The 141,127-nt window shown below is 41.5% G+C and overlaps 5 protein-coding genes across 6 annotated transcripts; 2 read left to right on the forward strand and 3 right to left on the reverse strand.

Moving 5' to 3' along the window:
* The first annotated feature begins 3,347 nt into the window (after positions 1-3,347).
* BAIAP2L1 (BAR/IMD domain containing adaptor protein 2 like 1) lies at positions 3,348-35,591 on the forward strand. Its single transcript, XM_030958076.1, has 14 exons — positions 3,348-3,552; positions 11,625-11,700; positions 14,435-14,521; positions 26,571-26,632; positions 26,728-26,799; positions 27,130-27,267; positions 28,338-28,490; positions 28,933-29,100; positions 29,780-29,927; positions 30,976-31,183; positions 31,471-31,548; positions 31,885-32,050; positions 34,201-34,241; positions 34,777-35,591. Exons 1-14 carry the CDS (start codon positions 3,502-3,504, stop codon positions 34,850-34,852), a joined length of 1,524 nt encoding a protein of 507 aa, XP_030813936.1. The 5' UTR covers positions 3,348-3,501; the 3' UTR covers positions 34,853-35,591.
* An 856-nt stretch (positions 35,592-36,447) lies between these two features.
* BRI3 (brain protein I3) lies at positions 36,448-45,987 on the reverse strand. Its single transcript, XM_030958147.1, is given in 5 exon segments — positions 36,448-36,829; positions 44,199-44,313; positions 45,821-45,865; positions 45,868-45,951; positions 45,954-45,987. Coding segments are annotated over 5 exon segments (411 nt in total). The 3' UTR covers positions 36,448-36,696.
* Positions 45,988-48,539: 2,552 nt separating this feature from the next.
* On the forward strand, positions 48,540-73,428 carry TECPR1 (tectonin beta-propeller repeat containing 1). Of its 2 annotated transcripts, XM_030958287.1 has the most exons (25): positions 48,540-48,629; positions 51,640-51,872; positions 53,576-53,758; positions 54,254-54,376; positions 55,026-55,151; positions 56,662-56,836; positions 56,930-57,030; positions 58,389-58,490; positions 58,920-59,065; positions 59,892-60,400; positions 61,138-61,283; positions 62,220-62,375; positions 62,877-63,026; positions 63,660-63,817; positions 64,470-64,597; positions 64,682-64,784; positions 65,472-65,568; positions 65,944-66,023; positions 66,325-66,381; positions 67,839-68,013; positions 68,923-69,058; positions 69,365-69,457; positions 70,099-70,205; positions 70,666-70,785; positions 71,467-73,428. In XM_030958287.1, the coding sequence occupies exons 2-25, from the start codon at positions 51,642-51,644 to the stop codon at positions 71,662-71,664; spliced, it is 3,600 nt and encodes a 1,199-aa protein (XP_030814147.1). In that variant the 5' UTR covers positions 48,540-48,629; positions 51,640-51,641; the 3' UTR covers positions 71,665-73,428. The 2 variants fall into 2 exon arrangements, with proteins under 2 accessions (XP_030814147.1, XP_030814146.1); XM_030958286.1 differs by lacking the exon at positions 71,467-73,428 and having other exon boundaries at positions 70,666-71,016.
* A 2,318-nt stretch (positions 73,429-75,746) lies between these two features.
* On the reverse strand, positions 75,747-76,375 carry BHLHA15 (basic helix-loop-helix family member a15). Its single transcript, XM_030958360.1, has one exon. The coding sequence runs from the start codon at positions 76,299-76,301 to the stop codon at positions 75,801-75,803; it is 501 nt and encodes a 166-aa protein (XP_030814220.1). The 5' UTR covers positions 76,302-76,375; the 3' UTR covers positions 75,747-75,800.
* A 3,358-nt stretch (positions 76,376-79,733) lies between these two features.
* LMTK2 (lemur tyrosine kinase 2) lies at positions 79,734-121,674 on the reverse strand. Its single transcript, XM_030957993.1, has 14 exons — positions 121,369-121,674; positions 107,066-107,190; positions 106,108-106,252; positions 104,265-104,338; positions 103,641-103,759; positions 102,853-102,940; positions 95,990-96,123; positions 92,752-92,836; positions 91,991-92,112; positions 90,293-90,442; positions 87,164-90,071; positions 85,487-85,622; positions 84,819-85,067; positions 79,734-83,702 (listed from the first exon to the last, which is right to left on the reverse strand). The coding sequence occupies exons 1-14, from the start codon at positions 121,520-121,522 to the stop codon at positions 83,674-83,676; spliced, it is 4,518 nt and encodes a 1,505-aa protein (XP_030813853.1). The 5' UTR covers positions 121,523-121,674; the 3' UTR covers positions 79,734-83,673.
* Between the last annotated feature and the right edge of the window lie 19,453 nt (positions 121,675-141,127).

Genomic DNA, 141,127 nt, shown 5'->3' on the forward strand with positions numbered 1-141,127 from the left:
AGGAGTTTTGTTTTCTCAATGGGCAACATTACAGTCAGAGGTCTCCTTACAAGCCAGAGGATCCTGTTGAGCACAGGCAGCTCAGCTGGAAGGTGACATAGACCAACACAAAATGTTCAACACTGTCTCCTATAAAACTGTGGAGGATTTTCTTTACTTGACAAGTTACACGCTCTTTCAAATAAAACTTTCAGTTCTGTCCCTCAACTTCTCCTTCAAAATTCAACTGGATGAAGCCCTGAGCAACCTAATGCTGAATTTAGCCCTTCTCTGATGAGGACTGGACCAGCTAAGCTACTAACCTGGCAAGTTCCCTGAACTATTCTTCAGGTGCAGTTTTTGCTTGAGACAAAGTACAAATGCAGTTATACCACAGGATGGATTCACCACCAAAGAAAAATTATTTCCTTCTTCATCTCTTCTGGACAACAAATCCATATCTGTTAAAAGTAAACATCAAGAAAAAGGTAATCAGATTAATTTTAATTCCAATCAGTTGAGAGAGCAGATGTGATTGGTGATCAGAACTAGACTCCTGCTCTGAACCCTTCTCCAGAGCAAAGAGACCAAGTGCTCTTCAGAATCCCTAAGAAACAATACCAAAATGCAAAACCTGAGAACTCAAACACCCAAACTTCAGTGTAATTGGTAAATAGATAAACCAGAAAAGTCTACATAAAACAATACATCTCACAATAGTATGTTTATTACAAATGCCTACAGGAGTATGTAGGCAATGGAGCATGAAGAAGTATTCATTAAAGTTTCAGCTTTGCAAGCTATTAAACATTCTGTCCTGATCACACCAAAGTGTTACTAGCAGACTGCTGCACTCATGTTTAAATGCAAGAGCATCCTTAAGCAACTTGTAAAAATGAAACCTCATTCAACCATTCCAAATTCCTCTTGATTGCACACATCAGGGTTGACTCCAGCTAAGTCAGTAACACAACACTAATCTTTACACAATGTAAGATAAAAATCCCCTATAAAGAGAAAAAAGCCTTTGCATTTGAATTACAAGCTCAAGCAGAATCTTCTCCTTGAGAATTTGAAAATTTATGATAAATAGCAAAGACCTGGATACTCAAAGAATTGGATTTGGCTGTCAAGTTTCAAGTTTTGCAGTCACAGAGTAAAGTTAAATATCTGAACTATTTATGGTTATTTTTATTTTAATCTGGAGATAGATTAAATAATAGATGTAATCATTACCCCAAATTAAGGATTCTGCCCCGCTAGCTTCATTTCACACTTAGGTATTAAAGACTGTTTTTTTTAAGTTTCTTTTCTCCATAGCTTTACAACTGGTATAATACCATATTATTTATTTCCATCTTTATTTTCCTTATTTTAAAAATAACGAACAGCTCTAAAAACACACAAAAAAGATTACCTAAAAACTCTAAAAAAATGTATCCACAGAAAGACTACAGAAACAAATACCAAAGAGCATACCAAAGGCCAAAGGTCATACACAGAAGTAGGAAATTCAGTAGAACTTTAAAATATTTACATCTGCTTAACAAGGTAAAAAGAAAGACCTTTACAGATGTATATTTTGAAATGCTGAGAATTCCTACAATGTGTTAAGTGTAACAACTTAAACACTTCTGCCTATATAAATTATCCATATTGTTTCTGTCTGATATGCATACTCCATTTACACTCACATTGTAATCTACTGTGACTGAACTTAGCAAGCCAACTGGAAACAAACACCCTGAATCCTGGGTGAGCTCCCAGAGCTGCACAGCACTCAGAGGAAAGAGAAATGCTGTGCCCCTAACAGGAATAAAACACTCCCTGCTATACACGACACTCCCAGCTCCTTTAGCAGAAATCAGGGAAGGAAAAGTCCTTTTCTGCATCTCCCTTTGGGTACCTGCTCCCTGAAATTTGAACACCAGCCTATTAGGGAGCAACATCCTTTTCAGGCACTGGCATATGGTAACACAAAAGTTGGTAGCACCCAGTCTGTTTCCAGAGCTGTAATAAACTCTGCAGACAAAAGACTTGGGCATAAACAGTGTGACTCTTCCTGCCATGCTCAGGCAAGCAGCCACATCACATTTGACAGGACTGTTTGTACAAGCAAACAGGGCTTACAGGGAACATCAGTTGTAGACTTGGGCCCAAACCAATCCATTATGGCCATAGGATAACATTATAAATTAAACTGAAAAGCAATTAACACCATACATACCAGAAGTCTGTAAAGACCTCAGCTGGGAGTGTGAAGTCTCCTGAAACCCCCTTCCTGCCCAGCATTTTAGCTGCATTCAAGAGAACACCTACCGCCCCAGATGGTAAATTGTAATTGTAATTCTAAAGGCACCTCCATGTGCTCAAAAACATTTTTGCAGCTCTCAAAACTCTGTAACAGCTTCCTCCCTTATCAGAGTCCAATATCTAGGATTCTGATCCAAGTCCAGTTTTTTATTGCTGTGATAAAGTGAGGGAAACAGAGGGAAAGACAGCGACCAAGACAAGGGGAGCCAGCATGTGAGGAGGGCAATTACACCTCACACACTTGATACCTGATACTACATAACCTAGTTTTAAATACCCAAGGTTATGAAATTCCCACAAAGCCCTTCAAGACAGTGCCTGTATTATTTTAACAGAAAGATATTCCAACTGGCATACCTTAATCTCACAATCTGGACAATTTATGGTCCACAAAAATTTACAGCTTCCCGCAGCCTTCCTCACCACCCCTCTCCATGAAGGACTTGAAGTCAGTTCACAAAGGAGAGATGACTGAGGGCAGTGTTTTATAGGGTGTGTATTTAAAACAAATAGAAAACTTCAGCGTGGAGCAGGAAGCTCGGGCAGTGCACTAGACCAGGACTCGGGGGAAAAATATTTGTGCCCATTCCTGAGGGGGTCTCAGGAACGGGGGTCTCCCCACTCTGCTCTCCCTCATGAGGGCTGCTATGGAAGGAAGCAGGGGGATCACCCCTCACCGCACTACCATCACCGGGGCTATGCTAATTCATCCGGACTAACTAATTCCTACAGAACCCTCACTGAATTGCTGGGAGGAAAAGTTTACCTCCGGCTTCGCGGGGCACTTGGAGCGGAGCTGCCTCCTGAGAGGGTTTCCTTCCACACGGCCCGGGTCGGGCTTTGGCAGCGGGGCAGGGGCACGGCGGAGGAGGATGAGGATGAGGATGAGGATGGAGGCGGCGCTCGGGGCGGGCGGTGGCGGCGGCTCAGGTAGGGGCGGTCCGAGCGCTCCGCCCGCCCCGCCCGGCCGTGCCGAGCCGTGCCGAGCCGTGCCCGCCGAGCCGAGTGCGGCGATGCGAGCCCGGCCCGGCCCGGCCCTCCCCGCCCGCCGAGCCAGTCCTGCCGCGTCGGGAGCGGCGGCGCAGGGCCCGCCCCGGCGGCGCTGCCCGGCTGGTTCCGCAAGTTTCTGACACTTGGTGTCCGGAACGCGAGGCTGCGCTGCGCTGGGGACGGGGCGCTCCGCAGGACAGAGGTCTCCCCGCCGGCACCATGTCCCGGGACCCCGAGGAGGTGAACAAGCTGACGGAGAACACGTACAGAGTGAGTGCGGGGCGGGGAGGGGCTGCCCGGGCCACCTTTGCCCCGGGGGCCGCGGGAGGCGCGGGGCAGCCGCGGCTCCTCACGCGGAAACGCAGCAAACTTTTTTCTTTTTTTTTTTTTACTTTCTTTTTTCTCTCTCTCTTTTTTTTTTCCTTCTCTTTACTTTTTTTTCTTTTCTTGTTTTTTTGTTTCCCCTTCCTCCTCCTTTTCCCCGCTCGCCGGGGGTATCCCGTCCGGCCGCTCCCCCTGCCCGCAGCCCCCGGGCGGGCTCGGCCGCGGCACCCCCGGGACCAGGCGGCTTCCAGGCCGGTTCCTGCCTCTCCAGCAGGCTCGGTTTAACAGCCAGCCCTAATTCCCTCGGTGTGTTTTGGTGATAAGGTGGTTTGGCCATCCTGGTGGTTGTGGTCCTCTGCTTGAACCGTTTCTTCACACGGGCCAGCGCCTAAAAATGGCTTAACGCTGAATTAAGTTGCTTGCCAGCGTCCCGAGCTGATAATCAGATTTATGATGGTGCGCCCTAGCACTGCCTCAAAGTACGACTGCTGTGGGGAGTTCAGTTCGTGTTGGGAAGTTTTAAACTTTCCAAAATGCCTTGTTATTTGTAGAATCAAAAATATTTTGTTTACGGGCACCAGACATTTGTTCTGAACTCTTTCTCCCTATAAACAACTCTTTCCAAAACACAGCAATTCTAATTGGAAAAAATTCCCTTGAGAATCATACTTTTGGTTGGGTGGTGAAGTAATCCATAATTGTATCTGTAATCCTCATTCTGTACAGTGTGTTGTACCAGAGAAAGCAGTCAAATTTGCATGATTGAATGCATTTGCAAATTTAACTTACAGCTGCACTGCACTTGTAGCTTTGAGCCCTAAGGAAAGCTTTCTGGTGGATTGTTCTATTTCACTATTTACTAAGTTTTTCTGGTTTATTATAAAATGTTTTCATATTTCTGAAGGTGTTCCTATCAGCATTTAAAGGTTTCTAAAAACATTTACTAGGAGCAAATTTTACTGTTATTTTTGTTGTTCTTCAACACACATTTAAATCAACTCCCTCCTCCCTTTAAGTAGTCCAGTTATATTGGGGTCATGTTGTATTTGCTGTTTACTTTCTTTGGACTTAGATATCAAATTCATGCAAAACTACTAAAAAAAAATGAGATTATCTGGGTATAAATTTTGTCCTCTAGAACCAGAGCAGATAATCTTAAATAGTCTGGTGCTTTTTGGTATCAGTTACGTTTGTGGCAAGGCCATAAGCAAACATAAATTCCCCTCTCAGAAGAGCACCCTGTAAATACTGGCTCACAGAGGAGAAACCTGGGAAGTTGACTGTTCAGGGCTGTGCCAACAAAGGAATGCTCTACTCTGTCTGTTGACTTCCAGAGTGCAGTCAAAACATTTTTACAGAGGAGAGGGGAGAAGATCTCCTGTATGTTTTAATGGATATAATATAATAGACTTTAAAGGAATGAGACACCTCTAAATAGCAAAACCTTCCCTGTTACTTATTTCCTGGGAAAGTTTGTGATTTAGTTTTGTTTTCTCAACTAATTCAAAGGGATCTTTAAGATCGAAATTACCAGGAAAACCACAAAGGAATACAAAGTTAATGTTGACATTGTGATGAAATGTCTCCTCTGTAGGTATTTTGAGAGGTCTGGCATGTTGCATCACATAGCTCGTACTCACAGGCCTGGAAACCCTCCTGCCCTGCCCTCATTAAAAATTGAAACTTTATCCAGATAAGGTATAAAGGCTGTTTCAGATAGAGGATGGATTCAGGGTCCACTTTAAAGCCCTTATTTGAAATCTTGAAAACAGTTGGTCACCCTTTAGGGGCAGAGAGCAGGAGCCTGTGTATTCAGCACTGGCTGGGACTGTAATCACAGCTCCCCCATGTAAAACAAATGAACACCTCTTTGTGCCGTGCCACAGCCTGTGTGGAGAGTGTGCTCTCCTTTGTTCAGCAGAGCTCATGGCACTTCTGCCCCTGCCTGTGCCATCCCAGCAGAGCACTGCCTGAACCACCGTGCTGGGATGGTAAAACCCAGAGCACTGCTTGGGCTTCTCCTACCTGTAAGAAAGGCTTGGTCTGGGGAAAAACCAGTTCAGTGCAGTGCAGCAGTGCCATCTGTGCTGCAGGACCAAATACAGGCTTAAGACTTCTCAAAAAAAAATCAAGTTTTGGGTGACCTGGAAAAATAATAGAAAATTAAATTGAATACCTTGCTGGCCTGCTATTTTCGGGGGGGTGGGGGAGTGTTGTGTGATTTTTATTTTTTTTCTTTCTTTCTTACAGTGCTAATCCACTGGATTTATTAAATACCTAGTAACCTGTGTTATACAAAGCTTCAAAATATATTTACAGAAGTCATCAGGTGGCTGAGTAATGCCGTTTTATTTTTATCTTGTTCTTCCTTTCTTCTGGCAACAACACCACAAAGTGAATACCTCAATGTTTTTCAGCTAACCTGACTAAATAAACAGCATAATTCACAAATGTGTGTGCACACACCAAAACCAGGGCTGACATTGACCCTTTATGTAAGATCTGAAGAATCACTCTAATGCATGGTAGGAATGGCACGTGCACAATGAAGCCCAAGGGTGTGGGAGCCTATGACTAAAAGGGCCAGAGCCTCCTCCTGCCAAGGAACTGCTGAGAGCTTCCCTGGTATGACACTGCCCTGCCCTGGCAGCTCCCTGTGGGGACGTGGGACCAAGTGGGGGGACACTGTGGGACCCCCTGATGCTCAGATGCTCACCCCAGCAATGTGGCTGTGTGTGGCTGTGTCCCTGCAGCCTGCACAGCTTTTGTGCTGTAAGTGGGGAAAGCTGCTTGGTATCCAGCTGTGACACACAGAGTGCAGGGGAAAGGGGACAGGGCAGGAAAATGCAGAGGTACAGACCTGTCCTTCTGCCTGGATGGGCCAAGGGCTGGGCAGGCAGCTCACAGTGTTCCTGTGGGGTGAGGTTTCCAGAGATCTTGATAATGGCATGACTTGTGTTGCTCGTCTTGGATTTAAGATATATCTCTCTGTATTCAAGTGAATCTTACCCAGAAATTTTAGTTATTAACCAAAGCACAGTTTAAAAAAACCCAAAACACTTCCCCTTAAAAAAACCCCTTTGTGCTCCCCAGAGACATTGACAGAAATAGATCTGATAAATTCAGTTTAAAGTCCTAAATTCCATGTTTCTGTATTTTTAAAAGCTCAATTCACAATTATATTAAGCTACTGGATTTATGTATCAAACTTCAAACTCACCTATGGTCCCAGCACAAGCTGCAGTCAGGCTGTTGCTTTGCATCCCTGCATTATAAATCTGACTTGGGGGAAGAGGAGCCTTTGGGAGTTTGTATAAAATCCAGTTCTTCCTCAGTATAAATTATTTCTTCTGCCCTTATTTAGAGTTATGCCTACTTGAGGTCTATCCTTGGGCATGTGTTCATAACCTGGAAAGGTTTGTATTTGAAACACCCTGATGGATGATGTATTAATGTTTCTCTTAAACAAGAAATGTTCCACCAAGACGACTAATAATTAGTCATAAGAATTAGTCTTTTTGAATAAACACTGGCATCTTGATTTAGTCTTTTCCATTCTGTTAAACCTGTTTTAAAATATTAAACTAACATACAAATGGGATATCTTAGCATGAGATGTGCTGAGGGCTCAACTGTGCCCTTCTGAAGACTGCATTATGAATTTCAGGAGCTAAAGAGGAGATGAAATCACTAATGTACAAAATGCTTCAAGTGCAGTAGAGCACAGTATAATTTCCTTTTGGTACACCTTTTGAATCTTCTCAAGCGGGGGTCTCAGATATAGTGTGGCAACACTAGAGACTTCTTAAAAATTTACTCATTTTCAAATTGAGAAATAACAATTTAAACTAGATCACCAGTAGCTATACAGAGCTTAGCTATGAATAGCTGTAGTGATGGTAATAGCAGTGATCGTAGACATCGAGATCTACCTTTCTCTGGTAGTTTCCTAATTTCAGAATTCCACCCAAATACTTTGTTATTCACTCTTGCAAGAGTGCCTGCAGGATGTAAACTTGAAACTGCAGGGAGCCTATGCATTGTTTAGTTGTGTTCATACCTGCTGAGCTATTGTTCAGTGAGGTGTGTCTTTAAGTAAAAAGCAAAGCTGAGCATTTACAGGAAGGCACTTTTACAATGGCTGTCATTTGGTTTGAAGATTAGCCTTGTTTATGTGACTATCAGGAACTGCGGAAGGTTTAATACCCACACACAACAAGTGGAAATTCAGGGCTTCTTCCTCTTCAGCCAGCTCCCTGCTACCAGGCTGCATAACTCACACTGGTCTCATGTGGTGGAAGGAACACAGCAACTCTTACAACAGATTCTCTGAGGATTTAATGACTCAAACCACCAGAATAAGTTTCTCTTATGCTTTTTTCCCTTGGAAAGTCGCTTTTGCCAGCACTGAAGGTCTCTGCATAAAAGATGTTTCCAGTTGCCTGTTTTGTAAATGTTTCCCTTTATTTCCATTCATCCTAAATAATAGAAAGCTGTAGGATCTGATCATGTGCCTCCTCTTCTCGTTAATTATTCTGTTCATGAGAGGTAGTGTGTCACTGGAATATAGGACACACGATTGACAATTAGGAGGCCCTGTTTGTGTGCCTCACTCTATGGGCAAATGATGTGTTGTGAACCACTTTATCGCTCTCAAGCTCTCTCTCACTTCATGATGTTTATTTGGATTAAGACAAAGGTTTTATTTGCATGTCCTTGTACACCAAGGCAGATAAAAAATACTGTTATTTTCTGAGACTTTTGACAATTTTAAGTTCATTGTTCTCCTGATGAGAAATTTTTCTCTGTTCCTCTGTCCTCCTTTTTGAGAAGTTTTGAGATCTGACTTTATTGTGTGACTTGAAATTTTGCACTGGTGTTCAGTCCCACTCATTTTTGTGACCTTTTCTTTGGGCTAAAAGAGAAGCTATAAAACTGTAAGACAAGGTAAGAAAAAGTAGCTGTACAAATTGATTGGAGTTGCACTTGTCCCCTATAACTTCTGAAGCTGAATAAAATACTACAGTAATTTTAATTTATCTGAAATGTCTTGGTAATATCAAATCTATAGCTCATTCTGAAGAGGGAGTTGCCTGTGACAGTTTCCCTTTTTGATAAAATGCTCTAGATGCTTCTCCTGGACTTCAAAGACAGGCAGTGGTTACCTGTGGTTAACTGTATTGAAGGACCACTAGAAGCATGGCCAGGTTTTTTGTTTGTTTTGGGAATCTAGTCTTCAATAGAAAGGAAAAAGATCACATGTTATGCTTTTTCCTAATGCATGAAAGGGAAATAATCTGAGAATTATTTCATCAGGTCCTCTTGGAGACGTGGCAGGGGGCTCAGGGAGAGTTAAGTTTTTCTATTGAACACAAACCCTTGATTGAGATGAGCCTTGCCCAGTGCTGGGAGGATCAGCTGATCCCCATAAACCAAACTGGGAAACCAAGATTCCAAAGGGGAATTTCCATGCCGAGGTTTTTGCCGTTTCTGGGGCGTTCACGTCCAGGGACTGGCTCTGCTGACAATCAACCTCTGTGGCCTGAAACCCTTCCAGAGCCTGTCTGGGCTGGAGGAGGAAAGATCCATGAGCTGTGCTCCTTCCAGCTGCTGCAGGCACTGCCTGGAAGCTGTTTCTTCACCTTTCCCAGTGGTTTTTTGTGTACCTTGAGCAGATGTGATATCCTGGAGCTCTCCCTCTGAGTTCCACTGGACCTGCTGTGTCTGCAGAGCATGGTCTGTGTCTGCTGTACACAAATACCTGCTCTGGGTCTAGAGGTCCAGTGAAAAACAAGAGCTGTGGGAGCTGCTTCAGAGAGGGGAGCTGTTAAGGGTAATTTTATTGGGGTTTGTTCACTTCCTCCTGAATGAAAACAACTGACAAACAAGTGCAACCACTGGTTTGAAATCTGAATTAGAAGATGTCAGGAAAACTGGAATCTTTACCCCTGGATGCTTAAGACAGTCATTCCAAAAATCAGTACTTCAAGGCCAATAATTATCATGTTATTCTTAGAATTTTGGGCTAGGTGGCAATAAGGGGTTTCGCTCTTATTTTTTGTTTTGAGGAACAGAGTTAGCATAGGCAGAATCTTTCAAGATTATTTTCAGTATAGAGTGTCAATTCAAGGTGGCATTGAGATTCTTACTTGCCATGGGCACGCCCCATCGTGGTACATCTTTTTTTCCCCATATCCTTGAACATACAGAACTCTTTATCCCGAAACAATCCCCTAATTCATCTTTTTTATTTTTTTCCTTGTGATTCACTGACTCCATGTAAGTCAACAGACACCGTCTTTAGTACACAGCTGGGAAGAAATAGCAAAAAGTTGGAATAGGAAGAAACAACTTTCTCCTTGGAACAAGTGTCTCACAGTCAGAGTGCCTCAGCAAGGAGGAGAGCAGCAGCCACAGCAGCAACACTGACAGCAAATTCCAGAGCTGGGACAGGAGGAGGGATGTTCCCAGACACCAGAGCCTGAATATCCATCCTGTTCAGTTGTTAGAATAGCCCTTGGCATTGTTGGCTCCACCTGAAACAGCTTTCCCAGATGATTTCTGGATGTGGTTTGTGAGTTAACACAAATCAAGGGCCTGGGGACAATAGCTGGTTTGTTTGCAGTGATTGCATTTGGGTGGGTGAGAGTTTAATGGGACAGACCAGAAAACAATCCCAGTTGCATTTAATTTGTACACAAAGGCAGTGAGGCCAGGTATTGTTGTTCTGTGGCTGCTTTTGATGTAATTTATGGTATACTAGTATTGGAATCTAATAGTTTTAGATATTTTTTTAAATATCTGTATTTTTACTTGATATGACTGTTAAAGTGTTATTTGACTTAATCCTTCACTTTTTATGTTCAGCAGAATCCAGGTATAGTGCTGCCTTTGAAAAATAGTAGAATTCTGTCTGCATGGCCTTGCCTGAAAAACAGTCAAATGTGACAGTATTGCTGTTCTTTTTGGGTCCACCTGTGTACTAAACATAAATATTTTCATTCTGTTAGTAGTACAACAGACAAAAGCTTGATAGTATTTCACTTGTCTTGAGTCTTGTATTTCCTGTAAACAGAAAGCATCTGTTTTGAATTCCTTGAACCTGACAGTTCTGCTGCGTGAACAGCAGTGAGTGGTGTCATAAAAGTATTGCCATAAAAATAGTCAGAATAACTGAATGGTGTCGACAGGAATCTCACAATCTTCTTTTCATGACAGTATAATTTCACAGAGTAATGTCACAGCCATAGTTTTGTTAGGAGGATTCTGGGGAAAGGAGGTCCAGAATCTGCAGGTTACAGAATTTGCTAGGAATGAGAGCAGTCCTGCCTGGAGCTGCTGGATTCCAGATTCTCATTGTTTCAGCCAGTAATTGTATTTGACAGTGAAAGCAGCTGCAGTGGATTTTTTTTTCCCCTTCTATTTAAATAAGGTCATAATTTTCATTTTCTTTCTGAAAAAAACATGGCTTTGCACAAATTTCAAACAAACAAAAAATACAGCAAAAAATCCCGAAATGGCTAATTTCCCTAGATGCATCTGTAACACAGAAACCACAAAGAATGTGAAACAGAGATCTGGTGTAATTTTTCTTCTTGTCTTTTCTAGCATTTTTTTAAGTTTAGAATCAAATCTTGAACCACTGTCACAAGGTTGTCTGAATTTGTAAAACAATTAGTGGATGAAGGTTTTTCTGTCATTCCAACATCACCTATCATAAAAGATGATCTTGCACAAGCTTTCATCACACACTTGATATCATTCTGTATTATAAACAGCCAGACTCTTTGTTATCCCCTGTTGCAATAGTTTAACTTTTTTTCCCCGTTTGTTGATATTAAATGCTCAGTTTCTTCTCCCTTCCTTCCTTTGTTTTCCTGTGTCTCTCAAATCCTCCAATTTTCATCCATCCATGGACTTCTCAGTTGTGAAGTAGCCCTGAGTGACACTGAGGTTAATACTGACACTCATTGTGGAATTGCCTTGGTTATAACACAAATTTTGTTTTCTTTCACTAGAATGTTATGGAACAGTTCAATCCCGGGCTGAGGAATTTGATAAATCTGGGGAAGAATTATGAAAAAGCTGTTAATGGTAAGTTTTCCAGGTGCTACATTTAGAAAGAATGTTTAATTCCCATTGAAATATACATATTGGATATGAGGGTTTTGTATATAGGCCTAATTCTCAAGTAGAATTTTGGATGTGTTTAATTAAGAGGGAAAAAACCCCAACTAACAAGCACAAATATACAAATATATGCACCTACTCTCCAGCCTTCTGGGATTTTTCCACTGTCCTGGAGAAGTTGCATCACAAACACTTAAGCACAGAGCTCCTGCAAAATAAACTGAAAGTGGGTTTGAGTAACTCACATTGGAATAATCATTTTGAAAAACCAGAGTTATGTAAATTAGGTGTTATTTTTTTTCTCTGAAAATACCTTCCAGAGGTATTTCACATTCTTAGATCTGTTCCAGATCTGTTCCTGCTCCCCTACACACGTCACTACTTAAGTAACCCTGAGTACAGAACAATGTGAATTAGTTCAAGTTGCAGGAGTGGATTGATTTGTTGTTGTTGTCAATACTAATCCTGATGGTATCTTTTTCATTGAGTCAAAATCAGAATGAATTTTAATTTGAATCTAAGGACCAGTCTCTCAAACATTTTAGAATATAATTGACTTCACAGAAACAATCTAAGTAGGGCTTTCCAGGACTGGGCTCCAGACTCCCAGAGCCTGCACTGTGGGACCTGTCAGAGCTTGCTCCATTTCCCCATGCAGACCTGTCAAACTGCTTGATACCATATTAAAACCATGTAAAATCTCTCTAATTTTGCCTCACTCAAGCCTGTGGCACATCAGTCCTCTGAGAAATGGGATCCTGCAGAAGTAGTGCTTAGCCAGACATTGAAATCTCTCTTCATGCAAATTTTAGACCTGGCTTGAGAAAAACATAAAACCAAAGCCTGCTGGAGATGAAAATAGGGAAATGTTGACTTCATTGTGGCAGTGCTTAACATGATGGATTAACATGTGGTTACCTAGTACCTGACCTTAGGAATTGCAGGTAGTACCAGAAGGAATAACAAGTGTTTTCATATTCATTTGAAATATCTCTATACCAGTTTCTGCTTTTCACACACTTTGCTGTTGATATGTTACATTTGGGCTCTTGTTACATGTGCCTTCAAGCCTAGCTGATAAGGCATATCTAGCACGAATGCTTAATTTCAAATGAATATTTACAGTGTTGCAACAACTGTTGCAAAGTCATCTTTGGACTCTCATAAGAATTGGTAATCTTTTCACCATCAGCTCTGAGTGGTGTAAATAGATCTGTAACAAGCAGTAAATACTCTTGCTAATCAAACACTTTGCAGCTTTCTAACAAAAGTATGCTAGAGTATGCTGACAAAGAACATAAAACTTACAAGAACTCCAGATATATTTATAATGTATTTTTCTACACTTTGAGGACAAAAGGTCAAAAGACCTTCCCTTTCTGTAGAAATAATTTATATTCCATAGTGCTGGTGAAGGGACTATACAAGCAGGGCTCTTGATTTAGCTTGGTTAGCACAGGGAAAATCACACATTTCCTTCCTTTTTAAGTGCTTGTATTAGGAGAAAAGAGTGACTTGGGGCTGTCTTGAGAAAACACAGATAGGAAGATTTGGACTGGCATCAAATCCTCTTGTGCAGGTGGCACACTGTTCCACCAGTAGCACCAGGATAATTCTTCTGCTCAGAAAGTTTGAATACAGAGCACCTGTGAGACAGAGCTTAGACAGAAATCACCCTTTCTAATGCAACAGCCTCAAAGAGAATCTTTCTTTGATTTGGAGAATTTTCAGGCTTCTCGGTGAATATACTGTTATGCAACAAAAGATGTCACCTTGCTAGTAAAAACTCTAAAATACAGACCTGTAATTGGCAATTATATTCCTCTCAGGAAGAAAAGCACCTTTAGAGTCAATAGCAAGGCTCTGCTTGACTTTCACTTTAGGTCAAGAATGTCCTACTACAAAAAAATTATGACAAATAACTTCAGTAAGTTATTTTTCACATTAAAGCTTGCCAGTTTGTCCTTGTTATTTCTTTTCTTTGTGGTGTGCAGATCAGTTCTAGGCACTGAAGAGGCCCAGTAGCCACTGTGGCTCTGTTCCCTGTGTGAGATGTTTCTCCCACTGGCCTCCCTGTAGCTCCAATCCCCACATTTCTGTGTTCATTCCAGTGAAACTGGCTGTGCTGTTTAAATCAGCCCTAACGAGGAGATGATTAACTGGGAATCACTGAAACCTCATGGTATATAATATTGGTTCCTGTAACAACCAGCTTTAGAGGGAAAGGATGATTTGTTTTTGAGGGGCTCTTGGGACAGCTGCAGGTCCCTGGTGTCATGGCCAGTTGCCATTTCCCTGCTCTGGCTCAGCACTTTGAGGAAGTTTGGGATTGCAGTTTGGGTTTTTCCAAGAGTTTTCTCTGTACCAAGGACCTTTGCTGTGTCCTGACCAATGGCTTATGGCTAAGCCTTCCCACTAGATGCTGGATGCCTGTGGGTATGCAGGGAGGCTGGAGCTAAATAACAGGCTGAAATGTCATTAATGTAGTCTGGAGTTCTCTCTTTGTTTCCTGGTTTCACAGATCAGCAGGGAGCACAGGGACTTTGATAACTTTCTCTGACAGAAGGAGTTCCTTGTAGCCATGTACCCCTCTCTTACTCTGTGCTCTGGATGACAAGACTTCATAGGATCATACATTAATAAAAATTGAAGATATTTTGATTTTTTTTAACAACTGTGTTTTTTCACTCGCCCCCAGGTATGGTAGTGGCTGGAAGAGCGTATTATGATAGTCTTGCAAAGATTGGGGACATATCAGCAGATTCTCCAGTTTCTAAAGAATTAGGTAAGTTAAAACTCATTTTTTAAATTACTCCAAAGTATAACCTTTAGTTTTGCTTTCCTGCTGGCAGCTCACAGAACAAATGAGAAGTAGATAAGGATCAGTTAAAGTATGTTCTACTTTTATATAACACAGGTGGAAGGGATTAGATGCCTTTAAGGCATATTATTTCTCAAGACTCTTACAATGTTTTGACAAATTTAGCTCTTTTTTCTCTCCTTTGGTGAATATATCTTCATATGCATTCAAAAGCATGTATTTTTAAGCTCATATAATTCTAAAGTAAGTACCAAAAAACATATATCTTGATTTTTAGTGCAGAGGTGAATGTTGAAATACTTTTGCAACATAATATTGGTATGAGAAATCCTCATGTACGACAGCAGTTCTACACTAAAACAATTTTCTGGTTGAGTGTCATTGTGAAGGGTTCAGTTTTACTTCACTACTTTTGATCAAGTGCATCACTAAAAGTTCTCAGGTGCATTTATATTTATTTTCTACTTGAGCTTTTGAAAGAGAAACTGTAGACTCAAAGACAGATTAATTTTACATTAATATAAATCCACTTCAAGTTCTGTACTCTCTGAAAATAATTTCTGAATATTTGAAAGATCAGCAGCAGCACTTGACGTTGACAACTTCACTTCTGTAGGCTGAGCAGCATAATTGCAGCACTGGGCAAGGGAGTACAAAGCATTTGTGATATTTCTGACAAAAGATTCTCATGTCACAGCAAAGCAAAGAACTGGGACCAATACAGCAAAGGATAAACATTTGTTTAACGCCTTCATTTGCTGTTTGACAAAAATAACTTGATGATGTGTTGCCTCTGAACCTTTGATTTTGGGCAATGTAGGACCCTTGCAGTGATGTAACTTGCATCTCCTCCTGTAACTCACCGTAGTTTGTTAATTCAGCTGATTAGCATGGATGGGTTAATTTTTCTTTCATATCTCTGGAGAAGTAGAATTGAGGGGGCAAATCCCTGGGTGGGCCCTGGTTTCTGTGTGGCTGCTGCATTTTCATGGTTTGCTCTGACAGCACTTGTGGCTGAGCGCTGAGGGCTGGGAGTGGTGGAACAGCAAACAGGGCAGAGCAAACAGTCCCGACAGCAGCTCCTCTGTTTGCTCTGCAGGCTGTTTACAGAAAGCAGAGCTGCTGCTGTCAAACTATAGAACCGTTAAAAGAAATGGCTGTGCAGAGTCTTATGAAATAGCAGAAAAGGCACAATTACAGTTTTTGCAATCAAGCAGTTGGTCAGATGCATGGAAGCAGCTGATCTATGACTTGTCACTGTGGGACATTGTCTGCTTATTTGGAAATATTATTATTTTTGGGTAATCTTCTGCTGACTTCTGAAAATAGCTGGTTTTCCCTGTTTGGGACAACACAGAATTATGATTGAAAATGTATTTTTGTTTAACTATGAATTGCATCCTGCAATTACAAATCTTTTTCAAAATTTGTAATACCATATTGAGAAAACATGGCCTTCTTCCCTGCTTTCTGTTCACCTGCTGCTTTAACTGTTAGTACAGAAAAATCTATTCTTCTTAAGGCAAACAGCAGCCCTGGATTTCTCCCAACACACTTGCTGATGGAATACTTAATTTAGAGATAAGGAAAGTCAATGAATGCTGGAAAAGGCAGGATAATGTGGTTAGGAGTCTGTGACACATCATTTGCATTTTTGAAGAAAAAGTCTTACAAGTTCTGAAGCTGGGGTACAATATTGGACTATTTACCAAAGAAATATGATACACCCAGGTGACTCTAAAAGTATGTGCTTGAAAAGAAAAGTATTTACTGTACACTTGGTGTTGTAATTATTAAAACATTATTGCAGTGCATGCTGAGCAGTATGGGGTGGGTAAGGACAGATCAAACTTTGCCCATTCTAACTCCAGGGGAGCTGCTGCAGCCCCTGGTGCAAATCTCATCCAGGAATTCCTTTAGACTTGCCAAAAGACAAGTGGTTGACCACTAGCAGCTCTGTCATGCATAATACTTCTGTTATCTCTGCCAAATTAGAGGTGGTTTCACAGTTCAAACCCAAACCTGCTGGGTGACCTAGAGTGCATTCACTGCCAATGTGATGTAAAGATTGGTATCAAACCACAGCCAAGCCTTCCTCCCTACAAAGAAACACAGAACATGGGCTTCTGACATGAGACAGTAAAAGGGACAAACAGAAACAGAATAGAAATAAAGGAGATTTTTTTAAGTAGAGGGTGGAAAGCAGAGAGGCTGGAGAAGTCATGGGAAAAAAATCAGGTAAAAATGCCAGAAATCCTTTCTTCTGTTGAATGAGATTGGAGCAGAAGAGGGAAATGAGAATGAAAAGGAAACCTGGATATTCCAGCTGATTCAGAGCTTTTGTACTAAGTATATCTGTCTTTCAAGTCTGGTTGAAGCTCTCTGCATTATTTTAATACAGAATAATTTAAACAAATTGAGGAAGTCGAAGAATGTGCTGCAGTCATAACACAATCCTTATGAATAAGGGATGAGTTGATTGAGTCAACATTTTTTCTAATTTTGTATTTCCCTAAATTTCTGAGCTTGTAGGATCTCAGACTTGGCAATGAGCATTAAAAGAACAGAATCTGAATTTATGTGCTTCAAGCTATCCTGCAGTGTGGAATTTGCATACCTCTTTTCCTAAGCACCTTTTGGAAATCCCTCTAGGAACAAAAGATAGAAAACAAGAAATTGCATGTTTAAAAATGTTAAGATTTCATACTGTTCAAATTTCAGCGTACCACACCAGCACAAAATGCTATGTTTCAATAATGCAATAAAATAAATAAACCAATTTCACATAGACATTTCACCATGTTGGTAAAATAGTAACTTTCACGTGTTGCTGACTGTTTTTGTCTTGCCCAAAACACAAAGGCTTGTCAGGCTTTGTCACGTCAATTTTTAGTGCTTATAATGTAAATAAAATCTCCTCTAGTAACACGGGCTGTCTCTGTAGGCTTCACTTTTTCCTGCTTGCCTATGGAATTCTGCTTCTCATATCTTCCCAACTATCTTCTCCAGCACCTGACAGTTATTGTAGCTACATCTCATTTTATAGTGTGGGTGTAAAGTCCCACTCAGTTTGTTGTGTAGCAACGGTATCTACAGCAGTCACCCACAATTACATTATGGATCTGTACCCAGAGCTTGTTGCTCAAGAATCAAGGAGTGTAAACTATTAATTGCTTGTCCAAATAGAAGAAGAAAGAAAAATACTACATTGCATGGTTTTGATCAATGGAATGGCAGAAGATCAGTATATTAATAGAACAATCAGAGGAGACAAAAGTCTCTCCTAATCTAACTAAGACTGATAATTTATTTAAAGATTACTCTGGTTTACAGGCTGTTTTTTTATAGTTGCATTGTGTAAAAACTTAATTGGAAACAGGTATGCAAGAGCTTATGCTCATCTGCAGTCTAAAATGTAAGAATTTGGGAAAATTTGGGTTCCTTTCAGAAGAATTCTTTTGGTTAAAAACTACTACAAATGATCTAGAGAAGCAAGTATTGAAGTAAAAGATTGCACTTTGTCTTGTGACTGCTACAGCAGAGAGAGGAGGGGAGAAAACCCCAAAACTGCTCATGGTGCACAGAGGAATTCTTTCCTGACAGAGGGTGAGCCCTGAACTTGGTGTTCCTCTCAAGCACAAAAGAACAGACTGTTCTTCAGGTTAAAAGATAGGATTTGAACACATTCAGAAAACATTTTTGCCTATCAAGTGGTGTAATTTTAAAAGTCTCCATAACTTTGCCCACAACTGTCCACTTGTGCCATTCTCACTAGTCAGAAAATCAGGCAGAAAAAGAGAATCCCATGGTTTAGGGTGAATGATGCTAGCTCAGCTTCCATTAAAATAAAAAGGGGAGGGAGGAGAGTTGCTGGCTTACTTTAACACATATACATGGACCCTGTCAGCTGGAATCGTATTTCACTTGGAAAGATGACACCGGGCACTCTTTCCTTCTCCAGCTCATTTCAGCTGGAGAGGAGAGATCTGACATCCTGCCCACCTCACTGCATCCATGGCATCCCTGCATCCCAGTGTGCTGCCTCTGGAATGGATTGTGCTGGGCAGAAAGGAGAGTGAAGTGTGCCAGCAACTGCAGAACCTTTAGCACCTCATCTGGTGGAAACTTCTGGGAAACCAGCTTAGAGGCTGCAGTAGTTAGAATCAGGCCAGCTTTTCCTATGGAGCATTAATAAAAGAGTATTCTGCTATATTTATAATGGAATTTCACATGAAGAAGCCACTCTATTCCTGTGCTATAAAAGGAGACTCCACAGAGAGCTGTCTTGAAAGGGAAATACAAAGTATTTGTGGGGTTTTACAGGAATAAGGTTTTGTATCTTCCAGTTATGCAGTAACATCCCAGGCTTGTGCCAAACAAACCTCGTCTGCTAAAAGAAAGGTGGAAGGAGATGAGCCAGTCTTGTGTGTAAGCTGTGTAATATTTCCCTGCTGGAATATAAACCAGAAATGAGGCATTCAGGAAGCACGGTGAATGAGAGGTGGGTTTGTTACTGAGCATAAAGAATGTGTCTAGAAATGGACGCTGCAGTTTATTCTTACAGAACTACCAAAAAAAAAAGTTTGTTCTGTATACAATTATATTGTTGTAAATTTTGTTATGAAGACTTCCAGATAAGTTACACATTTTCAGGTTCTAGAAATGGCTGATGGGAGGAAGCAGAATATGAAAATAAATACACAAGGCCTTTGGTAAAGACTGCAGTAGCAGCAGAGAAAAAAAGAAGACAGATATTCACAGGATTTCAGTGACATTTTTCCAGCTATTTTTTCATGTTAAGTTAGATAATAGGTTACATTTTTCAGTCAGTTTTAATATTTTATTCCCCACCTGCCCCAGTCTTACTGCACCTTATAAACCAAGCTGATTCTCCTGGTTTTAGTCAGTGATAAGCTGGGGTGTAACACTCCTGCAGCCCTGCCCTGTCAGGGTGGCTGTGTGGGGCTGTGTGGTGGTGCTGGCACCAGGACTGGTGTCCGGGCAGCTGCAGCTGGGGGAGCACCTGCCTGTGTGCCCTGACTCTGGGCTTCAGCTCAGAAACCCCTGATGATGCTCTGAGCACACACCCTCCAGGGAAAAATGCATATTCAAAACACCTGCAATGAGTGAGGCTTGGTATCTTCCTGCTGCACCTCAAAGGCCTGAGGAAATAGTGAAGGGACTCCTGAAAGAATGTTTTCTCACTGTGTTGGAACGGGTAAGTTCCATGTGAGCCTCACTCACATCTCTCACACTGCAGTGCAGCCCTGGGCGGGTTGCCTGGAGCTCACCTGCGTGTCCATGCTGTGTTCCCTGGGCTGTGGCCAGGTGTGGCTGGCCCCAAGTGACTCCAGGTGTGTTCTCCCCCAGCCTGAACCCCCCAAACCCAGCTCCATCACCGGGGGCTCCTTTGGGGCACAAGGTTGTTCTCTCCCACATCTCTAAGCTCAGGATGCTGAGCAGTCCCAGCCTTTCCTCACCACCAGCCCCAGGTGAAATAAGCCTGTGTTGAGAAAATGTACTTCTTGTGCTGTCAGTGAGAGGAAAAATGGAAAGTAAATGAGGAAAATAACGTCATATTGGTAGCTAGCTTGTAAATCCTTTAGTGAAAGGATATATTTAGTCTGTACGGTCAGCTCTTCCTGCTCAATTATTTCTCAACAAAAAAAAAAATAATCCTGTACCCATTGTAGATGTCACTACCAGTCCCACAGGGCAGGGCAGGGAACCAAACCGATTGTCTTGCACTTCTGAGTAAGAGAATTTTATCAAAACTTTTGACTCAATTTAGATGTGAGGTTTTTTGGTTTGGGGTTTTTTTGGTCACTCCTAAGACTGTGAAACTCAGTGGCAGTTCCAAAATGCTGTAATGAAAGTTGCAGTGATTCCTTGTGGTTTACTGCATTTCATGTAACATTTATAATGATGACTTAAATATTTACCCTTTCTGGTACTGGAAACCCATAAAAACTTCAGTTTTTGCTGGTTAGCATGATTTGTTTGTTCCATCCCTGGTGTAAAACAGAGATTATCTCTCTTGTATGATCTTCCTTAACTAATCTGCCTCAAACCAGCAGGGTTTCATCCAGGCAAGTTCAGGCTCGTGGCTCTATTGTAACTCATTTTCTTTCCACCTGCCTTGTGTGAAGATTACCAGTCCCTGCACAGCACTGCAGCTCAGGTATGAAAAGCTGTGGTACACAGGGCCTCCAAGGCCCTATGAAACATGAGTCCCTGACATACAAACTTTAATGGGTTTATATGTTTGGGTAAAAAAAATAATAACAAAAATGCCTGCAGCAGACTTCATATATATTAGTAATGGAGTAACAGGTGGAAAAACAAGTTTGTAATTTTTCATGCATTATTTACATGGCATATACTTTTCCTTTCCTTTTTTAACATTAAAATTTAGTTTCTGTGCTTACCAATCATCTGAGACAAACTGAATATTTCATGTTGATTATCATCTGTTCAGTGATATAGTATGTTTAAAAAAAGTCTAATCTCTGTTTTTTTTGACTAAGAGATCAAAACATCTTGTGAGAAATGGGGGAACTCAACTGCAGACTGAACTTTGCTGAATCTGCAGTAAAGTCACATTCCTCTTTAGAATACAATGTGAGTTAATGTTTTTGTTCCATTTAAAACAGGAAAATAGGAGCATCACCCCAAGAACAAACTCTGAGTAACTGGAAGTCAAAATGGTCTTGTTAATCTCATAAGTATTCACTCTTGTCTAGCCTTATGTGGGAATAAATCAAGGATTAGCAGTTCACTGCCCACTTTATAGCACGGTATGAAGTGTGCAGTTCTTTCTAAAGTCACCTGTGTCCAGCTGAAAGAATTTGGCATTAATTTTAGTCTTGGTAAAGTATATTTAAAAAGCAAGTTGATCCTTGAGTTTAACTGAATATGGCTTATAAACAGGCATTGACTTTCTAAGGTATAAAGAGCTGAGCAGTATTCTGTCTCTTTTAATATTTAAATATCCCAGAGTTTTAAAGAAAAATAATAATTTTAATTCAAGTAATTAAAATTCTATCTTCTGTATTGGGAAAGTCCTTTGTTAGGTGGTCCTGAACTATTTCACGTGATCATCAATGAACTTTTAGGACAAGAAAAGGGTGACTATATATAGTTCTGATCCTGGGCTACAAAAGGAAATGATATCATAAGAGGTGCTAGGCTACTAGAATAGAAGTGAACTGTGCTCTATCCCTTCATTGTTTGCTTAATTATGAAATGGGAAAAGGATCTTTGAATAAGAGGATTCTTTGATTCTGTTTGCCATGCTGAGAGCAACATGTAACCTAATGACTGGGAAGTGCTCAAGAGAGCATTGCCAAGTATGTGTCAGTGAGAAACAGACAGGCACTTGTATGGGGAGGTTCTATATGTACAGGCAAACGTGTACATTGCAAAATAAAGCTAATATTTGGGAAGGACAGAACTTAGTGTACAGCATTTGCTGTAAAAGTGTAAATGCTAAAAGTCCCCTTTGGTCCTACAGATGCATCTTGTGCCTAGAAAGTTCTCTGTGCTGGGTAAGCAGCTGTGGACTCCTGGCCAAGTGTGTTGGCTGTGCTATAACTGGAAAGAATTAATTGGACTGGATAAAAACAGAGGCTGAAGTTTTAGGCTGTTTTAGGTTGCGGTATTTGGGTTTTTTTCACTTGAATCAGATGAAAATTTGATTGTGGTCAAAGACACTTAAGAAGTCAGCATGGGCTAGAATGCATTTTTCAGGAGCTCAGCAGTGAAGTCCTGTGGGAAGGAACAAGTGGAGCACTGGGAGTTCATCAGTTCAAACACCACCAGTGCCCAGCCCACAAAACTAGCAACAGTGTCCTGCACAATCCTATTTATTGCTTACTGCTTCTGTCTGGACATGGAGGCAAGATACTGAGACTACTTAGACTTGGGCATCTTTCAGGACTGTTTATCTCTTCTGTATCAATGAGACTGGGAAGTAATTACTTCTTTCCCTTAACCCTTAATCTCTTTTAAATTAACTCACTTATTTGCTTGTTATATCACAGAAACATTTGTGTTGTTCACAGCCCTAATGAGAACTCTGCATATTTTTAAATTAATCTCAGAGTGCCATTTAGAATGTGAAGTTCTCCTTACTTCTATTTTTATTTTATTTATGTATGGCTCTAGCTGCCTCAGGGTATTATAGCTAACATGTTGAGTGGACTTACAATTATTTACTATACTTTAACATCTCTTCCCCTTTTCTTGATTATTCTTTATTTTTTTTCTCCTCTCCTTCACCTTCTGCAGTCACCTTCACAAAATGGCACTGAATGGTCATGTGTCAGTGCCATTTTGTAAAATGCATTACAGGGAGATTCACTCCTGAATTCCTGTTCCATGTTTGCTCATGCAGTAAGGAAAGGCAGACTTGACCTAGTCCTAGTGATTTATGTGCATATTACTATTAATTCTACAGATGGGGGGAGTGTGTTAAAGCATTCTGGACAAATTGTATCAGAAGAAAAGTGCAGTTAGAGCTGGGCAAGTTTTGCATTATTTTATCCTTCTTTATGATTTTCTTCCCTTATATGTTAAATTCCATTAAACCTTTTGGTTTCATTGAAGCATCTCTTGCACAGTTAAATCCTTCCTATCACAGAATGATAAATTTAACATGTTTGAAGCTTGGCAGATGTTTTGTTCAATCATATTTATTTATTTGTTACACTGCATTCCTTTGAAACTTCCTATTTTACTACCTCCTGGGGGCTGCTGTTTTCAAAGGACTTTATTTCTAACTTTCCCATGTCATAAATGCCTTTTTTCTGGGCAGAGGGTGACCTGGAGAAAAGAGCATCTTGCCAGCAATAGCAGCTAATAGCACACTTGGAGTGTGCTGTCTCCATGTGCAGCTTTGACTCAGCCTTTCATTCTCTTGTTTAATAGAAATAATTATGTGGTTTCGTCTCTAAATCACAAAGGTAATCAACCTGCCCTGAATACAAAACAGGACAACAGGAGGTAAATGAGTGATATAATGAAGCATTTTGCCTGTTCCCAGACATCTAAAAAAGTCTCACTATTAAGAGACTTGAATTTTTTCAAGAGCAACCTCCTCTAAATAAAAGAAAATTGAATTATGTTTCAAGTAAGCTGATGTAATTAATACTTTTATTGATTCTAATGTAGCTATTTGGTATTTAAAAGTTTAAGTGATTTTGCAGGTAGCTGTTGATACTTGTTTCTATGACAGAACTCTATTGATTGAGTTCCATTTTTGTTTCTAACTTGAACAAATTCTTTTAGACTTCACAAGAACAGTCAACATAAGGTGAAAAGGTAAATAACCTGAACAATCAGCCAGTGCAAACAGTGAGGTTGAAGTGTAACTTCTGCAGAAGTCCTGGCCTTACAATGACTGTTTCTGAGGGAAATTGCTTTCCTTGGCTTTCATCTCCTGGGCAAGACAGCCTTTCAAGAATTTTTCTTGCTCAGGGGATGCTGTCTATGGAGAAATGACTGTATTAGTTTCTCAATAGAAAATATAGATGCAACAAAACAGCTTCCCAAACAGCTCTCTAGTCTGTCATGTAAAACTGAACAAACTTTGTAATTTTGTTTGTATTTCTTGATAATTTTTCCTGCTTTCTTTTATCAATATTTTCCTTTTTAAGTTGTAGATAAGTATTCACAAAACTCTTCTAACTTTAAAAGTCCATTACAGTCTAAAATGTATCTTTTGAGTTGAGTTGGTGAAACAGAAACAAAGTGCATTCTCTTCTGGAGCCTTAAAATAACACTGCTCACCTCCGTTACTTCAAGTGTTTGTGTAACTAATTGTATTTACTTTTCTATTGCATGTGAGCAACTAATTACTATTGCACCTCTCACTTCTCATAGTATTTATATTGCTGTAGTCACCAGCAACTTTAAATATAAACAAAAAAACCACAGCACTGTGGGCTGTACGGAACTCAGAAAAAAAAAAATTAACAAAATAAAAGCACTCCTCTGTCTCTATGACTGTGAATTCCTTTTCCTGCTAGTCAGGGGCTGTCTGTTCTCACTGCATTCCAATTCTTTCCTCTAAGTGTCCTGCAGTCTGTTGTGCAGAGAGAGAAAGGGGTGGGCACTGGAGCAGGAAGAGGGATTCCTGAAAAGCCAGGAGAGACACGTGTGCTTCCTCCTTTACCACCTGATGTTTCCCCATAAACAACAATGCAGACCCACATTTTATAATATTTAGTTGAAATTCTGCTGTGTCATGCTGCTTCACAAGAGATGTGGCTCTCGTTTCAAAGAAGCGAAGATTTTGAGATGATGTAAACGGAGAATGACAAATTAGCAGGAAGAAAGGTGGTAACACATCCATGGGCATGAGGAGGCTTCTGCCTGATGAGAGAAGGTTACCAAGTCACCAACCTGCTCTCTGGGAGACAGGCTTGGGTGTCTGTGCAGATGAGAAAGAAGATCAGAAGGTTCTCCTGAAGAGTTCTGTCATTCATTTATTGAGCCAATTTTTTAAATTATTGGCATCTTTTGGGAGCTTTTCTGAACAGCTGAATGATCTGAAGCATTATGGGATTATAAGTTTTTGCTCAAGGGTTCTCAAAGAATATAGATGGTAGAAAACAAAATTAATACAGCAGTGTGTTGAGCACTTAATGCATCCTTTCTATTTTAACTCAAAAAAAAGGAAACTAGAACTGCATAAGATGGCAAATAGGAGGGACACACAGTCCCGTGCAGTGACTGCCAGTGATGTGCAGGAATTACAGAACTGTGGTCACTGCAGCCCTGCCTTGCACAGGGACAGCACAGCTGCAGGTACCTGTGGCAAATCCAGCTGGGACAGCTGCAAGGGCGATTGAGGGATACAAGGATCACTGCAGGAGGTGTACCAGGGAACCAGCTGTCAAACTGAACCTGCCAGTCCTGCCATGCAAATGGAGTGCCAGGAAAACACATCCCTAGTCAAGGCTTCCACATGCAGCCCAGTTTGTGGATCTGATCCCAGCAGTTCCAGCTCTGGTAGCGGCCCCTGGTCAGGAGCTGGGAGCAGTGACTGCTCTGATTTGGGTGCAAACTGGGCCCTTCAGCTGCTCTCCTCACAGTGCTGCCACCTCCCAGACAGGGCTGGCACTGTCTGTGTGCCCGTGCCAGGGCGGGGAAGGGCGTGGTGCTGACGTGGATGTGAGCAGCAGGCAGGGTGGTGTGGCTGGCACAGGCAGGGTGAATGGCTGCTGCAGGGTGATGTGGCTGGCACAGGCAGGGTGAGTGGCTGCTGCAGGCAGGGCAGCACCAGCCCGTGGCTCTCACTGCTTTGCACGTACAGCCACACCCAAAGATGGAGAGATGTTTGCCCTGTATCCTCCTGAAGCAAGATGGAACAGTTCAGCTTTCAGTTGCTCACAGTCCTGACTGGGCTGTGTGGGTTTGTGCTGGGAGGCAGCAGAGCAGAATGGGATATTCAGGGTTTGTTGTGAGGATGCTGAGGAATCTGCTTTGCCTTGGCTGTTGGTTAATGCAGCACAGGTGGGAATTCCTGTGTGGAGCAGGTCTGTTTTAGCAGGTGTGCAGTGAGGGAACTGAAAGGTTGCTTTGTTGACTCTGAAGGTGCAGTAACCTAATAAATATTGAAGTTTAGTTTTCAGACTATGAAATGGATAGCAGCTATTTGGGTAGTAACAACTTGTGTGCTATTCTCTGACTTGGCAGAAAAGAGGCTGTTAACTGAACCAACAGGAGCTGCTCTGGAGAGAAGGAAGCATTTCCTGGCACTCCAGGGCCCTTTTGCATAACAACGCATGATTAGTTATTCTTCTGTCACCTATGTACTGCTTGGTTTGTCTGTGGCCAGAGTTAATTATTCATTTCAGCTGCTGTGATGAGCAACAGCAAGAAATTTCCTACCCCTCTTAATATAACCATTAATGAGTATTTAGTTAAATTTTTATTTTATTACTGCTCTTTGTTAATTAACTTCAGAAGTCTAAGACAGAAACCAATATAGTTCTATGTTTATCAACAGGCCAAGTTCTGGTAGAAATCTCAAGAACACACAAGAAACTTAATGACAGTCTAGAGGAGAGTGTAAGTTAAATAATTTCTTCTAATTAATTTTGCTTGTGAAATTATAAACTACTTTTGCCAATTTTAAATAACCCTTAATTAATTTGTTTTTAAAGTTCAAAAAATTTCATAAAGAAATTATATCTGAACTGGAGAAGAAAACAGACCTGGATGTAAAATACATGACTGTAAGTACATTCAATTCTAAAACTCTTTTTTTATTTGTCTATTTCTCGTCAAAGAAGTTTTTTAGATGTTGTTTCCCAAGATTTAATTAATTGATACAACTTTAATAGAAATGCACTTTATATATATAAAGATGGCCAAAATTTTCCTGCCTAATTTAAGTTTAAAAGGGAACCCCTGAATGACTTCATAGCTCCTTATAGAACTACAGCAATTGCTGAAGTCATTTGTTGTGTGTGAGCAATATCTGAGATCACAGTCATGCTTTTCAGTCCCTTACCCAGATACAGGGCTGAGTGCATTATGAAATGATGTAAATGCTTTGATTGCAGGCAACTTTAAAAAGGTACCAAACTGAACACAGAAGCAAACTGGATTCTTTAGAGAAGTCTCAGGCTGAGCTGAAAAAAATCCGAAGGAAAAGCCAAGGAGCACGAAATGTAACGAAGTATGAGCACAAAGAAATGGAGGTCAGTGCATTGTCTCTTATTTGTTTCTTCCTCTGTATGAGAACTGGTCAACAGAAAAAGTTAATGGTTCCTCAAAGCTGGTGTGTGCTAAAGGCACTCCTGGAGTTTGTACTGCAGCTGCAATTGAGCTCTCACTGCTCCAGTGTACATATTCAGAGACTTCTGGTTCCTAGATTTCATCCTCTGACCAATAATTGATCTGTAACTGCACCTTTATGCAGAGCTCTACACAGGGAGCCAGCTGAACTATGCAAATTCAGTAGTAATTTGCTATAGAGTCATTTCCCTAAGTAGGCAGTGCCAACTTGTGTTACTGCCTTTGCTACTGCCCTTAATCCAGCATTGCCATCTTGAGGTGAAATCTGAAATGGCAAGACACTGAAGGGAAACTGTTTTAAAATTAGTAAATCAGATTCTCATTGTCATGTGTCTCTCTGAAAATACTTGCCATAGATATTTTTACTTGCATGACACTTGTACTTCGTGCTAGCTTATGTATTTTTTCTCCATATCTATTTTAATTTTCAAAGAAACCTCTGTGTATAACACAGTACAGTAACTCTAGGTAACAGTAGCTCCTATTTCTTACAGCCTGTCTTTTAACCTGCTTTCATAAGAGTTGAGGGTTTTTTGAAGGTTCTGTGTCTGAGTTTGAGGATTAGCATTTAATGAATCCTCATAATCTCAGATAAATATAGTTCAGTCTTTTTAGTAACTCATATCCCCCCCTCCTAAATGAACCAGAGATTCATCCCAGCTTTGTGTGAATAAATGGAGCTGTGGTGGTGCAGACAAAGGTCATTAGTCTAATTTAAACACACACCACACACCCCCCTCAGAACCCCTAAATAGGGTACTAATTGCCTGTAGGAACAATGTTCATTCACCTGATGAGATTACAAAGTCAGATCTGTGCAGAAAAAGAGAGGGACTCAGAAGTAGAGCCACCCTATCCCACCCTGCCTTTCCAAAAGCTTTTCTAAGGCTTTTAGAGTTTACTTAACTAATTGGATATAGCATCAAATAGAACTCAGAGGCTCTATGTGATTTTTTTTCCTTTTTTCCCTCAGTATCTGGAAACTGTGAGCTCTCGACAAAGTGATATTCAGAGATTTATTGCAGAAGGCTGCAGAGAAGCTCTCCTTGAAGAGAAGAGAAGGTTCTGTTTTCTGGTTGACAAGCACTGCAGCTTTACCCAGCACATGCACTTCTACCACGTTCAGGTCAGTGCTGTGAGCATAAACAGAAATCCAGGCACACAGGAGTATTGAGTGTTTCCTGCAGCATGTAGACCAGACTGTCAGAAATAGCTAAGAAGAACTGAAGTGCCAGACAGGTGTTGTGCCCAGTTCACAGAAAATGCTTACAATACACTATTCTATGAAATGTATTGTAGCAAAAATCAAGGATTACTGTGACTTTTTTAAAATCATATATTAAGAAAAAAACACATGGACTGATCAGGTACTTCCAATACCTGACCCTGCAAAAGAGATGTTTTTACAACATCTTATTTGTTTCAAAGAGGTATTCCTTAGAAGAATCTTAGGAAATACTTCCATTTTGCTGGTGTAAACATTTTGGTATAATGAAAGTTACCCGGTAGATTTGTGCAATTTTAGGAAAAATCTTATCTTAGACAAATATCTTTTAATTTGGATGCAGTGTGCAGACTTCCTAAAATCCAAGCTGCCTGGGTGGGAGGAAATCTGTAGTGATGCCACCAAAGTGCCTGAAAAAGTCAGAATGATGATAGATGAAATCAGGACCCCTGGCTCCACGCCGGTCTCGGGGACGCCGCAGCCCTCGCCGATGGTGAAGAGAAACACCCTGGTAAGCTGCTCCTCATGGGGGTGGAGAGGCTTCAAGAGGTTCTGCTGGACCTCAGCATGGTGTACCTCAGCTGGAATACACTGGGCTTGGGGATGGAACCAAGATCACTAAGCTGAAGGTCTGCTATGGGGAATATACACAGCAGAGAAGGGACGAGCACGTGTCCAAGCAGGGCTCAGTTCTCAGCTGGGTGCCCAGGGCTTCTCCTGAAGCACTTTTGTTCCAGCCATTCCATTTCCTACATTCTTGTCTCTAAGTAATAGCATTACATACTCAGTAGTTCAATGTAAACTTAAGAAAAACGTTATTTTCTATTTTCTTTTCTTCTTCATGATTATTAGTTTATTGGAATGCAGGTGAAATTCTCATTTCTGCTGGTTCATATCTGTGTCGTCATTAGTTGTTGAAGTTCTAAAAGATTAAACTTCTAAACAAGAAAAATCTGGAGATCATCATGCTATTTGCAGAAAAAAGGTTATTGTAGCCTTCCCAGTAGCAAGTGTTTATCAAACACTTACAAACCTTCGATCAGCAATTCCATAGGAACACGTGGGCTTTATGTCATGTTTAAATGGGTATCCTTTAGGAATATTTAAGCATTGCTCTCTAGAATTTAATCTTGCAAAAAAGTTATTGCTGTTCCCTCAGTATTGTGATACTGTTGTTTTTGTGGCTCCAGATTGGAAATGATTTTTATCCTCAAGAAAATGCATCCAAAGTGCCCCCAGCCCCCACAGGCAGGGCGTACACGAGCCCACTTGTGGATATGTTCAACAATCCTGCAACAGCTCCCAAAGCACCTTCTGAAAAACTGAACCACTCAGCAGGTGAGTGTCCTGCAAACTGGGTAAGTGTGAATGACAGCCTGCAGTGTTCAAAATTACATCAGGGCTGCTCTGCTACTATGATGATGTGAATTTCAGGATGTATAAGGAGTAGGAAATGGTCTTTACAAAGGATTTATATCATTTACCTAATGGGAGAGAGATGTGTTAAAGGCAGGTCAGGATAAGTCATTTCTATTTTAATTACATTCTGTGTGTCAATGATTTAACCCAACTGAATTGCTCTCATGGCTTGAAATGTTATCAGCAGAAGGCATTCCACGATTTTGAACAGGACACATCTGAGTGTTTCAGTGCACAAACAAACACTGACAGTCTCACTCTGGCTTACTTTAAGGGCATCTAGCAGTAAGGGAGAAATGCACATGGGACAAGAGGCACACAGTCTTGTAGTTCTTTTCCTGAAATTTAAAATCCTAATAAGATTTGCTTCCCAAGTGTCTAATATATTGATTTTTATACTTTCTGTGATATGCGAAACAACTAGGGCTAGACCACAGCATAAGCAATGCAGAACTCTTCAATGTGTAATAGAAATTCCAGCATTTCTTCCTTTAAATTGTCAAATAACATACAGTTTTAAGCCCTCCTTTATATTTTCTCTGATAAACATCTGGTGTCCAGAAAATGCTGAGTATCTGCAAGACTTCTCAATGTCGAAGCTGAGTGCTGAGGCACAATTGAAAGCGTCAGTTGGATTTTATACACAGTTCCATTTTTCAGAAGGGAAAATTTTCAAAGGTCTTTTACAGGTGTGATTGTTTAGTACTTACCACGCCAAAAGAGGAAAGAGGTAGCCAGTTAAAACTCACAGAACTTTTTCTGCCTGTTGGTTCCACTTTAGTATGCTGGGTGTGTGCATATAAAGGCATATGCAGTTAAGAACTTCATGGTGATAAGAAACATTGGCAGTGAGAGGTGTCTAAGTACAAAGTCTCCATTTTCACTTGAGTTTTCCTTTATCTTTTTCCTCTCAGATTACTAATTGCAATTATTTCTGTGTGTCTCATTTTTTTTCTTTTCTTGACAGAGAATTCAGATGATGCCAGTTTATCACGTTCAACTTCTGTTGCCACGGGATTGAATATAATGAAAAGGCAAAAAGTGAAGACAATCTTCCCTCACACTGCTGGAAGCAACAAGACATTGCTCAGCTTTGCCCAGGGGGATGTCATCACCCTGCTGGTGGCTGAGGAAAAGGATGGCTGGCTTTATGGGGAGCACGACACAACCAGACTGTAAGATAATCATTACCCACCTTGAACATGAAGTAAAAGTGTGTCTTACCAAATTATGCTAGCAGATATTAGTAAATGGTTTTCAACCTTTTTTACTGGCTATCACTGACTAGGGAGTTGGGGTTTCCCTCTAAGGAAGAATCTCTGCACATACTCGGTTTTACACACTAATTTGGCAGCATCAGAAATTGGTTTTTTCAAAAGTTAAATCTGTTTGCTGAGTCTACTGTTGTATTTTGAAAGATCTTTCCAATTTTATATAGTATAAAAGACCTTTCCCTTTACAGAAAAGGATGGTTTCCATCATCATACACCAGACCACTGGATGAATCAGCAGAAGAAAAAGCCTTTGCCCCAGTGCCAAGGTAACATTTTGGGTGGCACTTGCAGAAATGCCCAGATCTTCGCTAACATTTATTTAAAATGTTATTTTTGTGCTCATGTTCTCTGAGGTTCAGTAACGTGTACAGTTAATACTCTCTAACAGCCTGTAGTACAATGCCTTAATTATGCTAAGAATGTGTTTTAATGGTTAGACACAGAGCCAAGGAGTAGCTTTGGAACAGCCTTAACTCAGATTCCCCCTGGCTCCAGGACACTGCACCATTATTCACTTCCTGCACTTCTGAGCTTTCCTGGTGCTGCAGAGAAGTGCGAGGTGGATTCTGGCATCTGAGAATTTGTTGGTTTCTGTCTTGCAGCCCTGCACCAATCCGAAGTGTTAGCTCTGTGAACCTTGTGGAGAAGGGAGAAGTTGTCCTCCCACCACCAGACTACCTGGGGGCTGCACAGACAGACAGACGGATGGAGCCTGCCAAAGGTGCTGCTGTGAAAACCCCGACGGACAGAGCGGAGCAGGCAGGCCCGGTGAGTCAGGGAAGCCGAATGAACCCAAACGCTGCACCCTGCTGGGATGGGCTCTGAAATGAGCCCCTGGCAGCTCCCACCTCACCTACCTGTGCTGGACCTCAGCCCTTTGACCCATCTGTCTGCAGGAGTATCAGGGGTTTTGGCATTTCAGTCCATCCATCCTAACAGGAAGGGAGAAGAATTGATCAGGGATATGACTGACAGGAGCAGGAGACTTACCCTGCACAGCAAAACTTCTCAGCCATGGAATCTGTTCAACATGAAAAGAAATTCTCACAGAAAGCAGTACAGATCCATCACCTCCAGTGATGTTAGAGCTGTGGGGCACAGTGCAATACAGCAGAATAAACTCTGTGTTTGCAGCTATTGCTGAGGGAGAGCTGTACTAACTCCTGGCTGTATTCAGCAAAGCTGCAACTATGTAAAAATGTTTTGGGAAACCCTTTTTTCCCCAATCTAAATGTTCCTACAGAAAAGATTTGCATTTTTTGGGGGAGCCAGAACAATTTAATATTAGCATGTCTATTTGAATCCACACTCAAGTGGGTTTATTTCTCAGTAATGAACATTGTAGTGTAGGAAATGTGCAGTTTGTGCAGTGATGTTTCTGGGACAGTGTTTTCTGTGAGGAGTGAAGCTTTGCTGCTGCATAAAATGATTAGCAAGAAATACGACCTAAATCTCAGTGTTCAGTTACTTTCAAAACAAATATCTGGGAACTTCTAAAATTATTCTGAAGACCAACATCTGTATTTTGACATATTTGTAGTTTTCATTTTTGAATGAAGAAGCCATGAGCCTTGGTGTAATGTCAGAATTTCTGGTGGCTCCCTTAGCCTGTGTTGCTGTTGAGACCTGCAGATCAACATGGCCTTCAAGTGTGATTATGTCCAAAGCCCTTGGGAGGTGCCAGTCCAGCAGGGAGAGTTCTGTGCCTGGGAGCAGGTGACTGACTAAAGAGCTTAAAGAATTACAGAATGTGTGAAATGGTCTCAGGATCCCTGCACTGTTCTGCTGGGGGCACTCCATTCTCAGGAACAGACACCTTAAGGCCTGTTTTGGTTTGTGGTGTTTTAGGTTAGGAGGTTTAGGAATAAATTTAAGGCTTGTGGACTAACATTCCTGTTAAACCAGAAACTCAAGAGGAATGGCAGATCAGTCAGTTGGCAGAGCTCTAATTAAAGCTATACAATCTCTTTGGAAGCCAGAATGGAAACTAATAGCTCCTAGGAGTGGAAAACAAATACATCTTTTCTGATAATCTAAATTTCTACAGGGAAAGCAAGACTAAAATAAATTAGAGCTTCTGGAGTATAGAACAATGACCACTTTTGTTGAGGCACCTCCTAACTCACAGCAGCTGCTGTGACCCCATCTTAGGACAACTCTAGAGGAGAGCTGCTGCACTTGCAACCAAGTGTTTTGTTCCAAAGTCACTATTTATTTTCATTCTTGCAGAACTTCCTTGTCTTTCCTGCTTCCGTGCAAGTCCCCAAGCCCCACATCTCCATAGGCTTTGGAAATGAGCCCAACATTATCCTGGGCTGGCTTGGACATTCTTACAGGATTTACAGACATGTAAAACAGTCTGCTCACTGGGCCTCCTATGCAGAAGCAGGAAATGATTCAAGGCATCTTGTTTTTGCTTCAGAATACACAGAAAAAATAGCTCAGGATTTCAAGGAGAGATGAGGAATGGTTCTTGACAGTTAAACTGTTCCTGTTGTGCTACACAAGACAGTAATATGCACACCAGTATCAATTATAAAAAAAAAAAACTTTAGTAGTTGACATAGCTTTGTGGAAGGTTGATGTTCAGTAAGATCTAATTCAGGCATTTGTTAATTTTTCTTAATTTTAAGGGTTAATTAGGCCTAATTCTAAGGTCTATTTATAGCTGATGTACTTGAGCAATTTCAATGGAGTCACAAGCCAAGCATGAGTTAAGAACCTGCTGAATGAGGTCCTGAAACACAGCGTGCCTGGAATGGAAAGCCTGACAGGCTTTGCTTCAGCACTGAAATTTGAAGTATTAAAACCAAACTGGCCATACAGATTAATTACAGGGCCTGTTTCCCTTAGTAGGACAGCAAGATCACCTGTTGCATATTTCTACAAATTCATGTGCTTTTTTTTTTTTTTTACAGAAACCTGACATGAATGGCATTATAAAACCACCTTTTCTAAGGTAAAATAGTTTTACACTCATTTTGTTGTGTTTTTACATTGGCTTATTTTATTTTATTGATTATAAGGGGAAATAAGGATGTTTATCATTAATTTCTCTCTGACCTTTCCCAGTCACTGCTAGAATTTTAGAATATGGCTAAAATTAGTTGCACTTTTCTCAAGGGTGGCTTCAAGTGCAGCACAATACACAGGCCCTTCTCAGAAAAACATGTTTCTCCAGTAGCTTGACAGGGAGCAGGACTTAAAACCCTTCTTTAACTGACTTTCAGGGTTAAAAGCAAAAATCTTTGAAGACTGGGAGCTATTAAAAAAAGTCCAGATGTAACTGGGCATTAACTTCCCATATTTTTGGCTCACTGAAAAATGATGCTTCATATGTAACCTCATTTTAAGAATTCAAGTTAAACTAAGAGTTGCACAAAATCCCCGAGTCTCAGAACCAGAACTTACTGTTTGACAATGAAGAACCTGATGAATAAATTTGGGGTTGGATTGCAGAAAGCCTTCAAGTAACTTGATGCATTTCTTTTCAGTGGAGAAAACCCCTTTGCAACGGTGAAACTCAGACCCACAGTAACAAATGACAGATCAGCACCGATTATCCGATGAACAGACGGGTCAGACACATCTGCTTCCTCCTTACCTACACCCAGTTTCAGCAATGACAATTACCATCTCAACTTGTCCTAAAAATTTATTTAAATGTAATTACTGTACAATAGACACATACTGGAATGGAGCTCTGATGTTTTTTAAACCTGTAGTTTCTAATGAGGTAATTGCTTTGGGCTAGTGTTTGAGCACTTGGGCTTGATTTTACAGTATGCCTTTTTTGTAGTAGGAATTGTGAAAATACTGGAGATAGTTTGGATACTCTAGTGAATCAGAATAATAGCTCAGAATTTTTGGCATTCATTACTTGGAAGCTGCAATGGTAAGTTCTAGAATATAAGCCTGCATATGCCACCTAAAGAAGATAACAGTGATTTTTTTTTTCAAACAGAAGAATGTAACAACTGCCTTATTCCAGAATAGAGAATTGCCTGTATAAATGATTATATGTTACTTTGTGTAAGAAAGAGACCTTAGGTTATAAATAAATATTTATCCCCTTAAGAATAGACAACTTGTAATGCCTTGCTTAAATGTTCACACACAAATTTCAAGTCAACAGAAACGCATCTGCAGTCTAATGTTACACTGTCAACACACTCTTCAATGATAATTTTGTCTTTAAAAACTGTTGTCAAACTTTAATCTGATAAAAGGTCATAATAAAGCAGTGCCATGTTTTTCTCTCAAATGCCAATATAAAAAGCTGCCTTTGAAGTTCCTCCATTACTGTAGCCTACCCAAAAGAAAAACAGCTTAAAGTTGAAAATTTTTAGTTAAGGAGCTGAGCAAAGGCCTGCATCTGGCACAGTGCAGTAGCTAAGTGAAACTGAGCTTTTACCTTCAGCCAGAGCAGAATCCTTACTCTAAACGATTTTATTTTACACATGCACATGTTTCCTGCTGCTCCCCCTGGCTCATTCGTTTACTGGCGCCTACTTCTACTTCTATAAACACTGAATTCAAGTCATGTGAAATGCCTTTCAGTTACTTAATATCAAAAAATAGTATATGAGCATGTGCTGGCTCCTCTCACCCTGCCTTTCAAGTTCAAGGCCGAGGACAGTTTGCCAGAGCACCCTGCATAAACACCCCCCATGCCCACCTGAAACAGCAGCTTTCCAGAGGGAAACACCTGAGCCCATCTTCTACAGCACAGCAGAGGCAACTCAACCCAGCCTGTCTGAGCTTTCAATAATTCATATCAGAATTCAACAATCTAAGATGCAAAAGCCTTTACTCAGGGCAGCTCACGGCTGGCAGTGCCCCAGGCTCTTCCTGCTGCTGTCTGTGAACCAACAGCAGCCCCTGCATGAAGCAAAAGCCTCACTAATTAAAACAGGACTCTGATTGTGTGTTAATACTTGTGCCTGCAGTGGGGGAGAGGAGCTGTTGCCATAGAGGTAGCACTCACAGCACTTAAAACACTTCCCTCAAATACCTGATGCCTAAACATGTACAGTCTCAAACATTTATCATCATCATAAGGATTCTGGCAAATACCCTTTGTTGTAGCTAGGATTACTACTCTGCTTTCAGACTACACCAAACATGTCAGTAATAATTTTAATAATCCAGCCACAAGTTGAGGATTGCAAAAGGAAAAGCAGTTTTATTTAGTTTTCAACAGGTGCCACTAAACATGGAAAACAAGTCAGGTTTTCATGTTTTGCAATGCACATGCTCATAAAAGATTAAGTTTAAATTACATGCAAGAGACTAAATTCCTTCACACTTTACAAAACAGGTCTGAAGCAAATAAAATGATTGTACATGACATTTACATTAGAAAGAGTATGCTAACAGTTGTAGCTTCAGTAAGCACGTCCACATTCAGCCCCTCAGCCAAAAGCTGCCCCACAGTTGGGGCATCTTCTCTGCCTCAGTGCAAGGCAGAACAGAATCCCAATTGGAAAGAATACAATGGCACACAAAACACCAAGACAGGTGAAGGTGTCCTCCAACACGCCAACCCTGCAAAAAGGGAAAACAGACTCAGTCAAAGGACACTCAATAAGTTTGGCCCCAAGTCACCACTCAGTGCTTTGGCAGTCACAAGAGAAACCACACCATTTTATAGAGCAAGATAAAGTACAAGGTTTGGGGTTTGTTCCTGGTTTTTACTTCTCAAAACTGATCTCTCTCTACAACTGCAGAGGAACTAATTATTGATGTCACATGGCTCCAGCTGACTCCCAACTCCATGACCACATGGAAATCTGGTTTCAGCACAGTCCTATGACAGCAGAAATTTACCTCCTTTTCAATCCCTGACTCCTTTCTGAAGTGCTGTATCTGAGCATCCCCCAAAATAAAGACAGACAGTAAACCAGAGAATTCAGACTTTAGAAATTTGTGCAGTTACATAAATAGTCAAGATTTGGAGTTTAGCAAAACACTGAAACAAGATGTATCCTCCTGGTACAGTGCAAGTCAAGGCAAACAGAGCTGAGTGACCCTGAAGTGCAGGCTGTGAGCAGGGTGCCAAGGCCAACAAGCTGCTGTTCCCTGGGAGCAGTCAGGGACAAGCTCTTGGATGTGTAAATAGAGCGAAGGAAGGAAGGCGCAGGCTCAAGAGACCATTTCCTTACAGCAACTGCCTGAACCATTGCAACCTGATTAAACCTGGGAACCATTCCCCTTCCCCTCAGCCACCATCAGGAGCCAAAGGCTTTTCCAAGTGTTCTTGATATTCTGCTGCTTACGCAAGTTCATGTTCCCCTTAAGCTTTCCCTCACTTTAATGCACTTTATTTCTGTTTGCAGACATAGAAGTTAACTCTGTATCTGGTATAAAATAAAGGAACTGTCAGGTTACCACTGATCCCAGCAGTAGCTTTATCGTTTCATGTCCTCAGATAACATCCTTTTAAGGCAAGTAAAAAACACAGACCAAGTTCATATCACCACATAGATTAGAGTCTGAGCGCACAAGTGTCCCACAGCTCAGAGCTGTGCAGCCTGTGCTGGACATTGTGGCTCTTTTCACAAATTCAGCATAGCATGAGCCATGGGGAGAGAACAGGAGGCTCTCCTGAAGTGCTGTGGAGCCTTGGGGAGAGAACAGCAGTACCTGCACTACTGAAACTCACTCTACAAAACGTGGCAAAAAGGGGTTTTGCCACGTTTCTGAATTCCTGAGGACTGTGTCTTGAAGCAGAACACTTCTGCAGAGCTCATCTCTCACTGTTCTAATCTCTCTGGGCACACAGATATTCAATTCAATATTCCAGTAATCTTGCATTGCTGTGGCAAAACAAAGTGCCTGCCCTAAGAGCTAGAGCTTGGGAAGTGCCATCTCCTGGAACACTCTGCTACTGGAGCTGGAATGCAAAGAAATTCAGGACTGTTGGAACACACCAGTAACAGACACAGGGGCAAAAAGGACACTGCAGTGTTCAGCCAGAACCATCAGGTCTGGATGAAGCAGCTGAATTTGGCAATTTGCACTTGGGAAATGAAATGCACGAAATGCTGACCAGCCTCAGACCAAACAGAAACCAGCAGCACAAGCTCAGGAGGTGAGGCCTCTGCTTCTCCCCAGGTTAACCCAGTAACACACTGGATGTATGGAGAGGCTCAGACACACTCTCGAGGTTTCTGAGTAATTCAAGATGCAGTTTTCACAATGCAGATCCACCCAAGACAGGCAAAGCCCCTGTTCCAGGCAGGCATTTCAATGACATCACAATAGCATTATTTGGAAACTGCACACAGCACATTACAGCTGTTGTATTTCCTGCCCTGCTCTGCTGTTACACTAATGCCTTCTTTTCCTTTCACACACACTGAGCAGTTCCCTCCTGCAGGCACCCAACTCCTGCTTCATTACTGTTTTGAAATCCTCTCCTTGTCTCCTAATAATTCCATATTCAGTTCCTGTCCTGAAACCTACATTTGTGACAAGTAAGCCAGTGTGCTCAGCTAAGAGTATAAGCAGTCTATGGATGTGACCTTAAAGAATAAACCCACTAATCAAACACAGAGGGATCAATGGGGTACTGCTGGTCAGCCCCAGCAGTGATGAGCACAGCCCAAACCATTCCAATCAACCCCCTCTTTATCAGCTTGCAGGGCCCAAGTCCACTGGTCAGCACACGTCCTTCACGCTTTCAATAGAATTTCTTTTAGAACTCCCTTCTTCCTAACAGAGTTACTCAGAAGTGTTCAGTGGTAGTGCAAACTACAACTAAAAATTTTAAAATTGCCATCCATATTCAACACCAGACCCAGGGACAGCCCAGGCCAGCAGCAGAGCAAGGCAGTTCCAGGGACACTCAGCAGAGCTGTGCCTGCATGACCCCACAGCACACCTGATGTTTCAGAGCTCCTGTCATGTCTAACAGTGTGATTACAGCATTAGCCACACAAACACTTCTTGGCTTCTGCTGATTTATGTCAGCACCTAATTTTAGATGAACACTTACCAACCACTGCTTAGCCAGTTACTAAATTTAAAAAGAAAAAAAAATACTTTTTATAAGGGAGATTATGGACATTTTTTGCCTGTATATCTTACCTGAGATGAGGAGTAATTAGAGACTCCATATTCAAACTGTGGATTCACTAACATAACCAAACATAAATTTTCTTCTACAGCATAAACCACATAAAAGCTGATTATAACTGCACCACTCCCACTCTAAAAATAAAGTGGAAAGGTTTATTTATACTGCAAGCAGCATCTTGCATTTAAGCTATGACTGCAGCTGCCAACTCCATACAGTAAGGTCAATTATGCCCACTGACAAGTACTTGAAACCAAATTGTTTTTCAGATAACCCCCTTTTTCAAAGTAACTCTCACATCAAGATCTTAAGTCAAATGCTCAGGATGAGAGGGCTGATAATGAGATCTGTGAACACAGCATTGGTCTGATTTAACACATGCATTTTTAGACTTATCACTACATCACAGTATTTAAATGTGGGCTTATCAGCATTTTTTAGACCTTACAAATACATCCAAAGGGTCACCCCAAGTAATCACAGACAGGCTGATTGTACCACAAGCTCTGCAAGACATGAAAAGAAATTGCACTTGAGAAAACTGCTATCCTGCACAAAGATCACTGACCCACCACCTGGAATTTTCAAATCATATCCCATTTTTCTGCCACAGAGGTTGGTTGAGTTTCAAAGTTTAGATTTGAATGAGACCATCAGACCAGGGACAAGCATGGACTATAGCAGCTACACACTAAATCTAAAGAATATTTACATGAAGTTTAAATAATAAACAACTACAGAAAGCCTGTATCCTGAGCAGCCTTTTATCAAAGCCAACACATCATTTGTGACTGAAATAATGGAAGACCAGAAGGCTGAAATTTGGAAGAACCTGATAACCTAAGTGCAATTTTTCTAGAGTCTATTTCCAGAGGAGACACATGTAATTGACAAAAACAAAATTTCAACTGCAACCTGAGAACTTATAACTTTGTCAAGTCAAAAAAAACCCCAATAAATAAAAAAAAAACATCACAACAACAAAACAACACCTGTGGCAGGGGGAATGTTGTAAGACATCTCAGAATAAATACAGTTTTAATTAAACTTGTCTCATCTTCCAGTTCAGGAAGAAGTTTCAGTGTTGCCATAATTTGAGACCCACTACAATGCTGGTCCAGCAGATGCACTGTAGGTGTCAGAAGTGAAAGCTGCAGCAGTGTGAGGTCCTTTCCTTTGCTCTTTCTCCTGAGCAAATGAACACAGTTGAACAAGAAAATAAAAACCCAACAGGGCCCACCACAGGCTCTCCCCCAGGTTTTGAGGGAACTTTTGCAATAATCAGATCATGAAAATGTTTTTTGCATTTTTTAAAAGGAACTTTCTTCTGTTAAATAAGAGGAAAGCAAACATTCCTCAGCAGTTAGCTATTGCCAACAACAAAAGACAGAGAAAAAGAAAATGAAAGTGGCCACAAGTAAAGCAGCCAGGCTCCATTCTCCAAGCTAAAACGATAATTCCACAGCAGGATATCTAAAGGCAGTGCCTGTAATGACTCAACACGCACTCAGGAACATAAAATAGTTTAAAAGCAGGACTTGGTCAAACCTTAAATGTCAACTAGAAGCCATAAAGCTGACAAGATTGTGCAACTCCGTTTAATTCTCTGTACATCAGGGCTGGGAGGAGAACACACACTGAGAAAACAGGACTCCAACCACCAAAGACATTCTGAGAGTGCAAGGAAGGACAGAACACATTAAAACTGGGGTCTGTAACTAGAAAGCAACACTGACCAGTGATGAATGAGCTCGATGTGAGGAACAGCTCTAAGCAAGAGACAGGAGAGTCATCCCTCAGATGGCAGCAGTGCTTCAGAGGGAGAAGGACAGCAATGCAATTACCAGTCACCACGGGCATATTACCAACTTCAGAGAGGCTACTGCTGGAGATACTTTGTACTTTTTATGACTAAATACCATAAAAAAAAGACTAAAGATGGACTGTACTCGAGCCAGCTTATTAACTGCAAGATCACTCGTGACTGCAGTAAAATAGACACCAATTCAAATAAGAAACCAGTACTGCATATTTCTCCTCATATATTTTAAGTTGGAAATGGTTTTGATTTCAATCAGCACCACAAATACATGCCATAGGGCAACAGACTGCTTTGTATTCCTGATGGCAGAAGTCCTTTTGATGGCCTTTAGGTTCCTCCATCAGTTACATCATCCCACAGCCACACACAAGGCTCTTCCTGGGGATCTAAAGCACATGGAGTTCTCTAACAATCATGCACCATCAAATCAGGAAAGCAACAGGACAACTGACCTGGTGTTGCCATCTTATTGCAGGGGTTCCATACTGTTGTCTCCTTATCACAAAAGTTCCATACCTTCTTGGTGTTTCTCATGGGCTGCCCCTCCAAGCACTGACTCTTTTCTTCTCCACAAAGCAGCCAACTGACTCCAGTTCCCTTCTCAAGCAGCCACCTCACTCTTCTATAGCACTCTTCTTCTCATTGCTTACAGCTGTGGCCTGTTAAAGTCAGGCCTGCTCCTAATCTTTGGTAATTGGCCCAGCTGCAGCTCCTTAGGGGTAAGATTACTTTCTACGCTATCTTTATTTTCTTATATTCTACCCCCCTACAACCTGGTAGTTTAATAACAAAGTTTTTAATGTACCATTAATAGCTTTTAATATTTCTCAATGCCCCTTCAACATCCTTTCTGTTCAGGGCAGGATTCAGAGTGTAGCTGCACATTGCATTCATCATAAAATAGGTTTCCAGGACATGGAAGTAAACTAGAACTGTGTTTAAGGTCTTGAGAAGTCAAAGAGGATTGAGTTTTTCCTCAGTCAGGACAATTAGGAACTAACATTGTAATAGGGCAAAGAAGATTGACACACCATTACTAGATACAGTTACTCATCCTTGGGATTCCCTGATCCAGAATATTTCACAGTTCTCCTCACAATTTATTTTTTTCAAAGCCTAAAACAGAAACTAAGGATCCAAGAGTAAACTAGGATTTTGTGGAGAGTATTTTGCTTTAGGAAAGAGTCCACAATGAGTACTTACAGCTGGGCATAGCTGATGACTTAAGAAAGCTACTTAAGTGAGATCAGTTAAAAACAACTAACAACAGACTGCTCATTTTCAAAAATTCAGCCAAATTTATATAATATATGTGCAAATGATTGTTTAAAAAGTCTTTCCTAGAACATCCCAGAAGCCTCAAGCCTGTCTGAGTTCAGCAAGTGTTTGGACAACGCTCTCAGGCACATGGTGGGATTCTTGGGAGTGTCCTGTGCAGGGCCAGGAGTTGGACTAGATGATCCTGATGGGTCCCTCCCAACTCAGCATATTCTATGGACTTCCAGAAAAAGAAAAAATTATACCAACAAGAGCCTACCCCTTTTAAGCTATTTCCAAGAGCAGTTCCCCAGCGAAATGCTTTGAGCTGTCCTGGGGTCAGGGCCAGAAAACCTGTGTGTACAAATACACTGCCTGCCTCTCTCCAAGCCATGCACAACATCTGCCCTGTCTTCTGGCTGAGCTACAGCATCAGCATGTTGATGTAATCACTCAGGTGGCAGGACCTACCACATCCTCTGAACAGCTCAGCACTTGCTTTCCCCCAGTTCAAAACACACACCTCCTAGATCAATAGCTCTAGCTGGTACAGGTTTTTCAGCCTTAACTAGTGCCATTTCAACAGGCACCTGTTTTTACATAACACCACAGGATGCTTCTTATTTGAATCCACCTTTGAAGGCAGGTATTGACTCTCAGACAAACACCAACTTTACCACTTGGGTTACAGCCTCTGCCATATGACATCCTCTGTCACACTCATCACACACCAAACTGGAATCCCTTCAGCTACTCAGGCAGGTTCCCTACACCTTCTGAAAGGGAAGGGAGGGCTGAGACCTGCAGAGGATCAAGTGCCTCCTTGCAAGACACCCCAAGGGTAACTCCTGTACACATTAACAGAGGGGATGAGCCTGCATTTGAGCCACAGCTGGCCAGGCAGAACAGTGCCTGACCTGCACCAGCAGCAATCCCTCTGCCCTCAGCCATGGCCAATATCCCAGGAAAAGAAGAACTGAGAAGTGAAAGGGACTACAGCTGACTTACAGCACTAGTGAGCAAACTGAATGCCTCCTTCCTTTTTTTATGGCTGTGATCTCCAAGGGGGAAGTTCTCCTCTTGCTGCAACTCCATATAACAGCTGACCATATTTTTTGGTTTCCACCACTGCAGCAGACTGACATTTTTGGTCTGGTCTATCAATTTCTCTGCTCTTCTGCAGTTAAAAGGACTTTTAGAGACCTTTTAAAGCTTTAAGGCACCAATGTTTTCAGCCAATACTGACAATCACTCTGCCTGGTTTTGCAAAGTTTGGACTGGGAATGGGAACACACACCACAACAGCAGAAGTTCTTCCACAGTACTGCCAGAAAACCAGAAGTGACTACGGTCAAAGACTACAGAGTTTCACAATAAAATCATACTACTCACCATCATCACCAGGCATAAACACATCAGAAAGGACTTCCTGCCATGTTTTCCCCCAAGAACTGACCTGTTACATCTGTTACTGAAATGCCATTTCGTTAAAAGTATCACTTACAGATCTTCCTCCATCTTAAAGAACAAATTCGTGTTTGAAGTGTCTTGTATTATTTATAGCACATGTCACAGGCCACCAGGACAAGCTCACACTACACAAACCAAAGCATTCCACTCCTAGATCTTCGTGCCTTTTCAGTTAATTTTAATACACACACCAAGAAAAGCTACTGAAAACCAAGGAACCACAGGGATACCTTTATCTTAAATAACAAAACCCAAGACTGATTTTAATTCCTCAAGAGCCATTTTACCTGCAGGCAGGACAGCCACCAACTACTACTACAGAAGTGGTGGTGGCAGGCTGCTGGATGATGGTGTACGTGCTCGAATAGTTTGGCTGTGATGTCGGTGGAGGAACAGCATACCCTAAAATAAGAAAAAACCCTCAATCACCACACAGAAGGCACACAAAACAATGACAATTTACAAGTATGACAACAAAACATGGAAAATAATAAACAGGAATGTAGTCTTGATTAAGCACTTTAAGCTGTATCAAAATCAGAACTGGAACACCTGGCACATCTAATTACAAAGCCACTTCATAAACCAAAGTATCAATTTAACCATCCCAAAAGGACACTGAGCTAATAATTAACTTCAAGATTTTGTTTCAATGCTGCTGAGCACCCGGGAAAAACTGTTTCAACAATGACCATAGCTTTCCCTTTCGATGTTATATATCAAAAAAGTCTCGCTCCAACAGACAAACTATGTGAAACAGAATAAATATTCCTCTAGTTTCAAGTTTTAATTCCATATACTAAGTTTCTAACTGGAAAGCAAGGTAGGAGTGATTGCACGCAAGTAGAAAGAGAAAGCATAGGAAAAAAACCCCAACTTTCAGAAAATCCACGTTGTTAGCAAAAGAATGAGTAATTTTAATGGCTGTAGATAGAAGACAGAAGGCTTTAAATGCTTTATTAAAAACTTTAAATTATATTTTTTAAAAGCTTTTGAAATGGATGGTTAGATGCACGCAGTGTAATAAAGGCACAGCTTGGCCAGTTATAATCCATTTTGAGCTAATTTCCCAAGTTCTCAGACTTTCTTCAATCAAGTTATCCATCTGTGAAGTCTGGCAACATCACTATTCAAACTGAAAATAACCACTAATACCTTATTACAGGAAAACAAGCTTCAAGTTATCAACAGGAAAATCAATCTGTAGCCTCAGGGTTCAACTCAAAGACAGGGGTCTGTGTCTGCTGCGTAACTTCTGTAACTGTTGAAACATTCCCCTTTCCTGAGAAGGCTACTTCTTTCTCGGGCAGATGTTAGTATTAATTGTTAATGAAAGTACTGCACCTACTCACCTGCCTAAGTCTCTCCCAGACTACTGAAGTGTATCAGAAAAAACAAACATTAACCAGAGTACAGCGGAGTGCAGGCAAAGAACAAGTTTGGGGTCTGTTTCAGTGCCAAGCACAGCTGTGGCTGTGCCTTTACTCCGAGGCAGAAAACCCGCGCGTGTGAGGAATGCCCGCGATCTCAGCCGGGGTTCTGGGGAGAGCACAACACAAACAGCTCGGGGGCCCCGAGGGAAGGAGGGCAAAGGGAGATGGCGCTTTGGAACACCTGGATCCCGGCGCACCCGCCCCCCCTCCGAGCGGGGGAGCCGCGGCACCTCCGGCGCCTCCCCGTGCCGGGGGAGCCGCACGCGGGAGCGGCCCGGAGCCCCCCGCTCCCGCCGGCCGCCCCAGCCCGGCTCCCGAGCCCGCGCCCCGGGGCCCCCAGCCCGGTCCCGGGATCGGAGGCTCCCCACAGCCGCTCCCCGCCCCAGCGAAGGGGCAGCGGGGCGCTCGGGCGCCGCTCCGCACACCGGGGACCCCCCGCCCGCAGCTCCCCGGAGTCGGCGCCGCCCGTGACCCACCTGGGGCGGCCGCGGCGCCCGGGTAGGAGTACGGCGGGGGCGGCTGAAGCCGGGCTGCGGGGCGGGGATGGCTCCGTAGTTGCCGTGCCCGTAGTCGTAGCCCGGCGCGCCCGGCGCGGCGGGGCTGTAGGCGGGGGCCGCTCCTGCAGCAGCGGTTTGCTGTCCATGCTGGGCCGGCGCTGCCTCGTCCCGCGGGGCCGACCAGGAAGCGGCGCCGGGCCCGGCGCGCCGGCCGCCCCGCCCCGCCCGGGGGCGCCGGAGCTCGGGGGCGGCGGCGGCGGCGTGAGGGGCCCGCGGCGGGGGAGGGGACGGCAGCGGCCCCTCCCCAGCGGCGCGCACGGAGCGGCGGCCCCGGTGCTGCGCTCGCGGCCGGTCACGAGGCCGCCGCGCCCCACGTGACGCCGCTCCCCGAGCGGCGCGCGGCGGCTCCGGCGGGCGGCGCAGGGAGCCTTAAAGGCCTTAAAGGGGCCGCGCCCCGCCGGGACCGGCACCGGCTGCGCCGCAGCCTTGTGTCCCGGTCAGCGGGGCCGTGAATACACTGCCCTGGCTGGGGGTACCGGGTTCCCCGCGCTCGGACACCGAGAGCAGCGGGCAGTGCGCGCTCTGCCCTGAGCCGATGGGGGATTCTTAAGGCGCTCGCTCAGCCCCCGTTCAGCACCGCTCCCCCCCGTCCGCTCTCCCAGCCCGCGATCCCGAGCCGTGTGCCCTGGGGTGACGCTGTTCCCGCAGGGAGCCTGCCCCAGATCAGCCACAGGGCCCCTCCAAGCTGAGCCGTTCTGTGAAATGCCGACCCTGCTGGAAGCCGGCGGGCTGGGGACGGTGAGGACGGGGCTGGTTATCGCAGTGACTTCTGCAAACTCTTACACCCCCACGGCGGAGAGCCGCACGAGAGCGTTAACGGGAGAAGAGCTCCGGAACGGTGACACAGGGTAGGAATGTTCTAAAGAGAGGGAACGTTTTTGAAAAGAAATTGAGAAGAGGAGAAAACTCTTCAAAGAAACACTAAAGTTAAGAAACAAACACTACAGGAAGGAAGAGGAAAGCAAAGGATGCTGCTGCCTCCTGTACTGCAAACTACAGGAAGAGTTCAACAACACTTCCACCAGATTCATCTGCTTCTGAAAACCACCTTCCTAATGTTGGAAGCATTTCCAGCACCCAGGAAATGCTCCATAAATTCTTCTGCAATCTAGTTCCCTTGGAAAACAACTAAAATCTTGTTTCTACCTGCGAATAGTGGCCACAGGATTGAGTACACATCAATTGTATCAGTCACAACCACTGAAAATCTTGCAAAGGGAATTTTCTAAAATCTAAACTGTACTTAGTCTGATAAATATGTTTTGCTACAATGATCAAATCATCAAAACACTAGTAGAGAGCAAAAAATCTGCACTGAGGTAGGCCCCAGTCTGTGCAAGGGACCAAAACCACTGCAGTGAGTCAAGTGTCCTGGGGGCTCAGCAGGAAACAACCCAGACTGGATGGCTTTGCCTCACACAGGAATCATTCTAGAGAATTTAATGTGTGCATCAACCCTCCAAACCACAACTCTCTGCACACCAAAACCATCTGAATCCCCAGCCCACAGGACTAGAGCAAGGCAGATGTATTCTCCTTAACCAGCAACTAGAAACTCCTCAGGCAAGACTCACAAGAGATCAGCCAGTTCCCTTTGAGAGAGGTCTGCGATGCTTTTTCAACTCCTGTACTGGCCTGCGAGACATATGAAGGTCTGGGATACTTTTGATTCAGATATTTGATGGACAGGCCTGGAAAGTCCTTCCCTATCTTGTTAGATTTTCTGCCTCACTTCAAAATGAACTGGAATGTGATGGCAAAAGCTGAGATGTACAAGCAAGCAGTTTGAAAGGAAGGTTATTGTTTGTAGCAGGACAAGTAGGTGATATCCTGCAATAAATGTTAAGCAGCACCTTTGGTGGTGCCCAGAGAGGGAGCACTGTTACTGTGCTCCTACTGCATTGCCATAGATTGTGACAGGAAAGGCCACCTCCTTCCTTTCACCCCAGGCAGGGCATTTACTGGTGGCAAAGGGCAACTTCAGGCAAAGGCTGGATTCCCTCATTCCAGCTGCAGCCACGGCTCACTCGGAGCAGCTGGACAGATGGATGGGCTCTGTCTGCACAAGCTCCTTCCACAGAGTCACAGCATCACAGAATGGTCGGGTTGGAAGGACCACAATGGCTCATCTGTTCAATCTTCTTGCTGAAGCAGGGTCGTCATGGCAGATGGCATCCAGACAGTCCCTGAGTATCTTCAGTGCAGGAAACTCCACATTTCTCTGGGCAATCTGTTCCAGTGCTTGGTCACTGCACGGGAAAGTTGTTCTTCCTCATATTCAGGTGGAATGTCCTGTGTCGGTTTCTGCCCGCTGTCTCTTGTTCTATTGCCCGGTACCACCAAGCAGAGCCTCCTCTTGACAGCTCTTTCGACATTTCTGCATATATAGATGAGGTCCCCTCTCAGTGGTCTCTTCTCCAGGCCGAACAGGCCCAGCTCCCTCAGCCTTCCCTCACAAGACCCACTCCAGTCCCTTGCTCGGCTCCGTCGCCCTCCCTGGAGCTCCCGCAGGAGCCGCCCCGGCGCTGCCCAACCCGGGCCCCGGCGGAGCCCCGCGGTCCCGGCCCCGCCGCCCCGGCCGTGACGCGCCCGGCCCGCGCCAATGGCGGCGGCGCTCGGAGCCGGTGTGGGCGCGGCGCTCCCCCGCCGGCCGCGGCTCCGCGGGGCCGCCCTGCCGGGGGCGCGGCGGCTCCTTCCGCCGGGAGCGGCGCCTGGCGGCAGGAGGCAGGTGAGGGGGCGAGCCCGGGGGCTGGGCCGGGGCAGCGCCGCTGGCTGTCCGTGGGCAGGGCAGGGGTGGGTGGAGGTCGGGCCTCTGCCGCCCTTCCCGGCGGCTCCAGCGATGTCGGGAGCAGTGGCGGAGCCGCGGGGAGGTGCCGGCACCTCCGCGCAGCCCCCGCGGGGAGGGCGTGGGGGCGCCCGGGGCGTTTCGGCAGAGCCCCGCGCCCGCCTCCTGCCGCAGCCCGCGGGGAGCGGGGCCGCCCCAGGGGAGCGGGGCTGTGCCCAGCCCGGGGCCGCCCCAGGGGAGCCGGGCTCTGCCCGCCCCAGGCGAACGGGGCTGTGCCCGGGCCGGGGCCGCCCGAGGCCGGTGGCGCCGCAGCCCCGCACGGCTCCTAAGCCGGTCCGGCCTTAATGCCCGGGCCCCGAGCCGGGCTGCCGGGCGCGGTGCGCTCCTTGCCGCGTCCGTGGAGCGCTCCGGAATCCCCGCGGGCTCCGAGCGGCGCGGCCGTGGCCGGACGGCGGTACCGGAGGAGTCCCCGCTCGGTTCGTGTGACACCGAGCAGAAATGTGTGCGCGGTGTGCCTTGGAACACGTCCAGTCTCGGGGCGGTTCACATCCTGCCACCGCCACGGCCTGAACTCGGGAACTGGGCCCTGCTCTCCCGAGGAACGTCATTGCTTTTATTATGTGCAAGGAGTTGGGATATTTTTCTTGAATTCTGTAGCAATCAGTGATATGCCAGGCCCCTGGAAATTTTAATTACCAATATGTTTTCTTCATTTAAGCATTTCCAAAATTACATGGCTGAGCTGCGGGATGAGGAATAATTCAGCAGATCAGGTTTTTTCCAGGCCCCTGAGATTACTTGACAACTTCTGCCTTCACTGAAAATTGCATAAACCATCAGCACTGAGAATCCTTCTAAACTGGGCAATATCTGTCTTCATCTTCTGCAGCACAGCCAGTGCAAAGGGGCCTAAAGTGAAGTCTTAAAAGTTTATAATCCCAAATGCATTTGGGATTTTCCCATGATGCCCCAAACACTGTCTTAAAAGTTCAGATGAAAGAATATGTAGAAACTCTCACTTGTCTTGGCTGCCTTGAGTATTTCAAACCAGCTGCATTAGCCTGCATTATTTTAGTTGTCCCATCTATGTTTTTCTTAACTTCATAATCTTTGGAATCTTTGAACTGTTCCAGTTACTTTTCTGCCTGCCTGGACTGTCATTCCAGGTACAAGCCTTCATTTATACATTTGTCCATCTTTAAGAGACCCAAGCATCACTTTTCTTTGTTATCTGGCTAGGTAGCTGTCATTGTTGCATTATCTATAATGCTTCCTTCACTCCAGACTCTCTGGTATTCTGGTTGTTTAGGATGAAGTGTATAATATTTTCTTCTGTTATAAATACTGCTTTGGAGAATTTTAAGTGCTAATACTGAAGGGTTATTTTCACAGCCTTTATTTTCCCAGTGATACCCACACTAATTTTCACCTCCTCTTCACTTTGTTCCATTATTCCATGTCATGTCCTTCTGTACTCCATTATGGGAGGGTATAAAGAAGGTAAATGGTTGATCCAAGAGCAGACAAAGATTCATGCCTTCAAAGTCTCAGCAACAAAGAGAGGGAAAACGGTGAAAACCAGAGGATTCATCTTAGTTATGCTACAGCTAATAAGAGAATTTTGCTCATGACCTTCTCCTGGTATCACACATTCTTTGCTGCTGTGTTTTCTTATCACTGTTACCTGTTCTTCACCTGTTGGATCCAGGTTTTTAGGTTCTTAGCAGCAGCAATTCTATGAAGCAAAGACTCCTGATACATTCTCCCCAGGATCCTACAGGAATTTCCTGTGCTGTTCTTTGACAGCTGTGTGAGTTTTTCCACAGTTTCACCACTGCCATTCACATAGAGAGTGAAGTCAGTCCCTGTGTGCCACCTCTTCTATCAGAAAGCAGGCAGGCAGCTCTCCCTAGGCTCTTGTATTAAAAGCAGAGTTGCCATTTGACAGCAAAGGAGCAGTGTTCCACACTCACTGCAAGCAAGAATTCCTCTTCCATTGTGTTGGATCTGAGTCCCCTTCCCTCCTTTCCTCTCCCAGTTCCCTACTGCATAGTTAAAGGAGCTGAAGGCAAAGTTCAAAACATTCATTAGCAATTCTGGCTGTCACACATACAGAACCACCAAAATTTGTCTGTTTTGATGGCACCCAGAAGATCAAGTGACAGAAATACCCTGGCCTTTCTTGACTTCTGAAAGGACTGATGTGCACCTGCCTCACCCCTCTGAGAAGGGCAGGGCTGCAGTGCCCAGAAAATGACAGGTTATTATGTGACAGAACCAGAATGGAACTCAACCAGGTCTCTGCTGCCAAACCATGCTCTGTGTGTACTTAAACTCATCACACCTACGTATAAAGATCCTGAAGTTGGATCTGCTCCAGAATGCTTTGAAAGAGGTTTCCTGGCAGAGGCAGGCGGGATGCCCATGGTTTAAATCCAGATGTGTGTTTTTGGAGAAGCTCCCTTTCACATCCTTGCCTTTGTACCTGTGTAGGTGTGTTGTTACACAGAGAGGAGGCTGAGAAGGAGGATCAGGGGATATCAGGAGCTGAGATGAGCAGGGTGTGTAGCACCAGCAGCATTACCAGACCCTGAGAGTGGAGCTGCCTGCTATGAGATGGTCTGTGCTGCTTCATCCCAGTTCAGAACTCATGTCTGTCCCCAGCCTGCCAGAGCTGTCCTGTTTATTTCTGACCTCTTGTAGGATGGACTGTTGTGGGCTGATAGAAAGGTCTTTCTTATGGCTTTTCAGGGACATCTGAGAGGTGTTGGCTGCACAGCTCTGACAAAGAGGTCTGGCTGCCAGCTTTGCACAGGCTCTTTTTAAAAAATCATCCCTTACATCTTTATTTAATTTGACTGATGATGGCTCAGAGCATGACTGATCTGCAGTAGATTCAAGATCCATTTTTGTACCCATCATTTCCAGCAATAACCTTGGTTTTGCCTTTCAGATATGGCCATGCCCAGTTCCCTTTTGTGGGCTGTTGACATTTTTGGGAGGGTTTACACTCTCTCCACTGTTGGCCAGTACTGGGAGCTGTGCAAGGACACACAGCTGGAATTCAAGAGGGTCTCTGCTGTCAAACAGTGCTGCTGGGGAATAGCCTGTGACCATCAGGTGTACACCTACGTGTTCTCAGGAGATGTTCCCATCAGATACCAGGAGGAAACCTATGAGAACCAGGTATGACAGGTACAGCACCTCTCACACAGCCACTGCTTGGGCTGACAGCACAGCCTACATCAGCTGTCTCAGTGTGTTTTTGTCACAGGAGGATTGATCAGTTTTATTTGTTTTCATTTTTTATCAGAAGTTTCTGAAGAGTAAATATATGTGCCAAATACCAGGGAATTCTTGTAGTATTTAAATTCCCAAAGGAGTTACACTTCCCTGCTCCTAGCAAAAGCAATGCCAGTGTGAACTCCAGCCTGGTCTGTGTGGGCCATTTCAGACTGGAGCATTCACTCTTTTCACTGAGTAGTTTCCATTTCTCCTTTCCTTAGTGACAAATACACAATCCCCTTAAGAAAACGTCCCATGTTAACTTCCAGGCAACAAAGATCAGAAATATATTATATATGATAATATATTCTGCTAATATATTATCAGAAATATATTATTCTTTAAACAATGCTGCTTCTTAGTGTTCCAAAGACTTCTCTAATAAAGGCATAACTTTCCATTTACGTACAATGTTTCCAACTTTTTCGCATAGAAATGTTAAGGTCATCCTTTCTATCTGACGCACTTAAAAAGAATGTCTTTAAAACAGTATTTTAAAGGAAATTTATCAAATTTGGTTGTAAGTTAACAAAAAGTTAATTGGGAGAGAAAATGGATGGATTTTCTTGAGCACATTTCTCTGATTTCTAATAGGCAATAGAATGAATATAATTTGGGAAGAGATATTAACTTACCTGCATGGGCAAAAGTACAACAAATTAATTTTATACATTATTTAATATTGATACAGCTTTTCAGCCATTTAACAATGTTCCTTTTATTATGTAAACATGTTCTTTAAAAATGCGAAATTTAAAATTCTATTTGTTACTTTAAAACTTTCATTTTGTTTGTTCTAGGTAATGAAAAACGGAAAAATACTAGAAAGCACAGAAAGAAATACTCTACAAGAGCTAGCAATGAAGAAATTAAACTGAAGTAGTTTGCAGATAATGTGCAAGGCAATTCAGCCAAATTTCTAGTAACAGCAAATAATATTTTGTGTAAAAATTATAGATGGATTTTGCACCACTCATTTTCCACATGCCCTAAAATGTAAGACAGTATTACAGGACAGATTTTGACAGTATTTCTATAGTATGTAGGAGTGTGGGGGAAAAAATGACAGTATTGGTGAAAATCCTTGTGTTATCACTTCTGTAACTGATTCAAGGCAGATTAGGGAAAAAATATAAGATCCAGGGGAGATTTGCTGATACAGTTCTCTCAACACTGTTCCTGGCAGAGGCAGTGCTGTTTTTCTAGTGCAGACAAGATATGAATCATCTTTCTCTGGGAGTAGATTAGAGATACCAAGGCCATCCATGCAGCATTACCCTAATGCTGCAGTGTCATGGTGCCATACATCACCAAAGAAAAAAGCCCAGTGCCTGGTAAAATATAGCATCAGATGGTCCTATTTATGTAGCTGAAAATGACTTGGTTGGGACAAGCTCTGCAGTCAGCCCTTCTTTGATACTTAAAAAAGCTTCCTCCAAAGGCTGTGTCAGGGAGGGGCTCATGGAGTGAGCACTTTCTCATTCACCCCAGGAATTTATTCCTCTTCTACTGCAGAAAATAAGAAACATGTCATGACTCCCTATAGATGTGCAATGAAATAATGTGATCTCAAAGAAAAATACTTTATTTATTATTTCTGGCAGCGCTGGAATCCAGTTGGTGGCTTTTGTGAGAAATTACTGCCCAGTGACCGCTGGCAGTGGAGTGATGTGAGCGGGCTAAAACACCAGCAGCTTGATAGTTTCACACTGCCTTCACCACACTGGGAGTGGGAGTCTGACTGGTATGTGGATGAAAATATTGGAGGGGAACCAACAGAGAAAGGGGTAGGTGAATAATACCAAAAAGAGATCTGTTCTGGGAATCCTTACTCTGTAAAATGGAAGGAACTTATAGAAGTGTAAAAAAGTCTGTAAAAATAAAAGTTGCCATAGATACTTCTTTCTGAGAAATAGCTCAACTTTAATACAACAGAAAGAAGGATCTTGTTTGAAGGTTTTTGAAGTCTATAGGAGCTTCTATAGAAGCTTTTTTCTTTTGATCAGGTCACGAAATCCTGGCAACTGAATGCCATTGTTATTTAAGGTCTTTACTATGAAGAAAGTAAAATGTTTTACTGTGTTTGTTTGTTCTGTATATATCACCCAGAGGAATTTGGGCATGATTCATAAATCATTCATGGAATTAGCTGATCTGTTAATCAGGGCTCTAGAGACACACAGAGTGACTTGTGCTGTGACTCTTGTGCAGAATTGCTCTGAGTTATGACTTCAAGCTTTCCCTTGATCCTGTTTTTCATACAAGGAAACCTCTGTTTGCAGGGCTGGACTTATGCCATAGACTTCCCCAGCACCTACACAAAGGATAAGAGATGGAATTCTTGTGTCAGACGCAGGAGATGGATCAGATACAGGAGATACAAATCACGGGACGTTTGGGCAAAGGTTCTGGATCTCTTTTACATATTAAATAAACTGATTGTCTGAAATAATCAATTAGAACTGCAGGGAAGTTAATTTTCTCTGTAGGCTGGACTTGGATTCTTTCACTTCTGACTTGCTATTCTTGTAAGCATGAATGGAAGGCTGGGATTTTTCATGGAAACCTGTGGTAATAAGGTGCCAAATCTTATGGTGATGCAATTAGAGATGGATGCTCAGCTCCTTTGCAAATTTCAGATGAACTTTTTAACTTCCTTTGGTTTTGTGACAAAGCACTCTCGTTCAAGGTGGTACCTACCTTGCATCATTCACAAGCTATGTGCTTTATCTGTGTGAATAACTGTTCTTTAATAATTGTTGTTCCATTCTAAGAACATTCAAAATTTGTAATTTGTGATCTTTCAGCTTTCCAATTCTGTATGCACTGTTCTGTAAGTAAAAACTTCCTTTACTTAAGGAGCAAAACAGACTTCTCCATGGTGCCTTGTCAGCATTTCCCCTCTCTGCATATGGAGGCCTTGAGTGAGAGGGAGAATCTCCCTGCTCAGCCACTCTAGGAGGTGATACATAACCAATCTGCAAGACACAAGTTATGCCACCAGCCAAGCCAAGCAGTGTCTCCTCTCCTCAACCTTCCTTCCCTTTGCTCCAGATTGTGTCCCACGATGAACCAGACCAGCTGCCAGACCCTTTCAATGACATCTCCATCGGAGGCTGGGAGATCACGGACGAGCCTCTCGGCCGCCTCTCAGTGTGGGCAGTTTCTTTGCAAGGAAGGGTATGTGTGTGTTCCCTGAGTTTTCTAATAAAAATTACTAGTTAAAAGGAGTTAAATACTTGTATAGCAAGGCAGGGTTGTTATTGTCTTACACTGGTAAGGAAATGCACTGCTTGTGCATCTGGCAGAGGATGAAAAGCTGCTTTGGGGATACATTATGTAACAACTTGTGTTGTAAATGGAAAGGCTTAGTACTTCTAGGGTTGTTGTTTCATGGAAGCCTTTAACCTCTATGAACAGGTGAATGTTAAAAACTGGGTCTGAGTAGTAGTGTATTGTGTCTTGAAAAATGCCCAGAATGCTGACTGTGGGGCTGGGAACCAGGAGAAGGAGCCTTAAAACCTGACAGAGGTTCTGGTGAAGCATCGTGCTGTGCCTTTGGGGTGGAGAGACAGGGATGATTCAAGAGTTTACAAAATGGTTTTTCAAAGACTTACTGATTGGAAAGTGATCACCTCCTGACCTGGCAATGTGGCATCCAGCTCTGACCTGTTTTCATTTTATTTTCTGTTGAAAACTACATATCTTTCTATGTTGTTGTTGTTGGTTTTAGGCCTCCCATGGGGTCTCCTCTTTTGCTCAGTCCTGTGAAGATTTGACTCTTGCTTTTCTTCCTTCATCCTTACAGCACGTATCTAATATTCCTTTGTGTCTAGACACTTTCTAACTTGTGGTCTCAGAATGGAATGCTTTTAACAGATAACCTGAGCTTTCAGTCACATTTGGCACTGCCTGGAGAGGCAAGCAATCCTGCTTACATTGTTTAAAATAAAACTCCCTATTCCTCATACTTTCTAGTAATACATGACAAGCATCCCAGTCTAAAGGCTTACCTGACTGCCACTGTAAAATGCTTTTATTTCCCAAGTGGAAGTCCCCAGGGAAATAAAGTATTCCTAAAAATGAAGATTCAGCACTCAGCAGTCATGCTGTGGAGCATTTATATGACTGCCACAGAATACTTTCTATGTTTGACCTTCCCATTTTGACTGTGATCTACAGAAAATTGCAGTCCAAGACTAAAAAATGGCTGGATGTCACCAAGGGCTGCACAGAGAATGGAATTTTTCCCCCATATTGTGTCAAGCTCTGTTCAGTGAAAGTGAGGCCAGGCTCTCAGCTAACAGTAACATTTTTGTGTTATGTATTTGTTCACTCTTGGTTTATATAACATGCCCTGAAATACACTGAAGTGGTTTAAATGTTGAAATATACACAGAACTTGTAGCAATAGGTTACTGTACCCAATCCAGATGTAGTTCCATGATAAAAGCTGCTCTGTAGAACAGCCTCCTCCCTTAGTACATAAGGAAATAGCTTCAACTGCATAATCAACATTTAAGAAAACATACCTTTAAAGGTCAGAGTGCCATACACTACATAAAACAATCCTCTTGTTAAAGGAGAGCTGTTCTTTCCAGTTTGTCTTTACTCTTGTCTCAATGGTTTCATTGTTGTAGTGATATTTTTTCCTTAGTTCATTTGGTTTTGTTTTTTTAAACTTGTCTAGGTATGGTACAGAGAAAATGTCTGCCATCACAATCCAGAAGGTTCCACATGGTCCTTAGTCACCACTCCTGGTGAAGTTGTGCAGATCAGCTGTGGTCCCTATGACCTCCTTTGGGCAACTCTCTGGGAAGGGCAAGCTATTGTGAGAGAAGGAATTGACAGGAATAACCCTCAAGGTAAAGTTTCTTAAATCTGGCTGGAAACCCCTTTGATTTGTAGTGTTGGATAAGAAACTAACCTACAGTGCCTTCTGGGTTCTGTCTTTGCAGGAATTTCCTGGAGCACTGTGGAGTCCCCAAGCTCTGAAAACGGGATCATGCACGTCTCTGTGGGTGTTGATGTGGTGTGGTGTGTCACAAAGGACAGAAAAGTAAGAGGGCTCATGTTCTGCTTTTGCTTTGCCCTTCCCTTTCTCTGTCTGCTGCTCTCAGACAGGAGTGTAACTTGCACAGGAAGCATTGGTGATTTGAACTCTCTGTCCCCCTGGTTTGGGGAATTCTGGTTCCCCTTGCTGTTATGGGAATGCTCTGTGGTTTCTGATAGTTGAGTTGAATTTAAGGAAGACCTTTTGCTTTTTTTTGGAAGGAATTTTCTAAACCCAAGTCAGACAGATTTGGCAGGTGGGTGGGGATTGGATGAGGAGCCTTTTCTAAGGGATATTAAGCATCAAAATTGAAGTGACTCCTGTTTCCACAAGGACTGAATTTTACATCAAAAGCAGCAGGGGGAGTATTCTCATCTACACTTTCCTGCATGATGCTATTTTTTTATCTTCCTACTGCAAATCTTCATCATTTTTTTAATGTGTTCCCTCTTCATCAGTTTTTTAATGTGGGGGTTTTAGTGTTTAATTAGGTGAGATATCTCTTATGTGGATGTGTGATTACTTTCTTACTAGAGTTTTAACTTAGAATGATGGAATGACTTAAGTTGGAAGGGACCCATAAAGAAGATGGAATCCTACTCCCTGCTCCTTCACACTGAATTCTAAGCCAGGCCTGAGCTCTGTGCTTGTGCAGCAGTTCTGTTGAGTTTCTCTGCTCTACTGAGTCAATACTTGCCAGCTGAGCCATGGTAACAAGCTGTGCCCAGGCTGCTCCATCTGCCACATAAATCCACTGTCATAAATGGAGATAGGCTGGTGCATTTTCCTTCAGACCTGCCACAGGGCAGTCAAGCATCCTGATGTTATGGGATTCAACCAACAGCTTCTAAGGGAGCTGCTTGCTGCTGTGACTATATGGATGTATGCTACATACAGAGGGAACTTCTTCCAGTCTACAGACACTTTCAGATTGGTAAGGTCAGATCTAAGGGGAGACAATTTAAGGAGCATACTGCTAAAGACATCCCCCTGACAGTTCCCTCTGGCAGCTCTGCTTCTAGGGTTTGAATGTAAGAACACTATTTAGAAGCCCATTCAGAGTGATCAAAAAAGCCTATGCGGTGATAGTAATAGAAAGTATTTTCCAAGAGCATAAAAGCTAACTGTCACAGGAAGTCCTACAAAAAAGTCTACTTTTTTGGCTTTTCTGGCTGCAGGTGGACACACAATGTGGGTACTGTTGGGTGAATTGTTTTATCTTTATCTGATAAAGAATCAAGGAAGTAATTGATTTCTTAAGGCAATGTGGCAAGTCACTGTCAGAGATTAAGACTAATCCAGTAAAGAAACTAAATTCCTGCTAGAGCAGAAGGAGAAAAATTTACTTTCTGTTGTTGTTGTAGGTGTGGTTTAGAAGAGGAGTGAACTCACATAATCCTTGTGGGACAAGTTGGATTGAAATGGTTGGAGAAATGATGATGGTAACTGTAGGCTTAAACAACCAGGTAAGAGAGCTGGGGAGTAGCTGAGAGGGTATCTACATTCCCCTCTAAAGGAATGTTACCTCTAAGGGTGTGTTCCTTCTAGTGCAGGAGCTGTTCACACATGGGGAGGGGTCTCAGCAGTGCCAGTAGGGCTGGCTGGACAAAGGGACCCTGGGCTTAAACTGCTGGGAGGGAAAGAGGCTGAATTCTGCAAGTCTGCACCTGAAGGTGACAGCCAGCACGTGTCTTGTATGGCACAGGGAGGTGCAGACTGGTTTTGGTACAGAATTTTCTTCTGCATCTACAGTGTCAGCATTAAGGAAGAACACAAAAGGAAAATGCTGTGTCCGGCAGTTTTCTGTGCTCAATTCTGCACCACTGCACCTTTTTTGTATCTGATACCTGCTGCATTCCAAACCACTTCCCTCACCAAGCCCTTTCCTCCCCTAGGTCTGGGGAATTGGCTGCGATGACAGAGCGATTTATTTTCGTCAAGGTGTCACACCAAGTGAGCTCAGTGGGAAGACATGGAAGGCAATTGTGTCTGGCAGGGAGAGTGACAGATCTCAGACTGGGAGCTCAACAAGTCTGCTCAGGTACTCCATGAAATACCTGCTCAAGACTTTGAGCAAGGGTTTCAATGCTAGGAGATATTTCTTTTCATTCAAGTGGTACAGACAAGGAGGAGTGGGGAAGACATCTCTAATCATTATGTATGCCAAAAGGCAATTGCATTTTTGCCATTAAAATTAACAATAAGCAGCAGTTGTTGCACTCAGAGAAGAATCTGAAGCTCCCACATTGGAATTCACTGCATGCTTGTAGTAAAGCATGTTCCTCTGGGCTTTACTATCTCTATGTGGAACTAGTCTCTAATAAGAGAAGATGTTGTTTATGAAATACCATGAAGGAGTGTCAACTCTATTTAGGAATTATTCTTCCTGAGTGTCACTGTAGGTTTCTTTTCCTAGGGAGGTTAAATCAGTTACTCCCCCTGCCTGCTGGCCTCTGGGCTGTACTACACATGCCAGTGGATCTGACTTGTTTGAGCCAGAGTGTGTGCTGAGACGTTCCCTTTGGCAAAGACAAATCATAAAGTTAATAATGGGCTTAAAAAAATCCCATTTGTTATTTCATATTCAGAAAATGGCATGCGTTTTCCTAAGAGTTGTAGGCAGCCAACACCACCAATTGTTTGAAAAGATCAATAAAATTCCTTTCTATGTTTCAGATTTACTAGACCAGTTTGCCAGGTTTGTGTTGGACTTGTTCCTCCGATGATAGAATTTGACATTTAAAAGAGAAGTCTGCTGTTTCTCTCCTGCAGTGAAACACTAAGTCAGTTTCTGTGTGTGTGCAATCTAAGGCCTGTGCTGATTTACAATGCTTTGGATGATAATTAATTATCTATTTGTCCTTCAGTGCTGGCTGTTTCTTTACTGATGATATTCAGAACCAAACAAGCGCGGTCATTCAGGGTGATGCAGATCCTTCCTCTGATACAGAGCTGCCCACGAGCCCTGCCAGCCCTGCCCTGCTGGGAGCTGCAGCTGCTGGGAATGGCCCAGCCAGCCAGGCTGAAACATCTGCACGGCTGCCTGTGGATCCTCTGCACTCTGAGCAAGGAGAAGGCACTGCTGCTTCAGCTAGTAATGACAAAGATAACCTTGAAATGAATAAATCTCCTGCAAACCCAAATCCTTCTGCAGAACTGCAGTGGATAAACATTGACTTGAAGGAGGCTCAGAAGCATCCAGTGCTGTCTGTGAGCAGCTTTGCAGACACATCCAGCCTCTCTTCCCTGGGTGCCTTCTCGGTGGGAGCTGAGGACCAGTACGGAGCCGATGAGCACCCGCTGTGGGCCTGGGTGTCTGGGGGAGGCTGTCTGGTAGATCTGCACAGCCCACTGAAGTGGTTCACTGCTCCATCAGGTACTGGCCAGTCACCACAGCACATCCCAGTTTCACTCACAGCTCAATATGCTCTTTAAGAAAAAAAGTTTTTTCTGAGCAAAGCCACTTGTGCTAACCCACTTTCTCTTACTGCAGTTTGTTAATGGGTTCATGTCTGAGCATAGTGCTGCAGTATTTAGCTGTAGAGCATAGAGCACTTTGGGCTTGAGATAAATAAATGTAAAATTGATATTTTCTCTTGAGTTCCTGTAGCAATTTTGTAGAGTAATCTGTGCTGGATCTACGTCTCATTTTTAATTGTACTGAAACTGCAGCTTCGGGCAAAACACATAATATCACTGAGCAGTAACAGAAAGGAGTGAAAAGGGCTCTCTTGGGAGGTGCAGATGCTGGCAATAACTGCCTCACTCTGCCATTCCTACTGAAATGGGTAAAATAAACCATGAACTCTGGCATCCTAGTATTTAACAGTCTAACTTGTGATGCAGTATATTATCTAATTATCTTGCAGTTAAGTGACAAAACTCTCATTTTTACAAGGTTATGGCTTTAGAAACTTCTATATAATCTATCTAGTGATCCTTTTTTATGAATCATGTACAAAGTTTGGCTGTAATACATTGAATCCAAATCATTATAAAAATGGTGTTGGACTGGGTTGATCCAGTCTGGTGTTCAAAGGAGTGCCATGTTTCACCTTTGACAGAACTGTACTCAAAGCTCACTGGAGTTTATTGGGTTTGGTTCTGTCCCAGGTTTGTCATCATCTGTGCAGTCTCTGTCCCTGTCCATCACTCCTGCACAGACAGCAGCCTGGAGGAAGCAGATTTTTCAGCAGCTCAGTGAAAGGACAAAGCGGGAACTGGAGAATTTCAGGCACTATGAGCAGGCTATTGAGCAGGTAAGCAGTGAGGACATTTATCTCTTATCTTCTAAACACATCTGGGAATCGATAACACATTTCTGACATACTGATTTGAGTTTACTGTCAGCTTTATATTCTTGCCCTTATTTCTGTCTGTGACAACTTTCCTGGATTATTAATGTCTGAGCTCCCTGTGGGAAATTACCAGCTTGTCAAAGATGGAGCAGCAGTATTCATCTAAAAGCATTATCAGATAGTTTTATTTAGGAAGAAACAAAGCATTGCTCAGCATTATTTGGGTACTGTGAGACCTCAAATCTTCAGAGAAATGGTTGCAACAGCAGAACATTGTATGAATTATTCCACCACAAGATGAGGCATCTTAATTGAAACAGTGACTCAAGGAGGTGAGCTTCCCTCTCTTGGCCATTAGGACTAATTTAACTTGCGTAAATAAATGATGCAAACGTCAGTGGCAGCACATAAATAGCAGCAGTTTTGTTTGATGTTCCCTTTGTTATGACTCCTTGGCTCTTTTCAGATTCATTCATATTGTTGGTCCCTTCACTGCTAATTGCCAAATGACATCTAGAATTCTTTGACTAAAAACACTTGGAGTCCAGGGGTTTGATCACATTTTAAAAAAATATGTCAAAAGCCTTTAAATTCCAAAGAGAGGTTGTGTTATAACAAGAGCAAACTTGAGTCAGTTACTACCTGTGTGCTACTGCATTCTTGCAGGGTAAAAATGTTACTACTGTTGTACTCTGCTACCTCAGTATCTTTTTATCCACTTTTATGGGTTTCCATGCTCTGGTACACTCTGTATGGGAATGTGTGATACAATTGTATGAATGTATGATGAGGTGTGATACAGACTAACCTGCAGCAGACACAACATGTAGGCACAAAACCAGCATTCTGGAAAAAGAGTCATGCAGTTTCTTTATTGCTTTTGTGTTTGCCTTGCAGTCGGTTTGGGTTAAAACTGGAGCCTTGCAGTGGTGGAGGAACTGGAAGCCTCATAAGTGGATGGACGTTCGAGTTGCACTGGAGCAGTTCACTGGGAGTGATGGGATGCGTGACAGCATCCTGTTCATCTACTACATGTACCACGAGGAGAAAAAGGTGTGTGCAGCTGCAGACCCCTGGGAGAGCTGCTTTTGGCAAAGGGAAGCCTCTGAAAGGGAAACAATTTCTTTGAAGGAGGCAAATTATGGCACCTGCTGTTCTGAGGTTTGGCAATTCAAAGGTAACCCCAGGTACCAGGAAACCAGAGGCTTTTCTGGGCTGTGTCAGTGCTGTGTCAGAAATACCCCATCACAAACCACTCACATTGCTTAAACGATCACTGTGCACTAATTAGGAATTCTTCTGGAAATTCACAGTGTTCTTGATTGTGAAGAGCCCAGCTTGGCTGGACAGGGTCTTCCCAAGTAGGGTTAATGCCTGCAGGCAACAGGAATCAGAGGTAGGGCAAAGCTGGAAGTGGAGTCTCATTCCCTCTGCGCCAAGAATTGATTCTTTGCTGTCCTTGGCAGGAATGCCTTGTTTGTAGACCAGAAGTGCAAAAATGCTGGCTCTGTGGAAGGTTTGCCTTAGTCACAGATTTTTTTTCTCTTGTCTTAGTACATCCATGTGTTCCTGAATGAAGTGACCATTATAGTTGAAGTGCTGAATGAAGCCAAGCATTCCTTTGCCCTGTACACACCTGAGAGGACGAAGCAGCGATGGCCAATCCGCCTGGCAGCCGCAACAGAGCAAGAAATGCATGACTGGGTAATTCTGGGCATCTCTCATTTCAAGCTGGCAATATATCTGCAATTAAACATAGAATCCAGTCTCTGAAATGTCAGCATTGCATTTAAACTCTGGGGCTACTCACCTGGTTTTTAAGTTTAGGTATTTAAACCATCTGATCAAACTTACGTAGAGGCACCTGAGGCTTGTTATCTCCTCTCAAGCCTGCTTGCTTTCTGGTGCTGCAGTTATCCACAGCAATACCAATATTGCTTTACATTCTCTTCCTATCTCTGGATATAGATTACGGTAGGAATGAGTAAGGAGTTGAATTAAGTTATTGTGTTCTTCTGCACTGGTAGAAGAACCATTCTCTGTTTTCATTGCTGCAGAGTCTTTTGTACAGGCAGACAGGCATAGATACACTGGAGCAGGGGCAAACCTGAGAGATGCTTCATCCTGATCAGCTCCTGCAAACCACAGCAGTTCCAGTGGTTGTATAATAATTTCTGAACCACTGAATTCTAGTACCTTTTGAGGAAAAGCTGCAAATTCATTTTGCTGATTGGCAAGAATGTGCAGAGGTAAAATTTTGTTTTACAATACTGAGCATCTCTATGGGAATTTCTGTTCTCACTGTAAATGGAAGCTTTTTTGCTTCTTGTTTTGTAGCTGTCTTTGCTGAACATGTCTTGCTGTGAAAGCAGACGGATTCAAGGCCCTCCTTCTCACCATGCCATTTGGTCAGTCACTTGTAAAGGAGACATCTTTGTTAGTGAGCCAAGTCCTGAGCTGGAGGCTGGACCCCAGTTGATGCCGTGTGACCAAATGTAAGAGGCTTCTGAAGCTGTTCTTTCTGCATGGGATGCCATCCAGCAAAGAATGTCCTGTCAGTCCAGTGGCTTTGATGGGCTCTTGGAGTGTGTAGTACACTGCAGATGTCTCTCACTGACAGGGTTAATGGCTGCCTTCCTCCTCATGATTGCACGTGAAGAAATTCACCAAATCATATTTTAATTCTTAGATGCTGGAGATATCCTTGTGATTTCAAAAGCCTTTCTCACTGAGATCCCAGTTTTTTAAACTGCATCTTTAATGTCATAAGAGATAGCCTAAACTGAAGGTAAATTTAATCACTGTAACTGGAATATAATTTGAGCTTTCAGTTTTATCTGAGTCAAGAAATCTGAAATTCTCAGTCTTCCATAGACATTGCAGTCCAGGAGCAGTTTCTCGACAGTTTTTATGACAACTGTGGCAATATGGAACTGCAAACTCCTCAAGCAGAACAATGCCATCTGCTTTTTGGGAGCTGTTCAGAGGGAAATGCTTTCAACTGGCAGCTGCTTTCACTTAGACATTGCTCAGTGGTTGGACAAGTGAGCAGAGCAGGTTGCCTGTGCTGAAGATTATGGGGCTGTTGGTGGGGAAAGCACCATCCCTGAAGGATGGGGTGTTGAGTGCAGTGTCCTTCCCTGGCAGGTTCTGGCGGCAGGTGGGAGGGCACCTGCGGCTGATCGAGAGCAACAGCCGGGGCGTGGTGTGGGGCATCGGCTACGACCACACAGCCTGGGCTTACACTGGTGGATATGGAGGAGGCTTCATCCAAGGTACAACTTGGCAGTGATGGAATTTAAAATGTAATGTCTTCGAGCTTTAGCTTTACTCTAATCCACATTGTTTATTCCTCACAGGACTGGCCAGCAGTGCTGATAATATTTATACACAGTCAGATGTGAAATGTGTTTACATCTATGAGAACCAACGGTGGAACCCTGTCACTGGATACAGCAGCAGGTTACTTACTCCATTTATTGCATTTATTTACTTTAACACTACTACTGTCAAATGAAACAAGGGCTTTGTTCTAGCTTGGAAGACTTATTACACTTACTGTGTAATACTGTGTTACACTTACTCTGTCTTCTGTCTCCTCCAACATTCATAGTTAACCTGTGATGGAAGGAGCAGTGTTTCTCAATTTTCTAATTTGTAATTATCAAAAATGTCAAAATGTCATTATGGCAAAACGTTACAGATTTATGCTTTGTGCTTGCACAAAGTGTGCCTACTTGCAGTATCTTTCACTATTAAGACCAGACAGAAAAGTTATTAGGATCTGTATATTCCTATACATATTGTACTAAATACACTGTGTCCTTGAATAGTATATTTGACCAAAAGTATAGAAAAATACATATCCAGTTATATGACATTCACGTTCCAGTTTTAAATGGCAGTGAGGAATATCACTCTACAGAGAAACATTTACAAGGTCCTCAAGTTTGCTATAACTGGAAGCAATTGTACAGATTCTTTCCCACTGTGCTCATCACTCACATGATATTTCTAAATAGAGATTAATGATGGCAGTGTTTTGTGTGTGAAAGCAGGAAGTGCTACAAAAAGGCTTTTTTCCCTCACCTTTTAAACTCCCAGTTGTAAATGACCTTGCATTCCTTGTGCACTGTTCCACCACCACAGAGGTCTGCCCACAGACAGATACATGTGGAGTGATGCCTCTGGCCTGCAGGAATGTACAAAGACCAACACCAAGCCTCCTTCTCCGCAGTGGTCTTGGGTAAGTTTTGGCTTACAAATTTTTTTACAAAGCCCAGGCTTAGCAAGTAGGATACAAGACTTGAGTTTAAGGGGCCCAGATTTTCTTCTGGGATTTCTTGTAACGTTTAACCTTGTTTTCCCCATTAATAGCTAGCAATAATCTTCCATAGTCAAAAGAATGTTAGGCACTGAGTGGGTGTTTTGTTTAATGTGACTTAGATCCTTTTCTCCTCCACTGAATTAAAAAGATTTGGGTAAAAATTAAAAAGTATTTCAAGTGTTAGAAGGTTTCTAGCAAGTCATTGCTCTCCAAAAGGTGGAGGTAAATAGAAGAAGAGGTGTTCATGATAGATGAGGTGTTGATTGTTACTGCCAGTGTCCCCTTTGCCCACAGGTCTCAGATTGGTACATTGACTTCAGCCCAGCGGGCGGCACGGACCGGGAGGGCTGGCAGTATGCAGCTGACTTCCCAGCGTAAGGAAACTCCTCTTCTGCCAAATCCCAGGCTCCAGTCCTCACTCCTGCTCGTTTCTGGTTTGCACATTAACTGCCCTTTGGCAGGGACACAACACTGCCTCATTTCCCCCTCTTTTGTGGGCATGCTGATATTTGCAGGGAGGGAGGGCAGCAAGGTGAACTTGGCAAATTATCACTTGAAGAATTTAAAATCAGCGGTTGTGCCTGGTGGGCAGATGGAGGCAGTGCTCTCAGGCTGACACTGACACTGGAGATGCTCTGACATCCTCATGAACATTGTTTAAATCTGTTTTGGTAGGTCCTACCATGGGCACAAGACAATGAAAGATTTTGTCCGACGGAGGCGCTGGGCCAGGTGAGGAACCTCAATATAAATAAGTTTTGAAGTTGAATCCTAATTGCTCACTAAGTCTACTTTAGTTATGAGGTGAAGAGTCTTGTCAACAAAACCCAATGAACAAAACAAAAAGTAAAGAAACCTGAAATAAATAACCCAGCAGAGAAACTGATGACCTTTAGCATTATGTGTCTAATTGTAAGTCTCTTTGGGTAGTTACCCTCTTGGATTTTGTGGGATCTGTAGATAAAAGTCAGACAGTTCTTCTCTATATCTGATTTTCCTTATGGTAAATGATTAAGGAATAGTAGGCACTGGGTATATCAGTACATGTTAGGTCACTTGTAACTGCTGCCAATAGGTCTTTTATATTAATAGTTTCAATTTATGAATTCCACATACTGAATGCTGGGCCACAGATAGTCCAACCCCATTTCAGTCAGAGGAAATGTCCAGGTGGAACCCAGAAAACAGCAAACTGTCACTATATTCTATAAGCTGGCGATGTCTGTGCATTCCCTGTTTTTCCAACTTTTCTGTGCTTTCTATACTAGAGCATCTAATAGCTGTGCTAATTAATTGCTGTGAACTCACACACTGCTGGGTTTAGTATTGATGCTACAAAGTATTTTACCCCTCCTACAAAAAGCTCTGAAGTGAGGTTCTAAAGCATCAAGAGTGTTATCTCAGGATATGCAGCAAAACAAACCCAGTAAATCAAAATAATGACTTGAAATAAAATAAGCAACTTGAGAAATGCCCTCTAGTCTAAATACTTCCTCTTGTTTTAACTACCAATTAAAAATTGGAAATAAATAGACTCAGGGTTGGATCTGGTTTTTCAGAACTGGAAAACAGAGGAATGCCTGATGTCTTTTAGGACATTAGTCATACATGAAATTTTTGTGATGATGATAGAGTCTACCATAATTTCCCTAACTGACAGCACTACTTTGGTGCAATTTCCACAGAAAAAGTACACAAAGTCCCAGCATGACTTTCCAAGTCTGTCATTTAGAGCTGCTTTACCTCTGCCTACCTCAAGATGCTACATAACCTTTTTAACAGACCAAGCAAAAAAGAATTGAAGAGTTATTCTTTTAACCAAGACAGAGGAAGGAATGAGCTGGGTGTGGAGTTCTCTCTGGAACTTAATATCTTGCTGCTGGCCAGTGAGTCTGAGAGAGCTATGGAGCAGTGTAGCACCAGTTGCAGACTTCTTGTGTGGTCTTGGTTTTATAAAGTAACTTTAAAAAAAAACCCAAATAAACAACAGAAGCTTTGAGAAATCAATATCAGTTCAAACTTCAAAACCTGATTAATTTTTAAAAACCTCTTTCAAATTAAAAATACTAATATTTAATGAAAAGCACTACCTAATGAAAAAAACTTTAGGACTGGAAGTCAACAATACACTGGAAAACCAGTTATGGAACGTACATACTTCTGACAGGTTTGGGCTTTTTCTGCTTCAGAAAATGTAAGATAGTCACCAACGGGCCATGGCTGGAAGTGCCTCCTGTTACCCTGTGGGACATCTCCATAATTCCCAGTTCAGATGCAGATGATGAAGAATCAGTAGCACTGTGGGCAATCAGTGACAAAGGAGACGTGCTCTGCAGGCTTGGAGTGACACAGCAAAATCCAGCTGTAAGGCTCCCTGTTTGTTTTTACTGCTTATTGATGTATTTAATGTAATATGCAAATACATACAATCACACAGGGCCCTCTCTCAAAGCACCTTGTTATTTTTCATCCCTTTGTGTCCCAGATTTGCAAGTCCCTGTCCATCAGCTGTAGCACAGTTTGCTGCCCACGTTCCTTATAATAGTGCTTCTCTTGCATAATCCACCTGAGCTTGTGCCACATCTCCTGCAGGAGCCTCTCTCAGCTCCTGGCCATCTCCTCATGAAGCATTTTACTTCCACTTTCTGCACTGGCAGCTTAGTAGTTCTTTTTTTTGTTTGTTTTTTGAAATGGTTGATAACAGGTGTATCCCACTTAAAGGAATTGCTGAGGAATGGGCTCTGTGAAGCATGGTCCCACTCTAGTGCCTCGATACCAGTAGGATAAAAACCAGGAAAAACATCTAAGAAAATGCTTTAGTAGAATTTGGAGAAAAACTACAAGAATTTGAAAAATATTTAATATTTTTTCCTTCCTGATCTGTAAGGCTGTGCAGCAGTGAGAACTGGAATACTGTGTCTGGAATGTGAAATCCTTTATCAGCTGATTTTTGTGAGGAATTAAAGAAAAAAAAAAGAAGGCTGTAGTCCAGCTGTTCAGAGACATGTAGATACGTAAAATTCAGTGATTTTAATAGAAAAGGCTTTTCATTGTCCAACTTTTAACTTGTTCAAGTTATTTTCGAAGAATTGTATATCCAAATATCTTTGAGAATCAGCAACCATGTTTCTATTCAGTTGTAAAGTTATGTAAGATTTATTCTCCAGAACATTTTTCACTATGTTGTTTTTTTCTCATTTGGTAATAATCAACAATATTTTGTCATGGAAGTTTTAAGCACTGCTTCACAATTCATCTCCTATGATTTGTTAGGGAACATCCTGGCTGCATGTGGGAACAGATCAGCCCTTCATTTCCATCTCCATTGGAGCATTTTACCAAGTGTGGGCTATTGCTAGAGATGGTTCTGCCTTCTACCGGGGTTCAGTGTCTCCAAACAAGCCTGCAGGTAAGAACTTGTACTTTAGCTTTTGCTCTGCTCCACTGCCATGTCTGAAAAAGTCCAATCTGTTTCACAGAGGTGTTTCCCATGGCTGTGCAAAACTGTGCATACAAATAGTACAATAATTATAGCAGGTTATTTGCTATTCACTTGTGCAATTGGAAGTGTTCATTTGTAAAAAACAATCTGTTAAAAATAAATGAAGTGTGATGTCATTCACAGCTTTCCCGCACAGGAATGTATTTCAGCTGCAGACATTTCCATACCTAATTCTATTTTTGCAATGCTTAACTCAAGATTTGTGACCTTTAGGTGACTGTTGGTACCATATCCCTTCACCTCAAAAACAGAAGTTAAAGCAAGTCTCAGTGGGACGAACATCTGTGTTTGTCTTGGATAAAAATGGTAAGGATTTAAAAAACTATTAGTCAGTGCTACAAAAAGTACATCAGCCTGTACCAGACTGATTAAAAAAGAAGAGGTTAAGTTAGAACTGGACAGATGAATACTGGTGCTCCACAGGGAGTATTATTTCATACTGAAGGATGTGGAGTAGCAGTGCACTGAAGTACTGCTTCTGAAGGCTCGGCTGCTGTATCTGATAATGCCCTGGGTAACAACAGGCCAGCACCTGTGCTCTGGGGGGGGGGAAGACACAGATGAATGGCAGAGAATTGCATAGCTGGGTTTTGTCGGGAATCCTGCTCCAAAACAGATAAATCATGAAGCACCTTTTGTACAAGAAACAAGTCTTTAACAACAGATTCAGGGACCTTCATCTCATCTGCTTTTGTTTTCTAATGCATAGTTCCTTATATGAACATTTTCCCCCAAGAAGTTTTACAAAACAGTATTTGCTATTTTTTATAAGCAATAACTATAGAAATACAAATTCCAAAGTGGGAGCTTCATTTTGTCCATCTCTGTAACACCTTAGCCAAAACTGCATTTCCCTGGAACACAGAAAGAATTCTTGATTTATGTTGTTTACAGCATTTCAGACAAACAGCCATGCTGGGCTGTAACCAGCACTCTTTGTTTCCCAGGCAATCTCTGGTACCGGCAGGGAATCACACCCAGCTACCCTCAAGGATCCACCTGGGATCACGTTTCCAATAATATCCGTAAAATGTCTGTGGGGCCCCTGGACCAGGTGTGTATTAAGCTTCCTTGTATCTCATGAGTTTATTAAAAATTATGTAGAATATACTTTAATAATTCAATGTTCTTCAGCCTTAGTTTTGTTTAACTTCATTGCACAAAATGTTGGTCAAAGTTTTGGAATATGATAACAAGAGAAAAAATCATACCAATGGAATAATGATACAGCCAAGCCCTCTGCTGCAAAAAGCTTCATTAATTTTTTTTCCATTTTTTAACAAGGCTATATATTTTAACAAGGCTTTTTATATATTTAATCTATTTCCTGCCAAGTCTTATCTGGCAACGTTTTAATTATAACACTGCTTTATAGTTTGTTTGAGTGTCTCTCTGCCTAAATTAGAGCATTTTCAGCCTATTGAAGAACAAGCCTGATTTTTGAAAGGGGTCAGACAGAGATCTCACATCTGGGAAGAGCAGCACATTTTACTGCCTCTCTCTGCTTCCTCGAGGTGTGGGTGATAGCTGACAAAGTGCAGGGCAGCCACAGCCTGAGCTGTGGGACTGTCTGCCACCGGACTGGTGTCCAGCCCCTGGAACCTAAAGGCCTCTCCTGGGATTATGGTATTGGGGTAAGTGCTGGGGGCACAGAACTGTCTGAAGTTGTGCATCCCAATGTCTGTGGGCTCACAGAGAAAGGGAAGTGCCATCCTGCCCAGCTGGCCAGCATGGGAAAGCTTGGATATACCTGCAGGAAATGGACATTTTCCTTCAGGTTTATTATATCAAGTTATTATAATGGGCTCTGCAATCATAACTGGGAAGTTGTTTATTTGCATTTGATAAGTATTCATTTTAAATAGGTAATTTAAAAGTTACAATGGAAAAACTAGTGGAGTAAGAGCCATTGAAAAGAAAGTGGATTCCTTCCTGGTCTGCACATGAATACTCCTCATTGTTGTACCCTGTAATATTCTCAATGTTTTGAGAAAGGCTATTTCAATGTTTTGCCACCTTTTAAGTTGCTGGAACATCTGCGGTGGCTCTGTTATGAATGCCTGACCCTACTAATCTCAATTCCCTGTGATAAAAAAACAATCCTCAAGTTTACCACTCTGTAACTCCCTGTCAGGGAGATCTGCTGTGCTTTGTTTCATTTTACAAGGAGCCTTTTTCCTGATTCATCCCAGAGCAGGATTATTTTCCTCCTCAACAAATAGAACAAACTAGCAGTGCACATAAAGCATCACATCACATACAGCACTGACAGGGTGATGTTTCTCCTTTTGAGTTCCTGTGTCCCTTTTTCACAGGGTGGGTGGGAGCACATAACAGTCAGAGGAAATGCAACAGAAGCATCTCGGGGTGCTGTGCCTGACACCGCCGAGGAAAACCCGGCAGCATCGAAGGAGGGAGAAGATGAGGAGAGTAAAGGGAAAACAGAACACTCTAAGAGCCCTCTGATGGTCAGTGAAAGTCAAGAATTGGACAGAAATTCTGTTAACTGTTAAATTGTTGCCATGTACATGTTGCTAACATGCAGTAGGCAAGAGTTGAAAAAGAAACAGATGTTTACTGCTTGGAGAGAAAAACATGACATTTTTGTGCTACTAATATGTTTGACTGAACTGGACTTTGCAATGGGGTATTTTAAGTACTGAATCCTTCTAATGCAACTTGTGTAAAATGTGACTTGATAGAGTTCATAGTTTTGTCAAAGCAGGCAAGGTTTTTAACCACAGTGTATTTCTGACCCTTTACCATAGCTGCTACACACCATGAAATGTGAATATCTGCACCCATGATCACTGCATTTACTTCTTTTTCTATGCTCCCTACATTTCTCTCATATTCAGACATCATGCACGCTGTCCTTGAGATTCATCTTGGAGCACAGATGAAGGTGTTGTTTCAATTTGAATGAATGCAGGCAAACACAGCTGGTCCTGTTTGTAGAGGCCCTTACACAGGCACAGAACTCTGCTACTGGGAGGGCTCCACGTCTAAGGATGGACTGGGTCAGGCTGTTCTTGCTCCCATCAGCAAAATCAAATTCTGCACAACTCTGCTTAGGCTGCAGTTAGCAGGAAGGGCCAATTTTTGCTGTCTTTTCTCACAGTGTGTTAATCAGGCAGCAGAACTCCTGGTTTCAGGGAGCCCAGTCCTGCTCAGTCGGGCTCAGCTCTGAACTGTCACTGCATGCGCTGGGAAATCACGTTCTGTCTTCAGCTGAACTGACACTGGGACAGTTGAGGGACACAGATGCCTTCCTAAGGAGGCTGGAAGGGACAGGACTCTGGAGGCTGTGTTCCAGATCATTGCAAATTATGCTTTCAAACTGTAGAAATCAAGGGAAGGTCTTAAACTGACTTTAGAGTGGTAGGAATGCAAAGCAACTTTTCTGACAGCAGTGGAGTTTGCCAGTGTACACTGATGGCAGTTCAGAATGCTCTTCATTTTGAGTAAGTGATTTATGCATCCCTTTTTCCAACATGAAACCCCTTTCTATTCTCAAAAAAAGCTTTTTTTCCTGACTTTATCATTATTGGACAGTTTACATTCATTTCTCCTCTGTGTGTGTAACTGTACATGAAGCTATTTTTATATGATGAACAGTTTGGTGTGGTCTCAGTACTGTATTTGTAGAAGTAAAACTTATGTTTGCACGTATTTAAAGAATATATTTGGTATTTAATGCCAAGGAAAGCACTGTTTCCAAGTCCAAATGTGATGAAGATTGAAGATGCTTTACTGTTAAAAAAAGAACCTGTTGATCTTTCCAGTATGTGATTAGAGATTTCTGGTTTATACATACATTGTGGGAGAAGCATAAATCATGTGTTGCATTAATTACCATAATAGGTTTTGCATAACTTGCACAGTATCTTGTCCAAATAAATAACTTTATTACATGTATTTTTAGAGAATTATTAGGATTGTATTTTTCTCTGCATTGTATCAAGATTTTTTCCTTTTAATAGTCAGTGTTTACATCTCCAACAATCAACCTGATTGCATACAATAAGCTTTATAATGTACCTTTGCATTTTTCCCTACATTGCCAAGTTTCACTTACTTTACTGTAAAAAGCTGGGTTTAAGTGAAAAAAAAAGTTATAAGTTGTTTATGTTTCAGTACTAAGTATTTGCCTTCTAAAATATTATTTAGAAAATTATTTAATTTAAAAATATGTCATTGTTGTGGCTAGTTAATGTATGGAAAAGTGACTTTAAACTGAGGCAATTTTGAAAAATAAAAGTAATTTATCAGAAAAACATGCTTCTTCGTCCCTTTTGACATGTCTAAGAACACAGCACTTTGTACTTTGCTACACAGTGGAACTAGCAGCTGTAATTCCATAAAAATCCCTTTGTCCAGAGCCTGACTGTACCTTGGGGATGGAGTGTTCAGGGAAGGGGAGACTTTCACCTGCCTCCTTGGCTGCTGTATTTATAGCTAGATATGATGTGCCATTCTGGGCTTAATATTTGAAATGCCTCTGGTTGCAGAAAGTCAAAAATACACTGCCCAAGCATTAAAGTCTGCATGTTTAGGAGTAATATCAGCATACTTGGTTCCTAAAGTGCAATTCTTCATCAATAGCACTGTCAAAATACTGGATTTTAAACTTGCTGGTTCCCTCTTTCCACCAATGCAGCCAAACAGCAGTTCAAACATAACTATCCCACAAAAACATTCCAGGGATGTTTACTAGCTGGAAACTTGCAGATAATGACCTCTAAAGAATCCTACCAAAAATTACCATAATCTACAAGTGCTTGGTCATAGCTAACTGTGTGACACACAGAGCCACAGTTTGCAGTGACCTAGAGGGTGGGAAATAACCAAATAACATCTCTTACCTGAGGAGGTGCTGAGTGGAATAACTGGAAGAAAAGGCCTTGGTGTTACTGACTGATCCACTGTGATCAGTGTACAAATACACTGAGGGTTCATTTACCCACACAGTGCTGCTGGTGAATGGAGTAAGATCCAGCACTGTAATGGCAAGTTAAATCTCTAAGAGATTTATCTCTAAATTTCTAAATTAAATCTCTGAATTCCTCTGCAATTCTTTCATTAACATTTGAGTACAAGAAGGGCTAAATCATATTTATTTTAATGTGAAAACAGTTCAACAACTAAGAAAATTCCAGTTGAGGCAGGAGCCAAATGTTTTCTCCAGTAAGGCAACCACATGTATAAACTGTTGTGTTGTTCTACATCATAGCTATGGATTGCTGTGGTGGAGAAAGATAATTCTCATCCCTTACCAGCCTGTGTGGGAATCCTCACCTTTCACTCTGAATTACATTGTCATCCCCTCAGCTGTGCTGCAGCAAACTACAAACACATTCCAAACTGCACAGAGCAGCACAATCCTTTTGTGATGGATATGATAAATCCTCAGCCCCCACTCCTCCTTGGACACCCTTCTCTGCTGGAAAAGACCAGGCCACAAACTATTATCAATCCTAGTGATGGATGAGGTGCCAAATGTTTCCTGTGCCCTCAGAGCACAGAGCAGCAGCCTCCAGTTCATGGGGGATGTGGGGAGGGGGAGCTGGGACATGGGGGCTCCGTGGGCACCACATTTCCAACTGAGGCCACACCAGCTTCAGGTGCCCCAGGTAGGAGAATACAAGAGGAAAGAGAGTTCCTCAGTGACATAAAACTTTAAACCACAGAAGGGGATAGAGGAAGGGGAAAAAAAGAGCTTATTTTCCTTTTTGAAGAGTTTCTGCTTCATTTATTGTTTTACAGTACCAGAATCTAACACTAACCCAGAAAGAACCTGATCACATCACAGGCTTCATTAGGAACTAATTTAAACTGGCCAGAGCATTGTCTAACTTAAGACTACACTAAAGCATTTTTATTATTGTCTTGGCAAAAGTAAGTAATTGGTCCCTTATTCATTATTTGTATTAGAATGGCAGCCAGACACCCACTAAAGAAAATCTCTGTGAGGCCAGATGCTCTGGAAATACAGATCAGAACTGTCCTTACTCTAGAGAGCTTACAATCTAAGAAAGCTTTGCAGATGTTTGCATCAAGAGATGTTTGTATGCCTTGCAATGTTCAAGATTACCAGGGCAGATCCACCAAAGTTAAAGATCAAGATGAATACTCAGATTTGGTGACCAATTTCCCATATGTGCCACTTCAGTCACCAAGTCAGTCAGATGCTGTCATCAATTTTAATCTTCTCTTTAGCACAGTAGATGAGTCATTGAAAGGCTGGTGAACAGAACTATAGCCAAGATTCTCAACTCCAAGGAACTCAGATGACACGGACCTTAAAGGTTCAACTCACTCTACTCCAGGTGGGATAATTTGCAGAAGTTACTAAATCATATTTTCAAGTCAACTCCAGTGTTACAGGATAGGTTTCCAGACCCTGGCACACCACACAAACACATTCATTATGCTCTGAGAAATTCTGAGGGTTTAAGGCAATTTTTTAATGTGCCATATAAACTATAGTCACGAGTGTTACCTGTTTGTCTTTTTAAGAAAAAAAAAGAGAGACCAGAGGCAAAAATAATCTCTTTAAACCTCTAGGTAATGACATGTATTATGATGTAAGAAGGAAGAACAATGGCAGTAGTATCTGGCAGTTGGTGTTTTGGCTGAAGTTATGAATCTATGTGGAATATTTCTGTAGATTTTCCTCATGGTCATCCTCCCCATGCTGCTGTTGATAATGCTGGTACAATTTGGATCCCCAGGCTCCCCCCATCCCTTCTACTGTTGGAAAGTGTCCGTTGGACATATTGAGTATAATGGAGGTCAAGGATTTAATGTAGTTTTTGGCCAGAGTGAGAGTCTCTATTTTGGAAAGTTTGTTCTCAGCCCTCACGTGAGGGATGACCTCGCGCAGGGCCTGGAAGGCGTTGTTGAGTTTGTGCATCCTCTGCCTCTCACGCTCGTTGCTCTCCAGCCTCCTCAGCAGCCTGTCCTTGCTGCTCCAAGCACGCCTGCCTCTGCCTGGAGGGCTCTTGCTGCTCTCCTTGTTTCCTCCATTCCTCCTTTCTTTGCGCCGCAAACATTTCACCAGTTCCTTTTTTCTCATTGCTGGCTCTTCGGAAAACGCTTCTTTGTCAGTGGTTTGCCTTTGTTTCTTTCCTTTGGTTTTAGTCTTCATGTTTTGTTGGATTGGCTGGTATTAATGGTCAATGTGCTGTAAAAACATAACACCAAGATTCAGCTGGGAGGAGAGCTTGCAGAGGGAACAGAGGGCAAGTGAATGGAACCAGTGAAACAAAGATGCAGTAAATCACCTATGGGTGAAAAACAGATGCCTCTGCTTTCTTAGAAACAGGCCTTAAAGCAGAGAGGTTTTTCCTTTATCATTGGACATAAGAGAAAATGGTCTCCAAGTCGATTCAGTCTTTCTGTAGAAAAGTGAACCACAACTCAAAAACCATGCAGAATACAACAGTCAGTGAGGTTTAGTAACACATTGCCTCTGGTTTGATCTCTTATGCTGCTGTTGTCTCCCAGCTCCTCACTCCCCCACGTTATAATAAAGCCATGCACCACTTCCATGTACATGTGCTGGCTTAGGGGGGTATTAGACAGACCCTCAGTCTCTTACTCAAAGTAATTTCTCCTTGAACTCCTGGTAATTGGTTTTTGTAGGCACAGGTTTCCACTGTGAGAGGAGTCCACTAGAGGGAAACATGGCACACTCTCAGGGAGAAGCTCCGAGCCAGCCACATGTTTTCAGCTGCAGCATTTCTGTGTTGTGGGCTGGTCCTCAACACACACACACAAAAAAGCACTTCCCTCTCTCAACAAAAATCCAATAATGGCAGGGCTTAACTGCAGTTACTGCCCCAGATCAACAGCAGCAGAGCAGGCTATTTTCCAAGTTAGCCATAAAAACACAGCAATGTTCCTTCCTCTGCATTAGGTGACAGCACTGGTATTTTACCTCCCTCAGCCCATATTCTGTGCCCACATCACATCTGAATACAACAGCACCACAGCAACTCTGCCTCTAACACCAACAATCAGTGTTACTAAGAGACATTCCCAAAATATGCTCTTTCCACAGTCTTCCAGTTCGTGTAGTCAAAAGGTTTGGTGTAAACAAAATACATTTTTATGGCGATACTATTGTGTAGGAGCAGAGAGTTGGTGAGCCAATAAAAAATGAAGGAAAAAGAAGAACAAAAACCCTAGCCCCAGATGTGAGACTGTCCCAGTACAACCTCAACCTTAGCTGGAGCAGGTGGTGCTGCGTCCGGCAGGTCCTGGCTGTGCTGTGGTAAATACCCCCTCCTGCCACATTTCTCATTTCTTGAAAGCCATGTTCAGCTGCTGGGCTTGCATACTGACTCAGTTCTCTGCCTGCAAGGACATCCTGGCCATCCCCAAGTTCCTTACTACCAAAGAGGCAACTTTACCAAACAGGGCAGGAATTCACAAAGCAGCTGGGCTACAGCAGCACCCAGGTGATGACAGCTGAAAGACGGTACCAAGCAGCTTGTGTTGTGGGAGCCTAAAAACATGCTGGAGACACAGAGGTATCTTCAGAGAGGAAACAGGTCCCAAGGCAAGCACCAGGTTTGTTCTGCACTGTTTGTGTAACTCACTTGGCAGAAAAGGCACAGCTACGGTAGAGCACAAAGGAGTGGAAGCCTCCCTGCCCAAGCACAAGAAGCACTGCTGGGGAGTGCTGCTGTTTGGAAGAAAACAGCCCACAGGACTTGGTGAAGAGGGGGTTCATGGAGACAGCCAGGAGAGAAAGTTGGGAGAAGATCCAAGAGAAGGGAAGCTTCAGCAAACTGTGAGAGCAAAGTAGTCTTTAAAACTCCAGGCTGGGCAAAAGCAAATGGGGTATAATGGGATAACAAGGTGCCTAGCTGGCAGGTTTGCTCTTAGACTGCCACTGCTGTAATCTGGAGAAGTAACCTTAGAGAGCCCCAGCTCAGCTGCTGGGAGTCCCAGAAAGGTGTTATCAGAGTGTGCAAGGAGCAAACAAATTGTGGGGGGATCAGGAGCAACAGACTGGAGTGGTCAAGAGAAACCAAAGAGAGCAGCCAAATACCAACACACTTAACACCCTGTGCAGCCATCTACCGGGCTGGCATCCCTCTTCTGTGACTTACCACTCCACCCGCTGCTGAGAAGGTGCCTGGGGCCCAAGGGGCAACGCGGCAGAGACCCGGGGGGAGCCAGGAACAGCAGCAAGGGCTGCGGGGACAAGAGGGTGGGAACGCCGCGTGTGCTCTGAGCGAGGCAGGCTCTGTCAGCAGGAGCGTGCGAGGGGCCCAGGCCCTGCCCCGGCCCGAGGAGCCCCGGGCAGGCGCTGCCCGAGCCCCGCAGGCGGAGGCAGCCGCAGGCAGGGCCGGCGCTGCCCCGGACACGTCGCTTTAGCGGCGGGGGCGGGCCCGGCGGGCGGGAGCTCCGGCGCCTCGGCGGGCAGGGACCCGCACACCCCGCCGAGGGGCCGGGCACGGCCACAGCGCCCCGCTCACGGCTCCCGCCCGTGCTCGGGGTGGTCACAGCGCCGGCGGTGACACGGGGGACACAGGGCACGGGGAGGCGGCTCGGGTGTCACCGACACTGAGGCAGGCACAGCGCTGTCACCGCAGGAGGGGCCGGGCCAGGGCCTCCTCAGCAGGTGGAGTGTCCCCGGCTGCCCGAGGACACGGTCTGTCCCAGCTCTGTTCTGCACCTTGTCACAGCACCCGTGTGACACAGGCCCACAGACACAGCACCGCCATCTCTTTGAGAACTTGCTGCTCATGAAGATTGCAAGTTCTCAAATTCTTTGATAATAAGTTCTATATAAGGTGACCAATTTAGTGCCATGGGATCTTTAGCATCTGTTCTCATTAATGACCACTGCCTTGGTCAAATTTCAGCCCAGTAGTTATATTTTACCTAATGAAGTTAAGTCATCTTGATATCAGTTTCTCATTCCCAGGTCACAACAGGTGCCAGCACTCAACAGCTGCCATGAGAGGTGGGGGCTTCCACAAGAGCCTCCATCAACACTGCAGGGCTGCCCCGGGCCATGCCCCCCTCCCGGAGAACAGGGAACACCAGCACCCTCCTCTCCTCCTGCCCAGCCTGGAACAGCCGCAGCATCTCACCAAGGCAGCTCCCAGGGAACACCAGCACTTCATTTATTTACCTGGTGATTTTTGGTCCATTCAGCACATGCACTTAGAAAAACCAAGCAACTCTTCTAGGAAGAAATTCAGTGAACACTGAGAAAACATCATTAACCTGTTTTCTGAAGTTATAAATTTCAAAATTCACATTCTTCCTATAGATCTCTAATTCTATGATTGAAAGCAAAATTCAGTATTCAGAATGACACTGTTTCTGTTTTAATGATTGCTTCTCTACTGACTGTGAACACACTTTACCTGAAATTTTCACAAGAATGATGATACTGGAAGAATTTAAAGGTGACTATGCTATTTACCGTGGGCTCATCTGCTGGGACTGTGGCTTTGAACTTTTGGAACTTTCTCAACCTCAGGAGACTAATAAATATATCTTACAGTAGAACTACACTGCTGGCATCTGTTTAAAAATGAACAAACAGACAAAGAGATTATAAATATATAACTGTATTTTATTTTTAATATTAAATATTTTTAAATTACAAGCAGTTTCTTGAATCACACTATGCATGATAATCAATATACAGTAGAAATTACAATTTAAAAATGTACACAATTTAAAGACATTTTGACCTGAAATTTCATTAACTATGATATATTGCCATAAACCTCATACCTGTATTAAATTACAATAGGAAAACCTCATACCTATGATTTTGTTACATAGTTTCTCATTTACAAATAGAATTGAACATTATATATACACACACATCAGTACCATTTATCATTTAAGTTACACCTACATCTGTGCAAGTTCAAACAATTTCATAAACAAAACTAACTGTAAGTCATATTCAAGTTTCTGAAAAACAGGCTGCTGGTATTACAAATACTTATTTTCAATAAGTTTATATGATGTTTGACTCTCCTCTAGATTTCTTCCCATTTTGTACCAAAGCCATTAACATGTATGACTTAAAGCTGAAGTAATTTTTTTGAAGTAACTCCATTCTTATTTAAGGCTATTTCTTATAAGGCTAATGTACTTGAATTCCACCTTTCACCAACTCCAACACAAATAGCCAAGTCACTGACACCTGACAATGCTGACATTTTAGGATAGTGCTTAATCATAAAAAAAAGTCTTTCTACCAACCAGCCTCCTCATGAAAGATTGAGTTATTACATAAAAATCTGCTAAAAATACTGATACAAAGAATGAGGCTTAAATGGCTTTCATTAGTGCATCAACAAGGATATGAAAAAACAGTTAAATCTGCTCATTTCCATAAATGCAGTTATACACAGTGTATCTGCAGCTGGGGCATTTGGGAGAGTACAGGTGTTCCCACTGAAACTGGACACACTTGTTGCTCTCTTGGCTTCTCACTACAGATCCTAATGTTCAAACAAACTTCTTTAGGTGGGAAAAATCTGATCTTTTAAATACCTTTAGTAGCCAAATTGAGACAATGCCTTCATTATTCAAACAATCCAGGTAATCTACTAGAGAAGGAATTAAGCTGTAACCAGTCCTCATAATAAACCATTGAAAATAGATACATGTACTTCTAAAATGGAGACCAGGCTTAAGTAGCTAGTGCAAGAAATTACATAGAGTGTAATGAATGATTTGGAACAAATCCCCTCATTATAATGTAACATGTTGGAATTACTGATTCATCTTCATTGTGCCACTTAACTGCCAGGCAGATATTTAAGTATTGCTAGTAGTTGATCAGATCTTTAAGTGTTATTTTTTAACCCCAAAAGACAGTTTATATTATTGCAATCCAGCCGACTGGATTACGGAAATTAAAATTTATGTTTAAGTGATCTGAGTTAACTTTAAATATTTATTTCTCTTCATTGTACAGCTAAAAAGGACATTACCTTGCTTAGTATCATACACATCTCATTTTGGAAAAAATGCTCCTTTGGCAATTCATTAGCAATGAGTCCATTTGGACAAAGGAGTAAACTTTTACTTCCTGTGTAAGCTTTTCTTTAAACCCAGGTGAAGAATAAAAATCTTAGATTTCCATCAAGCAAAGGAAATTCCTGATGTGCAAGATAAACATCTGATTTTCCAGAATTACAAGGAACAAAATGCACAACCAAATGACAACATTCTGGAGCATAAGCTTTTATTTAACCCAGAATTATTTTTTAAATAAAATGATTCAAAATTAAGGCTGAACTCCAGGTCTGACAAGTTTTTCACCACGTAAGGCAGACAAGCCCACATGTTCCCTGCAGACCATTATGGAGTTTCATTCTTACTATGATGAAAATTTAAAGACAGATGAGGTACCCTAAATCTAGCTGTATCAAGGAGTGTAATGTTGGAATTATGGAGTTTCTAAGCAAGAGTTTGTGCACAAGGTCTATTACCAACATTTTAAAATATTTTCAGTAGCACACAGCTTCCTTAAACCCTCTACAGTATATACTGTAAGCCTGTATTAAGAACTACTTGACTTTGCCTTCTAAATAATGTTTTGGGAAAGGTCACTAGGAAAATTCAGTTCCTCACTTCATACTGAAGAATAATTCTGACTAACTCTGAACCTGAGTGCCTCATCAGAAAAAGATATCTCAATTCATTGGCAACTTCAAACAACATTATTAACTAAATCATTCCCTTTTAATCAGTATGGAAGCCATTCTGGTTTAAGGGCAAAATAACGTTGGAAAAAAACCAGTTAACATATTCTTGTCATTTTTAAAACATACTTAAAAATCAAAATTAACGCAGAGGTATACAAAAAAAATAAACATCTGAAAATATCTAGTCCTCCCATCTCCATATGATGAAAATTCTCTGGTGACTGGATCTGGACACAGAGCACTTGGACCACCATTATCTCAAGCGCCTGCCAAAACAGCCACTAAAATACAAAGTACTTCGTATTTCAGTGCGTTTGTATTTTAGTACAAGTAAACAAATACAAAGCCAGGTAAACTGCTTCTATCAGTGTTTCCTACAGATCTGAACTGCATAAGGCATTCCAAGAAGTCAGGGATTTGTTTCTCAACTGAACTCGCTTTGGAGTAATAATTAAGGATATCTTTTTCCAAGTTTAGAGGATTAAATCAGCTAAATGCATGGTAGAGCAAGGAAGGTTAAGCCCCCCACTGTCTTCCCTTCCCTACAGGCTTCAGAACAAACCTACTGTACTGCAGCCTTTGTTCAGAATGCATTTCAAGATGTACCATGGAGCTCTGCAGACATCTTAAAATGGATCTGGCCCTATAACGGGTGCAGAACTGGGCATTAACCATTAATCAAAATTGTCATAACATCACCAAGAGGTAGATTTACCACAGGCCTCTGAATGGAGCCCAGATCTGCAGTCAGCAGAAGAATGAGCTTCAAAATTCACAGAATGTACAACTGAAGGGCCAAGTGTACCCAAATCCAGTCTATTGAAATTAGTCTTTATGTAAGATTCATAAATTCCAGAGTTTTGTACAAGCAATTTTCCCTCTTCTTTCTCCAAGGCAGAAATTGCAATAAAAACTGGAAGGCCCTTAACTTTGATATAGTCAGATGCTATTACAGTTGAAGCAGTCAGTAGGATCATATGTAGGAATTAAGAGACATTATCTCTTTCATCTAAAAATTCCAGAGTATATCATATATTCTTTTCCAGTTTCCTATAAAACATGAACACTAACAACCATTCTATAACCATTATCATTTTAGAAATGGTACTGAATATAAGATTTCAGCAAGTCTAACATAATACTCAGAAGTTATGTACGTTTTATGAGTACCGTGCATAGCAAAAGGCTACAAAAAGGACAAATTAAACTGGATAACTGGGCCAATTCAACTTGTCTTGTTTTCCTTGAAAGATTTAAGATTTTGATTCTGTACATCATCAGGAAATAAAGGAAGAATAATCCATAGTGCAATTGTAATAAGCAAAGTAATATGTAGTGATATCTTTTTGAATAAATATGGCTCACTACTGATCAACTATCATTCAAACAGTTCCATCAACACAGCCACCTGTTGCACAGGACAGGTATACACAATTCTACAACAGGTGTATGTTCAAATAGATAATGAACTACATGGAAAAATATAAAAAGAATATTATACAATCTCATACATAAACCAGACTGTAGTGTAATTGCTTTACTTGTTTAAGTTATCTGAAAAATACTTCAAGTACTTGAAAACAGCGGCAGAATCATCTTTCAATGAAAAGCAAAATTGCACTGATTTAAAAATACATTACAAAGTTAAATACACATTCAAATTAATGTCCTGATTTAACATTGCTTTCAGTGTTTACTTCCATTTCTCAGTACTTCTTGATTACCTGTGTTACTCCAGGAGGATCCAAAGTTTAGATAAGGAAGTTTCAAACACAAAGTCTATGTGTTTTATGTATGGAGTCCAAGCACATTTAAATTGATTTAATCTTTTTCTCCATCTTCACTGCTTCCTATTAGTAAAGGAAAGGTCATAAGATACAGTGAGATTCTTCTGCACAGCCCTCACTTCTTTGTAAAAGTCTTGCTAGAACTTGGCATTCTGCTGTTTTGCCCTTCCAAGTTTTGGTTAATTTTTCCCTACACTTTCAACTACTGTAAACATTTGGTTCATTTATTCATAGACATCTGCCTCAATCACACAGTTCAATGTCACTTCTTAGGACACATAAGGCAATGCAGGATCTCCAAAATACTCTCTCTTATCTGTAAGTTACTAAGCAGCAAATATTATCTAATCAATAAGCACAATACAAGAACAATACAACGCTATATAACACTGATTACATATTTATAGACATTGACCATAAGCAAGGCTCTGCTATCAGTAATATTTATTTTTAATAATGCAATTGTTATCAAGATTAATAATATGCCAGAGCAATTCAAGTGTGGTTATTTTTGCTTCTCTTAACCCTCAAAAACATATCAAAGGTTAAAAAAGTTTTTGGTTACTGACAAGAAGGCTTGTTAATAAACACTGCTAGTACTCAATATTGCTCTGAATGGATTGTTTGGCTCTCCTAACAAAAGCTATCCTATTCACAGCTCTAAAAAACACGCTGCAGTTGTCGAGAGAATGTCAAGAATGCAATGTCTAAAAAGCAATATGAAAAGAAAACTAAACTGTAAAATAAGCTTACACAATAATAGCAGAAACATTATGTTCCTGGCATCCTCATCCTGTGCAATGAAAACACAATTGTGACTTAAGACAGTGCAATAACCAGAATTAATAACTGCCATAGTGTGGCAGGTGCAACAGCAGGATTGCAGAGGGTTCATTCATCCAAATACAGCACTTGGGTTTTTAACACAAAAACTGAGAGCTTGTTCTGTAAATGTTCTACCACAATTTTGTACCAACTTGGACACAAATAATCTCAATCTCCATGGAAAACTATGTCTTAACTGAAACACAAGACCAGACATGAACTTTCATAGTGTTAAAAATGTACTTCTACATTTGGCATTTAAATAGAACAAAACTTATTGTATCTGTTCCTTTATCTTTACATAAAGATTTCAATTTGTATCTTTAAAGTAATCATCATAACTGAATCACTTACCTCCTTGCTCTATATCTGAATCTGTAAGATGTGTAAGAGAAAAGCTTGCCATGTTTGCAGGAGAGATGGAGAATCTGGAATAAGGGGATGAATGTGACCAGTTCTGATCAAGAGTCCGGGATGGTGGAGGTGGAGAGAAGTACTTTGATGGCTGCAGGGGTGCTTTAGAACCAATGAGACTGTTAGCTGCCTGGGAGATAAAGGATGGCTCTGGAGAAGAGAAGTCATCATCCCACTCAAAGCCTCCACCTTGGGGAGAGGAAGGGAAAAAAAAAGTAAGAAAGAAGAAAAAAGTAGCATTACAGTAATGTCATGTAAGGTCACCCAGAGCTGTACAAGTAGACTGGAAGATTGCATTAACCCCAAACAAAACCCGTGTCCCTGGGCAGGGTTCCAGCCCAGGGAGTCCCAAAGATTTGTCACACTCAGTTTGGCTGCCTCTCAGGCAACCCTGGACACATCAATATATAAAGAACCAGTATCACATCCCAGCTTTGCTCCTCAGGAACAAGGGAATCTGAGCCCAGCTGCAGTGTGTGCTTAGGACGCAAGATTGAAGCCAACATGGTCCAGTGAATTTACAGATCACATAGAGTTTAATGACTTCTCATAAAAGGCTCTGCATAAAACAGTCTCGGCCCCTGCTGTGTATAAATATATTCATGTACCTTCTTCATCTGTTGAGCTTTCTGAATTTGCAAATCTGTTTAAGTAACCAGGGCTGGAAGATGGAACAGGAGAGCTGCCAGCACCTTCCCCGTTCACGTCTATCCCACGGCTTCCCAGCTCCTTCGTTGGTGTTTCCTAAGGCAAACAAAGTCACTTTTTGAACTCTTTTACACACAATGTCTCCATGCCTTCAGATGCCAGCACCCACAAACACTCCCCCATCCTGCCATCAAGTCAAACGTGGAATTAAAAGGTCTGTAAACGGTCACAACACCACAACAAGACTTTGAGTTACAGATTAGCACCTACAAGTACTTCTAAAGAAAGCTTCATCAAATCTATGCTAAAATGCACACAGGAAACGACTATTTAAATATTATTTACTATATAAAATGGTTTCATATTTGTAGGAACAAGTACCTTCCAACTAAAAACAGTTCCCATATCAGCTTAACATGGGTAGGGGTTTTTTTCCTCTTTAATAAAGCCTTATCCCAACATTTTATTTTTTTTTAATCCCCTAATCATGTTCAGGATAAAGGGCCAGACTTTGTACAGCCGGTATTGGAAGCAGCCAACATTTTATCAGCTATTGTAATAAAAAGTAAAGAGTTCAACAACTAAGAGCAGTTTAAACACAGCTGATTTTTTCCTTCCCCTCTTACAAAAGGATTACTATTCTACAGGGTGCCTAAACACAAATAAATCACCTATGTTTTCTATTCCAAAACACAGTTAACTATAATATTTAGGTGCGTCATCATAAGCAACATTTCCAAAGCTTGACAATGTGACTGTTCTTTAAACTCACTGGACTAGTTTAGTTGCCATAATGCTAAAATACAATCCCCTCTGTATCCAGTTACAGAAGTTAAAAATTGATAAAGCTGACAGGGAAACAAAAGTAACCTTGAATTTTATAAGCAGATCACTGTGTCACTGAACATGAATCCCACAGGATTAATAAAAATTAGCATTACCATCTAAATACTGTTCTTATCTTTGATTATGATCTTAGATAAATTTACCTAAGTGCTAACTAACATGAGGTTCAGAGTTAGGCTTCAGTTTGAGTTTTGGGGTTGTTTTTGTTTAATTATTGGCTTTTTTGCTTTCTTCCTTTCTTTTATAAAGCATCTTAAAGACTTCAAACTCATTAAACAGATAAGCTGTTTCTATAAAGCTGCAACAATATTCTGTCAAAATAAAATAATTAAATCTTGTCCACAGCAATGCTGTCTCACATACTCAAATTAAATACATCTTATAAACAGCAGAAAAACATCACTAAAACCTGTTTCATTCAGTACATGCAGTCAAGGGTCCAACAGCAAAGGAGACTCATGATTTGGAAACCAAAGCAAAATCCTCCTTCACTTCAGATTAGTGCAGCTATTCCAGCAGCACAAAACTGGACCTACCCAAGTCACAAAGTTCTTTCTTCTTTATATATAAATATTATTCTTTTATATACATAAATTCTTACATAGCCTTAATATATAAAGAAAAAATAACTCACGTCATGAACAAGCTGTAACCCTGCCAAAACAAGAAAGGTGCTTTTGTAACAAGGTTTTCCCAAATATTAAGCAATTTATTCAGCTGCTCCTTGTTTAAACCAAAAAAAAAAGGGCAAGCCAACAAAAATTTTACTTAGTAATTAAAAAGAAGGGTACCTGATCAAACAAATACACTGTCACATCATCAAAGAACGTTACAGCCTTTTTCTCATCTTTCCAAAGCTCAGGCTGCCTTTCATTAAGAGGTTTTGGAAGTTTCAACAAGCTTCTCAAATGTTTTCCATCATCTTTTTCAGTAACTATCTCAGGTACTTGATGAACAGTTTCATCTTCACTGTCAGAACTCAGACTATGCATATGAAAAGTCCTCATGTCATCCTCAGAATCACTGTTTTCATCTTCCTCATCTGCATCATCACCATCTTCTAAATCAAGCATTCCAGCCACGCTGAGTTTGCCGAGGTATTTCCCTTCAATATCTGGCTCTTTCAGCTTTTGTCCTTCCATGTGATAGAAGGACTTCTCACTGTTACTCAGATCTAAAGCCATGTTGTGCACAGGCTTTAAGTCTCTGTGTGAAAGGAGCTCTGAAGTGTTAGTGCCAACACAAGAGACACTTTTATGGGAAGTCTCAGATAGTTTTATTTCATCCCTCAGGTTACCTTCCATCACTATTTCCAGGGAAGTCAGAGCAGCCTCAGCCCACTCATCAGGACACCCCTGCATCCTTTCATCCATCTCTTGAATCTCTAAATTGTGGTTTAGTTCCAGTTTTGAGTTTTGATTATCATCACCCTGGTAATTCCTCACATCACACGTTTGCTGTCTCTCTTCAAAACCACAAACCTCTTCAGTGTGATTCTCTCTTCTGTTGGAGGAAATAAGACACACAGTCTCTCTGGACAGATTTACAGACTCCTCTGGTTTTTTATCTGGCTCAGAATCATTATCAGAGAAATAGGCTGAGTCTCTATAAGAGTTTTGATTTCCACTCAGAAAAACCACCGGGGTTATTTCAAAATTGCTGTTCACTGCATCCAAACAAGCTGCTGCTTCTGACACAATGATGACTGGATTAGAAGGTAAAGCACTGACACTGTTCTCATTCACACACAGAGCAGTTTCCACATTGGAAGTGTCCTCAACAGGGACATGGGAAGTCCATTCTGGAGATTCCAGGTTTTCTGTTTCATAGCCACTGTCAGCAGGTTTATCTGGTGGCAAAAGTTTCTGAGGACTTTGAGCCTGTAAAGATTCTAAAACCTCATTTACATCTAAAGAATCCAAAGAATCAGGAGTCTCTAAGGCTTGCTCTACAGTTTGTATAGGAGATGGGCTGTCTTCCAAAAGGCTGTCCTGACTGGTACAATCTGAAGCAGCAACAGAAATTGAGGTCACCTCTTCTGGAGCATCCTTACAGTTCTCAAAATGATTTGATGTTTCTTGTATTTCCTCCAATAAACATTCATTTTTTTTTAATATGGGAGAACTATCTTGCACATTTCTTTTCCTATCTTCCTGATCACTACATTTTTCTTTGTTAAATGTTGTTTCATCAGACTTGAAAAGCATTCCCTGTTTCATCTGTGCATCACACTCATCTGTTTCAATAGCAACACTGCATGGACTGTTTCCAACATTATTATTTTTGGCATTATAAGATAGCTCTTCTTGACAGAGAACATCGGTGTTACAGGACATGACTTCATTCACTTCTACATTTAGAAATTTCTCCTCATCCTTCAAAATAGGAAGATTTGCACAGCTATCAGATGAATTATGTGCTGTGGGTGGACTAGAGGATGCCTGCATTTCTACAGGAGTCTGAGACTGGGAACTGGGATCTTTACTCATTGTCACTGGGTTAAAATTTTCATCTTTCATTGTTCTAAGACTTTCATGTATTAAAGAAAAGACCTGTGCATTTTCAGCCAGCACAGGCTCAGGCTCTACAGAGTTTCTTTTAGAGGTTTCTAATATACTTTTTAGAACACCATCTGAGTACTGCCCAAAATCACTGCTGTTTTTTCTAGGCAATAACCCTGTTAATAAGTTTTTCTCTTGAAGAAATAAGAAGTTATCAGAAAGTTCTTCTAAAGTTACCAGCTCTGACTGGTTAGAGATATTTTCACATAAGGAGACAGTTTCATTTTCAGAAGCATGATTAGAATGCTCCTTCTCAGAAGAGCCAACTGTCTTTCTAGCATCTGTGTTTGAGTTCAAAACAGCTGGTTTAAAGTCTTTAGGAGAATCATTTGTTTCAGCAAACCCAAGTATTCTTCTATTTGCCAATTCTTCTGCTCTATCAATGTCAGTAAATATACTCTGGAAAGGACTTTCTGGACTATTGGTAGCAGTCAAAAATTCCTCTTTAGGATCTGTATTGTAGTGGAAGAAGTCCCCATCAGTACTAGATTCTTCAACATCAAGATCCCTGAGAACCGTGAAATGAGAATTTTTTTCTTGTACAGCTTCTTGATGATCAACTTCTGTGGTTAATACAACTGATTGATTATCAAAATTCATGCTGCAGCCACTTCCTTTTTCCTCTAACTGGATATAGTAGTCGTTTCCAACAGAAAGTTTGTGTGCATCAAACACAGGTAACACTCCAGGGACAGCAAGTGATGCCTCTTGACCACTTCCATCCTGTGCTCCTGGTCCTTGCTCTGAAAGTGACCTCTCAAAGACCTCCACTGGATAGAAAATACTTGTGTAGTTCATGGCTTCATCAGGATTCACATGACCACATTCATCAAAGTGATCATGTTTAGCTGCCTCCCAGATGTATTCAAAGCTCAGACCATGGCTTGTTTCAGTTACTGTCAGAACCTCCTCCAGCTCGTGGCCAAGTCTATCTCCTGTGAAGTGATCCAAGATTGGGAATGCAGAATTACTTGCTTCTCTGTTTGAGGTGTTTGGTTTCAGCGCATTCCACTGCTGTTCAAAATCAATCTCTGAGTCCCTTTGGCTCTGCATGCGGAGGTAAGTTAAGAGTCTGTGCACTTCTTCTGCCGTTGGTCTCTTTTCTGGAGGCAGCCAACAGAACTGCAGAACTTCATACCTACACAAATAAAAACATTTTCAATAGGTTTCACACTAACATGCCTCAGAGTACCAGTATCACTGGCAGAACTTCCATCTCCAGCACATCCCTTTACTCCCTTTACCTAGGGTTTGTTTGCTGAGTTTCCATGTAGCAATTTCAATGTGTTTAAGAGAACTGAGTAATTTCAGAAACTTCTTCAGCAGTTTTATGAATAAATAGAAACACTTAAAGTTTACCATCTATCAGAGTATGGCTGCTCCAGACGTGGCTTGAAGGGCTTAACCTGCTTCTCCTTGATGACATGGGTTAGGACCTCCCTGTCAGAGAAGTCTGAGTAAGGCCGAGCACCATTCTCAAACAGCTCCCACAGCGTCACACCCAGGGACCTGCAAAAGAGCAGCACAGGACTGGGCACTCTCAGAACTATTTTAGAGTGGCTTTTATCAGAAAGGATATGCAAAGCATAACTGGCAAGAAGCAATACATACTATTCCCCATCGTCTCTAGAATAACTTCAGAACTTACTTCATTTTGACAGAATGCTAAAAGCCTGAAGGATAAAGTTGCTTGAAGGCAACAACAATGAAGACAACAAAACATAGAAGGTCTCAAATTATTTGATCAGGGAAAACCCCCACATATAATAAAATACTATATTTTCAACAATTTAAAAATAAAAAATATTGGTTGGTTTTTTTTTTTTTTATAGTGTATAGAAATGAGATTAAAAAACCTTACAGTTAGTCCAATAGAAGAGAAAAAGCTTTCATGAGAAATTGCAGTTATAGGTCAAACTGCTAGAAAACTCATCTCTCTTCCAGAGTTCACAGAATTCTTTATTGTCAAGCTGCAGTGGTCAAAAGCTGCCTCTGCTCAGTGCTGCATCTGTACTGTATCCAACACTAATCACATTTTCACTGAGTACAGTCAATGCCAATCTTTGGGGAATCTTTCTGTGCTCAAAATGCAAAGTAACTGACTCTGCACGTAGAATAATGTAGATTGGGTGTCTGGAATCATCTAGTTCAAACCTGTTCAAAGCAGCCCTGCATAAGAGGCACTAAAATACAAATTGGAAACATTAAGACCCTGGCTGCTTGCAGTCCAGATGAACTGGACTGGTATGAGCTGAGGAAACCTCCTTGGAGGATGGAAGCAAATTAGTTATTACATAATTTCTATATGCCCTACTTGCTTTCTGCACCCCTACTTTTAAAACACCAAACAAACCCTAGGTTACTATTTAATAACTTTCAAATATAAAGCAGGAATTAACTATAATGTTTTCAGAAATGTTAGCCTAATCCACAATTTCCATTATCCAAATTTCTTGGGGCTTGAGAACTGAAGTGGAACTTGGCTATTTCAAAAATGTTCATCCTCAAGAGTTCACCAGCCATTGTCTATCAGCTCTCTGGCAGCAGAAACCATCAGTTAATTGTTGCTCTCAAATGCTGCAGCAAGAACACAGCATTTTAATTAAAATGCCACTGTTCTACCATTTTAACTTCATCAGGCTCTAGTGGGATCATCTTTTTATGTCACTCACAGCTACTTATTTTTAGAAAAATAATTTACCATTTATTTATAAACATCTGAAGGTATTTTTATTAATATAAAACGTTTATTAATTAATAAAATTAATATAATTATAAGTAATTGTTAATTAATATAAAATGTTCATTAATATAAAATGCTTCTGTTTATTAATATAAGCACCTATTATTATGCTAAACATTTTTGCTTGCTCCAATTTTCTCTCAACAGATTTCTAAGCATCTTTCCAAAGCAGGATATAGTTTCAGGTTTACAGTGATTAACCCACTGTACATCTGATGCATCAGGCTAATTTAAATATTATTTACTCCTTCATGTAACATTTGAAAATATGTTCACAGATCTCTCATTGAAATTTCTTAAAGCCTTCTACATACCATATGTTACTGTATTTATTTTGCTCTGCTGATAACAGTCTGTCTTGAAAACTTGTTACTAACTCAGGTGCAGTCCATCGTAGAGGAACAAGTTTCTTCTCATCTGTCTCAATATAATCTTCCTAAATTATTGATGAAAATGAAGAAAAAAAAAACATAAAAAGGCTGAACATATATTGGATCAACTTCCAGACAGTGACAGTCCTTTCCTTAACACATTTTCCTGTGATGCCTATGTAAAAAATTATAATTAAAAAAAAAATCCTGTCTTCCCCATGTAGCAGAGAAAAACGTTATGGAGGAAAGTCATTCACTGGTCACCGCATAGCAGAAAACTGAATGCCAATTTCTTGTTTAAGGTTTGGTACTTACAAAATTTTTTAAATAATGTCCTTAATTTTTCACTTTATTGATATACTTTAATATTTTGAATATTCTCATTAAGAAATTTGAACTTTTCTTTCAAACATGTCCTTAAAACAGATTAAAATTAGTTTGTTCATATTGTAGGACCACTGTAAATAGGACCAAAAAAGGGTAGATTTAGCAGAAGATTCCAAAAGCAAAAACTCTACTCATCTCTAGAAAGGTACCTATTCTGGTACATGAACTCACTACAGTTATTTGCCAGTAATACTTTGAAAGTTCATTATTCAAATAAAGGACAATCTTAGTATCAGTTCACAACTTTGAAGCATGCTTGCTGTAACCTTGGCCCCTGAATCCTTTAAAAAAAGTGGTCCATGACAAGATTAACTCACCTTATACCTACTGAATCCTATACCATAATCTCCTACTTTGACATTTAAATCGGATGTAAGGAAGCAATTCCGTAAGGCCAAGTCACTGCAAATGCAAACAAACAATCAGTGAGACAAACCAGGAGGTCTTCGAGGCAAATTCAAATGGGTTAACAGAAGTTTCAGTTCTTAGAACAGTCAGGTCACAGTTTGAAGTATCAAATGAAAAACCAAGAAAACACTTTTTAGAAACTTAGAATCTAAAAGTCAAGGACTTGTGCAGAGTTACAGGTTACAGTTGCAAGTAATAGGAGCAGATCAGTAACACAAAACAGCGCGGAGCACTCAGCATCCACTCTAGATAGTTCAGCAATCTCTGTGCATGAGCTACAGCCTGACCCCATAGACCTAAACCCTGCTGAAGGCTGAGGCAAGCTGAGTGCAAGCAAGGCATGCTCCTGGAGCTCCTGCAGCTCCCTTCCTGATCCTCTTCTGAGCAAATGAAACCAGCCCCTGCACTCTGAAAAACCAACTCATATGCAGGGCAAATCCAGGCACAGGAACTGGGGAAAGGAATTTCTAAAATACAATTGTGATCTAAACCAAACATTAAGATAATAAAAACGTAAACAACAAAAAAACTAAGTTTTAGAACCTACACACGCCAACAATTGATTCCATATCTCACTGGAATACTGTGGCCACTACAGTTCCATACAAACACTCATCACTTCCAGAAAAAACAAACACTGATAGGGTTTCTCCTTAGAGAGGATGTATTGGACAAGGTTTCTTTTATGGCCAGAAGGCTGTGATTTCCCTTGGGCACTCCCACTGCTTCAAAGGAGAATCAGTTTAGAGCCACAGAGCCAAGCAGACTCTGCATTCTGGAATCCAAAGAAAACTAAACACAGTGACAAGGCAATCCCATTTAAAGCTTTCATACAAAAACCCTGGACTATTATGCTGTCCTGTATAAAAAAGTTCAAGGTGCAGTCACCTCTCTAGAGCAGACTCTTAAGCATTCAAACTACACACAGCATTTCCATGCAGTGATTGCATTCTGCTCACAATCCTCTCCTGGAGATTACGTGGGCTGTTCACATGCTCCAGTGATGTCACCCCTCTTCACACCTAGCACTGCATGGCTTGCATTTTAACTGTCATAAGCAAAATCTATGCTTCAGCATAGATTAAATCAGATCAGCAATTCAGATTAAATAATAATTTATCAGCAATTCAGATTAAATAATAATTACAATATCATACTGAGCAACCAGTAATATCTTAAATCTACAGTTAAGTTCCTTTAGTAACAAACCCATACATTACACATGAGCCAGAACTACAGACAGTTTTTCAAAAAGACCAACAGAAAAAATAATATATTTCATAGAAGTCTTCCAATAAACAAACCACAAAGCTCTTGAATCAACACAGAATTTGCTCCCAGCTTCTACCATAAACCAGACCACAAAAACTCATGAACCAGCACTGCTGCTGTAATAATACAAAGAGGCAGTTTTAGGAAACCCATCAAGCAAACTCAGAAATTTATGCAAGTTTAATGAAGCTGGAACTGTGGCTGCGACAGCAAAGAGCTCAGCAGACTAATTGCTCAAATATTTCACTTTTCAGTTTCACAGAGGGGTCTAGGCAATTAAGTGCCCTGGAAGAACTCTACCTTTGCTTCTGTTAAAAAAAGTCTCTGGAGTACAAACAGTCTGAAAGCCACAGCTTGTCTGCTGCAAAGACAGATGATGATGTTTTCCTTTCCAGAGTCATTGAACTACACAGGTCAGAAACACATCTACAACCTTCAAGTATGTCCCAGAGCTTCCCAAATTGTTTTCTACTATTTAAATAAATATCCTGGAAGAGAAAAATTGTTGGCTGCTTGAATTTACCACTAACAACAAAATCACTGATGCTGGAGCTTTACCACTTACTCTGACAGCATCAGGATAGTGTTGCTAGAAGTAAACATTACAATGAGAATCTTGCAGATCCACAGATTAATTATTTACCAAGTTTATCTGTATTTCACTAAAAATGCACTGTTAAATTGAATACCTACAGAGCCATGCTGCTGCAAGACAAGAAACTGATCCCTCTGTTAGACAGGTACAACTGGTATTACCTCCAAGTCATTTGAAATTGTTAAATAGGTTAAAAGAAGAGTTCTGTTCATCAGCCACCAGCTGAGTCCAGGCTTTCGGGTTTTTTCAGGGTTTTGCTGCTGTTTTAAATCTGCACCTTTTAAGACTTAGGTTTGAGAGCTCATTTCTCCCTGAACACAAGATCTCTGCCCTCCCTAAGCAGCAAGATGCTCATTAATAAGCTCCAACACAAGCTCCTGACTCGCTGACAGGGTGATGCAAGTGCTGGTTCACAGCAGAGAACAGACTGACAAACTGTCTTGTGGCACCCAAGGTTTCACCACGGAAGCCACATTTGGAGAACAAGTACTCTTTGATATTTCAGTCATCTTAGAGGTTAATAACTTCCAGTTCCTTAATACCTTTACATTTAAAGCAAAAAAAAAAATTTTGTATTTTTTTGGCCAACTTGTTCCATGAATGAATTTTCCCAGCCGTTTGCAACTACTGCCATTCTTTCAGTATTCGCTACATTAACTTTAATTAAAAATAATTATATTAATTAAAAATAAATCTAGCATTTCTCCTGATGGGAACAAGATTTTTCTGCTAGCATGATTACTTTGAAATCTGACTACCTCCTTTAGTGAAGCTTTAAATGTTACATGAACAACATCAGTGAGAGAATACCCCTTTCAGTCAGATTTTCCTTCTAAACTCATCTTCCTCCTTACTGCATTAGAAAAGGGTTTTTTTTCCATTTTTAGTAACACAGGTAACATTACCAAAGAAGTTCTAAATTTCTACAATCTAATAAAAATTCACAGCCCATAAGATTCACTGTAACAGAATTTTAACATCCCTCCTTTCACGATAAACGAAATTAATTTGACTTGGCCAAGAATTACTCCATGTGGACTGGCTTGGCACCAGGTTGTGTTCGATGGGCTGCAAACCCAAAGAGCAGCTGATCAGCTTTCAGGCAGGTGGAGCTGAACACCACCACACTGCAGCTCAGTTAGCACCTTCATTAGCATCACACCTCAGGCTATTTCACATGTTTGTGCAAACACAGTCTTCAGCACCCCTGGATTTTAATGAAAACACCCAGCTGAGTTTCAGAGTGTATCTGGGCTGAGTGGCATTTCTCTGGAGCCTACCTGTGCACAAAGTTGTGTTTGTGCATTACAGCGAGGCCGGCAGCAATCTCACACGCCATTCTCTGCAGCAGCATTATCTGAGACTCTCCCCTAATGTGCTCCTGCTCATTGCAGATGTAAGTTTTCAGGTCACCCTGTAAAAGAAGTTGAAGATATTTATTAGCCTTATATGTTGGTTGAATAAAAAAAAAAAATTTAATAATTTTAAAATTTATTTCTAAAGATCCAACTGACCACATTACTTATTTACCACATTTATGCTCAATAAAATAAAGCTCCTCAAGCTTCCAGTCTCCATAAAGGATCTTACAAAAGTCATCTAAGGCATTTGGTATTGTCCTTAAGGGTTTTTAATCTAATAATTTAGTAATTAGCATCCTAAATCAGACTGCCACGTAAAACCTGTCATGCATTAATAACTTCCATTAAAAAAAGAGAGTTTGATGAGCCTCTGCTTTTAAATGAGATGAGTTTTCAAGTGCTCCAAATCAGCAAAGCTGTCTGTCTGGAAATTTGTAAGGGGCTGGAAGGGAGAGACTACAGAGAAGAGAGTTTCAGACATTGCCAGCTCACCAGCTTTCTGTATAAAAAGCATGGTAATACAGCCCATTCCAGTCAGAGAATTCTGATGATGGCAGCAGTTTTACTGAACCCAGGCAATGCTGAGCAATAGATATGTAATTAATGAGCCCACAGAAGCACTTCATAAATTACTAAAAAAAGAAGCTTTGAAATAGAGGAAAATAATTGAATACTGTCCAAACATTCAGGAAATGGAAGACTTATGGAGTAAGAGAATCCAAGCAAGGGAAAAAACAAGTTTCTCATGCCACCGTTGTTCATTTTCTCACAGTTTGATTTTCAATCCACCAGCCCTGTATTTTTGTTATTTAAAATATAGAGTTTCTGAAAGGTTAGCAAATTACTTTAAAGACATTTCTGCATTGAGACTGCACAATGTATATCACAACTTGTTTCCCCAGCATAACATCCTGGCCTTTGTCCATGTCCATTGTCTTCCCAAATCCTGGGCCAGGAAGCTCTTGCCAGAGCAGAGTTCCAAACAATTAGGAAAGGAACAGTGTTTGTAACACACACGGGTTCCAAACGGCAGAGCCCAAGGAATACAAGCCCTGAACTCCCAGCTGAGCTGACTGTAGGTGGCAGCAAGAGCCTGAAGAAAGTCAGACTCTGAAATTGTCATTCATTAAAACAGCAACTGCTTGCTTAGGGCTTGTCCCAGGTGGATTAAGTTCCTAGGATGCCTGAAATGCACCCAGGAATTACTTTTTAATTTTTAAATGCATTAGCAACAGCAGTGCTGTGTGACATCCCTTATTTAGTAAATTATTCATGTAGGCACATATTTTTGTAGGAAAACCAACTTTTATTAAATCCAGCACTTTGAAACATACTGGTTCTATGTTCCCATTCTGGTCTAATTAAGGCTACCAGCCAGGTTAAAAATATAAAATAGGAACTTTTGGTACTGCTCTAAAAGGACATTGCTTGTACCAAACTGGAGTGAACCAATGGTCACACTCAGGGGCTGAACTGCCCTTCAGAAGGTCCTGGAGAAGCTGAAGAATGTTTCAACAGGGACCTTATGAAACTCCAGAAAGACAAATGCAAACTCTCACAGCTGGGAAGGAAAAATCCCCTGCAACAGCACAAAGTGAGCAGTGGCAGCTGGGCAGCAGCTCTGCAGGAAGGGACCTGGGAGCTGCAGAGAGCCCTGAGTGCCCTGGCAGCAGGCTGGGAGCAGCTCCTGGGCTGCACAGCCAGGGCCAGGCCCAGGGGAGCTCCCAGCACCTCCTCAGCACTGGGCAGATGACACAGAGCCTGTGCTCAGAACTGGCTGCTCCAGAACAGACAAACTGGAGCAGGTTCAGCAAAAAGCCACCATGACAGTCAGGGGTCACAGCACTTCCCCATGAGGAGAGGCTGAGGGAACCAGGATCACTCATGGAGAAAGACTTCAGCACAATGACTGCCCAGCAGAAGTTATTAAAAGCTAAGCCAGGCTCCTCCATGGATGGAGGATGAGAGAGATCAGGCATGAGCTGAAACATGGAGAGCTCAGACTGAGTGTAAGGGAAGGAGTTTTTCACATAAGGACATGAACAGAAGTGCAGGCTGCCCAGAAAGAACACGCAGTTTCCATCCCTGGATATTTTCAGGATTCAGCTGGACAAAGCCTGAGAAATCCAGTCTGAACTCAGGATGATATGGCTTTGAGGAGGAGGCTGGAGATCTCCTGAGCTCCTTGCTAGCCTGAATTATCCTATGATGCTTCCCTGCCTAAAAGCAGACAGTAGCAAAACAGCAACATTATCCCTGCACTATTTTGAGAGCCACAAAATGGCCCTTTATTGACAGACTTTTTAACACAGTAAATATCAAAGGTTATATATATCTGAATAAATGCAGTTCTGCAAAATTCACTGCAGAGACATCTAAATATAAAAAGCTCAATAATCATGCTTGAGGAAGGCTCTACTTTCTCTCCAACCTCCTCTGCCACTCTGCCTTTTCCCTCCTCTCCTGGGATTCCATGAAGAACTGCATTTTGCCTTCCTTCCCATCCTTCCCTGTTCAGCCATTTTTATAAGTTTCAATACACTTTTCTCTGTAACAGCCAGAAGCTGGGGCACACTTACAGTCAGTGCTCTTTGGCAGGTTTTTCTTTGTGCAAATTCCATACTGGGTTCATGTGAACACCCAAATGGCTGACATGACTTTCTAACCAGAAGGCATTGATGGTTTTAAAACTAATGAGGTTTTAAAAATGGGAAACAGCTACCAAATTACATCAACTGAACACATTCTACCAAATTGTCATAACCTGACACATCCTCCCTTTATTGTTAAACCACACACCACTGATAAATCTGCTCTTTGGCTCATATCCACATATTGACCATGATCATTAAATAGATTCACTGAACTCTTTGATTACGACGTTTTCATGGCAAAGATTCTTTTTTGATTAGAACATGCTTTCAAGGGGCAGTAATTAAAAAAAGAACCAATCACTGCAAGCAGACACCTTCCCCTAACAGCAACATCCCTAAAGTAAGCTGCAGAGCATTCCAGGCAAATACTGCATCCTGCTGATCTCATCTGCCCAGGGAATTGCAAGACTTGAAGAATTTCTGGAAGAATTTGATAGGCAAATCAGCCTCCCAATATATATGCAACTTCCACATTTGAATAACTTTCCTTTTACTCATAAATTATGTCAATCCATTAGAGGATTTGCTGTGCTGACAAAATGCTGGCCACACACAGGGCTGAGTAATATATTAAAGTTAATAAGACAGCAACCACTATTTTAACCCTGGCATCATTCTGCAATGTTTTACAGTGAACAGTTAACTATTCATAGCAGCCTGCACCAACATACAACACAACTAATATGGGGAAAGGGGCTGTTAGACCTTTTTGAGCATTTCTTTTTATATTTACTGTTTTCTAAATAATTTTAACACAGGCAAAGCATAGAATTTAACAGCTTAAATCACTTATGTGCAACGGACTTCTCTTGTTTCTTTCCCAGCTCTGCAAAGCAAGGGATACAGAGCAACTTGGGTTACATTATAAAATAGACTAAATGGTAGCCAAAACAGTTCTTGCACATGCAACCAGCAATCTTGTGTACCAGAAATGGATCAGGAGTTTCTGTGGCCAAGAAAACAAGCCAGCCAGCCTGCCTGACATTCAGCATTGCCACCCTGACAGCTGTGGTGTCTCTGCACTACAGTTTCCAGTGCCTCTGATCAAAACCTTTCAGTGCCAAGGAGCCTGGGAACTGATAATCCAACAGGGCTGCCTGAGCAGCCAAGACAAGGTCAACTGGCCCTAAAAAGGCTACAAATCCAAGCAAGAGAAGTAGCAAAAGAAGGACATGCTGTGATAAGCTATGAGTTTGAAGGAGTGTGAATAAAACAACCTCTGTACCCTCCAGACTGAGTTGGTCAGCAGAAAAGCCACATTTTTTGTTACCTTGTATGCCAAATTTGCTAAACAAGGTCAACACTGCCACGTGAGCCTCAAAAGAACTTATCATCTGAAGATATTGAACTTCCTATCCAACACAGCTCATCTTCTTGCCATGTTTTTTCAGAACTACTGAATTCTTAAACACACAAGGGATTAAAACAGGTTTATTTTGCTGGATATACATAGACATCACCATAACATACAGGAAAGAGCTTTGGCTGAGCATCAAACCACTGGCAGCTGAACAGGACCACATTTCTCATCCTCCCCATCTGAACAAGTCACCACAGCCACTGGAACCTTTAGTCCACCACTTCAGTTCCACCTGCCCTTATGCTTTTTCTGCTGAAGAATCACTCCTGTGTGTTTTGGAAGTACCTCCATGCATTCCAATTCACCCAATTTCGGGGAAAAGAAAAACAAACAGAGCTTTGAGATCAATTACTAGAAGTCTAAAAAACCCAAAAAATTGCCATTCCAACTGCAGTGATAAAAAGCTTCCTGACACTCCCCTAAAAACCTTTTTACTTACAAAACCTATTTAGGCACATCTTCTTTTCCATCATGCTTCCCTTACATTCCTTCCTTCCTGTCTCTTCTCTGCACTTACTCCAACATTGCCACCTCCCACTCCTGGCCCTGGATCACAACAAGAACTAGAGATGGACAGGGATACTGAGCTGCTCACTTGGCCCAGGCTCTGCACCAACCTGCAAAGGCAACATTGTCCTGTCTGCCCAGCCCCTGAGCATTTGTGTGCACAAAGAAACTCCATCATGTCTAGGAGATACTCAGCTCTACCAAGTAAGAACCCTTTAAGTGAGCCAGACTTTAATATGAAAGTTATGTTTAACTGACTGTAATATATAATTTTCTAAAACCAAGTTTTAGTTCACTTGGAATAGAATAATGAACACAGACATTTATTTTTCATTCCAAAGAAATTACTTAACTACACTCAAATTTGTAAAACTACCACTTTAACTGTCAAGCTTACTGCCCCCAGTTAAAGCGAAAATCTATTTTATCCCCTTAAATAAAATCCTTTCCAGATTACTCTGCAGGATCATGACAACTTCTGGCATAAAAAATGAAGAATTAAACAAGGATACTATTTTTCCTGTATACCTAAAGTAGGGCAATCTTTAAAAGCTACTCCATCTTCAAATTTAAAGTTGGATTAAATCACATAACTATTTGAAAACATGGCAGCAATTAAATCTGATTTGGATGTATATCTGATAGACTCTATAAAATGCAACTCACTTTCCAGGATCCTTTTAAAGAAACTCCAATTTGAATAGCAGGTTTAAAAACCAGTAAGTAGCATTCTATTTCTACATTGAAAAACTATGAAAAACCTTATCTGTTAACCTTAGGCTCAGAGTTTTTAATTGTTAGCAAACCCAGAACATTTCACTTTGATCAGACACTTAAAAAGTTCAGGTATTTCTTCCATTTGGAAAAGAAGGATTTTATCAGCACTTCTGCCTCATTAATTTACCACAGCTAATACATTTGAGCAAAAGAGCAGCATGGAAAAATATAGTTATTTAAGGTAACAGATTAATTGATATGTGTCCAAAAACTCAAGTTCATGCTAAGAAATTTAAATTGCCTGAGGCAACCAGAAGTAGATTTTTGTACCTGAGTTTAAAGTGATATTCTGCAATAGTGAAACTGCTAAAAAAGATCTTGCTGAAATTTATAAATGCAAACTGTCTCATTTCTGAAAGACTCATTCCTTAGTAACATCTGTGCACTTCTGACATCATTTCTGTCTTGACATTTCCCAAGGAACTCTGCTTTGGGTGACATCTACACACCAAACCTTAAAAGCAGCCACTGAGCCAATGTTTAGACAGCCACTGGGACTCTGGGGTTTGTTTGGTTTTAGCAATGTGTTATGCCACAATAAAACAATTCAAGTCTTTCCAGCCCATGGATGCAAATTTTTGTCTCTCATGGCTCTGCACTCTGGGCACAGTTCAAAGGCTCTGTACATGCCCCCCCTTCCTCCCAACATTCAGGAACATTCCAAGGACTGCAGTGGCTGAGCAAGGCTTTGAGCTGTCCCTCCCATTGCAGGGACCATGTGGCACTGACAGCACTGGGATCACCCTCCAATGTGCTCCCGGCTTTTCTTTTGGTGCCCAGGAGGCACAAGGCAGCTGCCTGGGGGGTAAAAAGGGCATGAGAAAGGAAATAAAAGGGTAAGAATGTAGGGAAAAGAAGAGTACTTTAAGAGAAAGGATCAGGAAGAGAATGAAGACTGAAACTGAAAATTCCAGCTATTAGAATCCATGACTGATATCAGAAGTGAGCCCACCATTGCATTTTAGCACAAAGCAGCACAGCATGGGTAAAATTTGGGCACTTTGGAGGTAGAGGAGAAGGCAGAAGGGAAGAAATTCTTCCATTTTCCTAAATTAACATTTTCACATAAATGGTATTAAAAGCACATTAAGACTGCAGACAGCAAATATTTTGGAGGTGATGTTGGTGTGTGCACATGATACTGGACTGTGATAAAAAGCTTCCTGCTATGACACCCTCTGCCCTCCAAGCTCCTTGCTGAAGGCAGACAGAGACACTGGTAACTCCATTATCAAAGAACAGCTATTTGCCTCTTCAGAACACTCCACAAGCACTTAGAACATACATGATGAACTGAAAAGAGTACAAACAAAAATTGTAATCGTGGTTCCTCTAAAAAAATAAACAAAAGCCTTCTAAAATTCTGGCTAATCAAAAAACAAGAAAGCAAAAGAATAATTTCATGAGCAAAGGGCAGTAAATATACCACACACAACTTACACCAGTGGAAAAACAAGTGCAGCATCTCATATAAGTGCACTTACCAAGTCACAGAACTCAAAAACTAGGAGATAAGGAATGGCTTCCACACACTGCCCAATACACTGGAGAACATTTGGATGCTGAAGAATGCTGGAGGGAAAAAATACAGTTAAAGCCAGGAAGATCACAGTAGAATGCAACACACTGAAAACCCTACCAGAAGTTTCAACACATTACATTGGAGGGGGGTGGCAGGAACAGAAGGTGCAAGTACCAAAGGCACAGATTCCATTTGTACCTTGGTATTGCTGAAGTGTATCACTGACAGCAGCCAAAACTCACAGGATCTCAATCCCACAAAAGCCAGGATTGCCACATGAGAGTCACACTCATCCTCCCACAACTCCTCATACCAAAAATAATAAAAACATGCAACCCATGAACTACACCAAGGTACAAGATAAACCTTCTTTTAGCCAGCTTAGTTCCCAGCCAGATCAGTTACTTTCCAAAATTGCTCCAAAACCACTTGTGCCAATGCAGCAGAAGGCATGAAATTTCTTCTGACAAATGCCAATAACCTAAGCCTAAATGCAAATACAGCCAGGACGTTAGAAAGCACCAAGAGGAGAAAGCTCTTCACTGACCAAGCTTTTACAGCACATCCAGGCAAGGTAAAGCACACTAAGTTATGTGAACACAACTTTTGCTCACTTTGGGTTGAGTGTATTTCACATTTTAAAGAAAAACATTACAGTTATATGTGAGGGCAAGTAGAGACAATAACACTGAACAAAAGCAATATCCATAATTTATCTGCAGCAGAATGAAGCTCTGAAACATTACTCACTAATATGGTTCTCCATTTCTTAAGAATTGTTCTTGCTCCTTGGGACCTGCACTTGCCTTTAACTCCTTCACTATTACCCTTGCTACACTAGTGCCTGTGTAGATCTCTCCAAGGAGAACCTGAAAGAGAGATTGTGTCTTAAATCAGAGGGGAAAAAACATTTGTAGTCTTCCTGCAAAGAAAAACAAGAGCTAAAAACATGTTGCAGGAAAGATTTCCTAGCTTTTTTACAAACACAAACAGAGCTTTGATAATTAAATACAAATACTTTGATCTTGACAACTGATTTACAAGTCAGCTTTCAGAAAACGTTTTCTAGTGAAGACCACTTATTTACTTAATTTTTTTCCCTAAAAAGAATTGGTAAAAATAGGAGTGTATTAAATAAAATTCATGGAAGTGAAATGTCTAACTAGTCTCTAGTAAGAATCTACAAGTAAATTTAAAAAGCACAGATTAGTGCTGTGATTACAGCTAAAAAATGCATGTAAGGAAATATCTAATTTCAACTGAAATTTTTTATGCTTTTTTTTCTTTCTTGAGTAGCATTTTAAAGTAAATACAGAGGCCTAGTCACCTGAGAATAAGCCTCAATCTAGGCAATATGAAGAGATAACTCCTCACCTTTCCAAACCAGCCATTTCCAATTTCCTGGATGTAGTTTAGACTCTGACGTGCAACTTGAGACTTTGTTCCATCTGTCACACAAGGAAACAAACGTAACACTATCAAACACTCAGATGGCCAAAGTTAGCAACTGCTGAGGAAACAGTGCAACCTTCTGCAGGATTTATACCCAGCTGGGTGCACACATTCAGCCCAAGCACCAAACCCTACTCAGATGTACATAAAATAGGAAGGTAATGCTGTGACAACAGCACTCAAGTGAAGTTTTTCTCATGTCCAGCTTCTAAACTACACCAGAACACACCCCCAAAAAAACCACAGCAATTGTCCTGATGAAATGCCAACTTACATGTTTTTAACATGAATTTAGGTTTTTAACATACTCAGCAAGAAAGCAAAAAGGCTAAGTTCTGCTTCCAATATGAAAGTGTATTATTGCCTGTTTCTGGGTAGAGAAAATAACCTACTTACAAAAGTCTGCCATGTAAACAAAATAGAAAAGCCAAGACAAAACTCATTGTTTGTACATCTTAACAATTACAGTTATATAGAATTACCATTTCAAGAGAAAAGGTTTGCCTGCTTTATTCTTCAGCACAACTGCCCTATTTGTAGCTACCATCTGGAAGGAGGACATTTTTCAACTAAAAATACTTCACATAAAAGCCCAGAGAGGAGGACAGAAAAGAAAACCCAGATCTTGGCAGAGGATGGGCAGTAACAATGGCAGAACTCATTCACCAGAAGAGATTCAGCAGTGTTGACCCCTCTGCTGCCCAATTGGTGAGGAACACTAATTGATTTAAACAAAACTTTTTCTTGTCTAAGAACTCTAGCCCACAATTTATTTCCATAAACTCCATTTAGAGCAGTATTGTTGTGCTGGAAGAGCCAGAGCTGTATAAATCACTGTAAATGTGCTCCTAAGCATGGTGAAGGCCACAGCAGTGCAAGCACATTTTATCCAAGTACTCAGGCACATTGCCTTCCTTCTGGCAAAACACTTGTTGTGACAGCTTCATTGTAACAATTATGGCTACACAGAAGAGCTGACAAAACTTTTCACTCATAATTTTTCCCAGCTCTTTAAAATACTGAGTCATTTGTACAACTGTGGCATTTGTGTTAAAGGCACACTGAGAGTTTCTTGAAATTTGTACAGGAATTTTCCTAGAAGCTTCCCTGAACATCTAATGATCGAGCAACCCAAGTAGTATGTAAAATTATGTGAAATAGCACAATATAGGAGTATGTACTTTGGGCTAAACTCTGCTTGTAATATGATAAGATGCTTAAGTTTCCTTTTACCAAAATTGTATTTTAAAGAATACATTCCAAAACCCCTTCCACACAGGGGGATGAAACCTAATGCTCTGTCTTACCAAGATCACATTTACTGCACAAATAGTCTCCAGTGACATCAAGGAGTGATGCAGCTGAGCAGCAGCACTGCTGTCAAGTAAAGGATTCACTCTTATTTCTATTTAAGGGTGGTGGTTAAAATCCAATGACAACTTAGCCATGAAGAAAACCACTAAAGAGAAGTCACTAATGTCCCAGGGTACTTCAAACCCTTTAGGTATACAGAGATATAATGACAGCAATCTAGAGAGGGGCTTTTAAGGCAGTTCTGTTCTCTTAAGCTCTCTTATCCTGTCACAGGTTAATATCTTAGGAGTAATATTTCCCCTTTTATCCTTTACCCTACAAAACATATTGGCTCAGTTTATGGAAATTTGTAACAAGTTATTTATTACAGTAAAGTCAAACAAATAGCCACACTCCATTTTAGACACTGAAATGGCTACTTTTGTTTTTGCATTGAAAACCAGAATTTTACCTGTACGAGATGGAAACTGGGAGGGAGTTGGTAAAGCAATATTGGGAACTGAAAGAGTAAACACTTCTGCTGGAGACTGAACAGATGGAGTATCTTCTGCTGGAGGTGTAAAATCTATTTCATCATCAAAGTTATCTTCAAATTCCTAAACAAAAGAAGTCTTAGTAAACAAGCTGATCCTTGCCTTTAAATAAGCACTAATACATTTCTTTCAGTTTGAAGGAGCACTGCTAAGGAAGCTTAGCTTTTTTCCAAGAATAGTGACAGATATTTAATGTTCTATTCCTTACTTTCCATTAATTGCTGTCTTAAAGAGATTAAAGCATTGCTTTTAATAATCAAGGGTTTTTTGTTTAGTTGGGTTTTTGTGGGTTTGGTGGTTTGGGTTTGTTGGTGTTGTTGGTTTTTTTGCTTTGTTTTGTTTTCACTTTAAATGCTAGCCCTGGCTTTGAATGAATTACCATGAACTGCTGAGGCCAAATATTCTCCATTTAGAAATGAGAGCAAAACTCAATTTTAGGAACACTGATTACAGATGTTCCAAAAGTAACAATTCTCTGATGACAATTTCTCAAGAGTTTTGTTACAGTAGATATGCATCTTCAGTATTCTTATTTGACAGATCCCACCTGTAGACTAAGAAAAAACAAAACACAGAAAAACAACAAAAACGTTCTTCACAGCAGATTGTCTCAAAGGTGTAACTTTTATTACTAATTCTGATAGCTAGTTATTATTTTCAAAAGGCATTAAAGATCCTTACTGCAGCAGGGAGCAATTAGTTAAAATAAACAGCTGCATCAGGACCCACAGGCTGTAGGAATAGAGTCACTGGCTGCTTCAGGAGAGAGGATGCACAGTGACACTGCAGAATGAGAGAACACTCATCAAGTGTTCTGGATAGCAGGATGCAGCTGAAAATACCACCTGTACACACACTGATAATTTCAGGTCTTACCTTGAAATCTATCTCAGGGTCTTTACAGCAGGAGACACAGTTTGCCAGCAGAATGACCAGGACTACCAGAGTGCACAGAGACAGAATCACAAAAGATGAAGGAACTTCTGCTGTAGCTCCTTCTCCTAGAAATAAACACGTATCCAGTATTAGATGTTTAGCACCCTAAGAAGTTCCTTCAAAACATATTATCCACCTGCACTGATTTAAAAAAGGGAGTCTGAACATTTAATCCCATGGATGTGATCAAAGCTAAGAAGAAACTGAACAGAGAGGACAAACTGGCAAAATAGATCTGTGCTTCACCACCTCCTGCACCATTCTGGACTTACTTGCTTCCAGCTAAGGGGCCTCAGCCAAAGTGATTTGCTGAAGCTCATGATGAACAGTGAGAGCACCAAGCCTGGGGATTATGTTTAAGTCAATAAATTAATACCAATATGCAAACACAGAGTAAAAATCTGGTCTTTTGGAAGATATTCCCCAAGAGCTAATACACCTGACCTACAGGAACAGGCAGCTAGAAGAAATCCCCCCTAAACTGCACAAAATGTAAAATATATCACTACAGGACAGTATTCTCTCTTTCAATAAATGCATTTGTGACAGTCTGCCAAACACAAGCTGCTATCACAAGTGCAATGGATGTAATCAGCTCCACCCCACTTCTGTTCTTTGTGATTCACTAGGTGATTGTCTTCATTTCAAGAACTTTAGATTCCTAGCTGTTTTACAAACACTTCAAATAATTTCCCAAAATTTTATATATAAACATTCTACAACACATTTCCTGAGATTAAGCCAGGTTATTACTCACAGGATCAAAAGCCTCAAATGGAATTTTAGAAAAATCTTAAGTTATTGCCAGGGGTATTAAACCTATTTTCATCCCTGTTTTCATCTTCAGTAGAGAACAAAGACGTGGTTTCCTAGGAGACCAGAGCACACATCTGGAGGAGTTGTTTTTGCTGTTGCTGTTTCTTTTCAAACAGGTACTGCCACAAGGATCAGAGGAGTAGTTGGACCACATCTGATTAAAATGTATTTAGCTATTACATCACTGTCAGAGTCTAACAGTGTCAGGTGACCTGGACTGACTGGATTTTAGGAGAGCATTTGAGTATCAATGGGAATGTCTGGCAACAGGACAGGGTGTAAATGAAGCCTCAAAAATAAGAAAAGCAGAAGTTCTTCACTTGTCAAGGGACACAAACTTGTCCACCTACCTCTTAAACCTTCAAAAAACTGCAAAAATTGAGAGATTTGCAGAAAAAGTAAATCATGTTCCACTGAACACTTACAGGATATTTACTTATTTTAATTACATGCAAAGACTTAATTGACATAATGAAAATCCTGCTTTAAAGTGTGTCAGCACACTTCCAGAAGATGACATTTTTCTGCACAATTAGGACTACTACCAATACAACAAATAAAAGTTAGCAAAAATGGAAGGTTATCAAACAGGTGATTTCTAGTTTCACAATAGCTTTGGCATTCTAACCTCATCAGGGACTGGGAATACTTCACTGCAGATACTGAGCATTGTTCAAACACAGATCAACAACAATGCGAGGCCACTCACCAGCTTTTAGTCATAATTCTGAACAGAACAAAGTATCTCTGAAGAGGGCTCTCAATAGAACAATTTATATTCATTTAAATCAAGTCTTCTATGTAACACCATGAGTATTTTCCCATTTCTAAGCATCAAAAAGAAAAAAGGGGAAGATAACAGCTGATTTGTGTTTACTTCCTCCAGATGTTCGGTAGCCTTAATTAGGAGATTAAAAATTACCTGAACTGCAAATATAAACATTCTGTGAAGTCATTAATTACCTAAATTACTGTAACAAACACACACAGGTAAATACACCTGTAGATAAAATATAAGGAATTCTTTTAAACTCCTAGTTGAAACCAAGTAACAAAAAAAAAAAAGACCAAAAAACACCACCAACAAAAACTACATTATCAGGTATTACAAATTAGAATTAATTTTTCAGACATTTTTCTAAATCCATCACACTTGATTTCCAAACAACTTCCTCACCAGCAATTTCACTGAAACAAGAAGTCAACTCACCCCAGACTATCTAATGAACAGGTGCAGATTTTCCATAACATCACCACAATCACAAGATACTCCTCCCAGTAAAGATCAAGACTCCTGAACCCCCTCAAATGTTTCATGCACTGGCACAGTTGGCCAAGCCAGTCCCTGCACACTGAACTCAGGCACACAAGCACTGTCACTACTCACAGAAATCACTCCTGCTATTTGAGGACTTCAGACCAGCTCCTTGGGAGCAGGGTGTAAAGCACCTCAATTGCCAAGTGTATAAAACACTAAAAAATGCTATCCAACTTTATTTTGGCTTTCTGGTACACTCTTTTGGCTAACATGAATTTTACAGTGACTTCCTGTTCCCCACAGAAACTGAGGGGACAATTTCCTTCTCACCAGAACCTTCTGCTCCAAACACCATGTCACCTTCCAGGTGGCCTTTCTGAGCAGCCCCCACCAAAACTTGAAGCAGCCCTTCAAGCTGCTTTCCTTCCCTCAATTCTACTGTTTGTTTTCAAGACCTGGCCAGGGGTTTGTGCCCCCAGAAATTCATCTACTGCAAATACATCAGCTGGTCATGATGGTCCCTCTACCCACAAGCCCTCAGCCCTGCTCTATCCCAGCTACAGCAGCACAAGCACAGATGGAATTAACAGAAACATTACCATGCTCACACCAACTCAGGATCCCCACTTCTGACCCCCAGCAGTTACAAGTTATCACAGCAAATCCAGCTAGCAGGATTCAAGCTCCTGATGATCTTATGTACAATAAAGTGAGACATTAATTTAACTCAAAGTGAGACATAATGAGCACTATCAATCACCAGCTGCATTTATTGTACCTGTTAGATACACTGTACATGTATTCAGACACTCCATATGAAAAAGATAACATTTTTTTTTAATTCCTTCTGTGAAAGAAACTACACATTTATCAAGTATAAAGTCCAAGCCTTTCATGCAAGTTACACTGCTCCCCATAAGGTAACCATCTCTTTTAAGTGTCCTGGAAAGAATACAGAAAAGAAAAATATTGCTGCTGTTCATTATATTAGTTCCTAACCTTTAAAACCTTTCATAATTCCCTAGAAATGAAACTGTGTGAACGAGCAGCAATTAATTGGAGAAAGTAATTCTATTTTTTTTAAAGCAAAGATCACCTTTGGAAAGGCAGCTAATCATTAATTTATTAATGGTCTGTTGAGATGGAAGCCATCTAAACTTCCAAAAGCACAAGGCAATTTTCACATAGAAAATTATGCACAGAAGCTTTAATACAAGAAAAATGCCAATTATCCTGGGCAAGTTTCTGCAACAGTCACAGAACAGCATTCCAGATGACTCACACAAGTAAGAGCCATTTACTAAGAATTACAGAATCCATCTCTGTTTGGATAAACTTTGAAGTTTCTTACATAGTAATTAATAAGTAATATTTTTAATTTGCAGGAGTTTTTTAAAAATTAATGTAAAGTTAAGTATTAAATTATGGCAACCTGTAATTGGGCTAAAATTTATTTTAAGTGAAGCTATTTTAATAGCTTGCATGGATACACATTCAGTGACAGAAGTTACTGGTTAAGTATTGGAACTGGTCTTTGTGACAAAGTGCTGAAAATCTGCGGCATTACAACCTCATTTGCATTTTTCAACTATTTCCATCCAATGATTAATTCACTGGAGCTTAGTAAAATAACTTGTAACTAGAAGATGTTTAATACACCCTTTTGTTTGTAAATTGTGGAAGTATGAAGCAATGACATTTATGTTATGGTCCCGACTGAAGAAAACCAACCAGCAAGAAATCCATTCTAATTAATGCAGGGGACCATTTTATAAAGTCATCAGACAAGAATTTTCCTAAATTAAAAAACCTGTTAAAAAACATTGTAAATTGAAATAACTTTAATATAAACCTGGATAAACTCCAATAAACACTTAATTTCATAATTATTGCAGAAGTTAAGATTCTTAATATCACACATTCTGGAGAAGTTAATAGATTTACTTAGCACAGTAATTTAAAACCTTGCCATATTTACTGTAACCCTATGCAGTAACAACTTGAGGCATCTTAATATCTACCCAGAAGTCAGAATCTGTTCTTTAGGAAAGGAACCACCAAACAGATTAAAAAATACTCTCTCTAACATGCCAACAGTAAAAGGCTTCCAGTCAGCTAATACAAACAGTCTAGATTGGTTTGCTTTGGTATATCCAAACTACTTAAGGCAGAGGAAGAGGCCTGGATTATATCAGCCCTGTATTAAAATAAGCAGGAGATGATGCAGCTGCGTCACTCTGTTACTGCAAGGTGAACACAACAGAATGCTTTACAAAGCTCTGGGCTAGCACATGTTCCATCCCAAGATGGCACCTAGATGGTCCTAAATTATCAGCACAGAAAACCAGGTATTCTTTCAAAGCTACACAGGATTAAATACAGCTATGTTATTTACCCACTTTTTAGAAGTGTACAGTATCATAAACAAGTCAAAGCCCTGGCTGAGGGAGATATTTAATCAGCAGCTACTGAAGCAGATTCCTCAGCACCTCTGAAGATGTCATTTCCTAAGCAAGTTCTTCACCAAAGCCTAAATTTGAGCACAGCACATGTGAAGTCAAAGGCTGCACACAGGCAAGTACACAAAGAGGCTCACTGAGGAAACAGGATGATGAACTGTGCTGGCATTCTGAGGATCAAGTACAGACCTGAGAACACACCCAGCAGTGTTTATTACATGTTTCAAGAGCTGGAAAATGTTATTTTCATACAAAGCATTTCAAAGCAACTTCTATAGGCCAAGATTCCCTATACCTTCCTAAGTTTCTTTTAAATCTCCATTCTTCATAAGACAGTTCTCCAACCAGCAAATGTAACACCTAAGCAAACCCAAGTTCTTTTTTCACTACAACTGTTTCCCTTCTCTATCCCATCTCCCAGTCTGCCTCCAATACTCAATACCCTCATGTCATCCACCTGTGGCATGCTTTGATATCATTAATTACAAGTAATGAGCATGCCAACTAGCCACATATTCCAGCTATGTTTACTTGTCAAGCAACAGCCTCCACTCAGGACAACACAAGACCAGCTGCCTATCCATGAGGGATGCTGGGCTTGCCTTTCTTCTACAGATTATGAACTCTTGATTTTGGTTCAATGTGAGTAATCACATTATTAAGGTCTCCACCTTCAGAAAACTGGGCTAAAAAATGCATGATTGCACAGAGTTCTAAGCACAGGGAGAAAGAAAAGTAAATGTATACTGCAGACATGAGCGAGTGCCCTCATAAAAGGCGTTCACCACTGCCATAAAGGCAGCGTAAGGCACAGATAAATTAAGCATTATTGGGGCACAGTGAACTTCAAGGGAGCATCTGATTCTAAGCTTTCAGCACAGTAGTTGCTATGCAACAACAGTCCCACTGCATAAGCAAGAGCCCATTTCCTTTCAAGAGCAGCTATATAACTGGCACTAATAGCTATAACTATTTCCAGCACAAATCTAGCATGACAGCAGTCACTTAAACTGTCTCTTGGACACACTCAAATTATATGATCATGAACTAAGATGCTACTTTATGACACCAAGTCAGAACAGCACAGTCTTTAAAATACTAATGAATGACCAAATCTAATTTTGTTCCCTAGCTAAACCCAGGGCATCTTTCATAAACTTTGTCAGTTTACTTACTCTGCTTTTAAAAAATATTAAAGTAAACACATTTAAAAGTGTAATATCACCCTAATTTATAGTGGTTTTGACAAATGTGATTTTAAAAGCTATCCCAACTTTCCTAAATAATGCTGTCATTCTCCTCTACGCCAGCAATTAAGTGGGAAAGTGCTATCGACTCCTACCCAGCTCTCCACAAGTCAGATGCAGATCATTATCTTTCCCTCATAAAGAGTTTCTCCTGCATTTATTTACACCCTGAAGTCTTCAGAGGTTTGCTACTAATAAGCACAAAACCATACAGACAGAATCAGGCCTATAAATTCAGATGGCCTGCAGGTAACAGGCAGAATACTAAGCCAAACCTCTATTCAAAATCATTTTAGACACATCTATTGTGTAATGCCTGATTTGTATGACAAGGTAAAGCACAACAGACACTGCAACTCCTCCATTTCACAACAAAAAAAAACCCCAACCAAACTCAAGCACATTCCATTTGTTACCACATTCCTGTAATCTCAATTTTTTCCTGCTATGCTCCATTTAACAACTGAGCCAAAAAAAGCATCATTTTCAAGATTAAGTTTCAGAAGAAATGGGTGCAGTGTCATTATTTAGTTGTGCAATGCTATAGCACAATGGGCTTTAAAACACATTAGATGGGCATTTAAATCACCAACCTTCAGCTGAGATACAGCACACGCAAACAGAAGTTTTGAAGGAGCGGTATTTGCATTTCAGACATTCTTTTGAAAATAAAATGAAGAGAATTTCAGTGTGAGAAAGACACTCCAAATTCCAATCAGCCCTTTGCTTTGAATGGCCATGACCACTACAGTACCAGTACTACAGGAAGAAACATTCCCAAGATCTCAGAGATCTTCACTGGCTTCCTGTGCTCAACACAATGGCAGCACCTTAGTGAAATCTAAAATGGTTCCAAAGGCCCAAAGTATTTCAGGAAGAGACTGGAAATGTTCCTTCATTGAGCAAATCTCTAAGAACAGACACACAACACTGCTAAAGGATCTTTAATGTTTCTCAGTCTAGACCTGAAATTTTCAGCATTCAGATTCTTAGCACTTAAGACACTCAACTAAAGCACAAATGTTTACTATCTTAAAACAATAACCTAGAACAAACTGTTAAAAATATCATTAACTGAAGAGTTGTTTCAAAAGTCTGTCTTCTCATGACATTATTGCTACCCTTACACTGGATAATGCAAATGTCTAATGCATTACTAATAAAAGTAACCTTCACTATTATGTACCCTTTTGTAAAAGCACTTTATCACCTGATTTTATTTTTCCTTGTGTGGAAAATCATACTTTCTAGATATAGTCTCAAGAAAAAAACTCTTAGGGACTTATAGCCACAGCTATCCAAGTTACTTGTGCACAATTGTACTTACTCTCTGAAAACAAGAAGCCGTAACTAACAGCTTGTCAATAAAACGATTTCCTGGCTAAACCTGAATTGTGCCACATGGCCTAAATCAAAGTCTGGCACTTGGAAAGATACAAGTAAAATGACAAGACTTCAGCAGTAGTGTGGGGAAAACTCAAAAGTCAAATACAAGTCTGTTCCTATATTCCTCTAAACAGAAATTGAGACATTTCATCCCTCTACTCGACTTGTCCATTACAATCCCTGCCTTACCCTGGAACTCCATTAGGTCCCTTATGAGGCAGGTGGGTGGGATGAAAGGCCAAGGCACATGCAGAGACAATTCTCATGAAAAGCCAACAGATTTTCTTCTTTACAACAATTAACCATCAGAAAAAAAAAAAAGTAACAAATTCAGCAACAAGGCCATTTCTTACAGAGTGTTCCCCATGAAACAATAAAAATGCCTCTTACACTCCTCCAACCTATCTTGAATTCTGGATATACTTCTACAGTGTCAAAAGCCAGTTGCACAGTTAAATGTGTGTTTTGTGGACACGTGACCCTGAAATATCACTGTCCTATGCAATAAGTTACAATATTTTCAAGAAGAAATCTTAGCTACTTCATATCACAACCAGATGCGTAATTCTACGTCAACAATTCTTGGCAAATTATTTCTGTCCTCCTAATTTTCCTTAAAAAGAACAGAAGTATATCCTGCAGTATAAGCCTATATTTTTTTTCAAACTACTTTATCCAATGTCCCCCTAAATGCTTTTACAATGTGCTTCAAATGAGTTTCTTCTACATGTGCTTAAATCCACTCAGTGTGTTAGGGTGGCACATGTTCCATATCCTAAGGCAAGAATATCCAGGGCAAAGCTGGACTCTCCTGGAGCACAGCATCTCACAACAGCACTGCTCTGATCCTCCTGTTTCTGAGCACTTGTCCTGGCCTGCATATTGGCTGCACAGTTAGTAACTAGCAAAACTCTGAGCTGGGATTAGTTGTACATTACTGACCTTATTCTATTATCCTACAAGTCTTCCCAGTAATGTCAGAGAATTACTCACATAACAGCATACTGTTCAATTTTAATAAGGACTAAATATAGGCTGGTACTTCAAGTGTTTACAGAGTGAGATCTGTTTGAAGTTTCAGTGCTAGAATCTCATGTTTGCACAAAGGCATCTTAAGACAAGGCAAAAAATATCCATGCTAAATAATTATGTGCCTTATGCCTTCATGGCAGTGTTTCTGGAAAATCTGGGTAGCATTATCCTCTTGCAAATGTATCACTGACTCTTAATTGCATGTATGTGCATACATGTACATACACTCACAAAATTATGCTGAGCACACTTTATTCTGTACTGCTAGATGTTGGTTTTGACAATTAATGCCTTCTCAAGTACTTTTTTTTTCATCTGCTATACCATTTCTCCAACAATGAGGCACAAGAGTTGCAGTTTGTTTTTTTTTTTAACACAGGACAGACCACAATAATTCAAAGTAGCATGAGATGATCCCACATCATGGTTCCTCCAACCACCAGAAAAGCATTATCTGCAGCATGGAAACCAAAAGGACAGTATCTCTTTCTCCTACCATTTGATAGCAATACATGCCATTAAGATACAATGCCTTTGAAGAGACTAATTTCAGTTCACAGGAAAGAAATCCATAAATGCAACTTTCATGTGATGGGATTTTCCAGAATCTTGATTTTATAGCAGATGCCTTTCCAACTCCAATGTACAGCTGAGTTAAGAAATGCAGGAGAGGAAGCAGGAGCATTTTGTAAAAAGAGCTTATTAGATCTATGTCTCATCCCTATTCATTGCTAAAGGATCCCTGGGCAGAACAGGCCATCGAGAGAGTGATTGATTTTGGAGAACTGGATCTGGTCTACAGGCTGAAAGCTTAAAAGTCGGCACTAAAAAAATCTACTGTTACTATTTTCTACACATCTTTCATACCGCGCTGCAGTGGTAGTCCCAAAAGAGTCACGTCACTGTTAAGTCACTACAGTGATGTTTTCTTATCAGGAAGGAAACTTTTCTAAGTGCAGCAGTGTTGGGCAAGGTGTTACTTTGTACAGCATTTCATACTGAAAATCACTCAGAAGACAATTTACTGACAATGTGCTTCCCACCACTACCTTGCCTAAGCTATATACGGCACAACACCTTGCTACAGACAGCACTTAAAGCACACATGCAGGCTGAAAGGACTATCCTGACACATTTTGTACATTTCTGCTTATGAAAGTTGACAAAATGCTTCTTGTATGTAGACTTTGCTCAAGACCTTTCATAACAGCAGTACAATGAAAACAAAGAGCTCATACAGAGCAACAAAAGCACTGAAGCTTTTGCAAATTGTATCCAGAACTGTATCAAGCTCCAGACACTAAGTGCCCAGACCAAACAGGAAGGCAGCCCCAAAATAAAACCTAAGGAGGACTCCAGTACTCCATGTGCTGTCCTTCTGCTGCAGAACTGCAGTGTTAGTACTGAAACAGAACTGGGATTTTTGCAGCTCTGGCATTACACTGCCTGAGGTCCCTTTATCCCACGCAGATAAACTGTGTGTGAACAGTGACTGAAACCAGACTACAGCAAGCAGCCAGAAAATTACTCCCAATCATATTTACCTATCCAGAATGTTGGATCACACAAAATCTTTTTTATTTTTATGCACGGGCACAACCAGCACCCAGCAATGGGTCCTTTCAAACCAATGCCAACACCTGATGCTGTGCCAACAAACCCTCAAGCACTCTCTGATCAGTGCTATCTTAATACCTGGGGAATTATTAAATACACCCAAGCATTCAAGACACGAGAAATTGCTTCAGAAAGTGACCTCGTCCTATGAGGACTCCTTTAGTTGTAGCAAAGTCCAGACACTTTACAGCCACAGGCAGAGAAAGCAAGCAAGGCTGTGAACAAAGCTCTGCGTGGAACATCCCTGCAGGCCAGAGTCAGGGTTGGCTTTTTACCTCAAACTCACAGATACAAATGAAAGATAAAAGACAAACTTCCAGTTCAATTGTTTTAGTTCTATGATTACTAAGTGCCTGGGACAGAAACTATAAAATGCAATACAGGGCCAAGTAAACAAGTTCAGCTTGAAAGGGGAGGAAGGATAGACCATTTCCATGAAAGGCACACACCACAATTAAAAACCCCACTGTAAAAGCAAGATTTTTCTTAACTTCCAGTGATCCGAGTTGCTAACTTGCATACACTTAGAAAATGGCTTTTCTTATTATGTGCAAGTCACAGACATTTTACATTGTACCAAACCACAGGCCACAACTGCAATCTGGCCCCAGTCTGACAGAACTCTAAGTAAAACATCAAGCCAAAGCAACCCAAAAGCAACAATTTTCCCAGGAGTATATATGTACCACAGAGCTCATCTTCATGCAAAAACAAAAAAATGTGACTTCATCTCAAAGTTTTAACTTGTCATCTGAGGCCAGCTGACTGACTATTTAGATACTTCAGATTCATACAGCTGCATGAATATTTAGATACTCCAGATGAACATCTCTGGATAGTAATAACAGTATATTCTACTATTCTAATAATCTCCTCCTGGATCCGACATGACCTAGTCCATCAGCAGAGACTCCCTGCCACTGACACCCAACTGGCCAAGGCCAATGCTCTCAAAAAGCAATGATGTAGGCACCAAGTCCAGCTCCTCACTTCAACTGATCAGACTGTGCAGTAATCACAAGTGTGAAACCGAACACACCGGCTAAAAATGCTACCACCTATTCAAGTTTTACAGGATAATAAAAGTATTTTTGAGTCCCTCTTCTTTGTATTTGTAAAGACTTCGTAGAGCACAGAGATGATGAAAACACTTTGTCTGACATTACACACACACTTGATTCAGACGCTCAGTGGAATAAAGGTCAAGTATGGAAATCCAAGTCAGAACTGGGAGCCTGAATGTACATGAACAGCTTTAGCACAGTAAAGCAGCCATGGCAGTTTGTGATGCAGTTTGGCTGCTAAACACTGCTGCAGGAAAGCAATGCCCAAGTGTCCTTCCTTCAGCCACACAGCTGGGAGTGGAAGTCATGTTAGGCTGATGCACTCGGAGAAAATCACCAATACTCTGCAGGTGAAAGATAACTTCAACACTTCAGCCTTGGAACTCCTTTCCAGCACAACTGCCCCAGCTCTTACCTCCAGTATAAAGCCAAACCTTAAGTTCAGAACTAGCACAGTACATATCAGTATCCTTTTTTTCCACTCACAGAATAAATTAAATCTAAGTTGGGTAAAGTATTTTTAGGCAGTAGCATGTTCAACAGCTTGTTTTTCATATTTCCTATAACAATTGCTATGAACCTTACCAAGGAAACAGTTCAAGCTTGATTTCCTTATTGTTGGATTAAAAAAATTAAATTAGTTTAGAAATATAACATCAAAAATGCAAGACAAATACAGAACACCTTGTCAATGCAAGCACTATGAAGCCACACTTGAGAAGAGCAGCATCATTCCTCTCCATCAGGGCCCTGGCACCTGACAGCTCCCCAGCCACCCAGGCTGGCAAACTTCCACTGCATGCCCACAAACTGGAGCAGTTTTGCTCAAGGAATCCAATCTAGTCTTGCTAGAACCTGCCCATCACCACTTCCAGCATTCCAGCTTCCTCCCCAAGGGAGAATTTATTATAGGTATAATTCATGAAAGATTCTATACAATTCCTTACAATAACTACAGGTCCTTTCCTCCCTTTTGTGTGGATCCCATCTTTCCTATCACAAGCAACACACATAAAAATGTTTCTCCATTGCCAAAGAAGCAACCATTCTTGCTAGGTGAAGAATTGTGGGAGTCTAAAGTAATTTTGAAACCAGTGAGTAATCACTCTATGAAAAGCCCATTAAATTCCTCTCAAGTATCCAATCCATGTGTATCAGGCCAAGTGTTACAGTCAACTGCAAAAACTGCCAAGGTCCAGAATGGAGCCCACCACCCCCTGCCAGCCCCAGCAGAGGAAATCAAAGCAACCTGTCATGGGACACAAGAGAGACATTCACAACATGGCTGAATTGTTTTTAAACACAACCCATGACTCCTAACCCTGCAAAATAACGTCACAGGTTTGTCTTCAGACAGGTTTAAAACCTGCCCAGAATGACGGAGAAGGTTCAAGCTGAACCAGTCTCATTGTCATCCACTGGGAAGATATTCACAGGAAGGAAAAAAAACAAAGGCCTTGTAGCTTTCCCCCACTTCCTGCTGCTCATACAGGTGATGATAACAGGACATGTTGCAGCCTAAGAACCCGTTGCACTCCAACCCACCAGGCACACATTAATTCAGGTAGGAGGAAGTCCTCCCAGCAAAAGTGATGCCAGTCAAACTGGAAAAGGCACCCAATGAGGCCCTAAAGTTTCAATACTAAATATCCATCAATAAAGTAACCCAAATACATTGTCTCTCACATGGGCAAAGACACAGGAGAAAGCAGCAGCTTCATTTCCAGGAGTTCACTGGGTTTCCCATGACAGCATCTGGACAGTTGGCTAAGCTTGAGCTAACATCCCATGTATACATACTGTGGCCTAAATATAACCAAAACCTACGTATAAAATTACAGTATCTCATTCATGTTGTATGAGCCCAATATCACAGCATCATAAATATTTCTCTTAGCAGTACTGCAGTTGGCACAGCTGATTCAGTCTTTTAAATTATAGAATTAAAAAAAAAAAAAACAAAACCAAACAACAACACTTTAATACTATGTCCTGCAATTTGGCGATCAGCTTTTCATTTGAGAATAAAACTTTTTACCAGTGCCATGGAAGTTATGCTTTGTTCCCCCATCTTTGTAAGGTACATGCAAAGTCCTCAAAGGAAAGAGAAAATTGTATTAAAAAAAATAAATTTACATTTAACATTTTCCTTTAAATAGAAAAATTAATTGCATTTCAAAGAAAGTAAGACCCAGGAAAGACATTATAAAATCCTTCACGCAGAACTGATTCTGCTGTCTTACCTTACAGCTCAATGACAAATTAATATTATTTGGATAAACCTCAAATATTTTATAAATGAAAAAATTATCATGTAGCATCAAAGGAAATAAAGATTTGATGGACAGTTTTCTCTTTTTCAGAAGTTCACTTTTACACAAAGTATGAAAGACCTCAAAGCAGACTGATGGAGGGAGTGACTTATGAACAATTCATAAATGTTCTGGGAAGGAAAAACTGGGAAAGAGACACAAGTCCAAAAATAAAGGAAGGACGGGTTCCACTCCCAGTTCTGATACTTCGTGTGGAAGAGCAGCCAAATTACCTAATCTTTGTGCTTCGTATCTTTCCCTCCCCACTGCTCCTGCTCCTCCCTCAACATCTTGTCTAGTTAAGCTGTACAACTCCTCACGGCTAGAAGGGAATCTCAGCACACATTGCAACCAACCCAACCCTAACAAAATTCAGTCTCAATACAATGTTATGTTTGCAAGTCCCAGTGAAACGCCAACAATAAAAATTAATCAAAGACACGGTACCTGTGAATCCTACTAAACCTCTGATCAGTCCTACGACTGCGAGGACATATTGTTTAGTTTGTGCCTTTAAGATTAACAGGAAAATAACCAGGGAAATCGAAGGAACTCAGCGTTACCTGGCATACGAGAGAAATAAATGTGAACTACATGACTATTTAGAGAGCCTGGCCGGGGGGGCGGGGGGGGAATCCGACTAATCTGACCGGAAAACAGGGAAGTGCCGTCTGCCCTGAGGAGCCTCCACCCAGGAACGGGAGTCCCGGTGATTCACAGGCAGAACCAGAAAAAATAAAAATCCCGCCGAGCTGAGAACAGGTGAAAGCAGCAGCACTACAGGCAGAAGGTCTGCGGTAAACACAGACAGAACAATCCCGCAGCTCAGTATCAGGGCTCTGAGTGATCCACAGCGGGATATTGCTCGCTGCCAGCGGCACAGCCGTGACCTACAGCCGGGGAGCCCCATCCGCCCGCCGTGCCCTTCCCGACGCTTCGGCGGAGCCGTGTCCGCAGCACGGGGGAGGGACGGGGGCTCGGAAACCCGCAGTGCCGCCGCTCCCGGGCCCCGCCGCGGAGCCGCACCCCCAGCCCCGCTCCCCCGCGCTCACCTGCACCTGCTGGCGGCAGCGGAGCCGCCTCGCCGCTCCCCGCGAGCGGCCACAGCAGAAGGACGAGCCCGAGCAGGTGTCGCGGGCCGAGGAGCCGCGGGCCACCGCCCCCCCGCCGCCCGGCGCTCCCGCCGAGCCCCCCGCGCTGCCGCATGCCGTCCGCTCCCGGACCGAGGCCCGGCGCCGAACGAGGGGCTCGAGGTTCTCAGCGACTCCGGGGAGCCCCCGCGGCAGCCGCCGCCCCCCGACTCCGCGGCATCGGCCCCGCCGCCGCTCCTCTCACAGAGCCCCACCGGCCGCCGCCGCCGCCATCTTCCGGGCTACCTGACCGCGACGGGGCGGGGCGCGCCGCTGATTGACAGCCTGAAGCACCAATCAAACCGCGCCTCGCGCTCAGGAGGCGGCTCCACTGGTTGGGACGGAGCTAATCCGTGATTGACAACTATGCCAGCCAATCGCTCTGCAGAGGGAGAGCTAGGGCGGGGGAAGGCTCCGGCGCGAGAGCAGCGGCGCGCGGTTGCCAATCAAGCCGCGCTCCGATCGGTTGGAGGAGGGCGGGGCGTCATTCGGATTGACGGCTCCCTCCGCCAACCCGCTGGCGGGGCAGGGCGGGGAAGGCGGGGCTTGGCCGAGCCCGCGCGCAGGACTCGAGGGCGGGGCGGGAGCGGCTCCCCCTGGCGGCTGAGTGTCCCCTCAGGGCCGGGGCGGGCGTGGAGCCCCCTGAGAACCGCCTCGGGACTGCGCAGCCGGGCCCTGCGGGAACAGAGAGCCCGGGCAGCCTTTGGGATCAGCTCTGGGGAGCACAGAGCCCGGCCAGCCCTTGGGATCAGCCCTGCGGGAACAGAGAGCCCGGGCAGCCTTTGGGATCAGCTTTGGGGAGCACAGCCCCTGCTGCCATCCCTTGGGATCAGCTTTGGGGAGCACAGCCCCTGCGCCATCCCTTGGGATCAGCTTTGGGGAGCACAGCCCCGGCTCCATCCCTCGGGATGAGCTCGGCCTGTTCCTGCTGCTCTGCGGGGCTGATGAGCCCCAGGTCGGACACTGGGATGGGCACACCACCCTCCCTCTGCAGCCCGAGCGCTTTCAAGGCTGGAGGTGACCTTGTTGAATTATTGATACCAGCGGGGTTTAGAAATAAAGATTATTCTCGTTTAGGTCTGTGATTATGCTGAACTTGGAGTACATGAAAATGAGGTGTCAGCTCTAAGCAGCATAAATGCAAGTGTTAATCCTAAGCAATCAGGGCTCTCTGCAGTGAGGAAACAGGGAAATGCCATATGACTAACAAACTCGATTTCCGTTTTCCAAATAATTTAACAAAAAGGCTAATTATGTCAAGATTATATAATGACTTTGGGAGCATAGATTGTCCAAAGAAATGTACAATGAGTGCACCCCTGGGAATACATGAAAGGAAAGTTTTGTGTTCAAAATAGTATTTGGAACATGGTGTCCAGGTAGACAAAACATAAACCTAAATCCCCGCTGTCCCTCTGAATTTGTTCTACCTTGGGGATATACTTGAATCAAACTATTCTTACCAAGTGTGTGTTAACCTCAGTCTGCTATCTTCTGTCTGGTTGAAGACACTAATTGTGTTACCAAATGACCCATATTTTTTGAAACATTCTAATTAGTTTTCCTTCCAAAGGAAATATTTTACTTGAATAAAATTGAATACAATCATCTCTTTTGTTGCTTTAGTAAATTATTACTAATTCATTACCTATTTAAAATGAATTACTTTCTAAAATAATCCCAGAATATTGTTTGTCTGGTTGTCTGTGGATGTCACGGATGGGAGGCAAAATGTGATCCCTTCCCTTTAAAATCAGTGATATGTTATATACAATACATAATATGTATGACATAATTTTTTCATGCACAAACAGCCACCATCTCCATTTAAATAGCTCTTTGCTGCTGTAATACTGAGGCTGGTGATGACAAAGCTGGGTCTTTTTCTGTATATGCTGTAAATATCCAGTGGAAACATCAAGGTTAGTAATTTATCCTTCACTCTATCCCATCTCCCATGAGCATGGACATCATGGCATGGGGACAGGTGGCTCCTTGCAGCTGAGGTTAGAGCCACGCTTTGTAAGGATGGTTGTTCAAACAACACCAATCAAACACTGTGTTCCTGTGGTGTAACACAGGCAGATCCTGTGTCCTGATCCCTGCAGAGCCTTGGCTCTGAGCTACTTCTGAGCTCTGCCACTGACCTCATGCAAATTCCACACAGAAAAAATGTTGAGATTGATAGCAGCTACAGACATGAAGTTTAAACCTTCCTTTGTAGACTTCCAGCAGGTCTACATTGCAAGGGTGCTCTCATTTCACTGCTGAAAACAATTCATTGCATCTCAGCACAGCAGGCTGCTGGATTTCCCAACCCAGCCTATCATAATTGAATGCTGGGCCTTTGATGTAATTTTCTGATAAAGCATCATGTTGTGATATCATCTGGGGCATTATGGCAGCATATCATTACAGGGACTTGTTAGAGCACTATTCCATAATGAAGGGACACTTAAGGTTTGCTGTGAATTAGTCACTGGTAGAAGTTAAATAGCCAAACCTTCCAATCCTTTGTTCTACACCTTAGTCACAGTTTACTCCCCATCTTCAAATACACCGTGAACATAAAAAAAAATCCAAGGATGCAAAGCCTCATCTCCTATCTCCTTCCTCAGGAATGCTAGAATCACTCACTCATTTACAATTTCTGCAATTAAACATCTGTGGTAACTACACGAGACTAATGGGATGAGCAACATAATAGTGAGTAATCTGAAAGGTACTTACAAAGAAAAGATATTTACTTAAACCAAACTCTTCCTGTACACAAAATGGGACGTGTCACCACGTATCACTGCCTCGTGTCTCTTCACTATGCACTGTTATCATGGCCAAATTACTGAAGCTGCTGTTCAGCGTGGGAGGTGTTAAAACCTTTTTTTAGAGACAGATAATTGGATCAACGAAAGGATGTTGATACTTTGATTTTCAGTTGGTTTTCTTCAATATTTTTGATAACATTATTCATGCAGAAGGAATATTTGTCTAGCGGGCTCAGTGAGCTGCCAGAGGGGTGTTAAAGGTCCTCAGGGTAACTGTGAACAAAGCCCCAGAAGAATCACAGTTCATTTACTACAAAACAGCATCTCCAAGCACCAGGAACTGAGCTGATCACAGGACCCAGCTCCTATTCCAGATCACTGTTTTAAGCACAAAGATTGGCTTCTCTGTTTAGGAATGTTGAGACACACAGTCTGCTCTCCCTCCCCACAAAAGAATCACATCACCTGCTTTCAAATATAACCTTTCCTTCCCTGTCAGCGCTGTCTTTTTGTATTTAACAAAGTGATTTGCTTCTCTACCTGACAGAGACAAAATAAATATCACTGGTTTTAACCTCCACCTTCAGTCATCAGTGACCTAATAGTGTTTTTATATAACTGGAGGGTTTTTTCTCCATTTCAAAGTCCAGCATCCAGAATTTCACATTTTAAGGAAAATTGGCTGAAGAAAACTGCATTTAAAAGTTACACAGTAAAAGAAATGTTCTCATTTGTGTCAATTGTTTCCTCTTTGTATCTATCTGTCATTCTAAAATGGGTCTAGGTCAGAACACTCTGATTTCTCTCCACAAATGATTAAACTTGCACATGGAGAAACAAACCTCTGGATTATATGATATTGCATATTTTCAATTGCCGGTAGAAAATTCAGTTTGCATTAATTTTAAAATGTATTTAATAGAGATAAAACAGCTCTTTTTAAATCCATTCCTTGTAAATCATTACAGAATTACATTCTTCTTGGGAAATATTTAATATTTGAATTTGCATCTGCCACTAATATCCTGCAAAATTTAGTACAGGTTTCATTTCTGTTGACTCAGGAATACCTAGTAGATTTTTATGAGCTTGATTAGGAAGGTCCTGCTTACTTTGACTTCAAACAGGTAGACTTTCAGTAAGTTTTAACATTAAGATATGAAAATGGATTATAATTGTAAATGTGTCTCATTTAATTAATTTAAATTGACTTTATTTACTTTACTAAATTATATTCATTTCACATTATTCCAGTGAACCATTATATGAGATTGATGTAGTTAGTTAAAAGAATTAATTTTTGTGAAGGAGAACTTAAGTACTCCCTCAAAGAAGTATAAGTGCCAACATCAGTATAAATTTATTCTCAACAAGATTCCATCCTGATTCACAAAAAACAGTCACAAGTGGGTAAATTTCTTTCCCCACCTGTTACTCTGATGATGTTGCCATCCAAATTGTCAATTCATGCCAATTTTGAAGCTGTTTTTATGCCGCTGACAACTACCTAGTGCTGAAATAAAAAGAAATGTCTGTGGTGATAAATTTCTATTTTAAACATTCCTATACAACCTTCCTCCAAAATTGTGAGAGAAATTATATGTGACTATTCCCTCCTCAGGTACAGGAGGTTTAATTAATTTCCATTAACACAAAAGGAAATGCAAAGTTTTGAGTTTTGTGTAAAGAAACTGTTGTAAAACTTTCTCAGCTACATTAGAAATTCCTTCCACCCTGTCCTATTTATTTTTAGCAAATATTAAACTCTGTGGACTATTACATTTTGCTCCAGATGCAGCAAAGCAGGACTGAATAGAGTGAGAAACCATTTAACCAAATGAATGCCTAATGCAGTCCTGATCTAAATATACATTGTATGTGTGTCAAGGGAAAAAAAAAAAGCAAAGCAGAAAGAATATTCTCACAAACAGACCAAGTAAGAAGCAGGAGATCAAACAAGGAGGTTGCAGTTCAGCATCTCCTCATGCAATCCTTCCATGAAGGCAAGAGCTGGGGAGGGTGCTCAGCAGCTCTCAGGAACTTGTCCTGTCTGAGATGGCTCAGAAAAGCAAATGTCACTGTGTGAGGCTTGGGGTGTTCTCACACTGGAGGTGTAGGTGACAACAACAGCACTTCTGCAAAGGAACAGCTCAGCACCACTTTGCCTAAGTGTAAGGGTTTAGTAAAGCTACCCACAAGGTACAGAACCAGGCAGTGTGTCTGAGAAACAAACCATCCTCAGGCTGCAGAGTGCTCCTGTAATTAGCCATGTTTAACTAAGTATTTGCTGATGTAAACTCTGCTTACAAAATGCCAAAAAACCATTATCTGCTTCTAGACCTCTTGAACAGCAGCAATCTCTTCATCACAAATCCTTTCAATGAAGGAAGGCAAACTTTTGAGTGTAAGATAAAACATGATTTGCATGTCTGTCTAAATAGGAATTCTAATACTAAATTTTGATTTGTATTATATGTCACCACTTGAATGTGTCACCTACTGAAAGCCAAAAATTTTGTGGAGTCCTACCAAACAGGGAATTCTTGATCAGCCTGTCTATGAAGGTAGTCTTTTCCATTTCCATACCACTTTGTACCTAACTATAGAAAACAATCAAGACAAAGTCTCATACAAGTACTAGTTCTCATTAACATTGAGCAAGCTGAAATTCACTGAAGATTAAAGGACATTTTTTTACATATGCAGGCACTCACCTTTCATTTTAAATAGCCTTAATAACCCAATCCTATGCAAGTGCTCTAAAATCAAACCAGAAATTATCTTAGAGCACTTGCATTTCCTTTCAATAGTCTCTCACTGGCTTCCACACTCAGTTTTAGTGAAAGCACAAGCAAAGGCTTCAGGCTAAGGACCCTCTGTGTATGAGGGGAAGCTCATTCCAATTTGAAAATAATTTGTAATACTGACAAAAGGAATTTTTAAAAGAAGCACTTGGATGTGGAGGGCAGATCCAGAAAAGGATAAAAGAACAGAGTAAGGAAGCTGCTAACAGAGACAATTGGTGTCTCAATGCCTTCAGCTGGAGTGCACACCTGGAAGAAAAGCACAAGGATCCAGGATTTAAAGGAAGGTGCAGCTCATTGCTGCACTGCGAGGGAAGGATGTACCTTGTACTGAAATTTTATGCTTTCTTATGTATTTTTCTCACATTAATGAATGCTGTCTTCCAGAGCACTGACATTTCAACATGGACAATTACACAGAGAATTGGGCGAATCAAGACACCTTAAACAGGATCAGGAAGAATCTTGTCAATTGAGGAAGGAGCACAAACCAATATATCCTGCGCATGTAAACCGGAAAGCAAAATTTTTGAGGTTTTAATTATTTTTAATAATTATTGGTTCAAAAGATCCCATTCAGAACAAGAACCATTTACAGAAGGTAACAATTGGTTATAAATGTCTGTGCTATTTGTTAATCAGAAGAGAAAGGTACTTCAGTGCAAATTTATTAGAGAAAGCAATAAAAGCTAATAAGCAAAGCTTATGCCACAGACAAGGAACAACTCACTAAAAACAAATATCAGATGCATTTTAAAAAACCTTGGCCATTTTAAGAACAGCACCTTAGTTTTAAAAGTTTACTTATTAACTGGTTACTTACAAAAACAAACCTGAAATATTTAGCTCATTTTCCTTATCCTTGCAGTCTGAGAGTCCAAAGATCATCCAAGAATCAAAGCCCTTCTATCTTCCACAATCCCTTTATCTTTTTAATAAAGCTAATTCAACAGAAACAGGTTTACAAAATTATTTACATCTTGTAGTATGAAGTTGCTTTTCAAAGCTTTGACCAAAGTGAAAAGGTCTAATCTTATTCATTAAATGTCAATTTAACAATTTTGCTCTCCAGTCCCAGAAAAGAAAAATTGGTCCAGATAAAAAAATGCATTTATCTTCACAGGGAGCTGGTGTTTCCTTTTGATATCAAAGCAATGTAAAAACCAACAAATATACCTTAGTGGGGTGTTTATGTTTACCAGACAATACAGAATCTAAATGACTTCTGAAGAGTAGAAAGGGGTTTGATGACAATTTGCTGACTATATATGACTCTCTAATATACACTCTATATACACTGAGTAATCAGGAATCAATGGTAGCTGAAAAATGCATTTTATTCTTCATATATTCAAATGTAAATTATTTGAACATGAAGGAATTTCAATCTAAAGGTCTAAAGCTAATCAAAGCCCAGGCTGTAGAATGTTCAGCAGGAGGATCTCTTTCATATCTGTACACAGTACAAAAGGGATGTGGAGTTCAGCGCTGTGAACTCCAGAGGGTACAGTGACTACCACTGCAAATTGAGAAAAAATATTGTAAGAGATTAAACTACATATGAAAACAGTTATCAGCACCTTTGCCAAAAGTTTAATTCCTCTGCAAGTGTGTGCTACCTTGGCTAAGTAATTTTGACCACACAAATATTTTAGAACATGGGAGGTGACATACCTGCTCCAAGACATTAGAAAATGCTCATGACACATCTGCTTGGAACTTCCTTTAATGCCAAAGCAGACTAGGAATTTTAAAGATAACAAAACCCCCACAACTTTATGTCATAGTGTACCATATAAACATAAGAAATTATTTCCTCTTGGGTTATGGGCATGTGCCATCAGCACACTGCTGGAAAACTGCCTAACAAGCTGACAGCTTCTGAATTCCCCTTGTGTGAGCACAGCTCAGGTTATCTATTTATAAAGTCCTACCACAGGTGTTGCCTACGGTGGCACATTACAATAAGCAGCAGTTAAAGAGCTTTTCTCATTTTGATGTGACCCAGGTGCTCAGTTGTGTCCTGTCATTCTTTCTAGTCAGTGCTCTCAATTAGAAATTTGGAGAGCCTGGCATCTGGCACAGGAAGAGAACAGAAATGAACATTACCATTTCCCAGGGGTCATGGATTAAACATGGCTTGCACCTGCTCTGCTTACTGCTGAGCTGGTAAAAGCAAGATTATCACTTTTATCCTTTCATTGGTTAAATTTTACAGCTTAACTACCCACCAAAGTATAGACCACTTTTTAATTTGACCCAAATATAATCTTCATTCCACACAAACCACTAGATATATTTATTTTTCTTAAAGACATGTTTCAAAAGGCTGATTCTCTGAACCCAGGTAGAGAAAATATTATTTTTATCCAGCAAATTAACACAAGTAATATTACATTCCTATACATTAAATACTCCTGTCATACTAAAACTATTGCAATGCTCTCTGTGCATAAGCAGTAACATCAGTGTGTGATATCTGATTTTTTCCTCTGCCTAGATTTGCTTATATTTGTTGGAGATCAGGACAGTTACAAGAGCTTTGCTCCTCGCTGGCTGGTCCCACCACTGGCAAAGGGCTTGGACACACATCCCTGCTGCATTGTGCTTTTCTCCAGCTGGCAAACACGAGCCTGGCAGCCATCTGTTAACATTCTCCATGCTGATCTAGATTCCCTGCCTGGGCAGACCCACTGCAGAGGAAATATCCACTCTGGGATTCCTGCTCTCATGTACTGTGAGCCTTATCCTGTAGATGAGGTGCTAATGGGAGAGAAAGTGGAGAAGTGTGCTGGTTTGGCTGGGATAGAGTTAATTTTCATCACAGTAGCTGGTATGGGGCTGTGTTTTGTATTTGTGCTGGAAACAGCGTTGATAACACGAGATGTTTTTGTTATTGCAGAGCAGAGCTCACACAGAGTCAATGCCTTTCCTGCTCCTCACCCCACACACCTGCCAGGAGGATGGGGGTGCAGGAGGAGCTGGGAGGGGACACAGCCAGGACAGGTGACCCCACTGACCCAAGGGATGTCCCAGACCACAAAGCTTCATGTTCCATGTTTACAGCTGGTGGAAGAATAGAGAAGGGGGACTTTCAGAGTGGTGTCATTTGCTTTCCCAAATCACATGTCATGGAGCTCTGCTTTCCTGGGGTGGCTGAACCTGACTGCCCATGGGAAGTGGTGAATGAATTCCTTGTTTTGCTTTGCTTGTGTGTGTGAATTTTCTTCATCCATTAAATTGCCTTTTATATCAACTCATGAGTTTCCTCAATTTTATCCTTTCAATTCTCTCCCCATCCCACCGGGCAGGTGTGAGTGAGTGGCTGCATGGGGCTGAGTTTCCATCTGGGGTTAAACCACAATGAGAAGGAAGGTCTCCAGAAAATCAAGCTGATCACTGCAAGGCAGGAGATCCTGTCTGTGCCCCAGCATCACCTGCCAATGACTCCCAGAGAGATCTGGACAGCACCAGCTCCAGCCTGAGCCCAGGCTCACCTCTGTATGCTCTGGTGCTGTGGCACTAATGCAGGTGGCTCAATTCATGCACACAGCTCTCCTTAGAGAGCAAACTCTGAGTGACAAACACTCAGGAGCTCTGCCACAGATTGGTTTAATGTCCAAAGAGCTCATCAAGGGATATTGTTTCCAATATGTGCTCTAACTTCTTTTCTGCTCTGTCTTTCCTGTCCTTGTCTGGAATGCACTTTGTCCACTACTGAGAAATTCAGTGCCTCTCCAGATGGCTCTGGCTATTTTCTTCCCTTAAGCAGAGTTTTGTGCTGCTGTATAGAACTGCATGACATTACAGAATATGAGAGAAAGTGTGTTTAGTGCTGATCAATGAAAACACAATGCTCCCTGTTAGAGGCAAAAATCTAAATAAGACATAGATACAAAAGTCACCATTTGGAACACAGCATGTGGACAATAACTTACAGATTTTCTGATTATATGATGAAGGAATCTTGCATTTAATGATTTTTAGATATATGTAGATCATTCACATAGACAAAGAATATTCATTGGTTCAGAGGACCAATAAATCAGTTGTTATACACTGAAAATGGCTTGACAGCAAACACTAACCCAGTTATGTTTTATTTTATTGCTGCTGCACAACAAGCAATTAGCACAAGCACTTGTGATAATTACAAATCAAAATATGCAATTGGTCATGCATTTTGTGTATGTAATTTTGAGTCTAATTCATCATCTGGCCTGGGAACAGCTATCATATATAGCCCCATTTATTTACAGAAAGAGACTCTTACACTGCAACTGATTGTTTTGTGCAGTGATTTCAGCATAAAGGAGACACAGTCAAATGTCAAATGGATGTGAAATAGAACAGTCATTCCTGTGTTCTCTGCCTACTGCATTATTATTGATATGCTTTTGCTTTTTGCTTCATAGAACTATATTTGGCAGAAGAACTCAGACTCCTGCCTGATCTTAAAAAAAAAAAAAAATCCTGAGGAAGGATGGAACAGAATTGCACAGATAGATTTGCACATGACAGACATACATGCGTAAGAATGCATTCAAAATCCCAATGAAACAATGTCTACATTAGTGCTACAAGTTCTGTAAGCCTTTAAGCTGCCAGAAGAATCCCTCATTGATTCTGCCCTTTGTGTAATGCTGCAGACTCCACAGCAGTTCCGGCCATTCACACAGGGAAGGGTCAGCCCCTGAGACTGATGAGATATTGCAGAGATTACTAGAAAGGAAGAAATACACCCACTTAAAAAGAACATGGAAGAAAACGGAGCCTTTCAAATGGAACTACAAGGACCAGAAATCAGAATCTCTGGCTATGTTTAGAAGCACAATATGATCCTATTTACGCAAGGGCCTCAACCCAAATAAGTTGAGGAAACTCCCATTCCCAAAATTAGGAAAAGAAAATGTAACTTGCATTCATTTAAGACTCCTTTCAGACTTGCTCATCTTTCATTACACAGTTTTGTAGATAATTAGTTCCTAACTGAGAAATTAAAGATGAAGCACACTAAGAGTGAAATAAACACAGTATGGGAATGAATGAGAACCTAAGGAAAATTTCATATCACGTTTCCTGAAAGTGAGCTTCTGTCAGAAAGATGATCATGACTGCATTAACAAGCCCCCTAGTTATTCCCAGCAACATGACTTTCAACAGCCTTTGATACACATAATGACAGCTTTGCAGCATTAAAGCTTAATTTGGGGTGAATAGAATTCCTCCTTGATTTTTCTCTCCACAGACTCTGATGCAAATAATTCCCCTGACACTGCTGCTATTAAAACCAGGTAGGTCAAACTAAAGCAGTTAATAACAAATATATGTGGACCACAAGGTTTTTTCCCCTGACTGTAGTAGCCTCTGCATAATTTTACATAGAATCAATTGACTCTTGTTAAAAATACTACATGGTTCATGTGATAAGAGGTTGGAATTCTTGATTCTACATAAATATACATTAACAGCCTTAAGAAAAAAATTGCTGCTGAAAAAAGTCAAACTTTATATATCTTTCAGAAATGAGAACTGGATCTAGGTCAAAACTGAAGCTTTAAATAAATACCATAAATAATTTGAAGTCTAGACTGTCTAGTTCTGTAAACAAGAAAGATTATTCTGTATTTTCTGTGACATGTAGTTCACATTACAATACAGTTTGGAACAAAGAAGTGTGTGATCACTCATAAAACATTTTCCCTAAATGCTAATGAACCTATGGTGAACTAAAAAATGGGCAAAGATGCTGGGATCTTCCTTTCTGCTTAACCCTCAAGCAATCATCCCCTGGAAACTCACATTGTGCATCTTCATGTTACAGAATGAGATGTGAGATATTGAATAAGGCTTCTCTATCCCACAAGCCAAATAAGTCTTTGCACTTTGATTCTGCAGTCAGGACTTGAACCCAATGCTGACTCGTGCATCTCACAGGGTCACAGCCCTGATTTGCTAATACTGCTTGGCAGTCAGAACAAGAGTTTCCATTGCAAAGTTCATTTTATCAAAAAACCAATGTGAATATAATGCTTTGAAAAGAGCTGGATAGATGCTGCAGACTACAAGCTGAAATAGTAATTGCCTTGACTGTAGAGGCACCAAAACAACATGCTTTTCTAAACCAATCAGTCACCCTGAATTGGACCTGGGACACATATTGGCAGTTAGGTACTATTAAAATACTGCTGGTATTAATTACAGTGTCATTAATACTGTTGTATCCTTGCCATCTCTATTAAGCTGTCACACATACTGCTGCATGTGCAAAACTCCCCCTGAGCTGGAGCTGAAAGATGATGTTCAGAAACAGAGCACACATTTTTGCCCAATTTTCAATTCTGGTAGTATTTGCAGTGACACTGCCTAAGAGCTGAAATCATGGACAAAATCCTGTCTACCCAACGGGGGTTCTAGCCTGGGTAGCATTATACAGACTGCACAGAATTCCTGCATGGAATTACTGCTATGAATCACATGAGCTGGATGGTTTAACCAGCCTTAGGTAAGACTCCTGCTCGCTCTCCATCCTAAAACTGCAGACACAAGATCAAGTGTTTATTTCAGCAGCCACTTCCCACGTGCAATACTTCCCCCAGGTGAAACAACCTCCTATCTCAGCCACCTTTCCACACAGGCAAGCAAAAAGAACTCTTTGAGATGCAGGTGCCTTGCCAAGATAACAAGAAATTTCAGATAGTTTCCTGACATTCTGCTGATGGGAAGAAGGCCTGTACACTTTGTTACCAGTAGGCCAAAAATTCTTTGCCAACCATTCTCTCTTAGAAACTACTGCACTGGTGGTGTGACTTTAAACCATATTGTCCTTTTGCAGTAATCAATCCCCAAACTCCTCTAAAGAAGTGCCTCTGACCAAATATCTCTTAAAAAAATATTCTGAGCATCAAACAGCCCACAGAAATACCAGTGGGACATTTCAATACTGAAATTGCTGTTCCTGTCCTCTCTATTGAGAAATTACCTCCTAATGCTCTCTGAGAACTACTAATCAAGAGCTACTAAATTGTTTTGCAGATACAATATGCCAGGTAAATGCCAATCCTCTCTGTTACATACTATAATGGAAAGGCATGAGAACAGCAATAGGGAAACATAGTCAGAAAATGTTACCAGACAACAGGAGAACTATTGTATCTGAATTAATAATGTTGCAGTTAAAGAACTGTTCTTGCTACATGGAGAAAGGCAGAAGTTCTGACCAGAGCTGCTAAACTGTGAGCACTGTGGAACTGCTGGCACTTTGAAGAGAACTCGGCTGCTTTTGCTCTGATGGAATGGTTTGAAGATGAATCAGATACAAACTTATTACTCTTCCTCCAATTCACTGAACCTTTTACTGCTGTCCTCCTGTCTAATTTAATATTACATCTCTGAAAAATTAAGCATGATGCATTGCAGCCACTGGTGATGGCTGAAAGGGAGAGCATTCCTTGAGCTGCACAGCCCAAGTCTCATCCTTGTGTAGGAGACAAGAATTGCTCTTCACTTGCTGCTATGCTTTGCCTTCAGGCTCCAGCCACAATGCGTGCTGCCCTTAGCTATTATCTAATCTAGAAATGCACAATATTTACTTTCTGAAAACACTTGCTCCTGAGCCTATCATGGCAATTCTTCATTGTGCAAACATTTGGAAAATGCTTTGCATGACCCAGCTCTGTCTGGAGGCACTCCCAGCCACAGCAACTGGGTGTGTGCAGACACAAGTGACTGGGCCAAAAGAACTCCAGCAATGTCATTTCTCAACAAGTCCTTTATTTTTTGTTTGATGTTGCCGTCAGTGCCAAGAAGCAAATCTCTGATGGATTCAGGAGATCAAGTATGTAGGAGTACATTTCTCCCCTGGCTCTGCTGAAATTTATAACCTCAGTGAACAGTTTTGTGATGTGGCTAAAATAATTTCTCTGAAGAACAAGTAAGACATGCAGATTTGCTCAAGTAGATCTCTCCATAGGAGGTGCTCTGACTATTCTCATTGGCTGTGAATGCCAGAAAAATACTGGAAATATGAAATCCACAGGGGAACAAATCAATAAGCACAAAAATCAATGTGTCTGTACTCTTTCTTCATATTAATACTTCGCTATGACAATCCTGAGAGGATAGTCAGGGCCTGAGGACCTGTGGAGTCAGGGTGTTCACACAGGCAGCCAAGCTATCAAATGTCTATTTTCAGGTCATCTTTGGTTGTGAAAACTGTTTGGTTATCATCTGGGCATGGCAGGGCACAGCCTCCCCTGGGCCTCACACAGGACATGCCCTGTCTCCCTTGAAAGTTGTCTTGCCCAGACAGAATGGCAACGCCAAAGGCAAGGTGAGATATCAGGAGCTCATCAGCAACTCTGCTGGAGCATGGAGAGGTCTTCTGCATTTCTGCTGAGAACAGAAAATTCCCACTAATGCAGTATGTAGGGAGTTGTTAAGGAAGACAGAAATGAGAGGAGAGGGAGGCTGCCACTGAATGTTGAGGAAATGACAGAGTATAAAGAAATCTGTGATCACACTGACCAAACAAATCTGTTTGGGTGGAAATAACTCAGACTAGGGATGACAAAAACTGCCCCAGCAGGATAGTGCTGAGGATCATTTACAGCCTCCTTTCTCTACTCAAACTTGAATATAAATTATAAGAGAGGTAAAATTACAGGAAAGTAAGAACTGCAATTCCTTGTTTAAGGAAGACTTTCACTTCCCAGACCTAAAGCAGAAAATTAATGCCACCAGAGATAGCAGAGCTCCATCAAAGACATGGGGATGGTATAAGGTGGTCTTCTTAAATAATAAATCAGCTAACAAGAGATGGTGTTGCTTGAGAACAAGCAACGATCCTTTGCTTTGACATTAGGTTAATAACAGATGGGATTGACATATAAAGGAAGCAGTAGTCTAACAGAAACTACAAGTCTTAGGAAAAACAGAGTATATTGCTTCATGCAAAAAACTATTGAGAAATACATACAATCTCCTCCCTAGCATACTCAAATAATTGGCATATGAATTTACAAGTAAAAGCAACCAGCGTTTAATGAATTTCAATGAAAGCTTGCCTAGGACTTCAGCATAGCAAACGCAATGTTTATATTCTGAAGTGTATTTTTAGAAAGTATACATATTCTAAAATGTATTTTAAAAATTCAGTATAATGCCAAGTCTTAGAACAAATTAATTGCAGGGAGGCAAATGGAATGTGAGAAAACATACATGGTTTACCAGAGCAGAGGATATCAGACTGAGCTGGTGTATCATGAGTAAGATAATTGTCTCTCTGGAATGAAATAATGCAGTGAACTCAGTCTATTGAAGTTCAAACAGATCATTTGATACAGTGCTCTGCAGGAATTCATTACTGAAAGTGGAGGTGATAGGGATTAATATTAAAACAATGTGAAGAAGGAGCAACAAGTTATAATAAAAAAGAGTTACAAGAATGGAGCAAATTACCCAAGAGTGTTCCTTAGGGATCACTCTTTGGAGCAACACCATATAATCCACATTTCCATGAACTAGGAACATCATCAGGCCCAGCCTCAAAAATTGTGCATGTGATAAAAAGCTGGAGGGTATTGCCAATCCTGAGGAGGACCAGATCACCACACTGGAACTAGATGACCTTCTTGCCTGCAGTGATAGAAATTTAATAATGTGAACTGCAAAGTCATATTCTTGGGATTCATCAGCTGGAAGCAACAGAGAAGGAAAAAGATCCGAGTGTTCTGATAGACTGACAGTGTGCCAAATCTGCCAGCACAACACAGCTGTGGAAACAGATAATGTAGTGTTCAGATGGGTTAGGTGAGATTTTTAGCAGAGAAGGAAATATTGGCACTTTTAGACAAGGGACTGGTATGATTTTGTGTGAAATATTTATACAGTTCCTGTCAACAGTGTTGAAAAAGATTAGCTTAAACTGGAATCAGTGCAGACTGGCTATTAAAGCAATTACAGAATTAGCAGTCTTAGGGAGAGATAAAAAGAACATGAACTTCTTCAGTGTGACTGTGGAGGAACAATATGCAAGTCTTTTATAAATAGATCTTATGATAAATAGAGTGGGAAAAGAACTAAGTTAAAGGTTAACATGACTGTGAGATAAAATTTTTATAATCTGATCAACAAAATGTTTAGATTGAAAACTACAGAAAACACTTCTAGCTATTGAAGGAGAGCACACTCTTGAATGGTGTTTCAAAGGGAGAAGTAAGGGCAAAGAACCTAAACAATCTTAATGGAACTTGGTATTCCCACAGAAGAGTTTCATGATAAAGAAAATGAGTCTGTGGACAATCAATGTTTGGGAAATACCAACAGAGGCTTGAAACAAGACTTGATCTCTCTTGTACTGTATTTCTTGTTTGTGGATCCCATGCTGCACAGTTTTCTGATTCCCAAAGTGTTCCACCAGCAGGGGACCAGCAGGCTCCTCCCAGCACATCCTCATTGTTGCACAAGTTAGTTTCTGGGATTTTTTCACATTTCTCTGAAATACTGGGCCTTTGCCAGTTATTCAACTTCACCTCCAAAAATTACATCTGCCTGGGAAGTGCAGAGTACATTGGATGAGACACAGCCAAATGATGTATTTCTCCTCCCAGGCAGCTGCGATTTGCACCTGGCTGCACTGATGTGTAGAAGGATTTGTGTAGGTGTGTAGATGGACCAGCTCCTCCTCTCCAGGCCCCTTCTGCAGCACTGGAACACCTGCTAGTGCAGTGTGGCTCTTCCTTGTCAAACATAATGCACTCTGTTCCATTGCCCAAACTAATCATTGGATGACATTTTATTCTGTATAATCTTATTGCTGAATTTTCATTTCTCAGGTGCCTGTTTTTCCATTCTCACTTATATTGGTATAAACCTGGAGTAACTGTCCTGTAGGCTGGCCCCTACTAACTGAAATTAAACATAGGATTAAATACCCTTTATCTCCTAAGACTTCTATTTAGCATCAGCTGCCCAGTCCCATTCCCTGAGTTATTGATTCTGCTCTTTTATCACAGTATGGAATGTGATAAAGCTGTGGTGCTGTGGAAGTTCAAGGACACATTTCTGCACCTGCCAAGGGTGATTCTCTGAAATACTGCAGGGTGTATGTCTGCATTATTCCTTTCTCTACAGTTATCATCTTCCCCACCCTGTGTTATGAGGAAAGCCAGAGTAGTTACATAACATGTTCTCAACAGGAAGCCAAATAATTGCTAATGTCATGTTTGTTTTATTTGTTTCCATGTCAAACTGAAAAAAAAGCTCATATCCCACTGTGAACTACCTGGACAAATGTAATTCTTTCTTTTATGTCTGAGAAATACTACAACATCTCAAACATTTTTGGAAACAGTATTAATAACAGTAGCAACAACACGTGTGCCATGGTTTGATCTCTCTCTGTTATGTTGCTTTTCATCCCTTTCCCAATGATATCATAATGTGACTCTGGGGCTCTCACACAGCATACTTGGGTTTTCCACCACATGAAATCTTTTCTTATTTTTCTGGAGTTTTTAACATGAAATTGTTATGAATAATTCTGATTTAATAATAAAACACTGTGTAAATTGTAATCTGTCAGGATAAGGGGATTTTTTTCTCTTAGAATAAGCATAATTCCAATAGGCCCTGCCTGTGCACTTAGACACTCCTGTGTCCCAGTGGATATGACACTGCAAGATATTTCAAATCTCAAAAAATTACTTTGATTGAAATTGGGTTCTTCATTTATTTGAGGATCCAATGTTCGTCTACTTAATAGAAGGCATCTACATAAGGTTTAGCATGGGTGATGTGATTCAGGTACTGATGCTAATGGGAGCTTTTCACAGCTTGATGAGAGAACCAAGACCTTAGGAAAAAATTTTTCTGGAAAGCTGAACCTCCACTGCAGAGAAATGCTCTAGGAAAGATCACAGTGGGATGGAGGATCATGTACAAGACACCCTGGCAGGATGGAAAGAGTCTGGGTTATCTCAGAGCAGCTCTGTGCTCACCTGAGGGAGCCAGAGGAGTCACAGACAGCGGGGACACAAAAGAGCAGAGCAGCTGCAAGGGGCAGCCCTGGAAACTTCCTTGACCTTGCTGCTGATATTTCGTCCCTCGTTTTTTGTGCTGCAGGGCAGAATTTAGTGTCCTATCAATAAATCCTCATATCCATCCTCCTGGCTGACTCAGCAGTACAAGAGAGGCAGCTTTTTTCCATAAAATACGATTTTCAAATAGTTTTAGAGGCTCAATTTTTTTTTTTTTTTTTTTTTTTGATTACGACCTCAGCTGCTCTGTGCCGCTCGCACGCAGAGCCCGGCGGCTGCCGAGTGTTCTGCGGGAAGGCAGAGCCCAGCACCTGATCCCGCTGCCTGATCCTGCTGCTTCCCGGCCCCAAGGGACCACCCAGCCATCCTCCCTTCCCAAAAACCCCGCGGCCGCAGCCCCAGCACGGCAGACACGAGGTGGCGCTCAGCAGCCTCCCTGCGCAGGGAGCGGGGCATTCCAACAGCGGGAACCGTGTGTTCCCAACAGCGGGAACCGTGTGTTCCCGACAGCGGGATGGGAGCTGGGCATTCCCAGCATTGGCATGGGAGCTGGGAATTCCCAACGGCGGGATGGGAGCTGGGCATTCCCAGCATTGGGATGGGAGCTGGGAACTCCCAGCACCGGGATGGGAGCTGGGAACTCCCAGCATTGGGATGGGAGCTGGGCATTCCCAGCATTGGGATGGGAGCTGGGCATTGCCAGCGGCGGGATGTGGAACTGGGCATTCCCAATGGCAGGATGCAGGCTGGGGACAGGCCAGAAGCCAGGAGCCAAGCTGGGTAAGGGCTGCACACTCTTAGCCCTTGAACAAGTGTTTCCTACATCAGTGCAAATCCTCCACGACTAAAGGCTTTAGGTTTTCAAAAGTCTTACGAAGTGTAACAAACATATTAAGGAAGCATAGTAAGAGAAAGAAAATTGGGGGAGGCAAGAGACATCTTAACACATTGATGTCAATCCTGCCAGAGCTTGTAAGTCAGCGTTTGCAGGCTACCAGCCTTGTCCTGTTCTTCCTGCCAGGCTCAGACAACAGCAGCTGAAAGGAGAAAGACAAAATCACCTCCAACATGTACTACAGAATAACATCTTGTTCACCTTTTCACTCTCGTTATTTTTCTGTCCTTTGGTCATTCCCTGCTCCCTGCCTATTTATTTCTCTTCAGTCTCCATTCTCTGCTTTGGCTGTATTGTCTCTCAGCACAAAGGAAGAGGACTCAACAAGCCAAGCCCTGACTGACAAGTCCAATACTTTCATGTCCCCATCTTTGCCACCATGACTGCAGCAGAGCCCACTTCTGAGTGCAATTCATGGATCACCTGTCCTTCCCTGCCTGAAAGCCTGAAAACCAGCCTTTTTTTGAAGGCTGATCACATTGAAGCAGTCTCCCCAAACAGTCCTTTACTATGATCACTCCCTCTGTTACTTCTCTTTGTCCTGTACAAGCAGGTCAGGCCACGCATGCTTCAGTCACACAATCATGTCCACATGCATCACATGCAACACGTGCTACCTGTGCTGGTACCAGCTGGGCGAGACGAGCTATCTGTATTTATTTATATTGTACTTCATCTTGGAACAGGTGGTCTCCCTGATTTCTTGGCATCACCAGCATGCGTGAGGCCCATTCTTTCATGCACTGACGTTTATGGCTGCTATAGATGTATGACTTATCCCTGGGTAATGCCAACTAAATCAAAATTATGTTTATGCATAAGAACTGCTTTATTTTTTCAGGCATCCAGCTTTAGTGCAAGCAGCTCAAAAATGCTTTCCCATCTTTTCTCCTTAATACCTTGTCAAAATTTGGTTAGTGCATTATCCCTTCTATTCTAGCAGGACCAGCCTTTAAGCAACAGAATTCACTCTTCTTTTCCATCCCATTCCTATGACATTTCCTCTTAGGCAAATCTTGCCTGCTCCAAGAAAAATAATCTAATCTGCAAGGACTGCCTGTCAAATAGGTGCAGAATTCAAGGAGTTTACACACAGTTAGCCCAGACTAGTTCCATGCTTGTTGACTGCTGCATACCACGAATGTGTCATGGAGTGCAAGGTGCTTATTTGGGATTAAT

The sequence above is a fragment of the Camarhynchus parvulus genome, chromosome 14 (assembly GCF_901933205.1).
Source record: "Camarhynchus parvulus chromosome 14, STF_HiC, whole genome shotgun sequence".
NCBI lineage: Eukaryota > Metazoa > Chordata > Aves > Passeriformes > Thraupidae > Camarhynchus > Camarhynchus parvulus.

Excerpts from the sequence above, each read along its gene's own strand:
- LMTK2 (XM_030957993.1), bottom strand. The coding sequence starts at position 121,522 with ATGCGGCAGCGCGGGGGGCTCGGCGGGAGCGCCGGGCGGCGGGGGGGC. Across the intron at positions 90,443-91,990 it reads AATAAATACAGTAACATATG|GTCCCTGGGTGTGACGCTGT; the intron begins GTATGTAGAAGG and ends GCTCTTTTGCAG. Across the intron at positions 90,072-90,292 it reads CAGCCATACTCTGATAGATG|GTATGAAGTTCTGCAGTTCT; the intron begins GTAAACTTTAAG and ends TTATTTGTGTAG.
- TECPR1 (XM_030958286.1), top strand. The coding sequence starts at position 51,642 with ATGGCCATGCCCAGTTCCCTTTTGTGGGCTGTTGACATTTTTGGGAGG. Across the intron at positions 53,759-54,253 it reads GGGAACCAACAGAGAAAGGG|GGCTGGACTTATGCCATAGA; the intron begins GTAGGTGAATAA and ends CTCTGTTTGCAG. Across the intron at positions 63,818-64,469 it reads TTGATGCCGTGTGACCAAAT|GTTCTGGCGGCAGGTGGGAG; the intron begins GTAAGAGGCTTC and ends CTTCCCTGGCAG.
- BAIAP2L1 (XM_030958076.1), top strand. The coding sequence starts at position 3,502 with ATGTCCCGGGACCCCGAGGAGGTGAACAAGCTGACGGAGAACACGTAC. Across the intron at positions 26,633-26,727 it reads ATGACAGTCTAGAGGAGAGT|TTCAAAAAATTTCATAAAGA; the intron begins GTAAGTTAAATA and ends TTGTTTTTAAAG. Across the intron at positions 31,184-31,470 it reads GAGCACGACACAACCAGACT|AAAAGGATGGTTTCCATCAT; the intron begins GTAAGATAATCA and ends TTCCCTTTACAG.
- BHLHA15 (XM_030958360.1), bottom strand. The coding sequence starts at position 76,301 with ATGAAGACTAAAACCAAAGGAAAGAAACAAAGGCAAACCACTGACAAA.